Source organism: Pristiophorus japonicus, chromosome 19 (assembly GCF_044704955.1).
Source record: "Pristiophorus japonicus isolate sPriJap1 chromosome 19, sPriJap1.hap1, whole genome shotgun sequence".
NCBI lineage: Eukaryota > Metazoa > Chordata > Chondrichthyes > Pristiophoridae > Pristiophorus > Pristiophorus japonicus.
Genome location: NC_091995.1, coordinates 33,953,916 through 34,098,094, shown reverse-complemented (window position 1 = coordinate 34,098,094; position 144,179 = coordinate 33,953,916). Strand labels below are relative to the sequence as shown.

Genomic DNA, 144,179 nt, shown 5'->3' with positions numbered 1-144,179 from the left:
GGACAGGTTTGAGCCTGTTTCCTGTGGGATTGGACAGGTTAGAGCAGGTTTCACCAGTGGGATTGGACGGGTTTGAGTAGGTTTCCTGAGGGATTGGATGGGTTTTCGTAGGTTTCCTGTGGGATTGGACCAGTTGGAGCAGGTTTCCTGTGGGATTGGACTGATTTGAGCAGGTTTCCTGTGGGATTGGACCGATTTGAGCAGGTTTCCTGTGGCATTGGACGGGTTTGAGACGGTTTCCTGTGGAATTGGACTGGTTTGAACAGGTTTCCTGTGGGATTGGACCAGTTTGAGCAGGTTTCCTGTGGGATTGGACCTGGTTTTAATGGGATTGGACCGGTTTGAGCAGGTTTCCTGTGGGATTGGAACTGGTTTTAATGGGATTGGACGGGCGAACTGACCCAGCCGTCTTGTGGAAATATGTTTTGAATAAGGCACAATGCAACTTTTGTTGTTGTTGGAACTTTAACACATTTTTCCTGTCGGTATAAGATCTTTCTTAGTTCCGGTGATGTACAGCTCACCCTTCGGGTTGTTCTTCCAGTCTTGGAGTTATTCCGCACTGTGGGCTTCGAACCCTTGCTCACAGCTCCAATAAACAAAGACAAATTTCTAACCTGTGCAGAATCGTTAATCTCTGACCTCCTCCAGCAGGTGGCTTCAGGGTTGGCCCGAATTTTAGTTTAGTTTCTTTGTTTCTGTTTTTGACTGAGCTAAACTAGGCCGATTTAGATCAGGCTAGTTGGCTTTGACTCAAATTAAACGGAATGAGCCACTTTTAACCTAGCCCGCTGGTAGGATCGCCCGATTTTGCTCTCCATTCAAGTCGATATTGGGCGAGGTATAAAACCGGCATTCCAATGCCGAGGAATTCCCGCCTGCCGAATTAGATTAAAGTGACCGCCTTTGGTGCTGTGTAGGGTTTCACCTTTTAACGTTCTCCCCTGAGCTGGTTCAAATTGTGTTGTGTTGGCCCGTGTTGATCTTCATTGATTTGACTTGGTACCATTTAATCTTGAATGACTTGGATTTGGGAGCAGTTGATTTGGCGTTAGTTTCTTTGAATTGGCTTGGGTCAAACTGGTTCTGGCCTGGTTTGTTTTTGGATTGGCGCTCATTGGTTCAGAATCGCTTGGTTTGGTCTGCGTTGGCTTGAACTGGAGTTTTGATTTGACCCGGGATAGCTCAAAATGGGCTCGCCTGGACTGGTTTTGCTCGGAATGATTTGGTTGAGAGCCAAAATCTAAATGTTTCTTTCGCCTCATACACTCATCAGTGTATTCTATTGTGACTGTAAGTTATATTCCATACTAATGGGCGTTGAGCAGCCAGCTCAACATAATTCTTGGTATCAGTCGACACACAAATAATTGCCAGGTCTTTTACACGTAACTGGTGTCTGATGATTTAAACAGAGACGAAATAGAGATGTGGAGGTGAGGAGGGTGACAATTGTTCCGATCCCTCCGATCTGAACTTAATTGTGTTCTCTGTTTAAACACCAACTTATAGACCATCTTTAGCACTTAGTAGATCACTAATGGCTGCCATATTAAAGTGTGCGGGTATAAATCATCACTGGACAATGTTCTCTGGGGGTGAAATACACTGGTGTGGTTTTCATTTTAATATTCTTCATGTCAATATCCACAGATACTGAGATGACTCATTGATAAAATTGTGTAATTTAAGGGGTGATGTCCGTAAGGTCATTCGAGATACTATTTTCTCGAGTTGTTTTCACTGAGCACTCTGGTATGGTGGCCATTCACAGTTGTAGAGCATTCCAACATATGGCCTATCCACTGAATTCATATCACTACATTAGGTTCGACACACCGAGGACGACACACAGTCAGAGGTGTATTCCGCCCTCTCTTTTACTCAGATTGAAGGCACATGAAGCTTGTTGGCATCCCAGTGTAATCTCTTCCTCCTCTCTATCCCCATCTTCCTCTCTCCATCTCTCTCTCCCACCCTTTCTTTCCCCTTCTCTCTCTATCCCCTATTTCTCCCTCTCTCTTCCCCCTCTCCCTCTTCCTCCCTCCCTTTCTCACTCCATCACTCTCTCCCCTCTCTCCTTTTCTCTCCCTTTTTCCCCTCTCTCCCTCCCTCTCTCTCTCTCCCTCTCTCGCTCTCCCTCTCTCACTCTTTCTCCCCTCTCTCACTCCCCCTCTCTTCCCCCCCTTCTCCCTCCCTCCCCCTCCCCTCTTGTGCCCCTCTCCTTTCTCCCCTTTCTCTTTCCCTCTCCCCTACCCCCCCTCCTTTCTCCCCTCTTTTTCACTCTCCCCTCCTCCCCCCTCTCTCCTCCCCCCACCCTCTCTCCCTCTCTCACTCTCTCTCCCTTTCTCCCCTCTCTCACTCCCCCACCCACCCACCCCCCCACCACCCTCTCTCTCCCCCTTTCTCTTGCTCTCTTTCTCCCTCGCTCTCGAGTGAAATGAAAGGCAGCTCGCACCACCTGGCTGTGTGTTGTTCTTTTATTATATATGGGTGGCTCCGACAAAACATAAAGGATGTGTTAAAAATGTTATGATGTTAATCATAATAATAATAGAGGTCTCATTTGCTTTCCAGTGGAACTGGGGCCTGGGATCCAGATTCCCTGGATCCGTGTGCCACACAAATATAATACGGCACGATATAGTAGATAGTTCCTCACCGTGTCTAGCTGTGTCACTCTCAACAGCTGAACTAGTTTAACCCTGAAGGGGACTGAGGGTCTTGACTTCCTTTGATGGACGTGGATCCTGCCACCCTTTCAATGCCATCAATTTTCTACTGTAGCACTACCAAAGAAAGACTATCTTCCAATTCTTCCTGGTTTTCTCCCTGCTCCCTTCCTCTCCACAAGGTTCTGCCTCTTTCCGGGATATAATTCGGCAGTTGCTGGAAGCCACATGGGTCCTCATCCAAGTGCACAATCTTCATGTACCGGCCTTGACCTGGGGGTGGGATTGTGGGGGGGGTGGGGTGGCGGAGAGTGTATCACAGCTGAGCTGAACCCTCACCTCGCCCATTGCTTTAAACACCAGATTACACACACACTCAGTTGTAGTAATGCAGGAGCAGATCTTTATTGAAACCTCATACTTTCCACAACCAGCATGAGTGCACATGTCTTTTCATACTCCACAAAACCAGTATGAGAGCTGCTGAAACACCACACTTTACGATTCCAGTATTTCCTTAAATTTCTTATACTATCTCTTGCCTTTGATCACTACATTCCATGCCTACTAGTAACAAATCATGGTGCATCAAAGGTATATACTAATACTAACAGGATAACAATGTGAACTAAACAACCAGGCACTCAACTCTCTGAATTGCTTTATTGTCACAATTGAGTCCTGCCATCCATTTTATTATATTACTATAACACACAGGTGAACAATTTGACACTTCAGATATGGCTGAATGACTCACACCTTCTAGTATCTTCTTTCCTGTGAGGATATCCTTTGCTATGATCTCTTCTTAGCCAATTTACAATCCATGCTCAGCAGGAAGCTGTTTGAACTTTTAACCCAGCGTGTGCTGATCTCAGACTGCGCAGAAAGAATAGCGAGGTATTCGGGTAATGCGGACTTTCACTCCCACAGCTGTCTTCACTCTCACGTAGCCATGCAATCGTCCACTGGAAGGGTGTACACCCACAAAGCACCTCTCCATACCTCTGCTAGTCCCACTCTTCACACAATGAGCAACACCTTCCTGTTCCTCCATGGAGATGTCAAAAACGCCATTTCAGGCAGTTGCCCTGATTGCACGTTGGGCTTGATGTTGGCACCGACTTTGACATTTTGCAATGAGAATGCTACCGGTCACGCGACTGCGGCGTTGAAGACCTTCGGCTCGGGGTTTTCCACTTCCGTACTCCTGGTCCCGGTGAACGGGAAATATTCCGCACCCTCAGCCCATGACTTTTGTGGCCATTAATTTCAATAGTCAGAACATCATGGGCCGCAGGTACTTAAGAACATAGGAACAGGAGGAGGCCATTTAGCCCCTCGAGCCTGCTCCGCCATTCAATGAGATCATAGCTGATCTATGACCTAACTCCACATACCTGCCATTGGCCCATATTCCTTAATACCTTTTGGTTGACAAAAAGCTATCAATCTCAGATTTAAAATTAATATTTCACCTAGCATCAACTGTCATTTGTAGAAGAGAGTTCCAAACTTCTACCACGCTTATTGTGTTTCCTAATGTCTCCTGGTCCTAGAATCACCAACCAGCAGAAATAGTTTCTCTCTATCTACCCTATCAGTTCCCCTTAAATATCCTGAAAACTTCGATCAGATCATCCCTTAACCTTCTAAATTCCGGGGAATACACCCTTAGTTTATGTAATCTCTCCTCGTAACTTAACGCGTGGAGTCCAGGCATTATTCTGGTCAACCTATGCTGCACTCACTCTGTAATGTATTTGCTTCATGGGTTCTATGCTTAAGAATTCATAGCAACATATTGCTATTAAGAACGAGTTGGTTTATTAACAAAGGTTTAACAATCACACTACACTTTACCAGTTCATCCACCAGGCTCACAACTGCATACCTCATTGTGTATGACCTAGACCCAACTGGCTGGGGTTTTTTTGAGTCTCGTGAATATCACATGACTGGCTAAGCCACTCACAATGCAGCAGCTCTGCAACTGTTTTGTGTAAAACTTTTTAATCAAGTGCCCCCTTATTAAAGGGGCACGAGAACTGACAAATTAACAAATAAAACTTTTGAACATCAAACCAACTCAAATTAAAATTTGGTTGCCGGGGGTGATGATGCACTCCAGTCCCTCCGGCGCCCAGCTCTCGCGGAAGGCCGCGAGCGTACCGGTGGACACCGCGTGCTCCATCTCCAGGGACACCCTGGCTCGGATGTAAACACGGAAGAGAGGCAGGCAGTCGGGCTGAATGACCCCCTCGACCGCCCGCTGCCTGGACCGGTTGATGGCACCCTTGGCTGTGCCCAGGAGCAGTCCTACGAGGAGGCCTTCCGACCTGCCCGCTCCTCTCCGCACAGGGTGCCCAAAGATCAGGAGTGTGGGACTGAAGTGCAACCAGACTTAGAGGAGCAGTCCCTTCATATAATAGAACAGGGGCTGCAACCTGACACATTGAACATAAACACGGAACACGGACTCTTCCAGACCGCAGAAATTACAGGCGGCCTGGGAGCCCATGAACCGACTTGCAAACTTATTGCACAGGACTGCTCCGTGCAACACCCGACAGGCCAAGTCCCCAGTAGATAGAGGGAGGATTCCCGGCAACAGCACTACAAACCTGTGAGCGTACTCCCGGAGCGCTGAAGTGGACATGCCCTTGGTGTTTTGCTGTACAGAATGGCGGATCAGTGAGGAGATGGGTGTCAAGCTGGTGACAATACGCCATCACTCCCATGCAGCACTGAGCCTGTGGTTCCTTAATTAACGCTTCAATCCTATTGGAATTCTGTGCGGGCTCTACCGATCTCCGGCCGTTACTCCAGCGGGAGGGAGGAGACGTGCCAGGGGACTGGTGTGAATGGTTATTTCCCCCGGTGTACGCCACCACAGTCTGCCAATGGAATTTGGAGCCTTTCCATTTAACTGTGATACCCATTGGCATATGGCACACACTATGTGGCTCCCTCCATCAACAGAGAAGCCATTATCAGTGCTCTTAGTGTACCACAGTACACTCGTACTCTCTGATATAACACACCACTGATTGTAACACTCTCTCATTTACCTTCACTGTAACACCACAAAGTATTTACAGCACAGAAACAGGCCATGCTCCACACGAGCCTCCTCCTGGCTCTCTCACCTCACCCCAACAGCATGCCCTTCTATTCCTTTCTCCCAGCTTGTGTGCATCTCGCTTCCCCTTGAATGCATTCCCCTCAACCATTCCCTTGAGGCAGCGAGTTCCACATGCTCACCACTCTCTGGGCGAAGAGGTTTCTCCTGAATTTCCCTGCCGGACTCCCCGACACTCTCTGACGTAACGCAGGGAAGAGTGAAGGCGGGGAAATCGGGCAGAGTGGACCTCATGCCCAGACGCAAACTGCCTGATCCTTTGACTGGGCACAAAATTAGGCCGGGCTCCCTTGTGGAGGGGGCGTTCCTCCCTGCCCAGTGTTCCGATATTTGCTCGCTCCGACAATCCAAGAGTCCCCAAACGCAGGAGCTGGAAAATCTCACCTTTAATGAGTGAGAGCGCCGTGACTGCAAGTAAGGCTGGCTACTAAATGAGAGGCAGAGGCAAGGAGAGGAGGGGAAATCCTGTTGGCCAACAAATTCTAAAACTGGTAGTCTGACAGTAGACAATGAGCGCTGTAAGGGACGGTGATGCTGGAATGGCTGAGAACTCAGAGCGATTCTCCCTGCCAACCTAAACGTTTATCAAACGGAAAGACCCCTTCAGTCTTCCGAAGGTTGAAGACCACCAAGGTGCGGACGGCTTGACACCTGCTCTCGTCACTAACCGGCTTTTTGACCTCTGACAGAAAATGGCCGATTGTCTCGGGCAGAACATTGTGGCTGAGTTCACGACGCTGCACCAGTTCCTCAACGAGGAAGAGGAGCAGATGAAAGGCAAGCTCAAGGCTGACGTGGAGAGGATCTCCAGGCAGCTGAGGGAGAACCTGCAAAGAATTACCGAGAAGCGGGCTTCTATCGAATGCACAATCCTCGAAATCCAGGAGAGGCTCAACGTCCAGGAGACGGCCTTCCTAGCGGTAAGAGTTTTCTTTGGCAGCAACTCCCCCACCCCCGCCAAAAAACCGCGACCTCCACCAACGAGAAGGACAAGGGCAGCGGGCGCAGGGGATACCCCGAACACCATCATCTCCAAGTTCCCCTCCAAGTAACACACAATTCTGATTTGGACATTTATCGGCCATTCAGACATGGTCACTGGTCAAAATCCTGCAACTTCCAACCTAATAGCACTGTGGGATTACCCCTAACAGCACTGTGGGATTACCCCTAACAGCACTGTGGGATTACCTCTAACAGCACTGTGGGATTACCCCTAACAGCACTGTGGGATTACCCCTAACAGCACTGTGGGATTACCCCTAACAGCACTGTGGGATTACCCCTAACAGCACTGTGGGATTATCCCCAACAGCACTGTGGGATTACCCCCGAACAGCACTGTGGGATTACCCCTAACAGCACTGTGGGATTACCCCCGAACAGCACTGTGGGATTACCCCCGAACAGCACTGTGGGATTACCCCTAACAGCACTGTGGGATTACCCCGAACAGCACTGTGGGATTACCCCTAACAGCACTGTGGGATTACCCCCTAACAGCACTGTGGGATTACCCCTAACAGCACTGTGGGATTACCCCCGAACAGCACTGTGGGATTACCCCCTAACAGCACTGTGGGATTACCCCTAACAGCACTGTGGGATTACCCCTAACAGCACTGTGGGATTACCCCCGAACAGCACTGTGGGATTACCCCTAACAGCATTGTGTGATTACCCCCTAACAGCACTGTGGGATTACCCCCTAACAGCACTGTGGGATTACCCCTAACAGCATTGTGTGATTACCCCCTAACAGCACTGTGGGATTACCCCCGAACAGCACTGTGGGATTACCCCTAACAGCATTATGTGATTACCCCCTAACAGCACTGTGGGATTACCCCCGAACAGCACTGTGGGATTACCCCTAACAGCACTGTGGGATTACCCCCGAACAGCACTGTGGGATTACCCCCTAACAGCACTGTGGGATTACCCCCGAACAGCACTGTGGGATTACCCCTAACAGCACTGTGGGATTACCCCCTAACAGCACTGTGGGATTACCCCTAACAGCACTGTGGGATTACCCCTAACAGCACTGTGGGATTACCCCCGAACAGCACTGTGGGATTACCCCTAACAGCATTGTGTGATTACCCCCTAACAGCACTGTGGGATTAACCCCTAACAGCACTGTGGGATTACCCCTAACAGCATTGTGTGATTACCCCCTAACAGCACTGTGGGATTACCCCTAACAGCACTGTGGGATTACCCCTAACAGCATTATGTGATTACCCCCTAACAGCACTGTGGGATTACCCCCTAACAGCACTGTGCGATTACCCCCTAACAGCACTGTGGGATTACCCCTAACAGCATTGTGTGATTACCCCTAACAGCTCTGTGGGATTACCCCCGAACAGCACTGTGGGATTACCCCTAACAGCACTGTGGGATTACCCCCGAACAGCACTGTGGGATTACCCCTAACAGCACTGTGGGATTACCCCTAACAGCACTGTTGGATTACCCTCTAACAGCACTGTGGGATTACCCCTGACAGCACTGTGGGATTACCCCTAACAGCACTGTGGGATTACCCTCTAACAGCACTGTGGGATTACCCTCTAACAGCACTGTGGGATTACCCTCTAACAGCACTGTGGGATTACCCCCTAACAGCACTGTGGGATTACCGCCTAACAGCACTGTGGGATTACCCCCTAACAGCACTGTGGGATTACCCCCTAACAGCACTGTGGGATTACCCCTAACAGCACTGTGGGATTACCCCCGAACAGCACTGTGGGATTACCCTCTAACAGCACCGTGGGATTACCCTCTAACAGCACTGTGGGATTACCCCCTAACAGCATTGTGGGATTACCCCTAACAGCACTGTGGGATTACCCCCTAACAGCACTGTGGGATTACCCCTAACAGCACTGTGGGATTACCCCCTAACAGCACTGTGGGATTACCCTCTAACAGCACTGTGGGATTACCCTCTAACAGCACTGTGGGATTACCCCCTAACAGCATTGTGGGATTACCCCCTAACAGCACTGTGGGATTACCCTCTAACAGCACTGTGGGATTACCCCCTAACAGCACTGTGGGATTACCCCCTAACAGCACTGTGGGATTACCCCCTAACAGCACTGTGGGATTACCCCCTAACAGCACTGTGGGATTACCCGCTAACAGCACTGTGGGATTACCTCCTAACAGCACTGTGGGATTACCCCTAACAGCACTGTGGGATTACCCTAACAGCACTGTGGGATTACCTCCTAACAGCACTGTGGGATTACCCCTAAAAGCACTGTGTGATTACCCCTAATAGCACTGTGGGATTACCTCCTAACAGCACTGTGTGATTACCCCTAACAGCACTGTGTGATTACCCCTAACAGCACTGTGGGATTACCCCTAACAGCACTGTGTGATTACCCCTAACAGCATTGTGGGATTACCCCTAACAGCACTGTGTGATTACGCCTAACAGCACTGTGTGATTACCCCTAACAGCACTGTGGGATTACCTCCTAACAGCACTGTGGGATTACCCCTAACAGCACTGTGGGATTACCCTAACAGCACTGTGGGATTACCTCCTAACAGCACTGTGGGATTACCCCTAAAAGCACTGTGTGATTACCCCTAATAGCACTGTGGGATTACCTCCTAACAGCACTGTGTGATTACCCCTAACAGCACTGTGTGATTACCCCTAACAGCACTGTGGGATTACCCCTAACAGCACTGTGTGATTACCCCTAACAGCATTGTGGGATTACCCCTAACAGCACTGTGTGATTACGCCTAACAGCACTGTGTGATTACCCCTAACAGCACTGTGGGATTACCTCTAACAGCACTGTGGGATTACCCCGAACAGCACTGTGGGATTACCCCTAACAGCACTGTGGGATTACCCCTAACAGCACTGTGGGATTACCACCTAACAGCACTGTGGGATTACCCCCTAACAGCACTGTGGGATTACCCCCTAACAGCACTGTGGGATTACCTCCTAACAGCACTGTGGGATTACCCCTAACAGCACTGTGGGATTACCCTAACAGCACTGTGGGATTACCTCCTAACAGCACTGTGGGATTACCCCTAACAGCACTGTGGGATTACCCTAACAGCACTGTGGTATTACCTCCTAACAGCACTGTGGGATTACCCCTAACAGCACTGTGTGATTACCCCAACAGCACTGTGGGATTACCCCCTAACAGCACTGTGGGATTACCCTAACAGCACTGAGTGATTACCCCTAACAGCACTGTGTGATTACCCCTAACAGCACTGTGGGATTACCCCTAACAGCACTGTGGGATTACCCCTAACAGCACTGTGGGATTACCCCTAACAGCACTGTGGGATTACCCCCTAACAACACTGTGGGATTACCCTAACAGCACTGTGTGATTACCCCTAACAGCACTGTGTGATTACCCCTAACAGCATTGTGTGATTACCCCCTAACAGCACTGTGGGATTACCCCCTAACAGCACTGTGGGATTACCCCCTAACAGCACTGTGGGATTACCCCTAACAGCACTGTGGGATTACCTCCTAACAGCACTGTGTGATTACCCCTAACAGCACTGTGGGATTACCCCCTAACAGCACTGTGGGATTACACCGAACAGCACTGTGGGATTACCCCCTAACAGCACTGTGCGATTACCCCCGAACAGCACTGTGGGATTACCCCTAACAGCACTGTGGGATTATCCCTAATAGCACTGTGGGATTATCCCTAACAGCACTGTGGGATTACCCCCTAACAGCACTGTGGGATTACCCCCTAACAGCACTGTGCGATTACCCCCTAACAGCACTGTGGGATTACCCCTAACAGCACTGTGGGATTACCCCGAACAGCACTGTGGGATTACCTCCTAACAGCACTGTGAGATTACCCATTAACAGCAGTGTGGGATTACCCCCTAACAGCACTATGGGATTACCCCCTAACAGCACTGTGGGATTACCCCTAACAGCACTGTGGGATTATCCCTAATAGCACTGTGGGATTATCCCTAACAGCACTGTGGGATTACCCCCTAACAGCACTGTGGGATTACCCCTAACAGCACTGTGGGATTACCCCCTAACAACACTGTGGGATTACCCTAACAGCACTGTGTGATTACCCCTAACAGCACTGTGGGATTACCCCTAACAGCACTGTGTGATTACCCCCTAACAGCACTGTGGGATTACCCCTAACAGCACTGTGGGATTATCCCTAATAGCACTGTGGGATTATCCCTAACAGCACTGTGGGATTACCCCCTAACAGCACTGTGGGATTACCCCTAACAGCACTGTGGGATTATCCCTAACAGCACTGTGGGATTACCTCCTAACAGCACTGTGTGATTACCCCTAACAGCACTGTGGGATTACCCCTAACAGCACTGTGGGATTACACCGAACAGCACTGTGGGATTACCCCCTAACAGCACTGTGGGATTACCCCCTAACAGCACTGTGGGATTACCCCTAACAGCACTGTGGGATTATCCCTAATAGCACTGTGGGATTATCCCTAACAGCACTGTGGGATTACCCCCTAACAGCACTGTGGGATTACCCCTAACAGCACTGTGGGATTACCCCCTAACAACACTGTGGGATTACCCTAACAGCATTGTGTGATTACCCCTAACAGCACTGTGTGATTACCCCTAACAGCACTGTGGGATTACCCCTAACAGCACTGTGTGATTACCCCCTAACAGCACTGTGGGATTGCAGCAAACAGCACTGTGGGATTACCCCCAAACAGCACTGTGGGATTACCCCCTAACAGCAGTGTGGGATTACCCCCTAACAGCAGTGTGGGATTACCCCCTAACAGCAATGTGGGATTACCCCCTAACAGCAGTGTGGGATTACCCCCTAACAGCAATGTGGGATTACCCCCTAACAGCACTGTGTGATTACCCCTAACAGCACTGTGGGATTACCCCTAACAGCATTGTGGGATTACCCCTAACAGCACTGTGAGATTACCCCGAACAGCACTGTGGGATTACCCCCTAACAGAACTGTGGGATTACCCCTAACAGAACTGTGGGATTACCCCTAACAGCACTGTTGGATTACCCACTAACAGCACTGTGGGATTACCTTTAACAGCACTGTGGGATTACCTCCGAACAGCACTGTTGGATTAACCCTAACAGCACTGTGGGATTACCCTAACAGCACTGTGTGATTACCCCTAACAGCACTGTGTGATTACCCCTAACAGCACTGTGGGATTACCCCTAACATCATTGTGGGATTAACCCCTAACAGCACTGTGGGATTATCCCTAACAGCACTGTGTGATTACCCCTAACAGCACTGTGGGATTACCCCTAACAGCACTGTGGGATTACCCCCTAACAGCACTGTGGGATTACCCCTAACAGCACTGTGGGATTACCCCTAACAGCACTGTGTGATTACCCCCTAACAGCACTGTGGGATTACCCCGAACAGCACTGTGGGATTACCCGTTAACAGCACTGTGTGATTACCCCTAACAGCACTGTGGGATTACCCCTAACATCACTGTGGGATTACCCCTAACAGCACTGTGGGATTACCCCCTAACAGCACTGTGGGATTACCCCTAACAGCATTGTGGGATTACCTGCTAACAGCACTGTGTGATTACCCCTAACAGCACTGTGTGATTACCCCTAACAGCACTGTGGGATTACCCCAACAGCGCTGTGAGATTACCCCTAACAGCACTGTGTGATTACCCCTAACAGCACTGTGTGATTACCCCTAACAGCACTGTGTGTTTACCCCCAACAGCACTGTGTGATTACCCTCTAACAGCACTGTGTGATTACCCCTAACAGCACTGTGGGATTACCCCTAACAGCACTGTGGGATTACCCCTAACAGCACTGTGGGATTACCCCTAACAGCATTGTGGGATTACCCCCTAAAAGCACTGTGGGATTACCCCGAACAGCACTGTGGGATTACCCCAAACAGCATTGTGGGATTACCCCTAACAGCACTGTGGGATTACCCCTAACAGCACTGTGGGATTACCCCCTAAAATCACTGTGGGATTACCCCTAACAGCACTGTGGGATTACCCCTAACAGCACTGTGAGATTACCCTTAACAGCATTGTGGGATTACCCCGAACAGCAATGTGGGATTACCCCCTAACAGCACTGTGGGATTACCATTAACAGCACTGTGGGATTACCCCTAACAGCATTGTGGGATTACCCCCTAAAAGCACTGTGGGATTACCCCGAACAGCACTGTGGGATTACCCCTAACAGCACTGTGGGATTACAATTAACAGCACTGTGGTATTACCATTAACAGCACTGTGGGATTACCCCCTAACAGCACTGTGGGATTACAATTAGCAGCACTGTGGGATTACCCTTAACAGCACTGTGGGATTACCCCTAACAGCACTGTGAGATTACCCCTAACAGCACTGTGGGATTACCCCTAACAGCACTGTGGGATTACAATTAACAGCACTGTGGGATTACCCTTAACAGCACTGTGGGATTACCCCCTAACAGCACTGTGGGATTACCCCTAACAGCACTGTGGGATTACCCCTAACGGCACTGTGGGATTACCCTTAACAGCACTGTGGGATTACCCCCTAACAGCACTGTGGGATTACCCCTAACAGCACTGTGGGATTACCCCGAACAGCACTGTGGGATTACCCCTAACAGCACTGTGGGATTTCCCCTAACGGCACTGTGGGATTACCCTTAACAGCACTGTGGGATTACCCCCTAACAGCACTGTGGGATTACCCCTAACAGCACTGTGGGATTACCCTTAACAGCACTGTGGGATTACCCTTAACAGCATTGTGGGATTACCCTTAACAGCACTGTGCGATTACCCCTAACAGCACTGTGGGATTACCATTAACAGCACTGTGGGATTACCCCTAACAGCACTGTGGGATTACCCTTAACAGCATTGTGGGATTACCCCTAACAGCAATGTGGGATTAACCCTAACAGCACTGTGGGATTACCCCTAACAGCACTGTGTGATTACCCCTAACAGCACTGTGAGATTACCCTTAACAGCATTGTGGGATTACCCAGAACAGCACTGTGGGATTACCATTAACAGCACTGTGGGATTACCCCTAACAGCACTGTGGGTTTACCCCCTAACAGCACTGTGGGATTACCCCCTAACAGCACTGTGGGATTACCCCGAACAGCACTGTGGGATTACCATTAACAGCACTGTGGGATTACCATTAACAGCACTGTGGGATTACCCCTAACAGCACTGTGAGATTACCCTTAACAGCACTGTGGGATTACCCCTAACAGCACTGTGGGATTACCATTAACAGCACTGTGGGATTACCCCTAACAGCACTGTGGGATTACCCCCTAACAGCACTGTGGGATTACCCCTAACAGCACTGTGGGATTACCCCTAACAGCACTGTGGGATTACCCCCTAACAGCACTGTGGGATTACCCCTAACAGCACTGTGGGATTACCATTAACAGCACTGTGGGATTACCCCCTAACAGCACTGTGGGATTACCATTAACAGCACTGTGGGATTACCCCTAACAGCACTGTGGGATTACCCCCTAAGAGCACTGTGGGATTACCCCTTACAGCACTGTGAGATTACCCCTAACAGCACTGTGGGATTACCCCCTAACAGCACTGTGTGATTACCCCCTAACAGCACTGTGGGATTACCCCTTACAGCACTGTGAGATTACCCCTAACAGCACTGTGGGATTACCCCCTAACAGCACTGTGGGATTACCATTAACAGCACTGTGGGATTACCCCTAACAGCACTGTGGGATTACCCCTTACAGCACTGTGAGATTACCCCTAACAGCACTGTGGGATTACTCCCTAACAGCACTGTGGGATTACCATTAACAGCACTGTGGGATTACCCCTAACAGCACTGTGGGATTACCCCCTAACAGCATTGTGTGATTACCCCCTAACAGCACTGTGGGATTACCATTAACAGCACTGTGGGATTAGCCCTAACAGCACTGTGGGATTACAATTAACAGCACTGTGAAATTACCCCCTAACAGCACTGTGAGATTACCCCTAACAGCACTGTGGGATTACCATTAACAGCACTGTGAAATTACCCCCTAACAGCACTGTGGGATTACCTCCTAACAGCATTGTGGGATTACCCCTAACAGCATTGTGCGATTACCCCTAACAGCACTGTGGGATTACCTCCTAACAGCATTGTGGGATTTCCCCTAACGGCACTGTGGGATTACCCTTAACAGCACTGTGGGATTACCCCCTAACAGCACTGTGGGATTACCCCTAACAGCACTGTGGGATTACCCCGAACAGCACTGTGGGATTACTCTTAACAGCACTGTGGGATTACCCTTAACAGCATTGTGGGATTACCCTTAACAGCACTGTGGGATTACCCCTAACAGCACTGTGGGATTACCATTAACAGCACTGTGGGATTACCCCTAACAGCACTGTGGGATTACCCTTAACAGCATTGTGGGATTACCCCTAACAGCAATGTGGGATTACCCCTAACAGCACTGTGGGATAACCCCTAACAGCACTGTGGGATTAACCCACTAATAGCACTGTGTGATTACCCCCTAACAGCACTGTGGTATTACCCCTAACAGCAGTGTGTGATTACCCCTAACAGCACTGTGGGATAACCCCTAACAGCACTGTGGGATTACTCCCTAACAGCACTGTGGGATTATCCCTAACAGCACTGTGGGATTACCCCTGACAGCACTGTGGGATTACCCCTAACAGCACTGTGGGATTACCCCCTAACAGCACTGTGGGATTATCCCTAACAGCACTGTGGGATTACCCCTGACAGCACTGTGGGATTACTCCCTAACAGCACAGTGTGATTACCCCTAACAGCACTGTGGGATTACCCCTGACAGCACTGTGGCATTACCCCCTAACAGCACTGTGGGATTACCCCCTAACAGCACTGTGGGACTACTCCCTAACAGCACTGTGGGATTACCCCTAACAGCACTGTGGGTATATCCCCCTCACAGCACTGTGGGATTACCTGTAACAGCACTGTGTTATTACCCCTAACAGCACTGTGGGATTAACCCCTAACAGCACTGTGGGATTACCCCTAACAGCACTGTGGGATTACCCCTTAACAGCACTGTGTTATTACCCCTAACAGCACTGTGTGATTACCCCCTAACAGCACTGTGGGATTACCCCCTAACAGCACTGTGGGATTACCCTCTAACAGCATTGTGAGATGACCCCCTAACAGCACTGTGGGATTTCCCCGAACAGCACTGTGTGATTACCCCTAACAGCACTGTGAGATTACCCCTAACAGCACTGTGGGATTACCCCTAACAGCACTGTGAGATTACCCCTAACAGCACTGTGGGATTACCCCTAACAGCACTGCGGGATTACCCCTAACAGCACTATGGGATTTCCCCCTAACAGCACTATGGGATTTCCCCTAACAGCACTATGGGATTTCCCCGAACAGCACTATGGGATTTCCCCGAACAGCACTGCGGGATTACCCTTAACAGCACTGTGTGATTACCCCTAACAGCACTATGGGATTTCCCCTAACAGCACTATGGGATTTCCCCGAACAGCACTATGGGATTTCCCCGAACATCACTGCGGGATTACCCCTAACAGCACTGTGGGATTCCCCTCTAACAGCACTGCGGGAGTACCTTCACTACGCGGACTGCAGTGGTTCAAGAAGAAAGCCCACCACCGCCTTCTCAAGTGCAACTAGGGATGGGCAATAAATGCCAACCTTGCCAGTAAGGTGGCCAACCCTCCAGGATTACCCTGGAGCCTCCAATGAATTAAAGATTAATCACTTGGTAACTGCTGTGAGCACACCTGGGTGAAAAATCACTGGGGCATTACCAAACAATTGTGTGCTTATTTCATTCTCTTTGAAAACTATGTTTATTATTGTAGTGTATTTGCTCCATGGGTTCTTCACTTAAGAATTCATAGCCACACATTTGCTGTCACGAACTAGGTGGTTTATTAGCAAAGGTTTAACAATCAAACTGAACCCCACTAGTTCATCCACCAGGTTCACAACTCAATGTGGAGAACCTGAACTCAACTGACTGGGGTTTTATGGAGTCTTGTAAACATCACGTGACTGGCTGAGCCACTCACAGTGCAACAGCTCCCCAATCTGTGAGGGTGCTCACAGTTGCATACATTACAATTATTGCTAAAGATGTTGATGTTGGAAAAAGGCTGTTTGACTGGGTGGGGACGTTGGAGTTGGGAGGTCATGCCATGATACCTCCAGGAATATGTCCAACCACAGTTGGTAACCCTATTGCTAGTGATGCCCTTATCCCCAGAATGAATTAAAAAGAAGAATTGTTAAAATGTCAGGTTTAGGTCAGGATTGGGTTGGTATGCCGCCCTTTAGGGGGCACAGCCTCAAAATACGGGGGAGCCAATTTAAAACCGAGTTGAGAAGGAATTTCTTCTCCCAGAGGGTTGTGAATCTATGGAATTCTCTGTCCAAGGAAGCAGTTGAGGCTAGCTCATTGAATGTATTCAAATCACAGATAGACAGATTTTTAACCAATAAGGGAATTAAGGGTTACGGGGAGCGGGCGGGTAAGTGGAGCTGAGTCCACGGCCAGATCAGCCATGATCTTATTGAATGGCGGAGCAGGCTCGAGGGGCTAGATGGCCTACTCCTGTTCCTAATTCTTATGTTCTTATGCTCTTATGTTCTTTTTACCTTTGGGAATCTTGTTTCAATCCAGCCTACACTAATAAAGAAAGAAAGACTTGGATTTATAGAGCGCCTGTCACGACCACCGGACGACTCAAAGCGCTTTACAGCCAATTAAGTACTTTTGGAGTGTAGTCACTGTTGTAACGTAGGAAAGGTTGTAATGGGATCAAAGTCTTTACCCTCATCCACTTCAGACCTAAAAAGGATAGAACAGACTTAGGGGTCCAGGTACATAGATCATTAAATTGAAATGAACAGGTGCAGAAAATAATCAAAAAGACTAATGGAATGCTGGCCTTTATATCTAGAGGAGTAGAGTACAAGGGGGTAGAAGTTATGCTGCAGCTACACAAAGCCCAGGTTAGACCACACCTGGAGCACTGTGAGCAGTTCTGGGCCCCACACCTTAGGAAGGCTATATTGGCCTTGGAGGGAGTGCGGTGTAGGTTTACCAGAATGGTACCAGGACTTCAAGGGTTAAGTTACGAGGAGAGATTACACAAACTAGGGTTGTATTCCCTGGAATTTAGGGGTGATCTGATCGAAGTTATCAAGATATGAAGGGAAACAGATAGGGTAGGTAAAGAGAAACTATTTCTGCTGGTTGGTGATTCTAGGTCTTGGGGGCATAGTCTAAAAATTACAGCCAGACCTTTCAGGAGTGAGATTAGGAAATACTTCTACACACAAAGGGTGGTAGAACTTTGGAACTCTCTTCCGCAAGCGGCAATTGATACTAGATCAATGGTTAATTTTAAATCACCGATTGATAGCTTACTGTTAACCAAAGGTATTAAGAGATATGGGACATAAAGTTAGGTCACAGATCAGCCATGATGTCATTGAATGGGAAGCAGGTTCGAGGGGCTGAATGGCCCTTTCCTGCTCCTATATTCCTTCCCAAGTTCCCTCAACCAGCTATGGAGGCCTTTGTATTAGTTTCAAATCAGCTCCCAAGGAGTGTGGGGCACTACATGTGAATTACTGGAGGACAAAAGACTACATTCCATCGAGTTCGCCTTCCAGCAGTTTGGTAATCAACAACAAAACAACTTGTATTTATATAGCGCCTTTAACGTAGTGAAACATCCCAAGGAGCTTCACAGGAATGTTATGAGATAAAAATTTGATACCGAGCTGCATTAGTCGAAATTAGCGCAGGTGACCAAAAGGTCAAAGAGGTAGGTTTTAAGGAGCGTCTTGAAGGAGGAAAGAGAGGTAGAGAAGTGGAGAGGTTTAGGGAAGAAATTCCAGAGTTTGGGGCCTAGGCAACAGAAGGCACGGCCACCAATGGTTGAGAGATTACAATCAGGGATGCTCAAGAGGGCAGAATTAAAGGAGCGCAGATATCTCGGGGGGTTGTGGGGCTGGAGGAGATTACAGAGATAGGGAGGGAGGGCGAGGGCCATGGAGGGATTTGAAAACAAGGATGAGAATTTTGAAATCAAGGTGTTGCTTAACCGGACACCAATGTAGGTCAGCGAGCTCAGGGGGTGATGGGTGATCGGGACTTGATACGAGTTAGGACACGGGCAGCCGAGTTTTGGTTGACCTCAAGTTTACATAGGGTAGAACGTGGGAGGCCAGCCAGGAGTGCGCTGGAATAGTCAAGTCTAGAGGTAACAAAGGTATGGATGAGGGTTTCAGCAGCGTCAGTCCCATGATAAAATGATCATGGGGTTGTTGATGAATCACAGCATTCAATCTCCAGCAATTAATCCACAACCGACCCAGGCACGAGGTAAGGGAAACCCCAAGTGGTGAAGAGCTTTGGGAGCCATAGGTCCCAAGCCATCTGTTCCTGCCAAACATTGCTATGCTCACCGCGTGTCAGGTCTCAGAATTACTCATAATCCGCATTCCTCAATGTTATTTTCTATCCAATGTTGCATTCGAATGGAGCAATACTAACTGCTTCCACCAACTCCCAAGGGAGCCTGTTCTATAGATTGACCACTCGCTGAATGAAATAATGTGTTCAGCAGACTAGTTTGCAAGCAGACAGCGGTGAGCAAGCTCGGGGCTATCAGTGAATGTTGGGGCTCAGATGTCAGTGCTTGTCGAGTTTACGGCTCATCTGATAGCTATGAGTCGATCGCAGCCTTGTAATGTCTCCCAGGGCGTCTGTTATTTCCGATGTGCAAAAATGATAACTTTTCTTTATTCTTTTTTATTGCTTTCCGCCCGAAGGATGTTAAATCTCTGATTGAAAGGTAGGTTGCCAGTTTCTCAAAGCAGCTTCTTAGTGTTATCGCATCATTTCATTGGTACATAACAGTGCTGTCAGTGAGGGTTGATTAGCGCGAACCTGGACCGTACAGAAACTGATGGGCCGGCACCATACTGGGCCAAAGCTATGGTTGTAATGCATTTGCTTCGTGGGTTCTTTGCTTAAGAATTCATAGCAACACATTGTTATTAATAACTAGTTGGTTTATTAGCAAAGGTTTAACAATTACACTGCCAGGCCCAGGAGCAGTCCTATGAGGAGGCCTTCCGACCTGCCCGCTCCCCTCCGCACAGGGTGCCCAAAGATCAGGAGCGTGGGACTGAAGTGCAACCAGAATTTGAGGAGCAGCCCTTTCAAATAATGGAAGAGGGGCTGCAACCTGACACATTCCACATAAACATGGAACACGGACTCATCCAGACCGCAAAAATTGCATGCGGCCTGGGAGTCCGGGAACCGACTTAAAAACCTATTGCATGGGACTGCCCCACTCAACACCCTCCAGGCCAAGCAATAAATAAAGGGAGGGCTCCCACGTAGAGAGCACTCCATTGGGGAATCCCGCCTCCTCCGGACGGCAAGATGGTGCACCATGGCGTGTCCGGACAGCAGGCGAGGATGGCAAAGTGAAGAATGTGCAAGAGCAGCCCGTACAGGAAACCCCTCCATGCAGAACTGACAGGCACGGAGGGGATTTCCCGGAGGAAACTCAAGTTGTGAGGCGCCGGCTCCCGAGGGAGGTTTTCAACAGCTCCACAACTCTTTTGTTGGAAAACAAAATAAACGGTTAAATCAAGTGCCCCCTGATCTGGAGGACACTCCAAACATTTTTCCAGGCCCATTTTTGTTTTTCTGGGTTTTTTTTGTATTTTTTGTATTTTTTTGGGGGGGACACTAAAACCCGACAATTAAACTTTAAAACATATAAAATCAAATTACAACAGCTCCACAACTCTTTCCATTGGAAACAAAATTAACCAGTTAAGTTAAGTGCCCCCCAATCTGGGGGACACTCCAAACATTTTTCAAGGCCCTTTTTTGTTTTTTTGGGGGGGGGTTTGTATTTTTTGTAGTTTTTGGGGTTTTTTTGGGCACTAAAATCATAATTTACAAGTGCCCCCTATAAAAGGGGAGGGGGACACTAAAACCGGCAATTAAAACAAATTAAAGTTTAAAACATATAAAATCAAGTTACAACAGCTCCACAACTCTTTTGGGGGGGGGAACAAAATAAACATTAGATCGAGTGCCCCCCGATCTGGGGGACACTCCAGACACTTTTAACTGCCCTCTTTTTTTTTTCTTTTTTTGTTTTTTGGGTTTTTTTTTTGTGGGATTTTTTGTGATTTTTTTGGGGGGGCATTAAAATCATATAATTTACAAGTGCCCTCTATAAAAGGGGAGGGGGACACTAAAACCCGGCAATTAAAACAAATTAAACTTTAAAACATATAAAATCAAATTACAACAGCTCCACAACTCTTTTAGGGAGTACAAAACAAACATTAGATTGAGTGCCCCCCGATCTGGGGGACACTCCAGACACTTATACCTGCCCTCTTTTTTTGTTTTTTTTAAACTTTTTTTTCCAACAGCTCCACAACTCTTTTGGGGGGGGGAACAAAATAAACATTAGATCAAGTGCCCCCCAATCTGGGGGACACTCCAAACATTTTTCAACTGCCCTTTTTTTGTTTTTTTTAAACTTATTTTCAACAGCTCCACAAACCTGTGAGCTTACTCGCAGGTGCACACATTACAACTAGGTTCTCATTAACCTCACTATTGAGATGACGGAGTTTTCATTAACCTCACTATTGGAGGTGATGGAATTCTCATTAACCTCACTATTGGAGGTGATGGAATTCTCATTAACCTCACTATTGGAGATGACTGAGTTCTCATTAACCTCACTATTGGAGGTGATGGAATTCTCATTAACCTCATTATTGGAGATGACTGAGTTCTCATTAACCTCATTATTGGAGGTGATGGAATTCTCATTAACCTCACTATTGGAGGTGATGGAATTCTCATTAACCTCATTATTGGAGGTGATGGAATTCTCATTAACCTCACTACTGGAGGTGATGGAATTCTCATTAACCTCATTATTGGAGGCGATGGAGTTCTCATTAACCTCACTATTGGAGGTGATGGAATTCTCATTAACCTCTCTATTGGAGATGACGGAGTTCTCATTAACCTCACTATTGGAGGTGATGGAATTGTCATTAACCTCACTATTGGAGGTGATGGAGTTCTCATTAACCTCACTATTGGAGGTGATGGAATTGTCATTAACCTCACTATTGAAGGTGATGGAATTCTCATTAACCTCACTATTGGAGGTGACGGAATTCTCATTAACCTCACTATTGGAGATGATGGAGTTCTCATTAACCTCATTATTGGAGATGACTGAGTTCTCATTAACCTCACTATTGGAGGTGATGGAATTCTCATTAACCTCACTATTGGAGGTGATGGAGTTCTCATTAACCTCACTATTGGGGGTGATGGAATTCTCATTAACCTTATTATTGGAGGTGATGAAATTCTCATTAACCTCACTATTGGAGGTGATGTAATTCTCATTAACCTCATTATTGGAGGTAATGGAGTTCTCATTAACCTCACTCTTGAAGATGATGTAATTCTCATTAACCTCACTATTGGAGATGATGTAATTCTCATTAACCTCACTATTGGAGGTGATGGAATTCTCATTAACCTCATTATTGGAGGTGATGGAATTCTCATTAACCTCACTATTGGAGATGACGGAGTTCTCATTAACCTCACTATTGGAGATGATGGAGTTCTCATTAACCTCACTATTGGAGATGATGGAATTCTCATTAACCTCACTATTGGAGGTAATGGAGTTCTCATTAACCTCACTCTTGGCGATGATGTAATTCTCATTAACCTCACAATTGGAGATGACAGGGGTCTGATTAGCTTCATTGCCTCATTGTGTAGCTCCATGTACAAGACTCCCTCAGGCCATTTCTACCCTCTCTTGCCTTGAGACCAAGTCTGCAAATCATGGCTGCGATATATACCCCACCCTGCTTTCTTATACCTTTTGGCTCCTAGTGCTGTTAGATCAAGGGTACGGTAATGTAATGGCTATGTCACTGGTCTTGTAATCCGGACAACCTGGGTTCAAATCTCACCATGGCAATTTTGATATGCTGTTCAAAAAACCTGGAAATAAAGAGTGTGTATCAGTAAACGTGACCAGGAAGCTATCGGATTGTTGTAAAATAGGTTCATTAATGTCCTGTAGGGAACGGAGCCTGTCATCCTTGCCTGCTCTGGCCTATGTGTGACTCCAGTCATCTCCAATAATTAACTCTTAACTGATCCTCTGAACCAACTGCAAGCCACTCAGTTGTATCAAACCATTACCAACGGTTGAAGAAGCCCCACCAGCACTTTCTCAGGGCAGCTAGGGATGGGCAATAAGTTCCGGCCTTGCCAGCGATGCCCACATCCCGAAGATGAATTAATGCAAAATCTAGAATTCCAAAACTAAGAGGCCGTTCAAGCTTCAATAGCCATGTCGAATATTGGACTCTGGGGCAGGATCTTTGGTCTTCCGCCGCCCCTGTTAGCGTCCCGGAGGGGCAGCAATGGCGGCGGTGAGCACTTCCGGGTGGTGGCCAGCTTCCAGCGCCTCGCTGGGACTTTCGGTGCCGGTCTCGACAGGGGGAGGAGCATTACCACCCGGAAGTGGCGAGCCGGTGTACAACGCCCCTCCCTGGTTGCGAGACCGGCTCATATTTGGATTGCTCCCGACCTGTAGCGCCCAGGAGCGCGCCCTGCGGGGATTGCCTGTGAAAACGGCCGATCCAAGCTGTACCGGCTGCAGTGAGGTAAATAATGTCGACCTGAGGTAAGTGTGATTGATTTTTTTTTTTTGCGATTTATGTTGTGGTGGCGTGAGTTATTTATCGGGATTTTCACTTGCTCAGCCGGCCTAAAAGAGGTGTGGAATGCCTCCCTTAGCGCTCCGCCCCACACTCAGGGCCCAGCTGGTAAATTTTGTGGTCAGGCGCTAACCATTTCCCGGCGCAAAATTTACCGCTCAGCCCGGGTTAACACCGCAATAGAGGCGTGACCAAATTTCCACCCCAAAGAGGCCAACTATAGGTGTAGTTGGTTCAGTATTCTCCCTCACAGCTACAAATTTGTCCATTTCCATATTAATCCATAATATAAGTAGTAGTGGCTCTCGAAATGCAACATAAGAGGTATCTGCCATTATTGGACGAGACAACCAACCCCAATGGTGAGCTACACCTCCAGGGAGTGCGAGTGGGAGAATTGAGGCTGCGATATTGTGGCTTTATCTCGGAGATGCACTCTCTTTGAGCTTGGCTCCCTCATTGGATGACTGAACTGCCCTCTATGTTTTGATCATGACCTGTAGATATTGCGTTGCACATCCTGGCAATGTCCAACGATAGAACCAGGTTAATGCGCCCACCCATTTTTCTCCCAAAACGGGCATGCGTCCAACGTTGGCCTTTTCTCTGCTGCCGCCCTGAAACGTCGCGTGCCCATCGGATCCTTGGGTCTGTGCGACCATTCCCTGCTAGACCTGGGGGATGAGATTTGTTGTCTAAAAGCAGCCTGTCGATGCCTCTGCTCATTCCATGCTGCCACACCCAGCTCCGGTTGATGTTCATCTTTCTCCGCACGCGTGTGCTGGCAAGAGGTTCGAAATTCGTCGCGGGCGGCAACATGAAACAGGCGGTATCGGATCCACCGCCCGTTGTAAAGCCCGCCCGACACTCAGTCCCGTTACAGGCAGCGCCGTTGAATATGAGGGCGGGGCGTATAACGTGCATGGGGTTTGATACCGTCCATTTCACGCTGATGCCCCCCCACCCTTCCAGACCAATGACTAACCTCCCCAAGTCTTTTTGAAATGGAAATTTAAAGGAGGAAGAAAACTGTTTAGAACATAAGAACATAACCAATAGGAGCAGGAGTAGGCCATTTGGCTCCTCGAGCCTGCTCCGCCATTCAATAAGATCATGGCTGATCTACTTCAACTCCACTTTCCCGCCTGATCCCCATATCCCTTGATTCCCTTAATATCCAAAAATCTATTGATCTCTGTTTTGAATATACTCAATGACTGAACCTCCACAGCCCTCTGGGGTAGAAAATTCCGAAGGTTCACCACCCTCTGAGTGAAGAAGTTTCTCTTCATCTCAGTCCTAAATAGCCGACCCCTTATTCTGAGATTGTGACCCCTGGTTCTAGACTCCCCAGCCAGAGGAAACATCCTCCCTGCATCTACCCTGTCAAGCCCTGTAAGAATGTAATATGTTTCAATGAGATCACCTCTCATTCTTCTAAACGCTAGAGAATATAGGCCTAGTCTACTCAATCTCTGCTCATAGGACAAACCCTCCATCCCAGGAATCAGTCTGGTGAACCTTCGTTGCACTCCCTCTATGGCAAGTATATCCTTCCTTAGGTAAGGAGACTAAAACTGTACACAATCCTCCAGGTGTGGTCTCACCAGGGTGCTATATAATTGTAGTAAGACATCTTTACTCTTATACTCAAATCCTCCTGTAATAAAGGCCAACATACCATTTGCTCTCCTAATTTCTTGCTATACCTGCATGTTAACTTTCAGTGATTCGTGTTTTCAAACAAAAAACAATGTATTCCTTCAAAGGTCCTACGTGAAGTTTAAGAAACCAGCCGAGGTTCCTCTCAAGCTGCTCCTTGGCGAGTTTGGTGGCCCCCTGCAGCTCATCATATGGAGACGGATGTTCAGCATCATCAGTCCAGGTAATATTGCTTTGCTGATGGTAGAGGGGAATTGTTAGTTTTCCTGCTGGATGTGATGATATGACCCATGTACCGATGGCCAATTGCATGTAGGCCTCGCTGTTCCACAGGCCTCCCGGGGCCTAACCTCAGGCATGGCTGGCTGTAAACGTTGACTGAGTGAGGATTGAAGGGTTTCAAAGTAAAAACAGCACATGCTGGAAAATACTCAGCAGGTCAGGGCAGCATCTGTGGAGAGAGGTAGAGAGGAGAGTTAACGTTTCAGGTCAATGGCCTTTCACCAAAAGATGTTAGAGATAAAGCAGCTTTTCAGCAAGTACAGAGACAGAGACAAGGGGGAGGGCCGAGGAAGAAAGGAATAAAAGCAAAGAAAAAAGACGGAAAGACTTGCGTTTATATAGAGCCTTTCACAATCTCAGGACGCCCCAAAGCCCCTTACAGCCAACGAGGTACTTTTGGAGCGTAGTCACTGTTGTAGTGTAGGAAACGCAGCAGCCAATTTGTGCACAGCAAGCTCCCACATGCAGCAATGTGATAATGACCTGATCATCTGTTTTAACCATGTTATTTGAGGGATAAATATTGGTCAGGTCACCGGGGATAACTCCCCTGCTCTGCTTTGAAAAATGCCATGGGATCTTTTACATCCATCTGAGAGAGCAGACGGGGCCTCGGTTTAACGTCTCATCCGAAAGACGGCACCTCCAACAGTGCAGTGCTCCCTCAGCATTGCACTGGAAGCGTCAGCCTAGATTTTCATGCTCAAAGGCTAGAAATTCGGTAGGCTAGCGCCTCCCATTAGTGACGCCCGCGAACTTCAGAGCAGGTTTAGTGCTGGGGCTAACTCGTAGCGCCTGGGCCTCTAGTGCCTCGCAGATCATGACGCAGCGCCCCATTTATCGCCCTGGATGTAAGATTGACTCTCGCCCCCTGCTGCATCGCCTCGCGCCAACAACGCCAGCAAGCGGAAGCGTCGTGAACTCGGCTGGCCGCTTGGGGAGTGGCAATTAAAGGGAACGGCTTTCAACTTGTGCAACCTTCATTATTTGCACCAGTCTGGTGCCTGCGCAAAGCTTTTTATGTTTCACTGGTGCAAGATGTCCGAGCCCTCCACGATGTGAGAGTGTTTGGGGCTGCAATGGCAGTCGCTCCGATCACCTTGCAGAACAGAACTGCCACAAGCAGCTTGTCCAGCACTATTGGCCCTTCCCTTTAAGCGACGGAAGCAGCCTCTGATGCCGTTACCAACGTGCTCGAAATTGTTTAGCGCTCTGCCGCTACTGCCCCGCCTTGAGCACCCTCAGAGAAGCGGTTCGTGCTTGATTCAGAGCTCCCCTTCCCTCTTGGAGTGCTAAAGCTGAGTATCGCTGGAGGAGAGAAAGATTAGAGCCCGGCGCTACCTTTTCAACTTCTCACAATTTAACGGCCCAACAGGGACGCGACAAGTTTCTTGCCTCAAGTCCCTGGAGTGGGGCTATGAACCCACGACCTTCTGGCTCAGAGGCGAGAGCACTACCCACTGAGCCACGGCTGACACTTTAAAAGTAAGGCAACCAAAGCTGTCCAACAGTGTCAAACTAACCACCAGATGGCCAAGGTGGCAAAAGGCTTCCGTCCTTTCCCTTGGGCACGGGTTGACTCTCCCTTGTGTCAGCCGCATTGGAAGGCAGTTCAGTACATTTGGATGCGGTCAGCGATTCCATACAATACATTTGGATGCTAACGGCAGTTCCATTCAGTACATTTGCTTGCTTTACATTTCAGGGTACAATTCAGTACAATCCAGGATACACTGTAATACAGTCATCAAATTACGTTACATGTGGCACTATACAGTACACGGAATGAGTGAGGGGACAGTTACATTTCTTTACAACATACATTACTAAACAGTTGCTGAACTTGCATTATACATGGCACTGCATAGGTGTTTTCAGATCATGGTGCTCTATGTATACAAAGGTTTACAAGTACAGCCGAGGGGAGTTTTATACTGATTCCTGCCCCTGGGTTTACCGTGGAGGAAGGGCTTTAAACTGTGGCTCTTCCCCACCGTGCCTTTGCGGCGACTGCACCAATTTTTAGTGCATCCCTCAGCACGTACTCCTGGATCTTGGATTGTGCCAGTCTGCAACACGCAGACGTGGACATCTCCTTGCTCTGGAAGACCAGCAAGTTTCGGCAAGACAGAAGGTCATAGAAACATAGAAACATAGAAAATAGGTGCAGGAGTAGGCCATTCGACCCTTCTAGCCTGCACCGCCATTCAATGAGTTCATGGCTGAACATGCAACTTCAGTACCCCATTCCTGCTTTCTCGCCATACCCCTTGATCCCCTGAGTAGTAAGGACCACATCTAACTCCTTTTTGAATATATTTAGTGAATTGGCCTCAACAACTTTCTGTGGTAGAGAATTCCACAGGTTCACCACTCTCTGGGTGAAGAAGTTTCTCCTTATCTCAGTCCTAAATGGCTTACCCCTTATCCTTAGACTGTGACCCCTGGTTCTGGACTTCCCCAACATTGGGAACATTCTTCCTGCATCTAACCTGTCTAACCCCGTCAGAATTTTAAACGTTTCTATGAGGTCCCCTCTCATTCTTCTGAACTCCAGTGAATACAAGCCCAGTTGATCCAGTCTTTCTTGATAGGTCAGTCCCGCCATCCCGGGAATCAGTCTGGTGAACCTTCGCTGCACTCCCTCAATGGCAAGAATGTCCTTCCTCAGGTTAGGAGGCCAAAACTGTACACAATACTCCAGGTGTGGCCTCACCAAGGCCCTGTACAACTGTAGCAACACCTCCCTGCCCCTGTACTCAAATCCCCTCGGTATGAAGGCCAACATGCCATTTGCTTTCTTAACCGCCTGCTGTACCTGCATACCAACCTTCAATGACTGATGTACCATGACACCCAGGTCTCTTTGCACCTCCCCTTTTCCTAATCTGTCACCATTCAGACAATAGTCTGTCTCTCTGTTTTTACCACCAAAGTGGACAACCTCACATTTATCCACATTATACTTCATCTGCCATGCATTTGCCCACTCACCTAACCTATCCAAGTCGCTCTGCAGCCTCATAGCATCCTCCTCGCAGCTCACACTGCCACCCAACTTAGTGTCATCTGCAAATTTGGAGATACTACATTTAATCCCCTCGTCTAAATCATTAATGTACAGTGTAAACAGCTGGGGCCCCAGCACAGAACCTTGCGGTACCCCACTAGTCACTGCCTGCCATTCTGAAAAGTCCCCATTTACTCCTACTCTTTGCTTCCTGTCTGACAACCAGTTCTCATGGATTCAAGTACCACCCCAGGGACTTGAGCATACAAATCTAGGCTGACACTCCCAGTGCAGTGCTGAGGGAGCACTGCACTGTCGGAGGTGGCGTCTTTCGGAAGAGATGTTAAACCGAGGCCCCCCCGTCTGCTCTCTCGGGCGGACGTAAAAGATCCCGCAGCACTATTTCGAAGAATATCCGGGGGGAGTTATCCCCGGTGTCCTGGGGCCAATATTTATCCCTTAATCAACATAACAATAAAAACAGATTATTATCTGGTCATTATCACATTGCTGTTTGCAGGAGCTTGCTGTGCGCAAATCGGCTGCCGCGTTTCCCACATTACAACAGTGATCACACTCCAAAAGTACTTCATTGGCTGAAAAGCTGTTTGGGACGTGCGGTGGTCGTGAACGGCGTGATATAAAAGTAAGTCCTTCCTTTTTCTATCTGGGCGTGGACGCAAGAGACTTCAGTCATCATAGGCCCTCGAAGCGAGGATGACTTGCTTCCACGCCAAAAAGGGATGAGTTCACAGGTGACTCAATGTAGGACCTAATATTCCAATCCCGTACTACATCCAGAAGGGTGGAAGATGCCTGTGCGTGGATTGTTTTAACGTGTGGTGGCCGTTGCACACCAGCCACCACACGGGCTTGACAGAGCTAGGTCTTGGTCCAGTGACGAGGATTAACCAGGACGACAGGAGACCAGCTCTGCTGCACGGGCCTAGTGCGCACACTAAGCGGGGAAGGTAGCATGTCCATTAACAATTGTCTTCCCGTGCGTACCCCCCCTCTCTCTCTCTCTCTCTCTCTCTCTCAGTCCCGGCCGCTCTGACCCTGGAGCCCAACACGGCGCACCCCGAGCTCCTGATCTCCGAAGACTTCCGGAGCGTGCGGCTCAGCGAGACCTGGCAGGACCTGCCCGACAACCCCGAGCGCTTCGACGACTGCGTGAGCGTGCTGTCCGCACAGGGCTTCGGGGCAGGCCGGCACTACTGGCAGGTGGAGGTGGGCAACAAGACCATGTGGGACGTGGGCCTGGCCAAGGAGTCGGTCAGCCGCAAGGGCAACATCATCCTGTCGCCCGAGGACGGCTTCTGGACTATCTGGCTCCGCAACGGCAACGAGTACGAAGCCCTGTCCACCCCCTCGGCCTTCCTCTCGCTGCGGGCCAAGCCCAAGACCATCGGGGTCTTCCTGGACTACGAGAGGGGTCACGTCTCCTTCTACGATGCCGACGACATGTCCGTCATCTACACCTTCACCGACACCTTCAGCGAAAGACTCTTCCCTTACTTCAGCCCGGGCGAGAGCGACGGCGGCAAAAACGCTGAGCCCCTCAAGCTTTGCGTCCTGCAGTTGTAAAACTTCCAATGCTTACCAAAACACTCGACCATTCAGAAGCCTGTATATTTTTTCGAAGAAAATATTTACCCCTGTGCGTGTATATTTTGATACAGTGTTGTGGGAAGATTTCTTCTATTTTTTTCCCAATGAAGGTTTTCGGTTTCGATAACGTGTTGGGCCTTCCGCTCGGTGTGATGGGAAGTTTCGCCGGAGGGTGTTCAGTGACATTCGGCCCCTGTGTTTCTCGGCTGGCTCTTTTTGAAGAAAAAAAGACAAAAATGTGATCTGTACAGTTTAACCGCTTCGGTGGAGACGTAAGTGTGGCCAACCGCTCGCTCTCACCTCTTACAACCCAAGAGCACCGTGTTCGCTTCATTGATTGCTGACGTTCGCCGTGGGTCTGTTCAGTGACCCACTGATGGTCCAGTGTGACTTGTTTGTGATTGTTGCACTAATCGCCGCTTCCGCACCCCCAGTCCAGCCCTTACATACACCCCCCACCCTCCCCACACTCCCCAACCCTTACATACACCCCCACCCTCCCCAACCCTTACATACACCCCCCACCCTCCCCAGCCGTTACATACTCCCTCCCCAACCCTTACATACACCCCCCACCCTCCCCAACCCTTACATACACCCCCCAACCCTTACATACACCCCCCACCCTCCCCAACCCTTACATACACCCCCCACCCTCCCCAGCCGTTACATACTCCCTCCCCAACCCTTACATACACCCCCCACCCTCCCCAGCCGTTACATACTCCCTCCCCAGCCCTTACATACACCCCCCACCCTCCCCAGCCGTTACATACTCCCTCCCCAACCCTTACATACACCCCCCACCCTCCCCAGCCGTTACATACTCCCTCCCCAACCCTTACATACACCCCCCACCCTCCCCAGCCGTTACATACTCCCTCCCCAACCCTTACATACACCCCCCACCCTCCCCAGCCGTTACATACTCCCTCCCCAGCCCTTACATACTCCCTCCCCAGCCCTTACATACACCCTCCCCAGCCCTTACATACACCCTCCCCAGCCCTTACATACACCCCCCACACTCCCCAACCCTTACATACACCCCCCACACTCCCCAACCCTTACATACACCCTCCCCAGCCCTTACATACACCCCCCACACTCCCCAACCCTTACATACACCCTCCCCAGCCCTTACATACACCCCCCACACTCCCCAACCCTTACATACACCCCCCACCCTCCCCAGCCGTTACATACTCCCTCCCCAACCCTTACATACACCCCCCAACCTCCCCAGCCGTTACATACTCCCTCCCCAACCCTTACATACACCCCCCACCCTCCCCAGCCGTTACATACTCCCTCCCCAGCCCTTACATACACCCTCCCCAGCCCTTACATACACCCTCCCCAGCCCTTACATACACCCCCCACACTCCCCAACCCTTACATACACCCTCCCCAGCCCTTACATACACCCCCCACCCTCCCCAACCCTTACATACACCCCCCACCCTCCCCAGCCCTTACATACACACTCCCCAGCCCTTACATACACCCCCCACACTCCCCAACCCTTACATACACCCTCCCCAGCCCTTACATACACCCTCCCCAGCCCTTACATACACCCCCCACCCTCCCCAACCCTTACATACACCCTCCCCAGCCCTTACATACACCCTCCCCAGCCCTTACATACACCCCCCACCCTCCCCAACCCTTACATACACCCTCCCCAGCCCTTACATACACCCTCCCCAGCCCTTACATACACCCTCCCCAGCCCTTACATACACGCCCCACCCTCCCCAACCCAGCCCCTGCACCCCCCACCCTCCCCAACCTTTACATACACCCCCACCCTCCCCAGCCCTTACATACACCCCCCACCCTCCCCAGCCCCAAGCCCCTACACACCCCACCCTCCCCAGCCCTTACACCCCCCATTCTCCCGAGCCCTTACATACACCCCCCTCCCTCCCCAACCCAGCCGTGCACCCCACACCCTCCCCAGCCCTTACATACACCCCCACCCTCCCCAACCCAGCCCCTACACACCCCACCCTCCCCAGCCCAGCCCCTGCACCCCCCACCCTCCCCAGCCCCAAGCCCCTACACACCCCACCCTCCCCAGCCCAGCCCCTGCACCCCCCACCCTCCCCAGCCCAGTCCCTACACCCCCCACCCTCCCCAGCCCTTACATTCACCCCCCACCCTCCCCAGCCCAGCCCTTACACCCCCCACCCTCCCCAGCCCAGCCCTTACATCCCCCACCCTCCCCAGCCCTTATACCCCCCAGTCTGGAACTCCTACCCACACTCCCCACCTCCTTAATACCCACCTATCGCCCACCCACCCCATTACACCCCCACCCACTCCCCCACTACTTACCCCATAGCCCATTCTCAGCCCCTTACCCACCCCCCCCCCCCCCCCGTGCCTCACCTCCATCCCACCACCTGCACCCCTAACCCTGCCATCCCCAACCCCTTCCACCCCCTCAACCAGCACCTACCCCTCACTACTACTCTCTAGCCACACCCCCCCCCCCCCCCCATCCCCTACACTGATGGGGTGGGGGGTGGGTAGAGCCGGTTTTAGCGAAGTCAGCGGGCGGGATGTCAAACCGGCATTCCGCCCGATCCCGAGGGGAGGGTGGATTTCCGCCCGGCGAATCAGGTTAAAATGAAGCCCCCGCTGCTGTGAACGCTCTTGTTGCGGGAAGGGGTCGGACCTGCTCGCTCCAAAGTGGATTTTGGCAGCAACGCAGGAGAAAATATGTTCCTCGTGAGGGGGTTTCCGTGGCCTCTCTAAATGCAAAGAAGCCATAAAATGTGTGGTAACATTACACCACAGAGTACTACGTTGAAGGATATGTTACACAGAGAGTGTTTTATAAGATTTCTCCAATGAGAAGGGAGCAATAATGAGCACATGTTTATATATGAGTGTGAGGAAGAGATTCTGCTCGAGGACGTTTATTTGCAAGTTGAGTTTTTTCCTTTGAGCTTATAACTATAATGATGTTGAAGAGTTTCTGGTTTTCTATGATAGGGACTGTAATTAACGATCGCTTCTTGTAATGACAAAGTTGGAGCCAGTGTTTATTTTGTTGGAGTCTAGAAATGTTCTTCTCTTCCCTGCACACTGCAAATTCGCGTGTCAGAACCCTCGCCCGATCCTCTGGCTCGCTCGACAAAACATTCCTGTCCCATCCTCATTGACCTAGATTGCCACCCTGCTCAACCAACCACCCACCCACACCCCCACCCCCAGTGCATTCAATTGTAAAATCCACATCCCTGTTTTCATGGAATCATACAAATTTACAGCTCAGAAGGAGGCTATTTCGGCCCATCGTGTCCGCGCCGGCCGACAAAGAGCTATCCAGCCTAATCCCACTTTCCAGCTCTCGGTCCGTAGCCCTGAAGGTTACGGCACTTCAGGTGCACATCCAGGTACTTTTTAAATGTGGTGAGGGTTTCTGCCTCTACCACCCTTTCAGGCAGTGAGTTCCAGACCCCCACCGCCCTCTGGGTGAAGACATTTCCCCTCAAATCCCCTCTAAATCTCCTACCAATTACTTTAAATCTATGCCCCCTGGTTATTGACCCCTCTGCTAAGGGAAAAAGGTCCGTGCTATCCACTCTATCCAGGCCCCTCATTATTTTACACACTTCAATAATGTCTCCCCTCAGCCTCCTCTGTTCCAAAGAAAACAACCCAGCCTGCCCAATCTTTCCTCATAGCTAAAATTCTCGTAAATCTCCTCTGTACCCTTTCAAGTGCAATCACATCCTTCCTGTAATGTGGTGACCAGAACTGCACGCAGTACTCTAGCTGTGGATGACTCTAGCTCTAGGGTTTTATACAGGTCCCTGCTTTTCAAACCCCCTCCATGATTTTGCCCCGCTCTATCTCTGAAAGCTCATCCAACCCTAAATACTTAAAAAAAAAATAACTCACATTTATATCACGCCTTTCACGACCACCGGATGCCCCAAAGCGCTTTACAGCCAATTAAGTACTTTTGAAGTGCAGTCGCTGTTGTAATGTGGGAAACACGGCAGCCAACTTGCGCACAGCAAGCATCCCGGAAAACAGCAATGTGATAATGACCGAATAATCTGTTTTTGTGATGTTGATTGAGGGATAAACATTGGCCCCAGGACACCGGTCAATTTTGTTTCTAAAAAAAAAATAGAAAGAACTCACATTTATATAGCGACCCCCACTGTCGGCTGAATAGAGGGAGATCTGGGTGGAAATGGGTCCCACCCCAAAATCTGGTCCTCCGGAATCCCACCCCATTTGCACCCCACCCCAGGCCCAGGGTCTTCAGGCCCCAGTCGGTTATCAGCTGACAATCCTGATGTTCTGATTTTATTTTTGTCGTTGTGGTTTCAACTCTGTGCTCCTTTTCCAATTTGGTAATTCCAGTTGTTTACCCGCTGTTCATCGCCGATGATGGCTTCTGATTCGGGCTCATGATTTTATACAGCGCTGTTCGCAACCTCAGGACATCCCGAAGGGCTTTACAGCCAATTGAAGTACAGTCACTGCTGTAATGTGGGAAACGCTGCAGCTGATTCGCGCACAGCAAGATCCCACAAATAGCAACTTGACAATAGGCAGATAATCTGTATTTATTTTTACGTGATGGTGGGCGAGGGATAACTAATGGACCCAGGACACCGGGGACAACACCCCTGCTCTTCTTCAAGATAGTGCCGCGGGAACTTTTACGTCCACCTGAGAGAGCAGACGGGGCCTCGGTTTAACGTCTCATCCATAAGACGGCACCCCCGACAGTGCAGCTCACCCTTAGTGTTGCACTGGGAGAGTCGGCCTGGATTTTATGATTTAAAAAAAAATTGGATTAGGAACATAAGAACAGGAGCAGGCCATTCAGCCCCTCGAGCCGTTTTGAACTGATCATGGCCGAATTGTAGCTTAACTCCATTTACCTACCTTAGCTCCATATTCCGTGATACCCGTACCTAATTTAAAAAAATCTACCGATCTCCAATTGAAAGCTTCAACATCCAGAGCCTTTAGAGGGAGAGAGTTTCAGATTCCCGAACTATCCTTTGTGTGGAAAAACTGCTTCCTGCTTTCATTCCTGAATGAAATTCCTTGCTGTAATTTTAAGATTATAATCCCTTTCGTGGACCACTCCCCCCCCACTCCCACCCCCACACGCCCCCACCAGAGGAAATAGGTTTTCTGGGTCAGAATTCAGTGCTGCGGTTTTTTGGGCTGGTGACATTGGCTGAATGCTGATTTTAACGCCAGGTTGCCACCTCAAACTGCAGAATTCAGTTTTGCCACCCGAAGGTGAGAGAGCAGTGTGGCAAATGGCATTGCACACTCATCCTTGGGGCTCCAATCGAGCGGCATCTCAGGAGGCCGACCGAATTTCCTGATGGCGGCAAGAAAAAAAAAATGACAAAAAAAAATGTTTCCCGCGCTTTCTCTCACCCACAATTCCCCACTGGTCCCATTAATAGCTAAATGCAAAAAAAAAATAAACATAGCCACTTACTTTGATCCCTGGACGGCCCCGCCCCGGGACCCCCGACCTCCTGCCACCTTTCCCAGGCTGTACGGACCCCTGCCGGTAAGGCCACCGTGCTCACCGAATACCGCAGCGGCGGCGGCAAGGGGGCGTTGCACGCGCGATGATGTCACCACGTGGGTGGCGTCCGTGCACGCAGCGGTACATCCTGGCACCGCCCCCACCGCCCAATTAAATTTACCGTGAGCCACCGACGGTAAGTACTTAGCCGCCCGTAGCCGCCGCTCTCCGGTGATAACGGGAGGCATGAGAAACCGAATTTCAACCCCTGCTTCCTGAATTCATTCCTCAGTGGCCTCGCTCTAATTTTAAGATTAAACTCTCCTGTTCCGGATTGGCCCGCGGCCCCCCAGCAGAAGAAATAGTTTCTTTGTGCCTACCCTAACGAATCCTGTTAACATTTTGACCACTTCCGTGAGCTCACCCCTCAATCTTCTGAACTCAAGGGAATACAAACCAAGTTTATGCAACCCGTCCTCAAAACTTAAACCTTTCAGAAATTCATCTTTCTTCATTTAAAAAATGCTGAGCTCCTACTTGTGAAGCAACGACCATAATAGCCTTGGAATCACTTTTGTGATGTGAGCGGATAAATACTTAACATGCTGGTCTGAAATTGCCGGCTGCTATTTAGCCTGTAGTGTTAATCCATTTAAAATAAATGGATTGAGGTCTCTGCTTAAATAACAGAGACTAATGCCTCACAAACGCATTAAACATTCGTCTGCGAACATCACCAGTGAAACCTACTGTTATGTTCAGAATAAATCCACAGGACTATATCGCAAGCTCAAACTGTTGTGACCTTGGTCTCTTTATTTCCGACTCGAGAGTGAGGAGGCCTCATGGTGAGTCACCTTTTATACCCGCTTGCCCCAAGGTGCACAGGTGACCCTTAGGTCTCCCACAGGTGTGCCCCCTAGTGGCAAGTCTTACATTTGGGTAAAGTCTACATACAAACATAACATCACTCCCCCACAAAGTCTTAGTGTGCTAGTTATTTGCAAATTGAGGCGATTTGGCGCCCCGCGCCCCGGGTTGATCATCTGGGTTGAAGTCCTGACATGGTGGGTTCATCCTTGTGGTTGATGGTGAAGTTGATCATGTTGGTGGGTCACTGGGGGCCAGGTCCTTTCAGTGTGGTTCCTGGTTACCTGTCGTTCGCAGTTTGTTCTCGTCCCACTGCTTTACTTGTTCGCCCGATATGGTTTCACAATCAAGCGCTCTGTTTTCATCACATACACTCCATTCCCCCCCTTGGCTAATGCAGTGCTTGTGGCCCGACTGGGGCCCTGAACTTGGTCTACATCACTTATTCTGATGTCGGGTGGAGGGGCCGTGCACTTATGGTGCATTCTCTGCTGATGGCATGCGGAAGGCTCGGTTCTGAGTGATTCTGTCTGGTGACTGCATAGCCCCCAGGATAGCCGGGTCTGTAGGGAGTCTACCGTGACACGCGTGGTGCTAGGTTCAGTGATTTGGGCTACCTGCTCTGGCCTATTGTCACTGACCCTGAGGTCTGGCAAGCCCAGGATGGCCGCAATGGCCTTGAGACTTTCGGTAGCGGCGGGAGGCCTAGTGGTCCCCGTGGACCTTGGGCCGTAGAATGGGGGCCCCGGACCACCGACTGTGTGTAGCCGCCCTGCCTTGTTTTGCAACGTTGGGATGGGTCCAACGTCTTTTAGGCAGATAGGTTGCCACCTCCCATCTAGCAGTTTGGTGACATGGGATCCTGGCTGGTCCAAGTCCTAAGCTGGGGGGCCGTTACGGTTCCCCCCTCGCTTTCTAGCACTTGCACGACCGCGAGTGAGTCTACAGGCTGCGCCGTTTCCACCCCGGGGGTGGGCAACGGTGGCCAACTGAGAGCATGGGTGCTGCTCTCTGGCCCGTGGCGGATCATGTTACAGTGCACCGACAGTGTTGGACATTCTCTTAACCACGCATCAATAACGGTGCCTCTGCTCTCCCAAGCTTGTGGGATGAGCAGCTTGTCTGACTCGAACACATATCGGGACACTCTTTGGTACGTCTCTTTGGTCCCGTGAACACAGGCTGCTGCTTTGTTTAACTTATTTGATACATGTTCAATTGTTTGGGGCTCGCCCGCTACTTTTGCTTGTTGCACAACACTCCCGACCCCATACAGTAACGTCTCACTTGCTACGAATACTTTGTTAGATACATATACAATTGGTTGGGGTTCGGCAGCTACTTTGGCTTGCTGTACCACACACCCGACGCCGTGTAATAACAGATCACTTATTACAAGTACTTTGTCAGATACATATACGACCGGTTGGTGTTCGCCCGCTACTTTGGCTTGTTGTAAGGTACCCCCAACCCGATACAATGGTACATCATTGGCCACGAAAGACCGCTCACATGGGTTACATGGTGCACACAATTTATTTGTGGTGGGTTCCTGGCCTTCACCGCAGCCACCCCTTTACCTTTGCCCCAAACCCAGTTGTCTTCCTTGCTAGGCGACACTTTCCTCTGTTCCATTGTGGCGACTTTCCGTGATCTGGACGCTCTCTCGTCCCATGGTCTGGACGCTCTCTCATTCCATGATCTGGACACTCTCTCGTCCCGTGATCTGGATGGTCTCTCGTCCCATGGTTTGGACGCTCTCTCGTCCCGTGATCTGAACATACTTTCGTCCCATGGTCTGGACATACCTTTGTCCCGTGGTCTGGACGCCTTCTCATCCCGTGGTCTGGCGCTCTCTCATCCCATGATCTGGACACTCTCTCGTCCCGTGATCTGGATGGTCTCTCGTCCCATGGTCTGGACGCTCTCTCGTCCCGTGATCTGAACATACTTCTGTCCCGTGGTCTGGACGCACCTTTGTCCCGTGGTCTGGACGCCTACTCATCCCATGGTCTGGACGCCTAATTGTCCGTGTCCGTGATGCCAACTGCCGTGATCTTCCTCCCCAGGTATTTTGCCTCTGGCATCAGGAAGATGCATTCAGATCATTTCGGCCGGAGTCCCACTGTGCATGGTCGACCTGGAGCCTCTTCCATCGTTGCAAAGGGGTCGGCGGCTTCGGATGGTGGGTACCGCGCCTGTATCGCTGCTCGGTTGAACTTTACTTCCTCGTGGTCGTGATGAGCGACCTGTGCCTCGGGGATTTGCAAATGGATCTGCACTTCGATGCCTGGTTCAGCTGGAAGAGGGGATTTGCTCGACCTTTGAGAGGGGGAGACCTCGTTCGCCGGAGAGGGTACACAGAGGTCTTCCCAGTTCCATTGAATCTTCCCCATCCACCTCCTGCCAAGCAGCGTTGGCCCACCACCTGAAACAATCCACAGTGGTAAATTGTGCACTGCTCCCTCATGGAATACTCTTACGTCCACACTACCAATAACTGGTCACAGTTCCTTGGTGTAGGTGTGCAGCTTTGCCTGAATCGGGATCAGCTCGGGTCGTTTTGCTTCATCGCTCCATAGCCTCTCGAATGCCTTCTGGCTCATGACTGATTGACTCGCTCCCGTGTCTAGTTCCATGGAGACTGGAGTGCCGTTAAGTTCAACTTTTAACACTATCGGAGGGTTTTTGGTGGTAAAGGTGTGTATTCCATATACTTCCTCTTCATCCTCGGGTTCAGTTGCCTGTCCTGCTTGTTCATCGTGACCCTCGCTGGATCGGTCGTCCTCTCCTGGCTCTGCCACATGGTGAGTCAGAGATCATTTGCACATTCGCTGGAGGTGCCCCATTGTTCCACAGCCCTGGCACACATAGGGCTTGAATCTATATTGATGAGCTCTATGGCTGCCCCCACAGCGTCAACATGGTGCTAATGGCTATGCATTCACGCCCCACGGCGGACTCTGAGTCTCTCTAGGCCTAGGTCTGACCTCTGCAATCGGGTGGGCGCTGCCCTGTGCCGTTCTGCCTGCTGCAAACATTATTTTGTGCACGGTGCTCGCCTGAGAGCTTCGATTCTGTGAAGATATCTGTTTTGTGTTATCGCTTGTGGATATGAAGGCTTGGGCTATCGTGATGGCCTTGCTCAGATCTAGGGATTCAGCAGACAGCAGTTTGCGAAGGATGATCTCATGGCCAATTCCAAGCACGATAAAGTCCCACAACATTTCCCCCAAAGATCGTGCAAAGTCACACTGCCCCGCAAGGCGTCTTAGGTCGGCGACAAAACTCGCCACGTTCTGGCCCTCGGAGCGACAGTGCGTGTAAAAGTGGTACCTGCCCATCAGGATGCTCTCCTTTGGCTTGAGATGTTCCTTAGCCAGCGTACACAGCTGCGTAAGATTTGTCCGTTATTTTGACCGGTGCCAGCAAGTTTTTTAGGAGGCCATATACCGATGACCCACATACGGTGAGGAGAATCGCCCTGCGCTTGGCCGCCATCTCAGCCTTGTCCAATTGGTTGGCCACAAAGTACTGGTCGAGGCGCTCAATGAAGGCTTCCCAATCATCACCCTCAACAAATCTCTCAAGAATACCAATGGCAGCCATTACCGCGCGAAAGTTCGTGATCCATTACTCGTCGCCAATTTGTTATGTTCAGAATAAATCCATAGGACTATATCACAAGCTCAAACTGTTGTGACCTTGGTCTCTTTATTTCTTTATTTCAGACTCCAGAGTGAGGATGCAGCATGGTGAGTCACCTTTTATACCTGCTTGCCCCAGGGTGCACAGGTGACCCTTAGGTCTCCCACAGGTGTGCCCCCTAGTGGCAAGTCTTATATTTGGGTAAGGTCGACATACATACATAACACCTACATTTAGCTCCAAGCCATTTATCGCACCAAGTGATGTGACAATTCAGGGTATAGCAACAACAACAACTTGTATTTATATAGCGCCTTTAATGTAGTGAAATGTCCCCAGGCGCTTCGCAGGAGTATTATGAAAGTAAAAATTTGACACCGAACTGCGTAAATAGAAATTAGCGCAGGTGACCAAAAGCTTGGTCAAAGAGGTAGGTTTTAAGATGCGTCTTGAAGAAGGAAAGAGAGGTAGAGAGGCAGAGAGGTTTAGGCAGGGAGTTCCAGAGTTGGGGCCGAGCCAACAGAAGGCACGGCCACCGATGGTTGAGCGATTATAATCAGGGATGCTCAAGATGGCAGAATTAGAGGAGCAGACATCTCGGGGGCTGTGGGACTGGAGGAGATTACAGAGATAGGGAGGGGCGAGGCCATGGAGAGATTTGAAAATAAGGATGAGAATTTTGAAATCGAGGTGTTGCTTAACCAGAAGCCAGTGTAGGTCAGCGAGCGCAGGGGTGGCAAGTGAGTGGGACTTGATGTGAGTTAGTGTGTTAGGACACGGGCAGCCGAGTTTTGGATCACCTCAAGTTTACGTAGGGCAGAACGTGGGAGGCCAGCCAGGAGTGCGTTGGAATAGTCAAGTCTAGATGTCAGTGCACTTCAGAGGGAGCCCAGTGCAATGCTTATGTTACTGGGTCAGTAATTCAGAGGTCTTGGACGGATAATCTAGGTGAATGCGAAAAGGGAGTTTGAATTCACTATTATTTTTTAATAGTCTGACAGTAAAAAGCAGGTATAGTAACAGTGACCATGAAGTTGTCGGATTATCGTAAAAAACCTCAAATTGTTCACCTTGGGGAAAGAAACCTGCTGTCCTGACCGTGTTGTCCCTCCAGTCCCACACATGGTTGATTCTTAACTGCCCGCTGAAGTGGCCTCGCAAGCCACTCAGTTGCATCAAAGACCAAGGCCCACCACCATCTTCACTTGGCCACTAGGGGGCGGGCAATAAAATGGCTGCCTTGTCAGCGACGCCCACATCGCCACAACAATTTTTTTTAACACATTAAAAAGCTTTTAGCATTAGGCTCCTGTTTTCCTGTCCTATTTACTTTAGTTCATTTCAATTAAAAGAAAGAAAGACTTGGATTTATATAGTATCTTTCACACCCACCGGACGTCTCAAAGCGCTTTACAGCCAATAAAGTACTTTTGGGGTGTAGTCACTGTTGTAATGTGGGAAACGCGGCAGCCAATTTACACACAGCAAACCTCAATGTGATAATGACCAGGTAATCTGTTTTTTTGTTATGTTGATTGAGGGATCAATATTGGTCCCAGGACACCAGGGATAACTCCCTGCTCTTCTTCAAAATAGTACAATGGGATCTTTTATGTCCACCTGAGAGGGTAAACAGGGCCTCGGTTTAATGTCGCATCCAAAAGTCAGCACCTCCGATAGTGCAGTGCTCCCTCAGCACTGCACTGGAGTGTCAGCTTAGATTCATCATGCTTAAGTCCCATGGAGTGGGATTTGAACCCACAACCTTCTGACTCAGAGGGAACAGTATTACCCACTGAGCCACAGCTGACACTGAAGTTACTGGATATTTAAAGGCTTTTGGTGCCAGCAATGACTTTGAATTATTGAGCCAGGGTGGAGGAGGAATTCCTCGGGGTTTTGACCGGTGGGGCTCTGTAACTATGGTGACGGTCCAGCAAGATCAGTGTTTGCGGGGATTCCGCCAAGCCACAGCAGAGACAGAGATTGAGGCGCTGCGAGGAGATCGCCCACCAGAGGTGTAGTAGCTCCGACACCCAATGTTGTGGATTTTATTTCGAAACTGTTTTCGTATTTGGCTGCTGATGTGGGAGAAGATTTGTTCCGCTTACTATTCAGCGATGCTGGTTGTAAAGATCACCCCCTCGCCCGCTGACGACTCCCAGTCAATTAATGAATTTCAGGCTGACCATGTGATATCATGGATGTGGAAGATAATAATGTAATCACATTCTATAATTAGCGCTGTCTGTTGAACAATGTGAACAGATTCAGGGGAAGGAGTGTTCGTCTGTTAGTAACACTGGACAATATTTGACAAAAATGGTATAATGTTGGTTTGGTATATCACAGTGTGTTATGGTGAGCATTGTGGTATATCAGAGTATGTTACGGTGAGGGGTGCGGTATATCACAGTATGTAAAGGTGAGAGGCGTGATATATCAGAGTGTATTATGGTGAGGAGTGTGGTGTATCGCAGTATGTTATAACATAAGAACATAAGACCATAAGAACATAAGAAATAGGAGCAGGAGTAGGCCATTTGGCCCCTTGAGTCTGTTCTGCCATTCAATATCATGGCTGATCTGATCATGGACTCAACTCCACTTCCCTGCCCGCTCCCCATAACTCTTTACTCCCTTATCACTCAAAAATCTGTCTATCTCCGCCTTAAATATATTCAATGACCTAGCCTCCACAGCTCTCTGGGGCAGTGAATTTCATAGATTTACAACCCTCTGAGAGAAGAAATTTCTCCTCATCTCAGTTTTAAATGGGCAGCCCCTTATTCTAAGATTATGTCCCCTAGTTTTAGTTTCCCCTATGAGTGGAAATATCCTCTTTGCATCCACCTTGTCGAGCCTCCTCATTATCTTATAAGTTTCAATAAGATCACCTCTCATTCTTCTGAACTCCATTGAGTAGAGGTCCAAACGAGTCAACCTATCCTCATCTCCAGAATCAACCTAGTGAACCTTCTCTGAACAGCCTCCAATGCAAGTATATCCTTTCTTAAATACAGAGACCAAAACAGTATGTAGTACTCCAGGTGTGGCCTCACCAATACCCTGTACTGTTGTAGGAGGACTTCCCTGCTTTTATACTCTATCCCCCTTGCAATAAAGGCCAACATTCTATTTGCCTTCCTGATCACTTGCTGTACCTGCATGCTAACCTTTTGTGTTTCATGCACAAGGACCCCCAGGTCTCTCTATACTGCAGCATTTTGCAATTTTTCTCCATTTAAATTATAATTTGCTTTTCTGTTATTTCTGCCAGTGGATCACATTTTCCCACGTTATACTCCATCTGCCAAATTTTTGCACACTCACTTAGCCTGTCTTTGGGCCAGACTTTCCATAAAGGCCCTCAACGCCTGATTGCCTGCTGAGAAGCATTGCTAACGCTCGGCGAAAAAAATGGGCGAGAATTTGCATTTTTAGGGAAAAGGTGTGTGGAAACGATCGCTTGCCGAAAAAGTTCGGCATTGCACATTCATTCTCGGCGGCTAAGCGGAAAGTCAGCCAAATGGGTGGTCGTTACTGGAATGGACGGTAAGTGCAAAAACTTAGGCCGAGCCTGCGATTGGGCCTACGGAGTGGGGAAAACCTAAATAAAAAATTATCATTAAAAAACCCCACATACAACGCATTCCCAAGACAGTTTTAAGCCTAATAGCCGTGGTAAAATTAAAATAAATAATTAAATAACCTTTCACTTACCTTTCTTTGTAGGGCCCCCCCTTACCGCCCTGTAAAAGCAGCTTTCTCTCGGCTATCTGGACACCGGCGGTTGAGGCCCAAACTTACATCCTGGCGGTTATTCTCGGCGTTGCATGTGGGCAGTTTGGTCCCGGCGAGCGACTTCTGATGTGGGTGAAACCATATAAAAAAACTTGAGTGCAAACTCTCGCCAGGCAATAAACAGCCGCAACGCCGAGAAAATCGCCTATAATGAAGCCGAAAGTTTGGCCCTATATCCCTTTGCAGATTTTTTGCGTCCTCTTCACAATTTGCTTCCCCGCCCATCTTTGTATCTTCAGCAAACTTGGTTACATTACACTCGGTCCTTTCATCCAAGTCATTAATATAGATTGTAAATAGTTGAGGACCCAGCACCGATCCCTGCGGCACCCCACTAGTCACTGTTTGCCAATCGGAAAATGACCCATTTATCCCGACTCTCTGTTTTCTGTTAGTTAGCCAATCCTCTATCCATGCTAATATATTACTCCCAACCCCGTGAGCTTTTATCTTGTGCAGTAACCTTTTATGTGGCATCTTATCGAATGCCTTCTGGAAATCCAAATACACCACATCCACTGGTTCCCCCTTATCCACCCTGCTCGTTACATCCTCAAAGAACTCCAGCAAATTTGTCAAACATGACTTCCCTTTCGTAAAACCATACTGACTCTGCTTGATTGAATTATGCTTTCCCAAATGTCCCGCTACTGCTTCCTTAATAATGGACTCCAGCATTTTCCCAACCACAGATGTTAGGCTAACTGGTCTATAGTTTCCTGCTTTTTGTCTGCCTCCTTTTTTAAATAGGGGCGTTATATTTGCAGTTTTCCAATCTGCTGGGACCGCCCCAGAATCCAGGGAATTTTGGTAGATTACAACCAATGCATCCACTATCTCTGCAGCCACTTCTCTTAAGATCCTAGGATGTAAGGCATCAGGTCCAAGGGACTTGTCCGCCTTTAGTCCCGTTATTTTACTTAGTCCTACTTCATTAGTGAAAGTGATTGTATTAAGTTCCTCCCTAACTATAGCCCCTTGATTATCCGCTATTGGGATGTTTTTAGTGTCTTCTGCCATGAAGACTGATACAAAATATTTGTTCAGCGTTTCTGCCTGTTCCCTGTTCCCTACTATTAATTCCCCAGTTGTGACCATCTTTAAAAAAGGGGACAAGTCTGACAGCAGCAACTACAGAGGAATTCTCCCTGCTATCAGCCACTGGGAAAGTCGTCACGAGAGCCTTCCTCAACCGGTTTCTCCCCGTGGCCGAGGAACTCCTCCCCTAGTCACAGTGCAGATTTCGTCCCCTACGGGGCACAATGGACATGATTTTTGCAGCGCGACAGCTACAGGAAAAATGCAGGCAACAGTGCCAGCCCTTATACATGGCCTTCTTCAACCTTACAAAGGCCTTTGACACTCTCAACCGCGAGGGTCTATGGAGCGTCCTCCTCCGTTTCGGATGCCCCCAAAAGTTCGTCACCATCCTCCGCCTGCTCCACTACGACATGCAGGCCGTGATCCTTACCAACGGATCCATCACAGACACAATCCATGTCCAGACCGGGGTCAAGCAGGGCTGCGTCATCGCCCCAACCCTCTTCTCAATCTTCCTCGCCACCATGCTCCACCTCACAGTCAATAAGCTCCCCGCTGGAGTGGAACTAAACTACAGAGCCAGTGGGAACCTGTTCAACCTGTGCCATCTCCAGGCCAGGTCCAAGACCACCCCAACCTCTGTCATCGAGCTACAGTACGCGGACGACGCCTGCGTCTTCGCACATACAGAGGCTGCACTCCAGGACATAGTTGACGTATTTGCTGAGGTGTACGAAAGCATGGGCCTTACGCTAAACATCCGTAAGACAAAGGTCCTCCACCAGCCTGTCCTCGCCGCACAGCACTGCCCCCAAACATCAAGATCCACGGCGTGGCCCTGGACAACGTGGACCACTTTCCTTATCTCAGGAGCCTCCTATCAACAAGAGCAGGCATTGACGACGAGATCCAACACCACTTCCAGTGCGTCAGTGCAGCCTTCGGCCGCCTGAGGAAAAGAGTGTTTGAAGACCAGGCCCTCAAAACTGCCACCAAGCTCATGGTCTACAGGGCTGTAGTAATACCTGCCCTCCTGTATGGCTCAGAGACATGGACCATGTACAGTAGACACCTCAAGTTGCTGGAGAAATATCACTACAAATCCCCAGGGAGGACAGATGCACCAACATCAGTATTCTCGTCCAGGCTAACATCCCCAGCATTGAAGCACTGACCACACTTGATCAGTTCCGCTGGGCAGGCCATATAGTCCGCATGCCAGACACGAGACTCCCAAAGCAAGTACTCTACTCAGAGCATCTTCACGGCAAACGAGCCAAAGGTGGGCAGCGGAAACGCTACAAGGACACCCTCAAAGCCTCCCTGATAAAGTGCAACATTCCCACTGACACCTGGGACTCTCTGGCCCAAGATCACCCTAAGTGGAGGAAGTGCATCTGAGAAGGCACTGAGCACCTCGAGTCTAAACGCAGAGAGCATGCAGAAATCAAGCGCAGACAGTGGAAAAAGCGTGCAGCAAACCAATCCCACCCACCCCTTCCCTCAACGACTATCTGTCCCACCTGTGACAGTGTCTGTGGCTCTCATATTGGACTGTGCAGCCAGCAAAGAACTCACTTCAGGAGTGGAAGCAAGTCTTCCTCGATTCCGAGGGACTGCCTATGATGATGGTGATTATTAATTCCCCAGTCTCATCCTCCAGGAGACCAACATTTACTTTAGCCACTCTTTTTCTTTTTATGTACCTGTAGAAACTCTTACTATCTGTTTTTATATTTTGTTAATCTATCTTCCCTCTCTTAATCATTTTTTAAGTCGTTCTCTGCTGGCTTTAAAAAATTTTCCCAATCCTCTGTCCTCCCACTAGTCTTGGCCACATTGTATGCCCTTGTTTTCAATTTGATACCATCCCTTATTTCCTTAGTTAGCCACGGATGGTTATCCCTTCTCTTATAGCCTTTCCTTCTCATTGGGATATATTTTTGTTGAGAGTTATGAAATGTCTCCTTAAATGTCTGCCACTGTTCATCAACCGTCCCATACTTTAGTCTATTTTCCCAGTCCACTTTAGACAACTCTGCCCTCATACCTTTGTAGTTCCACTTATTTAAGCTTAGGACACTGATTTGAGATCCAACTTTCTAACCCTCCAACTGAATTTGAAATTCAACCATATTATGGTCACTCATTCTTAGAGGAGTTATGGTGAGGGGTGTGGTATATCACAGTGTATTATGGTGATGGATGTGGTTTATCAGAATATGTTATGGTGAGGGTGGTGGTATATCAGTGTTATGGTGAGGGGTGTGGTATATCAGTGTTATGGTGAGGGGTGTGGTATATCACAGTGTCATGGTGGGGGTGTGGTATATCAGTGTTATGGTGAGGGGTGAGGTATATCACAGTATGTTATGGTGAGGGGTGTGGTATATTAGTGTTATGGTGAAGAGTGAGGTATATCACAGTATGTTATGGTGAGGGGTGTGGTATATTAGTGTTATGGTGAAGGGTGAGATATATCACAGTATGTTATGGTGAGGGGTGTGGTATATCAGTGTTATGGTGAGGGGTGTGGTATATCAGTGTTATGGTGAGGGGTGTGGTATATCACAGTGTCATGGTGGGGGTGTGGTATATCAGTGTTATGGTGAAGGGTGAGATATATCACAGTATGTTATGGTGAGGGGTGTGGTATATCAGTGTTATGGTGAGGGGTGTGGTATATCAGTGTTATGGTGAGGGGTGTGGTATATCAGTGTTATGGTGAGGGGTGTGGTATATCAGTGTTATGGTGAGGGGTGTGGTATATCAGTGTTATGGTGAGGGGTGTGGTATATCACAGTATTTTATGGTGAGGGGTGTGGTATATCAGTAAAGTTTTCTCCATTCATTTGCTGGTCAATCTATTATATCTGATCTTATATATTGCAGTGTTATGATATGGGGGTGTTGATACCAGGACAGTACATTATGTCTGTACGAATTATATATCATTACAAGTGTTAAATGGAGGTGTTATTTTATTGTGTTGCTAAGTTATGGATACCAGAGGATTCCATTGTGAAAGCTGTGGTATAACAAACAACACATTATGAATAGTGCACTATATCAATGTGTTATAGTATGTGTGAGTATTTTACAAAGAATGTAGTACAACACAGGGTTATTGTGACGGGCTTAACACTTTGCAAAGCGTTAAGAGTTTTTTTATTCGTTCATGGGATGTGGGCATCTCTGGCAAGGCCAGCCCTGATTGCCCATCCCTAATTGCCCTCGCGAAGATGATGGTGAGCCATCTGTTTGAACCGCTGCAGTCCGTGTGGTAAAGGAACTCCCTCTTCTCCTTCTTCTTAGGCAATCACCCAGAGTCAAGGATGACTTGCTTCCACACTAAGCTGAGTTCTCAGGTGACTGATGAGACCAATGCGGGACCTGCAGTCTCTGTCACAGGTGGGGCAGAGGGTGGTTGCAGGGACGGGTGGGTGAGTTGCTTGGCTTGTCGTACGCTCCTTCCACTGTTTGTGCTTGGCCTCCGCGTGCTCCCGGCGAAGAGACTCGAGGTGTTTGGCGCCTTCCCAGATGCTTCTCCTCCACTTTGAGCGGTCTTGGACCAGGGAATCCCAAGAGTCGATGGGGATGTTACATTTTTTCAAGGAGGCGTTGAGGGTGTCCTTGAAGTGTTTTCTCTGCCCACCTGGAACTCGCCTGCTGTGACCTGGCTCTGAATAGAGTGCTTGTTTCGGGAGCCTTGTATCGGGCATGCGGACAATGTGGCCCGTCCAGTGGAGCTGATCGAGCGTGGTCAATGCCTTGATGCTGGGGGTGTTGGCCTGAGAAAGAATGCTGACCTTGGTGCGTCTGTCCTGCCAATGAATTTGCAGGATTTTGTGGAAGCAGCGTTGGTGGTTCTTCCCCAGTGCTTTGATGTGCTTACTGTACATAGTCCATGTCTCTGAGCCATATAGGAGGGCGGGTATCACTACAGCCCTGTAGATCATAACCTTGTTGCCTTGTTTGAGATCCTGGTCTTCAAACACTCTCTTCCTCAGGTGGCCGAAGGCTGCACTGGCGCACTGAAGACAGTGTTGGACTTCGTCATAAGTGTCTGTCCTTGCTGCTAGTAGGCTCCCAAGGTATGGGAAGTGGTCCACATTGTGCAAGGTCTCATCGTGGATCTTGATGATCAGGGGGCAGTACTGTGTGGCGGGGGCAGACAACCTTTGTCTTACTGATGTTTAATGTAAGGACCAGACTCTTGTACGCTTCTGTGAAGGTGTTAACGATGGTTTGGAGTTCGGCCTCCAAGCATTGTCTGCATACTGTAATTCAATGACTGAGGTTGGAGCAGCCTTGGATCTGGACTGGAGGCGTCGGAGGGTGAACAATTTCCCGCATGGCCTGTAGATTAACTCCACTCCAGCGAGGAGCTTGTTAAAGGTGAGATGAAGCATTGTAGCGAGGAAGATTGAGAGGAGTGTTGGTGCGATGACACAGCCTTGCTTGACCCCGGTCTGCACTTCTATTGGGTCTGTGGTGGATCCGTTGGTCAGGATCACGGCTCGCATGTCATCGTGAAGCAGGCGGAGGATGGTGACAAATTTTGAGGACTGCCGAATTTGAGAAGGACACTCCATAACCCCTCACGGGTGACAGAGTCAAAGGCCTTTTTGAGGTCAAAGAAAGCCATGTACAGAGGTTGGAGCTGCTCCCTACATTTTTCTTGGATTTTTCGCGCAATGAAGATCATGTCCATTGTGCCCTTTAGTGTGTACCCTTAGTACCCTCAGAAAATATTCCCACAGTGCTGTTAGGGAGGGAGTTCCAGGACTTAGACCCAGCGACGATGAAGGAATGGCCGATATATTTCCAAGTCAGGATGGTGTGTAACTTGGAGGGGTACGTGGAGGTGATGGTGTTCCCATGCGCCTGCTGCCCTTGTCCTTCTCGGTGGTAGAGGACACGGGTTCGGGAGGTGCTGCCGAAGAAGCCTTGGCGAGTTGCTGCGGTGCATCTTGTAGATGGTACACACTGCAGCCACGGTGCGCCGGTGGTGGAGGGAGTGAATGTTTAAGGTGGTGGAGGGAGTGAATGTTTAAGGTGGTGGAGGGAGTGAATGTTTAAGGTGGTGGAGGGAGTGAATATTTAAGGTGGTGGAGGGAGTGAATGTTTAAGGTGGTGGAGGGAGTGAATGTTTAAGGTGGTGGAGGGAGTGAATATTTAAGGTAGTGGATGGGGTGCCAATCAAGCAGGCTGCTTTATCCTGGATGGTGTTGAGCTTCTTGAGTGTTGTTGGAACTGCACTCATCCAGGCAAGTGGAGAGTATTCCATCATATTCCTGACTTGTGCCTTGTAGATTGTGGAAAGGCTTTGGGGAGTCAGGAGGTGAGACACTCGCCGCAGAATACCCAGCCTCTGACCTGCTCTTGTAACCACAGTATTTATGTGGCTGGTCCAGTTAAGTTTCTGGTCAATGGTGACCCCCAGGATGTCGATGGTGGGGGATTCAGCGATGGTATTGTCGTTGAATGTCCAGTGGCGGTGGTTAGACTCTCGCTTGTTGGAGATAGTCATTGCCTGGCACTTGTGTGGCACAATTGATAGCAAGATTTATGAAAATCATGGTATAGTGGCACTGTTAAAGTAAGGGCTGCAGTACATTAGAATGTCTTACAGTGAAAGTAATATATCACTTATAGTCAGATCAATGTCATCTTGAATTGTGGAGTATACTATACATGCTAAAAAATTGTGGATGTTGATGCTAACAGGCGAGCACATTATCTCTTCCGATATCTGTTATTTTAACGCGCATGTTAACTCATTTATTTTAAATGAATTTGTTACACTCATAATAAATGGTGAGACTGTGTACTGTGTGTAATGAGCAAGTGTGACCTTAGCTCCTTTATTAAGGTTCCAGAGTGCAGGTACCTCTTGGGTGGCCTGCTTATATACTGTGCTCCCAAGGGATGCTGGGATCCCTTGGGACTCCAACAGGTGGGCCCTCTGGTGGTCAGGTGTAATGCAAGTTACAAAGGGTTAAATACAGAACATCACTCCCCCGTGAAGTCAAGAGTACACTTATTTACAAGGTGAGACGATCTGGGTCTTTCCGCTCCCTTGTCGATCGTCTCGGTACAAATGCTGGTGTGGGTGGGTTGGTCAGTTCTTCACTGGGCTGTTGGGCAGCCGGCCTTGCCAGGATGTTGGGGATGATGAGTTCGGTTTCGTGGTCAACCATGATGTAGGTTGCCCCTTGTGTGTGTGTGTTGGAAGGTCAAAGTTGGCGGTGTCCTCTTTGGCTTGTTTGTAACTGTTGGTGAACCGCAATTTGGTTTGGTCCAAATGTTTTCTGTGCGTTTGTCCATTGGTCAGTTTGACCTGAAACATCATACTCCCCTCTTTGGCTGTGACCGTGCCAGCGAGCCATTTGGGACCATGTCCATAATTGAGCACAAATACAGGATCATTGATCTCAATATCATGTGACAAATTTGCGCGGTCATGGTACATTTTGTTGCTGCCGCCTGCCCTCCACGTGATCATGGAAATCAGGGTGGACAAGAGAGAGCCTTGTTTTAAGCACCCTTTTCATGAGCAGCTCAGCTGGGGGAACTCTGGTGAGTGAGTGGGGTCTGAGGCGGTAGCTGAGCAACACTCGGGATAAGCGGGTCTGCAGGGAGCCTTCCGACACACATTTCAAGCTTTGCTTGATGGTCTGAACTGCCCATTCTGCCTGGCCGTTGGATGCGGGCTTGAACGGGGCAGATGTGATGTGTTTGATCCTGTTGCGGGTCATGAATTCCTTGAATTCAGCACTGGTGAAGCACGGCCCATTGTCACTGACTAGGACATCAGGCAAACCGTGCGTGGCAAACATGGCTCATAGGCTTTCAATGGTGGCCGCGGATGTGCTTACAGACATTATTGTACATTCAATCCATTTTGAATAAGCGTCCACGATAACCAAAAACATTTTGCCTAGGAATGGGCCCGCATAGTCTACATGGATCCTCGACCATGGTTTGGAGGGCCACGACCACAAATTTAGCGGTGCCTCTCTGGGTGCATTGCTCAGCTGAGAGCAAGTGTTGCACTGGCGCATGCATGACTCTAAATCTGAGTCGATGCCAGGCCACCACACGTGAGATCTGGCTATGGCTTTCATCATTACGATGCCTGGGTGGGAGTTGTGCAGTTCGCAAATAAATGTGTCTCTGCCTTTCTTGGGCAGGACTAAGCGATTGCCCCACAAAAGACAGTCTGCCTGCAGGGACAACTCGTCTTTGCGCCTGTGGAATGGCTTAATCGCCTCCTGCATCTCCACTGGGACACTGGACCAGCTCCCATGGAGGACACAGTTTTTTAACCAAGGACAGTAAAGGATCCTGGCTGGTCCAGGTCCTGATTTGGTGGTCTGTAACGGGGGACTTCTCGTTCTCAAATGGCTCCATGACCATGAGCAAGTCCGCTGGCTGTGTCATTTCCACCCCGGTGGTGGGCAATGGTAGCCGACTGAGAGCATCTGCGCAGTTCTCTGTGCCCGGTCTGTGGCGGATTACATAGTTGTATGCTGACAGCATGAGCGCCAATCTTTGGATGCGGGCAGAGGCTTTGGTATTAATCCCTTTGCTCTCAGAGAACAGCGATATGAGCGGCTTGTGTTCAGTTTCAAGCTCGAACTTGAGGCCAAATAAGTGCTGGTGCATTTTTTTTACCCCATAAACACATGCTAGAGCCTCTTTTTCAACCATGCTGTAGGCCCTTTCGGCCTTGGACAAACTCCTGGATGCATACGCAACCAGTTGCAAAATTCCCAAATCATTAACCTGTTGTAACACACACCCGACCCCGTATAACGACGCATCGCAAGCTAACACTAATCATTTACATGGATTATACAGGACAAGCAGTTTGTTAGAACACAATAAATTTCTGGCTTTCTTAAAGCTCTTGTGAATTCCCCCATACCCAGTCGTCTCCCTTGCACAGTAACACATGTAGGGGTTCCAGCAAGGTGCTTAACCCAGGTAGGAAATTACTGAAATAGTTAAGGAGTCCCAGGAATGACCACAACTCCGTCACGTTCTGTGGTCTCGGCACGTTCTTGATGGCCTCCGTCTTGGCGTCGGTGGGTCTGATGCCGTCTGCTGGGATTCTCCTTCCTAAGAACTCGACATCCTGCGCCAGAAAAACACATTTCGAGTGTTTCAACCTGAGCCCCACGCGATCCAACCGACTAAGAACCTCTTCCAATTCTTCGAGCGCTTCATGGTGTTCCGACCTGTAACCAATATGTCGTCCTGGAAAACCACTGTGCAACGAACCGACTTTAGCAGGCTCTCCATGTTCTGCTGGAAGATTGCCGCGGCCGACCGAATCCCGAACGGGCACCGGTTGTAGATAAACAGACCTTTGTGCGTGTTGATGCAGGTGAGGCCTTTCGAAGACTCCTCCAGCTCCTGCGTCATGTAGGCCGAGGTCAGGTCCAGCTTGGTGAATGTCTTACCTGCAGCCAGGGTCGCAAATAGGTCGTCTGCCTTGGGTAGCGGGTACTGGTCCTGCAGCGAAAAACGGTTAATCGTTACTTTATAGTCCCCGCAAATTCTAACCGTGCCGTCCTCTTTGAGTACAGGGACAATCGGACTGGCCCACTCATTGAATTCCACCGGCGCGATGATGCCTTCACGTTTCAGCCTGTCCAGCTCAATTTCCACTTTTTCATGCATCATGTACGGTACCGCCCGAGCCTTCTGGTGGGTGGGTCGCGTACCGGGAACCAAATGGATCTGCACTTTCGCCCCTGAAAAGCTTCCAATACCTGGCTCGAATAACGATGGGAACTTGCTTAGAACCTGAGTACAAGAGGCGTCGTCGACGGACGAAAGCACTCGGATGTCGTCCCAGTTCCAGCGGATTTTCCCCAGCCAGCTCCTGCCAAATAACGTGGGGCCATCCCCTGGAACAATCCACAGCGGGAGTTCTGCACTGCCAATTACAGGGATTAGTTCCTTGGTGTAAGTCCTTAGTTTATTGTGAATGGGGCTGAGCTTGGGCCTGTGTGCCTTCTTTCCCCACAGCCTATCGAAGGCCTTTTTACTCATTATGGACTGACTTGCCCCTGTGTCCAGCTCCATAGATACTGGAATACCGTTCAGTTCAACTTTCAACATTACCCTATACACTTCTGCCTCCTCCGTATGAGTTTCAACTCAGTCTGATCCACTGTAGATTGATCTTCCTCTGCACCGAGGTGGTTTGCAGGGTTTGCAGCTCGCCTGCACATTCGCTGGAGGTGTCCCATTGTTCTGCAATCATTGCACATGGTGCTTAAAGCGGCATTGATGGGGCCGATGATCACCCCCGCAGCGCCAACAGGGTGTTAACTGCCTCGCATTAACAGATGATGGCGGACTCTGGGTCAATTGAGGTCGGGCCACAGCAGCCGGCGTGTACGTTCTGCCATGAGCGTTTCTGCTCACAACCGACGTTACTTTATGCACAGTACTGACCGAAACTTCTTTGTTCTGCAAAATCTGCTTGGTGTTGTCGCTGGTGGACATAAATGCCTGGGCTATCGTTATGGCTTTACTCAGATTCGGAGTTTCTACAGTCAACAGTTTGCGAACGATTGTCTCATGTACAATGCCCAGTACACAAAAGTCTCTGAGCATTTATCCTAGGAATCCCTCAAACTCACAATGTGCTGTGAGGCGCCTTAGTTCGGCGACATAGCTCGCCACTTCCTGGCCCTCCGATCGTTGACACATGTCGAACCGATATCTCCCCATCAAAACGCTTTCCTTAGGATTTAGGTGCTCCCAGACCAGCGTACACAATTCTTCATAGGATTTCTCTCTTGGTTTTGCCGGAGCCAGGAGATTCTTCATGAGACCATAGGTTGTTGCCCCACAGACAGTTAGGAGGATCGCCCTTCGTTTGGTGGCGTTCTCTTCCCCTTCCAGCTCATTGGCCACAAAGTATTGGTCGAGTCTCTCCACGAAGGCTTCCCAATCGTCCCCTTCTGAGAACTTCTCCAGGATACCGACTGTTCGTTGCATTTTCACGCGGTTGTTCATTACCTCGTCGCCAATTGTTACTTATAATAAATGGTGAGACTGAGTACTGTGTGTAATGAGCAAGTGTGACCTTAGTTCCTTTATTAAGGTTCCAGAGTGGTGGGTGGCCTGCTTATATACTGTGCTCCCAAGGGATGCTGGTAGTGTAATACAGGTTACAAAGAGTTAAATACATAACATCAAATTAATGTTTGTTCAAATAATGGAGAGAGGAATGTCGGTGTGAAAGCGCACACTAATAGCACTGATAGTAATTCCTAGGCTGTTTTTGGATGTGTGGTATTTCAGACACGTGGGATAAAGCAGCAGAGAGGACTGCAAATTAATTGCAAAAAGTCAGTTTACTTAAGCAGGTCAAGGCTGTGAACCAAAATCTGCTTCCTAATGTGTGCGGTGTATGTGACTGCTTGGCCCAATTACTTTTTAACTACGATATAATGCAGCAGATTCCACGTGGGATGGCCAGCACAGTCCTCTGTCTAAACGATTGGCCTGGTGTTTCTGCTGGGTTGTGCAGATTTCTTTTTATTAACGGTGCAATCCAGCTAAAATCGGCAAAAGGTTGCGGAATTTTAAGCTCAAATTCTGTTCACCCCGAATTGAGTGATCTTTTTGCACTCGTTTTTAAAAGCATTGCACACAAAACTGATCACTGCCCCTGGGTGAATAAATCATCATTGGGAGCTTCTGCTAATTGAAGAAAGAAAGAGTTGGATTTATATCGCGCCTTTCACGACCACCGGACATCTCAAAGCGCTTTACAGCCAATGAAGTACTTTTGAAGTGTAGTCACCGTTGTAATTAAGGAAACAAGGCAGCTAATTTGCACACAGCAAGCTCCCATAAACAGCAATGTGATAATGAGCAGATAAACTGTTTTTTGTTATGTTGATTGCGGGATAAATATTGGGCCCAGGACACCAGGGATAACTCTCCTGCTCTCCTTTCAAATAGTGCCATGGAATCTTTAACATCCACCTGAGAGAGCAGAGGGGGCCTCAGTTTAACATCTCATCTGAAAGACGGCACTTCCAACAGTGCGACTCTCCCTCAGCACTGTACTGGGAGTGACAGCCTAGATTTATGTGCTCAAGGCCCTGGAGTGGGACTTGAACCCACAACCTTCTGACTCAGATGCGAGAGTGCTGCCCACTGAGCCGCAGCTCATTTGCAGGCTTTCAAGAAAGGTCTGAAAATTAATAATAGGAAACTTTAAAAAGCTTTTGAATTTAATGGGTGTTTAAATATTTAATAAGAAACTGGCTACTGTACCCCAATATGATCAGCAAATGGTTCTGTGAATTTTTTTCCAGTTATTTTCACTTATTTAAGATTGGGTTACTCACAGGTGGTGGATTGACACTGTGATTAAAAATGCTTATTTTTTGTGATAATGGTATTAATCAAACTGCACTCTTAAACGTATCAAGGAGTAGTTTCTAAAGCAAATTTTTTTCTGAAAATAATTACATAGAAACATAGGAACATAGAAAATAGGTGCAGGAGTAGGCCATTCGGTCCTTCGAGCCTGCACCACCATTCAATAAGATCATGGCTGATCATTCACCTCAGTACCCCTTTCCTGCTTTCTCTCCATACCCCTTGATCCCTTTAGCTGTAAGGGCCATATCTAACTCCCTCTTGAATATATCCAGTGGACTGGCATCAACAACTCTCTGCGGTAGAGAATTCCACAGGTTAACAACTCTCTGAGTGAAGAAGCTTCTCCTCATCTCAGTTCTAAATGGCTTACCCCTTATCCTTAGACTGTGACCCCTGATTCTGGACTTCCCCAACATCGGGAGCATTCTTCCTGCGTCTAACCTGTCCAGTCCCGTCAGAATTTTATATGTTTGTATGAGATGCCCTCTCATCCTTCTAAACTCCAGTGAATACAGGCCCAGTCGATCCAGTCTCTCCTCATATGTCAGTCCTACCATCCCGGGAATCAGTCTGGTGAACCCTCGCTGCACTCCCTCAATAGCAAGAATGTCCTTCCTCAGATTAGGAGACCAAAATTGTACACAATATTCCACATGAGGCCTCACTAAGGCCCTGTACAACTGCAGTAAGACCTCCCTGCTCCTATACTCAAATCCCCTAGCTATGAAGGCCAACATGCCATTTTCCTTCTTCACCACCTGCTGTACCTGCATGCCAACTTTCAATGACTGATGTACCATGACTCCCTGGTCTTGTTGCACCTCCCCTTTTCCTAATCTGTCACCCTTCAGATAATATTCTGCCTTCCTGTTTTAGCCACAAAAGTGGATAACCTCACATTTATCTACATTATACTGCATCTGCCATGTATTTGCCCACTCACCTAACCTGTCCAAGACACCCTGCAGCCTCTTAGCATCCTCTTCACAGCGTAAAACGGTGTAAAACGCTGCCCACTTGTGCTGCTTCCTGGCAGATTTTATGTTCGGCAATATTCAAATGACTTTGAGCGGAAACAAAAGAAAAAAAGACTTCTCAAAACGGTGCAATTTGTGCCCAGATCACTGATTGAGCCCAAAATGGAAACTCTACTCTATTGTAAATATCACACTGATAGACTCTTCTCTTCAGGCTAAAACCGATAGCAAGATTTATTTACAAGTAAGACGATTACACAGAAGCATAATAACAAAGCAAAATAGATACATAATACTGAGAAAGGAATAAAGATTGAATCAATCCACAAGAGTTTAAAATATCTTCATTGGGACATTTTTCTTACACTCTAATAGTTTTTTTTATAGATCTCCCAATGTGATGTTTGTACAACGCTGAAATGATAAACCTGCACTGAGTTCAAGCACCATTCATGAAACTGAACCAAACTGAACTAAAGTTGAACAGCTGTGGCAGTGCCTTTATGCCAAGAGAAGCCTTTCCTGTCACAGATGTTAACGTTGAAATGTTAGCTATCTTCGTCACAAAGATATCCCGTAAAGGGACATCCATTCGGACCATTGGATTTGCCTTCTTCGCCCTCAGCCTATGAACTCACATGCATTAACACTTCAAAGAAAGACTGGCCCATCCACCAAACAGATTTTACCTGAAATAAAAACAGAAAATGCTGGAAAGGCCATCATTGAATGTACAGCACAGAAACGGGCCATTTGGTCCAACAACTCCATGCCGGTGTTTATGCTCCACACGAGCCTCCTCCCCCTCTAACCCTACCAGCATATCCTCCGATTCCATTCTCCCTCATGTATTTATCTAGCATCGATACTATTCACCTGACCAACTCCCTGTGGTAATGAGAACCACATTCTCACCACTCTCTGGGTAAAGAAGTTTCTCTTGAATTCCCTGTAGGATTTATTGGTGACTATCTTATATTTACGTCCCACAGTTTTGGTCTCCCCCACAAGTGGAAACACCTTCTCTACGTCTACCCTATCGAATCCTTCATAATTTTAAAGATTTCCATTAGGTCACCTCTCAGCCTTTTCTTTTCTGGAGAAAAGGGCCCCAGCCTGTTCAATCACTCCTGACCTCCCAGTTCTGGTATCAACAACAACAACTTGAATTTATATAGCGCCTTTAAATTAGTAAACCATCCCAAAGCTCTTCATAGGAGTGTTATAAGACAAATATTTCACACCGAGCCACATAAGAAGAAATTAGGGCAGGTGACAAAGAAGTAGGTTTTAAGGAGCGTCTTAAAGGAGGAAAGAGAGGTAGTGAGGCAAAGAGGTTTAGGGAGGGAGTTCCAGAGCTTAGGGCCCAGGCAGCTGAAGGCACAACCACCGATGGTTGAGCGATTATAATCAGGGACGCTCAAGAATTTGAGGACCGTAGATATCTAGGGTGTTGTGGGGTTGTAGGAGATTACAAAGATAGGAATGGGTGAGACCATGCAGGGATTTGACAACAAGGATGAGAATTTTGAATCGCCCTTGTAAATCTTTTTTGCATTTTCTCCAGTGCCTCTACATCCTGTTTGTAATGTGGAGACCAGAACTGTACACAGTGCTCTAATTGTGTGCACAAAGGAATATTGACAGGCTAAGTGAATGGGCATAAATTTGGCAGATGGGTTATAATGTAGAAAAATGTGAAGTTATCTTAATATCTTTGGTAGGAAAAATAAAAAAGCAAATTATTATTTAAATGGGGAGAGATTACAAAGTGCTGCAGTACAGCGGGACCTGGGTGTCCTTGTACATGAAACACAAAAAGTTAGTATGCAGGTACAGCAACTAATCAGGACGGCAAATGGAATGTTGGCCTTTATTGCAAGGGGGATGGAGTATAAAAGCAGAGAAGTCCTGCTACAACTGTACAGGGTGTTGGTGAGGCCACACCTGGAGTTCTGCGTACAGTTTTGGTCTCCGTATTTAAGGAAGGATATACTTGCATTGGAGGCAGTTCAGAGAAGGTTCACAAGGTTGATTCCTGAAATGAAAGGGTTGTCTTATGAAGAAAGGTTGAGCAGGTTGGGCCTGTACTCATGGAGTTTAGAAGAATGAGAGGTGATCTTATTGAAATGTACGAGATTCTGAGGGGGCTTGACAGGGTAGATGCAGAGAGGATATTTCCAACCATAGGGGAAACTAAAACTAGGGGACATAGTTTCAGAATAAGGGGCCGCCCATTTAAAACGGAGATGAGGAGGAATTTCTTCTCTCAGCGGGTTGTAAATCTATGGAATTCTCTGCCCCAGAGAGCTGTGGAGGCTGGGTCATTGAATATATTTAAGGTGGAGATAGATAGATTTTTGAGCGATAAGGGAGTAAAGGGTTATGGGGAGCGGGCAGGGAAGTGGAGCTGAGGCCAGGATCAAATCAGCCATGATCTTATTAAATGGTGGAACAGGCTCAAGGGGCCAAATGGCCTACTCCTGCTCCTATTTCTTATGTTCTTATTTTCTTATGTGATCATGTTCACCTCGCTGACAGCTGCCCACAAAGATTTTGTGGGCTTTTCAGCGGAGACTTGCTCCAATCCGGCGTCTGACCCAGCACGGCACCCTCTACAAGGGCATCTGTGGATAGGACCAGAAACAGCAAGGCTCTTCAACCAATCAGATTGAAGAATCCTCACTGAGCCACGCAGAGTCTAAAACAGGAAGTATAAAGCAGGAAGTATAAATTAGATTTATGTACAGAAAGCGAAATAAAGATCGGCAAAGAAAGATGGGATTAAGAGAGAGAGATAAAAGAGATAGACTGAAAAAGTTTAAAAAATTATGTTAATGTTTAAAAAAATCTTCAACACTAACTAACTTCTGAAGGAATGAGACTCCACACTTGTAAAATTACATTTTCATAGGCAGAAGATTGCTTGGCAGTAATAATCAATTATCACGCCGTTAAAAATGTACTTACTCCTGACTGCAATAGCCCTAACTCTGGCTTGTTTAGTGGGTAACTCGTGGGTAAGTACCCAACTTGATGGCCTTACATGGATCTCGAGGCCAAGTCTATCGGCAAGGTTCTGTTACAGCGCGACCTGCGGAGGGGCAGGAAAACTCGCAACTTACAGATTTCCGTTTTGAATGGCGCATGTGCGGCCTCTGGCAATTGCTTTCCAATTTATTCCATAATAACGGTGAGTGCTGATAGCCTCGCCATTATTATTAACACAAAATCCAGACCAATACCAAGCAAAAGTCGAATAAGAGAAATATAATCCATTTCCCTTATCGACTCAGGACGAAGCCCTGCTTTCATCGCAAGGGCCCATAGTAAGACAGAAAGACTTGCATTTATATAGCGCCTTTCATGACCTCAGGACGTCCCAAAGCGCTTTACAGCCAATGAAGTACTTTTGAAATGTAGTCACTGTTGCAATGTGGGAAATGCGGCAGCTAATTTTTGCACAGCAAGCTCCCAACAAACAGCGATGTGATAATGACCAGATAATCTGTTTTTAGTGATGTCGGTTCAGGGATAAATATTGGCCAGGACAACGGGGATAACTCCTCTGCACTTGGCATGGGATCACTTGCATCCAGCTGAGAGGACAGACGGGGCCTCAGTTTAACGTCTCATCTGAAAGACGGCACCTCCGACAGTGCAGCACTCCTGTTAGGTTTAAAGGTTAAACTTAGAAAGATACTAACCAGTTGGAAGCACAAGAGACACGAGACTTATTTCTGGGGCTGATTCAATGCTTTTTGGCAGAATTTCCCAATTATGGAACACAAATGGGAGATAGCCAATCAGCGACCCCGATGGGGCGCGGTGTAAAACGGGCCACCAATTCGCTGTCGCCCATTCGTTGCACTGTCAGAGGTGCCGTCTTTCAGATGAGATGTTAAACTGAGGCCCTGTCTATCCTCTCAGCTGGATATAAGTGATCCCATGCCAAGAGCAGAGGAGTTATCCCCGGTATCCTGGCCAATATTTACGCCGAAGACCAACATCTCCCCACCTGTCGCTCCTCAATGTGCCTACAACATCCTTGCATGGAGATGCCAGTGTAACCCTCTGACGCGTGCCAACACAAAGCCAAAGCGTGTCACACCAACAGGAAACGTGCAAGTGTCAGGAATTCAGAACTTTTCAAGGCCAGCGATTTAGTCCAAGGTGGTGACCTCTGCCCTCTGACCTGGAGGTCAGGCGGGAACCGAGGAGCCAGAAACTATAACATCACTACGATAACACATCTCAGGAGCGACTAGATGGGAACAGACACCGTGAGTCAAACAGTATTCTTTGCATGAAGGTCTTTGACTCATTTCCATGGCACGTGGTGATATTTAAATGTAATTATTTATTTTTAATTATAAAATGGCCTTACTGTAAAAAGCACCTAGTGTATAGTGCCCCAAAAAACCTCAAGCTTAGAAATTACTGTTAAATAAAGAACTTGCATTTATATAGCGCCTTTCACGACCTCAGGACATCTTAACCCACTTTACAGCAAATGAAGAACTTTTAAAGTGTAGTCACTGTTGCAATGTAGGAAACGCGGTGGCCAATTTGCACACAAATTTATCCCAGTCTGTCACTATCAATATCCATGTGTTATCCCAGTGTGACACTATTAATACCTGTGGGTTATCCCAGTCTGACACTATTAATATCCATGTGTTATCCCAGTGTGACACTATTAACACCTGTGGGTTATCCCAGTCTGACACTATTAATATCTGTAGGTTATCCAATCTGTCACTATTAATATCTGTAGGTTATCCAATCTGACACTATTAATATCTGTAGGTTATCCAATCTATCACTATTAATATCTGTAGGTTATCCAATCTGACACTATTAATATCTGTAGGTTATCCAATCTGACACTATTAATATCTGTAGGTTATCCAATCTGTCACTATTAATATCTGTAGGTTATCCAATCTGTCACTATTAATATCTGTAGGTTATCCAATCTGACACTATTAATATCTGTAGGTTGTCCAATCTGACACTATTAATATCCGTGGGCTATTCAATCTGTCACTATTAATATCTGTAGGTTATCCAATCTGTCACTATTAATATCTGTAGGTTATCCAATCTGATACTATTAATATCTGTAGGTTATCCAATCTGTCACTATTAATATCTGTAGGTTATCCAATCTGATACTATTAATATCTGTGTGCTATCCAGTCTGTCACTATTAATACCGGGTGGGTTATCCCAGTCTGAAAAAGAAAGACTTGCATTTATATAGCGCCGTTTATGACCACTGGATGTCTCAAAGTGCTTTACAGCCAATGAATTTATTTTCGGAGTGCAGTCACTGTTGCAATGTGGGAAACACGGCAGCCTATTTGCGCACAGCAAGCTCCCACAAACAGCGATGTGATAATGACCAGATAAACTTTTTGTCATGTTGATTGAGGGATAAATATGGGCCAATACACTGGGGATAACTCCCCTGTTCTTCTTCGAAACAGTGCCATGGGATCTTTTACGTCCACCTGAGAGAGCAGACAGGGCCTCGATTTAACGTCTCATCCAAAAGACGACTCCTCCGACAGTGCAGCGCTCCCTCAGCATTGCACTGGGAGTGTCAGCCGAGATTTACATGGTCAAGTCCCTGGAGTGGGACATGAACCCACAACTTTCTGATTCTGAGGCGAGAGTGCTCCCACTGAGCCACAGCTGACACTATTAATATCTGTGGGATATCGCAGTCTCTCTGTCCCATTTCAAGCTTGGTTTATTCACGATCTAACGTGCTGAGCTGTAGTTTAGTTTGTGTTATAAAAAGAGTTGCTCCTTTCCTGCTTTGCCGAGTCTTTAGCCTTCAGCTCACTGTGCTGGATTTTAAGCTGTGAATCATTTTCTAAGCCGAAGCATTTTGTGTACTGGGTGCTGACTAACATTCATGAACTTGCCTTTGGTCCCTCCCTCTATGCAAACCGACCAATCATAGGGCAGCTTTGATCCAATTGTTTCTCGGTCTTATCCCGATTCTTCATTTTCATCCGCCAGCCTTTGCCTTGCCTGATCATTTGTGAGAACGAGTGGTTGCGGGGGTGGGTAGCTCTCTGTCCGCCAACACTGCGGTGCAAGGAGCATCTGGGAATTACTAGACAGAGAGAAAGAGAGGCAGGGGCAAGTTTAGCCCAACTCGTCGGGCGGGAATCCCAAGGGATCGGGCGGAACTCCAGTTTGGCACCCATTGCCCAATACTGACTCAGGCGAGTAGCCACAAAGCCAGCTTCGTGCCCGATCGCCGTCACTTCGCCAAGAGGCGGTTTGGGTTAAAATTGCACCCCGCGCCAGTGAACGAGGTCCATATCGAATCTCACCGACGCCTCCATCAGGTCGATGCTGAAACTAGACCTCAAGGACGAAGATAGTGGGGATGGGGAGCGGGGAGGGGGGCGTCGGTGATAAGTGGGGTTAACAACCGACGTTACTGCTGGACCCCCACCCCCCGTATAAAAAAAACCCTGATTCCCACACCCGCCACGGCGATACGAAAAATCTACCCGTACAAGCTGTGAGCCACGTTCCGCCGACGCTTGGAAATACGCGTGGGCTCCTGACAGGTTTCTGCCAGGCGGCTGAGGTTGGAAACGTACCCCCACCCAATCCGGTTCCCCCAATCCGCTTTTTTGTCAGAATCGCGGTAGCCACGGCGACGGACATTCCGGAATCCTACTTTTTTCGCCGCTGAAACATTCCCCTCCCTCCTTCGTCAATAGGAAAGTCTTAATTTTGGCCTCGGAATTCGTCTCGGGCGGCGGGACGCGACGGGCGGCGTGGGATCGGGCACCCATTACACGCAGCGCCTGAGATTCAGTTCCATCGACTGCAATCGGGAATTAAATATATGAGGCGCTGCGTACAATGGGGCAGTCGACCCGATCCCTCCCCTCATCTGCCACCGCCCAAGCTGAATTTCTCGGCCAATTACTGGGGCTCAGAGTGTCGAAAAGCGCTTTAAAGCAGAAGGCAGGTTGAACGTCCATTTATTTCAGACTGTGGGCTGTTTATATCGCATCAGCGTTCCAATGAGTTTCTGCAGGTCGTCCTGCTGGCTATGCCTGATTCCGTTGTATTTTCTTTCTTTATATAACGAGAAGCAAGATGAAGTCTGTGGAAAGGTGCAGTGTGGCATGAAACTGTGTGTTTCCTGGGCGTTTATACAGCTGTCTGGCCGAGTAAAGTGTACGAAATGAATACTGTAAATCTCAGGTCTTGTTGGAGAATAAAGATGTTATTTTGCAGCATATTCTGATCCCGTGTGGCCGAATCCTTTCCAGCCTCCGCACAAAACGTCCACTGTCGGCAGAAATGGAAAACGGTAAAGGTACTGATACTGAAACCTGTACCCCATCCACCACCTTCAACATTCACTCCCTCCACCACCGGCGCATCGTGGCTGCAGTGTGTACCATCTACAAGATGCACTGCTCCTCCCCTGTGCATTGGAAGCCCAAAATGTTGCTTGTTGCCACATACATTAATGATTCAGATGAAGGACTTGAATGTAATATCTCCAAGTTTGCAGATGACACGATGCTGGGTGGCAGTGTGAGCTCTGAGGAGAATGCTAAGAGGCTGCAGGGTGACTTGGACAGATTAGGTGGGTGGGAAAATGCATGGCAGATGCAGCATAATGTAGATAAATGTGAGGTTATCCACTTTGGTGGCAAAAACAGGAAGGCAGAATATTATCTGAATGGTGACAGATTAGGAAAAGGGAAGGTGCAACGAGACCCGGGTGTCATGGTACATCAGTCATTGAAAGTTGGCATGCAGGTACAGCAGGCGGTGAAGAAGGCAAATGGCATATTGGCCTTCACAGCTTGGGGATTTGAGTATAAGAGCAGGGAGGTCTTACTGCAGTTGTACAGGGCCTTAGTGAGGCCTCACCTGGAATATTGTGTTCAGTTTTGGTCTCCTAATCTGAGGAAGGACATTCTTGCTATTGAGGGAGTGCAGCGAAGGTTCACCAGACTGATTCCCGGGATGGCAGGACTGACATATGAGGAGAGACTGGATCGACTGGGCCTGTATTCACTGGAGTTTAGAAGAATGAGAGAGGATCTCATAGAAATGTATAAAATTCTGACGGGACTGGACAGGTTAGATGCAGGAAGAATGTTCCCAATGTTGGGAAGTCCAGAACGAGGGGTCACAGTCTAAGGATAAGGGGTAAGCCATTTAGGACCGAGATGAGAAGAAACTTCTTCACTCAGCGAGTTGTTAACCTGTGGAGTTCTCTACCACAGAAAGTTGTTGATGCCAGTTCGTTAGATATATTAAAGAGGGAGTTAGATATGTCCCTTACAGCTAAAGGGATCAAGGGGTATGGAGAGAAAGCAGGAATGGGGTACTGATGGGATGATCAGCCATGAACTTATTGAATGGTGGTGCAGGCTCAAAGGGCCAAATGGCCTACTCCAGCACCTAATTTCTATGTTTCTATTAGTAAACAAACACTCATGCGTCTAATCCTTTAACGGTCGTAACCTGTTCATTTTAGGTAAGCACACTGAAAGGAAAGGAACTGGAGCACTGCATTCAGTTCTGGCCACCGCACCTCAGGGAGGATTCATTGGCCTTACAGGGGGTGCAGCGCAGATTCACCAGAATAATACCGGGGCTAAAAGGGTTAAATTATGAGGATAGGTTGCATAGACTAGCCTTGTATTCCCTCGAGCATAGAAGATTAAGGGGTGATCTAATTAGGGTGCTTAAGATGATTAAAGGATTCAAGCTATTTACAATATACATCAATGATTTGGATGAAGGAATTGAATGTAATATCTACAAGTTTGCAGATGACACTAAGCTGGGTGGCAGTCTGAGCTGTGAGGAGGATGCTAAGATGCCGCAGGGTGACTTGGACAAGTTAGGTGAGTGGGCAAATGCATGGCAGATGGAGTATAATGTGGATAAATGTGAGGTTATCCACTTTGGTAGTAAAAACACGAAGGCAGAATATTATCTGGATGGCGGCAGATTAGGAAAAGGGGAGGTGCAACGAGACCTGGGTGTCATGGTACATCAGTCATTGAAAGTTGGCACGCAGGTACAGCAGGTGGCAAATGGTATGTTGGCCTTCATAGCTTGAGGATTTGAGTATAGGAGCAGGGAGGTCTCACTGCAGCTGTACAGTGCCTTGGTGAGGCCTCACCTGGAATATTGTGTACAGTTTGGGTCTCCTAATCTGAGGAAGGACATTCTTGCTATTGAGAGAGTGCAGCAAAGGTTCACCAGACTAATTCCCGGGATGGCAGGACTGACATATGATTGGATTGACTGGGCCTGTATTCACTGGAGTTTAGAAGGATGAGAGGGGATCTCATAGAAACATATGAAATTCTGATGGGACTGGACAGGTTAGATGCAGGAAGAATGTTCCCAATGTTGGGGAAGTCCAGAACCAGGGGACACAGCCTAAGGATAAGGGGTAAGCCATTTAGGACTGAGATGAGGAGAAACTTCTTCACTCAGGAGTTGTTAACCTGTGGAATTCACCACTGCAGAGAGTTGTTGATGCCAGTTCATTGGATATATTCAAGAGGGTGTTAGATATGGTCCTTATGGCTGAAGGGATCAAGGGGTTGGAGAGAAAGCAGGAAAGGGGTACTAAGGTGAATGATCAGCCATGATCATATTGAATGGTGGTGCAGGCTCGAAGGGCCTACTCCTGCACCTATTTTCTATGTTTATCGCTCAAAAAATCTGTCTATCTCCGCCTTAAATACATTCAATGACCCAGCCTCCGCAGCTCTCTGGGGCAGAGAATTCCAGAGATTTACAACCCTCTGAGACAAGAAATTTCTCATCTCAGTTTTAAATGGGCGGCCCCTTATTCTGAAACTATGGCCCCTAGCTCTCGATTCTCCCACGAGGGAAAACATCCTCGCTGCATCCACCTTGTCAAGCCCCCTCATTATCTTATATGTTTCAATAAGATCACCTCTCATTCTTCTAAACTCCAATGAGTATAAACCCAACCTACTCAAACTTTCTTCATAAAACCCCTGCATCTCAGGAATCAACTTCGTGAACTTTCTCCAATGCAAGTATATCCCTCCTTGTTCCAGGTGTGGCCTTACCACCCAAAAGTTTTATACTCCAGCTTTTATAAAGTAATGGTTTATGGACTAGATCCAAGATACTCCACAATTCGTAGAGGTCTTACTGGAGGACACGGGAGCCTCCTCGGTCAAAGTTCCTCAGACAAGTTACAGGTAAGAGATGCATGCTTCACATCCTGGATTGGTCAACTGTCATCTCACCCTGCTCACGTGGCTCCTGTGTGGCTCTCCATAATAACAGGGCAATGGAAAACATATCACCAGCTATCGGTGAGTGAGCGAACCCCAGCACCTATCCGTGAATGAATCCCGGTACCTATTGGTGTGACCAAACCGCAGCACCTATCGGTGAGTGACTGAACCCTGGCACCTATCAGTGAGTGAATGAATACCGGCACCTATCGGTGAGTGAACTCCGGCCCCTATCAGTGAGTGACTGAACCCCGGCACCCATCGGTGAGCGAGCAAACTCCGGCACCGTCGGTGAGTGAATCCCGGTACTTATTGGTGAGTGACCGAACTGCAGCACCTATCGGTGAGTGACTGAACCCCAGCACCTATCCGTGAGTGAACCCTGGCACCTACCGGTAAGTGACCGAACCCCGGCACCTGTCGGTGAATGAGTGAACACCGGCACCTATCAGTGAGTGAGCCCCAGCACCTGTCGGTGAATGAGTGAACCCCGGCACCTGTCGGTGAGTGAATGAGTCCCAGTACTTATCGGTAAGTGAACGAACTGCGGCACCTGTCGGTAAGTGACCGAACCCCAGCACCTGTCGGCGAGTGAGTGAACCCTGGCACCCATCGGTGAGTGAGTGAATCCTGGCACCCATCGGTGAGTGACCGAACCCACCTACGATTTAGCGCCGTCGGGAATGCAGAGGAAACAAACCAGAAACACGGAGCAGTATCATTATTGCCTCCTGCCCCCGCGACAGCCTGGGCTCTTTCCAATCAAACGGGTCTACCTAAATCGCTCGAAACCAGCCTCATGCCGCCCCCTCCCTTCTGTTGACTGTTTGCACCGGCTGGAACACAAAGCGTTGGAAGTTGTGCTTCAGTTATGTAAAGCTGTGGTTAAGAGCACATTTAGAGCACTGCATTCAGTTCTGGGGTTTGGTCACTTACCGCAACGCAGGAAGGCTACACCGGCCTGGGAAGGGGTACAGCGCAGATTCACCAGAACGACACCGGGGCGAAAAGGGTTAAATTATGTGGAGAGGTTGCGTGGACTATTCCCAGGAGTGGGGAAGATTAAAGAGCGATCTAATGCAAGTGCTGGTCGATAGGGCAGAAACTAGTTCCTCTGGTGGTGGCGGGAGCCCAGAATAGGGCACACAAAATTAGAGCGAGGCCGTTCTGGGGTGATGTTGGCGAAGCACTTCTTCGCACAAATGGTAGTGGAAATGTGGAACGCACTCTCCCCAAATGGTGTTGACGCTGGGTGGGTGGGGTCAATTGATCATTTCAAAAGTGCGATGGCTAGATTTGGGTCGGGTATCAAGGGATATGGGAGCGAGGTGGGCGAACGGAGTCAAGATACAGTTCGGCTGCGACCTGACTGAAGGGGGCGTGGGGGGGGGGGGGGGGGGGAAAGACATTGAGGGGCTGCTCCTGGTTCGTGGCGCACGGCGCACTTCCGCGGCTCGAGTTCTGAAAGGACAAACGCAGGGAACACCAGGTGCTTTGGAAGTCTTTACCTTTTGAAGAAGAAAGTGCTGTAGGCAAGAACAAAAAAAAACAAGACAAGGAAAGATTTCTCAGCATTCCAAAGCCATCCAGTACAACAACAACAACAACAAAAGTAGCAGCATACACAGGAAGAGGGCGGGGGGCAAAGAAAACTCCTTCATTTCTCCAAAATACAAAAACAAAACATTTTACACAAACGAAAACAGAACTTTATTTTTATATAATATATATTTATATTTATATATATGTGTAGAATTTTATTTTTAATTACAGAATAGCAAAATAAACTTTTCTCCCCAAAAACACGACCGTGAGCATCCGGAGAGGAGGTCCCGTCCTGACGGCTGGCGTTCAGCTTAAACAAGCGGTAAAGAAACTGGGGCCGGGGAGGCGATCTCACGACAGCTTCCTCTTTCGACGTCCGGACGAAGAGATTTGAAATGAAGAAAATAAACAGGCAGGCCCAACGGAACCGCCCCAAACCCCCTCCCTCCGCTCACCCTACCTCTGCCCCACCACACCCTCTTGCGGCTTCCCTAAGGTTCTGCACTGCTCAAACCGTGCTTTTGAGGGTGGGCGGGGGCGCAAGTGGAGGGTGGTGGGGGTAGAAAAAAATCCCCAGCGCTGACGGACGGGCCAGTTAACTTCCGTTCATTCAATAGCTCCATTCCCCAAGTGCTCTGCCCACCCCCCCCCCCCCCCCCACTCCCTCACGCTTACCATGGAGAGGCACGATGAGGTAAACAGTCCCACTGCCAGCGAGAAGCGTCCTTCCTTCGCGTGCCAGCCGAGGTCGGGAGCGCTGGCGGGGAGTTATTCAACTGTGGGAGGCGGTCGCAGTCCAACCCAAATCCCCCCCTTCCACAACCAACCTGGTCCAAGGGCAGGGGGAGGGGGACAAGATGAAGAGTAATTGGATAGTGTTCAGAAGCAGGAACCCTGGCGGATTTCTTATCCTCCACTCCCTCCTCCTCCCCCCCCCCCCCCCCCACCCACAAACAAGGCTACATGCGTGTCTCGTAACAGGAGTTTACAAGTAACAGCTAACCAGAAATGCGAGCTTACACCTATCAGGACAGAATGGACATGCTGGGAAAGCGGAGGAGTAATAGAGGTCGTAAAAATTATGAAAGGATACAGAGAGAATGTTTCCACTTGTGGGGAAGAGCATAACTAGAGGCCATCAATATAAGTTAGTCACCAAGAAATCCAATCGGGAATTCAGAAGAAACTTCTTTACCCAGAGAGTGGTGAGAATGTGGAACTCGCTGCCACAGGGAGTGGTTGAAGTGAATAGTATCGATGCATTTAAGGGAAGGCTAGACAAGTATATGAGGGAGAAGGGAATAGAGAGTTATGCTGATAGATTTTGATGAGGAAAGACGGGAGGAGGCTCGAGTGGAGCAAAAATTTGGCAGATGGAGTATAACGTTGGAAAGTGTGAGGTCATGCACTTTGGCAGAAAAAAATCATCAAAGAGCAAGTTATTATTTAAATGGAGAAAGATTGCAAAGTGCTGCAGTACAGAGGGACCTGGGGGTACTTGTGCATGAAACACAAAAGGATAGTATGCAGGTACAGCAAGTGATCAGGAAGGCACATGGAATCTTGGCCTTTATTGCAAAGGGGATGGAATATAAAAGCAGGGAAGTCTTGCTACAGCTATACAGGGTATTGGTGAGGCCACACCTGGAATACTGCGTGCAGTTTTGGTTTCTATATTTACGAAAAGATGTACTTGTTTTGGAGGCAGTTCAGAGGTGGTTCACTGGGTTGATTCCGGAAATGAGTGCGTTGACTTATGAGGAAAGGTTGAGTAGGTTGGAGTTCAGAAGAATGAAAGGCAATCTTATCGAAACGTGCAAGATTGAAGGGGCTTGACAAGGTGGATGCAGGGAGGATGTTTCCACTGATGGGGGAGACTAGAACTAGAGGGCATAATCTTAGAATAAGGGGCTGCCCATTTAAAACTGAGATGAGGAGGAATTTCTTCTCTTAGAGGATTGTAAATCTGTGGAATTCACTGCCTCAGAGAGCTGTGGAAGCTGGGACATTGAATAAAATTAAGACAGAAAGAGACAGTTTCTTAAACGATAAGGGGATAGGGGTTATGGGGAGTGGGCGGGGAAGTGGAGCTGAGTCCATGATCAGATCAGCCATGATCGTATTGAATGGCGGAGCAGGCTCGAGGGGCCAAATGGCCTACTCCTGCTCCTATTTCTTATGTTCTTATGTTTATAAATGCTGGCATGGACTGGTTGGGCCAAATGGCCTGTTTCTGTGCCAAAGATCCTATGTAATCCGATTGGGAGCTGTGACCACGGCTTGTTGACAGGAAGTGGTCTGCTGTACTATCACTGGGCCACCAATGGAAAGGCAGCTTGCTACCGCCTCAACTTGCCAGTAGTGATGTCATTGCCTCCCCCCACCAACAGCTAATGGCCGACGATGGCATAGTTTGTGCCTCCAGACGGCTCGCTAGCGTCTGGATCGTTGCTCCATTGAAGGGGCTCCCTTGTTCTGGGGGGCGGGGGGGGGGGGGGGGGGGAAAATCGCTGTTCCTGTTATTGGAAACGGATTTTAATTCTTCACTGCAGTCCCGACCTCAGCGTCACTGAGGGGAACTGTTCCGCTTGCTAAACCGCTCGGTGAATAGCGCAGTGGAAAAGGTTTCGTGCTTTGTGGAGAAGGAAAAATATTAACAACAGGCTCGCTTTATTCTCCACTTCTCTGTCCGGCCTCCGCAGAAATGAATGGAAAATTCAAACAAGAAAGGCGAATAGAGCACGCTGACAGTTAATGAGCTGTCAGACTTAAACCTCTCGCTCAGTTCGATCTGTAATGCAATGTATTCTGCACTACACTCTCCTACACTACCCCAGAGAGCTGTGGAGGCTGGGTCATTGAATATATTTAAGGTGGAGATCGACAGAGTTTTGAGCAATAAGGGAATAAGGGGTTATGGGGAGCGGGCGGGGAAGTGGAGCTGAGTCCATGATCAGATCAGCCGTGATCTTATTAAATGGCGGAGCAGGCTCGAGGGGCCAAATGGCCTACTCCTGCTCCCATTTCTTATGTTAAACCCACCCACACTTGCTGTTAAAAAAAACCACGGTAAAAGCTTCAGACTATCTTGCGGTTACAGACTGCAGGCCACCTGTGGTGAAAGGGACAAAGAGAAAATGAGTCGCAGAAAGAGATACACGGAGAGAAAAACACACAGATGCAGACAGATAAGAGGGAGAGAAGGGAAACAGGGCAGACAGAAATAGGGAGAAGGAGCAAGAGAATAGGAGAGAAAAAAGAGAGATATACGCAAGGCGAGACCCGCGGTCTGATACAGCCCCTCCCTCCCCGAATACGCAGTTCCATACACACCCACCCTCCACCCCACCCCCCTCCCACTGACTCACAGTTCCAAACAACCCCCTCCCCCGACACGGTCCCATACACATCCCCCGACACACAGTCCCATACACACACCACCCCCCCCGACACACAGTCCCATACATATCCTCCGATACACAGTCCCATACGCCACAGATACCCCCCTTCTCCCCAACACAGTCCCATACACCCCACCGACACACAGTCCCATACAGCCCCCACCCCCCCAAACAAACATTCCCATACACAGTCCCACACACACCCACCCCCACACACACCGTCCCATACACCGCCCCCCCACACACAGTCCCATACACCGCCCCCCCCACACACAGTCCCATACACCGCCCCCCGCCAAACACACAGTCCCATACACCTCCCCGCACTCAGTCCCATACACCTCCCCGCACTCAGTCCCATACACCCGCCCCCCCAAACACACATTCCCATAAACCCTCCCACACACAAAGTTCCATACCCCCCCCACAGTCTCATACACCCCCCGCCCCCAAACACACATTGCCATACAACCCCCCAACACAGTCCCATACATCCCCCCCAAACATACAGTCCCGTATACCTCCCCCACACACAGTCCCAAACACCCCCCCACAAACACTCAGTCCCATACACTCCCCCAACACACAGTCCCATACACCCCCCCCAAACACACAGTTCCAAACAACCCCTCGCCCAAAACACATAATCCCATAAACACCCCACCAAACACACAGTCCCATACCGCCCCCCCCCCAAACACATAGTCCCATACATCCTTCCCAAACACACGGTCCCATACACCCCCCCTCCAAACACACGGTCTCATACATCCCACCCCCAAACACATTCCCATACACACACCCCAAAGAACACAGTCCCATACACCTCCCCCACACAGTCCCATACACCCCCCCAAACATACATTCCCATACACCCCTCGCAAACACACAGTCCCATACACCCACCCCCTCCAAACACATAATCTCATACACACACCCCCCCAAACACACAGTCCCATACACCACCCCCTAAACACAGTCCCATACACCACCCCTAAACACAGTCCCATACACCACCCCCGCAAACACACAGTCCCATACACCCCCCCGCAAACGCACAGTCCCATACACCCCCCCAAAACACAGTCCCATACACCACCCCCGCAAACACACAGTCCCATACATCCCCCCGCAAATGCAGTCCCATACACCCCCCCGCAAACGCACAGTCCCATACACCCCTCCCAAATGCACAGTCCCATACACCCCCCCGCAAACACAGTCCCATACATCCCCCCGCAAACGCACAGTCCCATACACCCCTCCCAAATGCACAGTCCCATACATCCCCCCAAAACACAGTCCCATACACCACCCCCCCCAAACACATTCACATACACCCCCCAACGTCCCCCCAAACACACAGTCCCATACACACCCCGCCAAACACACAGTCCCATACACCCTCCCCCCCAACACACAGTCCCATACACACACCCCCAAACACATAATCTCATACACATAATCTCATACACACACCCCCCCAAACACACAGTCCCATACACCATCGACCCCCAATCCCATATACTCTCCCCCCCCCACCCGCAAACACAGTCCCATACACCCACCCCCGTAACACACAATCCGATACACACCCCGCCAAATACACAGGCCGACAACACACGCCCCCCCCCCCCCCCCTCAAGACCCCGACACACCACCCCCTAGATCCCCCCCGGCCCTCGCTACAGTATCTGCCGTCTCTCCAGACTTCACACTTCCCGCACGACGTTCCCCCCCCGCCCCCCAGGACAGTTTTGTCTCTCTGTGCGAGCACTTTCTCCCCAATCCTATGTAGGCAGCAAAAAGGGCTCAAGCCTGTCAAAAGACTTCCAAAGGTTAAAAAAAATTGCGCGCGTTTAAAAACCCACGTTCCGGTGGCTCGCGGGCGTCGGTGGTCGCCGCTGTAGGTGGGCACGTCGCCCCCCCCCCTCCCCCAACCCCCGTGCGCAACCCCTCCCCCTGCCTTTCGCCCGGGCCTCCGATTCCGGGGCTAAAATATGGAGGAGCCGCCCCACTCCACCAGGTACTGCACTTTGTTGTCCAGGGTGAGGCGACGGGCCAGGATCCGCACCGTCTCGCCCCGCGCCAGCCGGCCCATCGCCCCGAAGTAGCTGTTGACCGACGAGCGGAAGTAGGAGAGGGGAAGATCGTCGTCGCTGGAGTCGCAGGGCGACCGGGCCTCCATCGGGTTGTCGGAGCCGTCCTCCTCCTCCTCCTCCTCCTCTTCCCCCTCCTCCTCGTCCTCCTCGTCCTGCTCCGTCTCCCCGGGCTCGGGCGGGCGCTCCTCCGCGCCCTCCTCGCCGTCCGACAGTCGGCCGGCAGCGCCTCTGGACCGTGCCTGACTGCCCGAGTTCTCGCTGAGGGAGACAAGGCGGGGGGGTGGGGTTAATAAATCGCAACAAATTGATTAGACTTATATTGAGGATGTAACTGATAGGGTAGATAAAGGGGAACCAGTGGATGGAATATATTTGGATTTCCAAAAGGCATTCGATAAGGTGCCACATAAAAGGTTATTACACAAGATAAGGGCTCATGGGATTGGAGGTAATCTATTAGCATGGATGGAGGATTGGCCAACGGACAGAAAACAGAGAGTCGGGATAAACGGGACATTTTCAGGTTGGCAGGCTGTAACTGGTGGGGTGCTGCAAGGATCAGTGCTGGGGCCTCAGCTATTTACAATCTATATTAATGACCTAGATGAAGGGACCGAGTGTAATGGATCCAAGTTTGCTGACGATACAAAGCTAGGTGGGACAGTAAGCTGTGAGGAGAACACAAATGTTTCCAAAGGGATAGAAATAGACTAAGTGAGTGGGCAGTAAGATGGCAGATGGAGTATAATGTTGGAAAATGTGAGGTTATCCACTTTGGTTGGAAGAATAGAAAAACAGAATATTTTTTAAAATGATGAGAAACATTTAAATGTTGGCGCTCAGAGAGATTTGGGGGCACTTGTGCAAAAACACAGAAAGCTAGTATGCAGGTACAGCAAGCACAATCATCACAGGCTATCCCTCGAGCGAGGATGACTTGCTTCTATACGAGTTCACAGATGTTTCAATGAAGGACCCGATGTTCCAGTCCTGAACTACATCCTGAAGGGGGGGTGGAAGATGCCTGTGCGTGGATTTTTTTTAAAGGTATGGTGGCCGTTGCACACCAGCCACCACACGGGCTTGACAAGAGCGAGGTCTTGGTCCAGTGGCAAGGGTTAACCAGGACAACTAGAGACCTGCTCTGCTACACGGACGCAGTGCGCCCACATGTCGTAGTGTGGGCTGGCCCGTGCTGCCCCTGGGCCCTCGGCTCTTCTGGGCTCCGTACCCTCAGTCGTCGCACCTTCGCAAATGATGCTCCAGCTCTATTTATGGCCCCGACCTGCGGTGGTGTTCTCACACAGGTCGGGGCGGCCTTACAGCAAGCAATAAGGAAGGCAAATGGCACGTTGACCTTTACTGCAAGGGGGTTGGAGTACAAGAGTAAGGAAGTCCCGCTACAATTGTACAGGGCCTTGGTGAGACCACACCTGGAGTACTGTGCACAGTTTTGGTCTCCTTATCTAAGGAAGGATATACTTGCCTTGGAGATGGTGCAACGAAGGTTCACTACTGATTCCTGGGATGAGAGGGCTGTCTTATGAGGAGAGATTGTGTAGAAGGGGCCTATACTCTGTAGCGTTTAGAAGAATGAGAGGTGATCATATTGAAACATACAAGATTCTGAGGGGGATTGACAGGGTAGATGCCGAGAGGTTGTTCCCCCCCCGCCCGGCTGGAGTGTCTCGAACCAGGGGTCACAGTCTCAGGATAAGGGGTCGCCATTTAAGACTGAGAAGAGGACGAATTTCTTCACTCAGAGGGTTGTGAATCTTTGGAGTTCTCTGCCTCGGAGGGCTGTGGAGGCCGAGTCTCTGAATATATTCAAGGCGAAGATAGATAGAATTTTGGAGTCAAGGGGACTCAAGGGATGTGGGGACTCGGCGGGAAAGTGGAGTTGAGGTCGAAGATCAGCCATGATATTATTCAATGGCGGAGCAGACTCGAGGGGTCCTGTGGCCTTCTCCTGCTCCTGCTCCTTATGTAGTGATCGGTGAGTTTTTAAATATATATATATACAGGAGTGTTATACCCTGTAACACACGGTGTGTTATATAATGTATACAGGAGTGTTATACCCTGTAACACACGGTGTGTTATATAATGTATACAGGAGTGTTATACCCTGTAACACACGGTGTGTTGTATAATATATACAGGAGTGTTATACCCTGTAACACACGGTGTGTTATATAATATATACAGGAGTGTTATACCCTGTAACACACGGTGTGTTATATAATATATACAGGAGTGTTATTATATAACACACCGTGTGTTACAGGATATAACACTCCTGTATATATTATATAACACACCGTGTGTTACAGGATATATATACAGGAGTGTTATACCCTGTAACACACGGTGTGTTATATAATATATACAGGAGTGTTATACCCTGTAACACACGGTGTGTTATATAATGTATACAGGAGTGTTATACCCTGTAATACACAATGTGTTATATAATATATACAGGAGTGTTATACCCTGTAACACACGGTGTGTTATATAATATATAAAGGAGTGTTATACCCTGTAACACACAGTGTGTTATATAATATATAAAGGAGTGTTATACCCTGTAACACAGTGTGTTGTATAATATATAAAGGAGTGTTATACCCTGTAACACACGGTGTGTTGTATAATATATACAGGAGTGTTATACCCTGTAACACACAGTGTGTTGTATAATATATAAAGGAGTGTTATACCCTGTAACACACGGTGTGTTGTATAATATATACAGGAGTGTTATACCCTGTAACACACGGTGTGTTATATAATATATAAAGGAGTGTTATACCCTGTAACACACGGTGTGTTGTATAATATATACAGGAGTGTTATACCCTGTAATACACAATGTGTTATATAATATATAAAGGAGTGTTATACCCTGTAACACACAGTGTGTTATATAATATATAAAGGAGTGTTATACCCTGTAACACACGGTGTGTTGTATAATATATACAGGAGTGTTATACCCGGTAACACACACTGTGTTATATAATGTATACAGGAGTGTTATACCCTGTAACACACAATGTGTTATATAATATATAAAGGAGTGTTATACCCTGTAACACACGGTGTGTTGTATAATATATACAGGAGTGTTATACCCTGTAACACACAGTGTGTTGTATAATATATACAGGAGTGTTATACCCTGTAACACACGGTGTGTTGTATAATATATAAAGGAGTGTTATACCCTGTAACACACGGTGTGTTGTATAACAGACAGGACGCTCCCTTCCCTCCCAGCACTCGAAATGGTTCATTTGACTCCCTGGAGAGATGGATCTCCTGAATTTGGCTGGTGCAACAAGATGCAGAAAGTGGGTGGGTGGGGCGGTTAGCAAAATGAAGAAGAACGAGGGTCTCTCACCCGTACTCGAACGAGGAGGACGAGGAAGATTCCAGGCTGCGGACGGTATTAGAGGACGGTTGAATCGACGCGAACATCATCTTTGGAGGCGTTCTGCCGAATGAAGAGAGAGGGTTGAAAAGGTGATCGATCCTCCCTTCCACCCCTGCGCTCTCGCCACAATCCACAGTTGAGGCGGTAGCAAGCTGCCTTTCCATTGGTGGCCCAGTGATAGGAAGTGGTCTGCTGCACTGTCAACAAGCCGTGGTCACAGCTCCCAATCGGATTACATGGATTACACAGCACAGAAACAGGCCATGCGGTCCAACCAGTCCATGCTGGCGTTTATGCTCCACTCGAGCCTCCTCCCGTCTTTCCTCATCATAATCCTCCATTCCCGTCTCCCTCATATACTTGTCCAGCCTCCCCTTAAATACATCGATACTATTCACTTCAACCACTCCCTGTGGCAGTGAGTTCCACATTCTCACTGCTCTCTGGGTAAAGAAGCTTCTTCTGAATTCCCGATTAGATTTCTTGGTGACTATCTTATATTGATGGCCTCTAGTTATGCTCTTCCCCACAAGTGGAAACATTCTCTCTGTCTCCACTCTATCAAAACCCTTTCATCATTTTAAAGACCTCTATTAGGTCACCCCCTCAGCCTTCTTTATTCAAACGAAAAGAGACCCAGCCTGTTCATCCTTTCCTGATATGTATAACCTCGCATTTCTGGTATCATCCTTGTAAATCTTCTCTCCAGAGTCTCTATATCTTTTTTATAATATGGCGACCAAAACTGTACGCAGTACTCGAAGTGTGGTCTAAACAAGGGTCGATGTGTGTTCAGCATAACTTCACTACTTTTCAATTCTATCCTTCTAGAAATAAAGCTTAGTGCCTGGTTTGCTTTTTTTTTTAATAAATGTTGCGACATAAACTAGAGGTGATCCAAAACTCAGCTGTCCGTGTCCCGTTCACCTCGCTGACCTACGTTGGCTTCCGATTAAGCAACGCCTCGATTTCAAAATACTTATCCTTATTTTCAAATCCCTCCATGGCCTTACCCCTCCCTATCTCTGTAATCTCCTGCAGACCCACATCTGCCCCCCCCCCCCCCCCCCCCCCCGAGATGTCTGCGCTCCTCCAATTCTGCCCTCTTGAGCATCCCTGATTATAATCGCTCAACTATCGGTGGCCGAGCCTTCTGTTGCCTGGGCCCCAAGCTCCGGAACTCCCTCTCTAAACCTCTCCGCCTCTCTTTCCACCTTCAAGACGCTCCTTAAAACCTAGCTCTTTGACCCAGCTTTTGGTCACTTATGCAGCTCGGTATCAAACTGTTTTTATCTCATAACACTGTTGTGAAGCGCCGTGGGACATTTCACGACGTTAAAGATGCTATATAAATACAGGTTGTTGTTGTTAACCTGTACTTGAGGAAGACCAATATCTACAGCTGCCCACACCCCCCCAGCCCTGGTGGAATGGTCCACTTACCTTTCAGTACTCTCCCTGACGGGACACGTACTGCCGCTGCCTCTGCAGCCTTGGTAGGACTGATTGGGGCTGGAAGGATTCACCACCACATTCTGCAGACACAAGAACACCAACACCGTGAGCTCACACACGGCACTCGCCCTCCCCTTCCCTTCCCTCCCCCCCCATCCATACGCCCTGCCACTACCGGTGCAAACGCACACTATGGCAGCACGAGGAAGTGGGGTCAATGGACCAGCTCGGCACCACTCTCGCACCGTGCCCCCCACCTAACTCACCTGCGCAAAACCAAGTTATTCGCATCACACGGTCCCACTCTTGGGGTCTGAACACTGCAAATCATAACTCGCACGCACAGGGAGGTGGAAACCTGGGGACTTCTCGCCCCTCCCCAAAAGGTTGGGGGGTCATAAGAACATAAGAAATAGGAGCAGGAGTTGGCCATACGGCCCCTCGAGCCTGCTCCGTCATTTAATACGGTCATGGCTGACCCGATCATGGACTCAGGTCCACTTCCCTGCCCGCTCCCCATAATCCCTTATCGTTTACGAAACTGTCCATCTCTGTCTTAAACTGATTCAATCTCCCAGCTTCCCCAGCTCTCTGAGGCAGTGAATTCCACAGATTTACAACCCTCCAAGAGAAGAAATTCCTCCTCATCTCAGTTTTAAATGGGCCTCATTCTAAGATTATGCCCTCTAGTTCTAGTCTCCCCCATCAGTGGAAACATCTTCTCTGCATCCACCTTGTCAAGCCCCCTCATAATCTTATACGTTTCGATAAGATCACCTCTCATTCTTCTGAATTCCAATGAGCCCAACTGCTCAACCTTTACTCATAAGTCAACCCCCTCATCTCCAGAATTAACCTTGTGAACTTTCTCTGAACTGCCTCCAAAGCAAGTATATCCTTTCTAAAATATGGAAGCCAAAACTGCACGCAGTGTTTCAGGTGTGGCCTCACCAATACCTTATATAGCTGTAGCAAGACTTCACTGTTACATCCCCTTTGCAATAAAGGCCACGATTCCATTGGCCTTCCTGATCACTTGCTGTATCTGCATACTATCCTTTTGTGTTTTATGCACAATTACCCCCAGGTCCCGCTGTACTGCAGCACTTTGCAATCTTTCTCCATTTAAATAATAACTTGCTCTTTGATTTTTTTTCTGCCGAAGTGCATGACCTCACACTTTCTAACATTATATTCTATCTGCCAAATTTTTGCCCACTCACTTAGCCTGTCTATGTCCTTTTGCAGATTTGTTATGTCCTCCTCACACATTGCTTTTCCTCCCATCTTTGTATCATCAGCAAATTTGGTTACGTTATACTCAGTCCCTTCTTCCAAGTCGTTAATATAGATTGTAAAGAGTTGGGTCCCAGCACTGATCCCTGCGGCACCCCACTGGTTACTGGTTGCCAACCCGAGAATGAACCATTTATCCCGACTCTCTGTTCTCTGTTAGTTAGCCAATCCTCTATACATGCCGATATATTACCCCCAACCCCGCGAACTTTTATCTTGTGCAGTAACCTTTTATATGGCACCTTGTCAAATGCCTTCTGGAAGTTCAAATACACCTCATCCACTGGTTCCCCTTTATCCACCCTATTCATTACATCCCAAAGAATTCTAGCAAATTTGTCAAACATGATAGATTTTTGTTGGTTAGGAAATGGAGGGATATGGAGCAAAAGCAGGTTAATGGAGTTGGGGTCGCAGATCAGCTGCGATCCAATTGAGTGGTGGAACAGGTTGGTTGGGCCAAATGGTCTCCTCATGTGCATTGACCCTCTTACATCAGAAACACAGGAAATAGGAGCAGGTGTAGGCCATACAGCCCCTCGAACCTGCTCCGCCATTCAATAAGATCATAGCTGATCTGTGACCTCAACTCCACTTTCTCGCCCAATCTCCGTATCCCTTGATTCTCCGAGACTCCAAAAACCTATTGATCTCAGCACTGAATGTACTCAAAGAAATTCCAAAGCTTCACCATCCTCCGAGTGAAAAAATTCCTCCTCATCTCAGTCCTAAATGGCCGACCCCCTTAATCTGAGACTGTGACCCCTGGTTCTCGACTCCCCAGCCAGAGGAAACATCTTCCCTGCATCTACCCTGTCAATCCCCCTCAGAATCTTGTCACCTTCTCCCTAGTGCATTTTCTCGGTGCCTTCAGCTTTCTGTAAGCCCCCAGTCCTCGTCCCTTCGACCCGGGGATCTGCTCGTACCCCAGGTATGTCTCTCCGCACCCTCTCCCTCCCCCTCCGACTGCCCACGCACTCCCTGTCTCTCTCTCTCTCTCTCTCTCTCTCCCCGCCAGTTACCTGACTGATGGCTTTCTGCAGCAGTCGTCGGGCTCGCCTGGTCTTCAGCTCGTACAGGTCCTGGGGGTCTCTCCGGCGAGCGGGTCTCTTCACCTTCAGCTTCTTCAGCCCCTCGACCACTGACCTGGAAGGGGAAGGGAGGGAGAAAGACAGACTTACATTTATATAGCACCTTTCACCACCTCAGGACATCCCAAAGCGCTTTACAGCCAATGAAGTACTTTTGGAGTGTAGACACTGTTGTAATGTGGGAAACACGGCAGCCAATTTGCACACAGCAAGCTCCCACAAACAGCAATCTGATAATGACTCAGATAATCTGTTTTTTTGTTATGTCAATTGAAGGATAAATATTGGCTCCAGGACACCGGGGATAACTCCCCTGCTCGTTTTCAAAATAGTGCCGCGGGATCTTTTACATCCACCTGAGAGCGCAGACGGGGCCTCGGTTTAACGTCTCATCCGAAAGACGGCATCTCCGACAGTGCAGCGCTCCCCCAGCACTGCGCTGGGAGTATCAGCCTAGTTTTCTTGTCTTCAAGTCCCTGGAGTGGGACTTGAACCCGCGACCTTCTGACTCAGAGGTGAGTGCGCGACCCACTGAGCTGGCTCACCCAAAGAGCCGGCACAGGCACGATGGGCTGAATGGCCTCCTTCTGTGCTGTATCATTCTATGAAGTGGGGATCTTGGCATTAATCTGCACAGTGGAACAATTCCACCCCCCCCCACCCCCACCATCACTCACTCACTCACTCACTACAGCCCCGCCACACAAAAACGAAACAGGCAGATGTTTACATCGGTTAAAAAAGTGAGAACCATTAACCATTTGCAGCAGCTTAAATTTTTAAAGTGGCCAGTCGTAGCGGCTTAAGTGCAGCGTCTATTTCGGGCAGAACCCGCTGTGCTTACTCACCAGCTCACAACTCGTTAAGGTGCATCGCAACGCAAGGGCAATCAGAAGCAAATAAATTGCTCCATTGCCATCTCCTGTCGCCTTGCACCGTCATCCCTTTCCTCATTTAATCTCTCCTGCCTTCCACCCAATCACAGACCTTCCCCTTTTGTTCTTTCCTCCCAGTCATGTATTTGCTTCACGGGTTCTTTGCTTAATAATTCATAGCAACACATTGCTATTAAGAACTAGTTGGTTTATTAACAACGGTTTAACAACGACACCACACATTACCAGTTCATGCACCAGGCTCACAACTGCATACCTCATCGTGGATCCCCTGAACCCAACTGACTGGGGTTTTACTGAGTCTTGTGAACATCATGTGACTGGCTAAGCCACTCACAATGCAACACAGCTCTCCATTATCTTTGGTGAGAGCTTTAAATCAAGTGCCCCCTTTTTGTAAGGGCATTAGAACCCACAAATGTACAAACTAACATGGGAACGTTACCAAATCAAATTAGAATTCTGTTCCCAGGGGTGACGATGCACTCCAGTCCCTCCGGCGCTCACCTCTCGCGGAAGGCCGCGAGCGTACCGGTGGACACCGCCTGCTCCATCTCTAGGGACACCCTGGCTCGGATGTAAGCGCGGAAGAGAGGCAGGCAGTCGGGCTGAACGACCCCCTCGACCGCCCGCTGCCTGGACCGGCTGATGGCCCCCTTGGCCGTGCCCAGGAGCAGTCCTACGAGGAGGCCCTCGGACCTACCCGCTCCCCTCCGCACAGGGTGCCCAAAGATCAGGAGTGTGGGACTGAAGTGCAGACAGACTTAGAGGAGCAGCCCCTTCAAATAATGGAACAGGGGCTGCAATCTCGCATACTCCATAAAAACATGGAACACGGACTCTTCCAGACCGCAGAAATTGCAGGCGGCCTGGGAGCCCGTGAACCGACTTAAAAATCGATTGCACGGGCCTGCTCCGTGCACCACCCTCCAGGCCAAGTTGCAACAGCTCTGCAAGCCTGTGAGCACACTCACAGGTGCATACTTTATACCGACCTTTCCCTGCCTCTGTACTTGTTTAAAACCTGCTGCATCTCTAACTTTTTCCAGTTCTGATGAAGGGTCACCGAGCCGAAACGTTAACTCAGTTCCTCTCTCCGCTGATGCGACCATTTGCGGTTTGTATTTAAGTAAATAACACCGGGTCAATGTTCCATTACCCTTTTTGTGTCCTTAAGCCCTTCTAATCGGCTCTTAAGTGGTGTGGGGTTACAGCGTATACTAAACACTGCCTGCAGTTTAAATAAGGCTGCTCATAGTGATTCCACAAGACCTGGGCAGATGGCTGGGAAATCCGCCCCCCCCGCCCCATCAATCTTGGCTGGAGACCACACTGCTGGAAGTGACGGGCATCGATTTTACACCCGTTATTTTGTATTATTTTGACAAGGGTATTACGAACATAAGAAATAGGGGCAGGAGTACATAAGGCCCCTCGAGCCTGCTCCGCCATTCAATATCATGGCTGATCTTCGACCTCAACTCCACTTTCCCGCCTGATCACCACATCCCTCGATTCCCCTACTCTCCAAAAATTGATCTATCGCAGCCTTGAATATATTCAGTGCCCCAGCCTCCACAGCTCTGTGGGGCAGAGAATTCCAAAGATTCACCACCCTCAGAGAGAAGAAATTCCTCCTCTTCTCTGCCTTATCTGGCCGACGCCGTACCCTGAGGCTGTGCCCCCTGGTTCTAGACACACCAGCCAGGGGGGAAACAACCTCTCAGCATCTACCCTGTCAATCCCCTTCAGTATCCTGTGTGTTTCAATGAGATCACCCTTCATTCTACTAAACTCCAGAGAGTATAGGCCCATTCTACATCATCTCTCATCATAGGACGGCCCTCTCATCCCAGGAGTCAGTAGTGAACCTTCGTTGCACCGCCTCCAAGGCAAGTATATCCTTCCTTAGATAAGGAGACCAAAACTGTGCACAGTACTCCAGGCGTGGTCTCATAAGAACATAAAAAATAGGAACAGGAGAAGGCCATACAGCCCCTCGAGCCTGCTCCGCCATTCAATAAGATCATGGCTGATCCGATCATGGACTCAGCTCCACTTCCCTGCCCGCTCCCCATAACCCCTTATCATTTAAGAAACTGTCTATCTCTGTCTTAAATGTATTCAATGTCTCACCAAGGCTCTGTACGGGGTTACGGAATCATGGCGGGTAGACTGAGCCAAGGTGCAGCGCTGGGAGTCGGAGTTACGACGAGTTCCCGGGGCCGACCTACACTAACCTGCTGGGGGCACGCAGCGGGCTGGGGCAAGTCCCAGTGAGCTGGCTGGCAATCTCGCACAGAGCAGCAGCGGGCGGAGGCTGGGGCGGGAAACGCTCCTGCAGGCCGAAGATGCACTTCTTCTTCTTGATCTCCTTCCCAGACACGAATCTGAAGAGAGAGAGAGAGACAGAGAGTGAATTAAAAAAAATGAATGAGAAAGAGAGAAAGAGTGAGAAACAGAGAAAGAGAAATAGAGAGGGAAAAAATAGTCAGTGAGGGAGAATGAGAGTGAGAGAAAAGGAATGAGAGCAAAACGGGAAAGAGAAAGAAAAGGACAAGAGAGACAGAAAGAGAAAGAAAGAGAAATACACACACAGCTGAGAAGATTTTATCTATTTAAAACTGAAGGGGAAAGAGGGAGAGAGACACAGAGAGGGACACAGAGAGGGACACAGAGAGGGACACAGAGAGGGACACAGAGAGGGACACAGAGAGGGACACAGAGAGGGACACAGAGAGGGACACAGAGAGGGACACAGAGAGGGGGAGACAGCGTGACGGGGGGTGGAAAGAGAGCCAGACAGAGGGGGGTGAGGGGGAAGAGTGGGGGTGGGGGGAAGAGAGCGAGACGGGGGGAGGGGGGGAAAGAGAGAGCGCGGGGGGGGAGCGAGAAGGGGGGGGAGGAGGGGGTGAGGGCAAGAGGGGGGCGGGGAGGGAAGGGAGCGGGGGAGAGAGGTGGATGCGAGCGAGAGTGCGGGAGAGTGCGGAGAGTGCGGAGAGTGGGGAGAGTGGGGAGAGAGGGGAGAGAGGGGAGAGAGGGGAGAGAGGGGAGAGAGGGGAGAGAGGGGAGAGAGGGGAGAGAGGGGAGAGAGGGGAGAGAGGGGAGAGAGTGCGGGAGAGGGGAGAGAGCGGGGGAGAGTGCGGGAGAGTGCGGGAGAGTGCGGGAGAGTGCGGGAGAGTGCGGGAGAGTGCGGGAGAGAGGGGAGAGAGGGGAGAGAGAGGGAGAGAGCGGGAGAGAGCGGGAGAGAGCGGGAGAGAGCGGAGAGAGGGAGAGAGCGGGAGAGAGCGGAAGAGAGCGGGAGAGAGCGGGAGAGAGCGGGAGAGAGGGGCGAGAGGGGAGATGGGGGGGCTGGGGGGGGGGGAAGAGAGTACAAAGAGCAATGTAATAATGAGCAGATAATGTCTCAGGTGATGTTGATTGAGAGATACATATTATCCGGGACACTAGGAATAACTCCCCTGCCCTTCTTTGAAATAGTGCCATGGGATCTTTTACATCCACCCTAGAGCAGGCGGGGCCTCGGTTTAACGTCTCATCTGAAAGACGGCACCTCTGACAGTGCAGCACTCCCTCAGCACTGCACTGGGAGTGTCGGCCTGGATTTATGTGCTGAAGTCCCTGCCGTGAGTCATGAACCCATGACCTTCATAGTTGGTGAAGTATGAAGGACTCTCTTACCTGTTCCTATGGCTGTTCAGGGCACTCAGGAGCTGCTCGTAGCGATCGGGCTTTGAGGCCCCGGCAAGCTAATAACAGGAAATTACACGGGTTAAACAGGAAGTGCTGGGGAGAGGAAGGAAAGAAAAATGCCCCCCCCCCCCCCCCCCAAAATTGTGGCGATCACATTTACCCAAAGGAATCGCAGCCATGAGAGAGAGCGCGCGAGAGAGAGAGCTGAAAACACATTGTCACGAAGGCTCAGCTTATCGAGGCGACCTGGGAGGGCCCGGGTTCGATGCTCAGCCTGTGCTGGTTAGCTGTTGCCAGACACCAGGGCACATGTCGGGACGTTACAACAGGCCACACAGAGTGCCCTTGCGTTAGGGAGGGCGGAAAAATATCAGCCAGCGGTTCTGTTCCTGATCGCTATCCAGTGACCAACACCCCACGCCACCCCTTGTTGGAAGGCGGCAGGTAAGGATGTGGCAGCCAGGAGGGGGATGGTGGGTCGGGCGTGCGAATGATGCCCCTCTAGTCGAATAGCCCATCAGCAATCAGTGCCGTCGACCCATGGGCCTTTGAACGAGATTCCGTTCCACAGCAAGATTCAGCGGCTTCGGAAGGGAAAAGGAAGCAAAATGATGCTTTTGGGGTGGGGGAAGAAATTCATCGGACCATAGTTTTCTGCTGAGGGCACCGACAGACCCTTGGGTAAGGATCCACGGATATCAGCAACCCTTGTATATCACCCCCCCACCCCCCGAGGGACCATACACCCACGTACCAGGCCAGACAATGAGCACTAGCGGGCGAGACAGTGGCAATATCGTGGTTACTGGCACAGGGCTTTCCAACCCGAAGGCGACGAGTTCGAATCCCACAAAGGCAAGTCAGCGAAACATAATTCAACCGCCATTTAAAATTCTAGCTGGATCACTGATGCCTTTTGGGGGGGGCGGGGAAGGAGAGGGGAGACTTGGTCTGAATTTACATAGCTCTGAATTCCTGACCCTGCCCTCACTCAGTGTCCACGTGCACTACCAAGGTCAGGATCAATATCCTGGAACCTGAGTTAACCCGGGAGGCGGACGGGGATCGGGTGTGATGATGGTTTTACACCCCCACCCGCCCGCCCTATTATAAGTCAATATCAGGCGGAGCGCAACAGATCCCGTGGATTCCCGCCCGGGCTGTTAGGTTCAAATTACCTCCCTCCCGCCATGAGTCAGCCTCCCAGAAAATGAGTGGGGAGGGAAAAGGGGGTGAAGGAAGAGACAGATCCTAAAACTTGAAGTACAGTTTACGCATTCAATGCGCTTCTGTGTATTTATTTTCCCTCAGTCGGTGCGGGATACCGGAATAATCGGGAAGGTCGGCGGGATTGAGGTCCTGTCACAATACCGGGATAATCGGGAAGGTCGCTGGGATCGATGTTCTGTCACAATACTGGGAAAATTGGGAAGGTCGCTGGGATCGAGGTACTGTCACAATACCGGGATAATCGGGAAGGTCGCTGGGATCGAGGTACTGTCACAATACCGGGATAATCGGGAAGGTCGCTGGGATCGAGGTTCTGTCACAATACTGGGAAAATTGGGAAGGTCGCTGGGATCGAGGTACTGTCACAATACCGGGATAATCGGGAAGGTCTCTGGGATCGAGGTGCTGTCACAATACCGGGATAATCGGGAAGGTCGCTGGGATCGAGGTCCTGTCACAATACTGGGATAATTGGGAATGACGGTGGGATCGTGTTCCTGTCACCCCAATACTGGGATAATCGGGAAGGCCCGTTTCCCCGAGCTCCCGCTCCCGCTCCCCGTGCCTACCTTTCCGACCAGCAGATTGTCCCAGTTCTCATTGGCGAAGGCCAGGATCTCCCGCTCGAAGTCGAAGTACTTCCTCCTGCAGCATGTGCCGAGGTGGTACAGGACCAGGTGGGCGATGTCGACCCTGAACATCACACAGACCGCCAGAGTGTTAACACCCCTCCGCCTTCCCCCAAATACCCGCCTCCGCCCGCCCATCACATCGATCAGCAGCACGGCGCTTACCCGCTGCACCGGCCGAGTGAGGTGGGGTGTCGTTCCGGTGCGGCTCGCGGCTTCGGCCGCACGGCCAGCTCTTGACCCAGCAAAGCGGCAGAGAAACCCCCCTATCCCTGGGACAGGGCCTGCAAACTTAGTGAAACCCGTAAACTAGGGGCGCCTCCGGGACTCGCGTTCCTGCTTCACCAGAACAAAAGGAATAGGAGCAGGAGGCGGCCATTTGGTCCCTCGAGTCCGCTCCCCCACGCCCCGACAGAGTGAAAAATCTGCAACCCCTGCCAGCATTTGTATTTTCCGTTTGTTTGGTTTCCCGGTTCATTGCCCTCCCGGGGTCCTTCTCCATGTGTCCGGATCCAGGGATGTGTTCCATTGACTATCCTGCACTGGGTGAGGTGGCTGCTGTAACAAGAGTGTGCCTGGGAGAACCCAGCCAAATTGGGAGTGGGGAGGGGTTGGGGGGATTAATATCCTGCAGACCACTATCCGGGACCCGCTGCACCAACGGAGCGGGATGCAGTGTCATCCAGGTGTGGCTCACAGCTTGTCGAATGGCGAGCTATTTACCCAGCGTGCACAGCGGCAGAGAAACCCCCCCCCACCCCCCTATCCCTGGGACAGAGCCCTGCCCATGTTCCATCCCAGAGATGGGAGCGCTTTCTCTGCCGCTGCGGTTTCAAGGTGCAGCTCGCGTCCTGTTGCAACGTCAGCCGGGTCTCAGTGGGCAGCGCCCCCGCCTCGGAGTCAGACGGTTGTGGGTTCAAGTCCCACTCCAGGGACTGGAGCACATAAATCCAGGCTGACACTCCCGGTGCAGTGCTGAGGGAGCGCTGTGGCTGTCGGAGGTGCCCTCTTTCAGAAGAGACGTTAAACTGAGGCCCCGTTTGCGCTCTCAGGTGGACAGAAAAGATCCCATGGCCAATACTTATCCCGCAATCACATCACGAATACATTGGTAGCGTAGTGGTTATATTACTGAACTAGTAATCCAGATACCTGCACTAATGAGCAATGAGACCAGAGTTCTAATGTTGCCCTGGCAGCTGAGGAATTTAAATTCAATTAAATAAATCTGTAATTAAAAAAAAAACATCTCGTATCAGTAATGGTGACCATAAAACTACTGGATTATTGTAAAAATCCATCTGGTTCACTGATGTCCTTTCGGGAGGGAAATCTGCCGTCCTTACCCGGTCTGGCCTATCTATATGTGACTCCAGACCCACAGCAGTGTGGTTGACTCGTAACTGCCCCTCGGCTCACCACCACCTTCTCAAGGGCAATTAAGGACGCTAGCAACACCCACATCCCGTGGACGGAGGAGGAAAAAAAATGGTGTGTGTGGAACCTTGCTGTGTGCAAAGGCCAGGCCGATCTGATCCCAGGGGCGCGTGCAAACTGCGTGTGGGCCTTCGTAGAGGCCCAGAGCACGAGTCTACGAACCTCTGGGGCCATCAGGTCGGTCGGTATTTCTCTTGCAGTTGGGACGCCTCCGACCGCAAACGCAGGCCCATTATTCAAAACAGCAAAGTTATTTGATTTTTTTAGCAAGCAATACGCGAAGCCAAACAGGTTCCAGATTCTTCCATTGGTTTCCCTGAGTTTCCGTGCTATTTGTGGTTCACGTGATGTCCAACTGTGTTGGTAAATTGGATGCAGGTCTGTCTGGGGTCGTTCCACAGAAAGAAAGACTTGCATTTATATAGCGCCTTTTCATGACCACCGGACGCCTCAAAGCGCTTTACAGCCAATGAAGTACTTTTTGAAGTGCAGTCACTGTTGTAATGTGGGAAACACGGCAGCCAATTTGCGCACAGCAAGCTCCCACAAACAGCAATGTGATAATGACCAGATAATCTGTTTTTGTCATGTTGATTGAGGACACTGGAGATAACTCCCCTGCTCTTCTTTGAAATAGTGCCAAGGGATCATTTACTTCCACCCGAGAGGGTTTAACGTCTCATCTGAACAACCGCATCTCCATCAGTGCTGAGGGAGTGTCAGCCTAGATTTTATTTGTGCTCCCTTGACTGCTGCACAGGTAATCTACAATTGCATTGCTTCGATACATAAGCAGCTTGAACAGCAGGACCAATCCAGTTGTACATGGAGCGCAGGAAGAGAGTCAGAGACCCACCTACACAAGTTACAGCTGGTGTGTAACTGGTCTTTACAAAAGGCACACACACACATTGTGATTAAGGACACCGTACTCACCACTCCAGGGGCAGTCGCTTCACGTACTCCGACTCACCAGTACAGACACAGCACACGAAGAGGTAGAACCTACAAATTCAACACAAGGCCACATATTTATCAGCGACATTTTGGGCAGTTATAATCCAGTTCCTGGGCACAGAGCACAAACGGCCCACTTATTTACACATTAGGTCAACTATAAACCTGAGAGGGCCTGAGAGTGTTTGATGGGACAGTGTGGAGGGAGCATTACACTGTATCTAACCCGTGCTGTACCTGCTCTGGGTGTGTTTGATGGGACAGTGGAGAGGGACCTTTACTCTGTATCTAACCCGTGCTGTACCTGCTCTGGGTGTGTTTGATGGGACAGTGGAGAGGGACCTTTACTCTGTATCTAACTTGTGCTGTAATACTGGTAGTGAGTTTACTTATACACCTAAATGGACAATGTTAGATGATGCTATCAATTCTGAGATTGTTGTCATATGATCTTTTTGTCGTATGCTGCTACACCAGTAGATGGCATCATTGCACTAAACACACACCATTTCCACTGGAATGTGTTGTGGCAGATAAGACAATTTTGCACGATTGGAAACTTTACACCTTAACAGAATGATAGCTGAAATGTAGACGGGTTGACTCCAAACTGGCTATAGGTTCCATCATCATAAGTGGTTTCAGCAGGATAAGGATTACATTACTGGCCAGTGTATATGTTGCCAGCGATTCCCATTTATTAAGCAGGGTAAGGATTACAGGACTGGTCAGTGTATATGCTGCCTGCGATTCCTGTTTATTCAGCAATGTAAGAATTACAGGACTGGTCAGTGTATATGCTGCCTGCGATTCCTGTTTATTCAGCAATGTAAGAATTACAGGACTGGTCAGTGTATATGCTGCCTGCGATTCCTGTTTATTCAGCAATGTAAGGATTACAGGACTGGTCAGTGTATATGCTGCCTGCGATTCCTGTTTATTCAGCAATGTAAGGATTACATAAACTCCCCGCTCTTGTATTCTATGCCTCAGCTAAGAAAAGCAAGCATCCTGTATGCCTTCTTAACTATCAAAATTTGACACCGAGCCACATAGGGCACAGGCAAGTTTTAAGGAGCGTCTTAAAAGGAGGAGGGAGGTGGAGAGGTTTTGGGAGGGAATTCCAGAGCTTAGGGCCCAGGCACCTGAAGGCACGGCCACCAATGGCGGAGCGATTATAATCAGGGCTGCTCAGAGGCTAGAATTAGAGGAGCGGTGGGGGGGGGGGGCTGGAGGAGATTAGAGATAGGGAGGGGCGAGGCCATGGAGGGATTTGAAAACAAGGATGAGAATTTTGAAATCGAGGCATTGCTTAACCGGGAGCCAATGTAGGTCAGCGAGCTCAGGGGTGATGGGTGAGCGGGACTTGGTGCGAGTTAGGACACAGGCTGCCCAGTTTTGGATGAGCTCAAGTTTACGGAGGGTAGAATGTGGGAGGCCAGCATGCAGTGGGTGGGAATAGTCAAGTGTAAAGAGGCAACAAAAATCATGAAGACATGCGCAGTACCTCGGCCCGGCGATCTCACCTGTCTCCGTAGAGGAGTGGCTTGTTCAGGCACTGGGTACAAGCCTCGTGGAACCAGTGCTGACATCGACAGCACTGCAGCATCTTCAGATTCCACCTTGTGAAAGAAAGAACAAACTTGCATTTATATAGCGCCTTTCACGACCTCAGGGCGTCACAGCCAATGAAGTACTTTCGAAGTGTCGCCACTGTTGCAATGTGGGAAACGCGGCAGCCAATTTGCGCACAGCTCGAGGAGTTAGAAAGTCTGGGTGGATCAGCTGATCTTTTCCTGCCTGTCATTTGATACAGGTTTAGTGTAACTTCCCTACTTTTCAATTCTATCCCTCTGGAAATAAATCCTCGTGCTTGGTTTGCTTGTGTTAAAAAAAAAATGGCCTTGCTAACATGTGTTGGAACTTTTAGTAATCGGTTTAGTTGTACTCCGAGATCTCTCTATTTCTTTACCTCCACCTAGACTCGCATCCTCCAAGAAATAAGTGAACTCCCTATTCTTCCTACCAAAATGAAATACCTCACATTTATCAAACTTCATTTGCCAACTGAACTTGCGCCAGAACTGGAAGAAGTTAGAGATGTAACAGATTTTAAGCAAGTAGAGAGTGGGAAAGAGGTGGGGTGAGAGGAAAGAACAAAAGGGCAAGGTCTGTGACAGGGTGGAGGGCAGGAGTGATTCGATGACACAAGGGATGATGGTACATGAATGGGAAGAATGCCTTCCTGTATAATGAAGTATAATGTGGATAAATGTGAGGTTTTCCACTTTGGTGGTAAAAACAGAGAGACAGACTATTATCTGAATGGTGACAGATTAGGAAAAGGGGAGGTGCAACGAGACCTGGGTGTCATGGTACATCAGTCATTGAAGGTTGGCATGCAGGTACAGCAGGCGGTTAAGAAAGCAAATGGCATGTTGGCCTTCATAGCGAGGGGATTTGAGTACAGGGGCAGGGAGGTGTTGCTACAGTTGTACAGGGCCTTGGTGAGGCCACACCTGGAGTATTGTGTACAGTTTTGGTCTCCTAACCTGAGGAAGGTCATTCTTGCTATTGAGGGAGTGCAGCGAAGGTTCACCAGACTGATTCCCGGGATGGCGGGACTGACCTATCAAGAAAGACTGGATCAACTGGGCTTGTATTCACTGGAGTTCAGAAGAATGAGAGGGGACCTCATAGAAACGTTTAAAATTCTGACGGGGTTAGACAGGTTAGATGCAGGAAGAATGTTCCCAATGTTGGGGAAGTCCAGAACCAGAGGTCACAGTCTAAGGATAAGGGGTAAGCCATTTAGGACCGAGATGCGGAGGAACTTCTTCACCCAGAGTGGTGAACCTGTGGAATTCTCTACCACAGAAAGTTGTTGAGGCCAATTCACTAAATATATTCAAAAAGGAGTTAGATGTGGTCCTTACTACTAGGGGGATCAAGGGGTATGGCGAGAAAGCAGGAATGGGGTACTGAAGTTGAATGTTCAGCCATGAACTTATTGAATGGCGGTGCAGGCTAGAAGGGCCGAATGGCCTACTCCTGCACCTATTTTCTATGTTTCCTCCAGGTGACAGGTCTAACGCCTCCAAGTTCCAGCAGTGAGCCAGGCTGCCTGACTTTGGGAGTACTGGGCTGCAGTCTCCCATTACTCGGTATGCCATCCAGCCAACCCAGCCCCAAAGAACCCCAGGCACTCTACAACCTCCTGGATTCAACACCGAGTTCACCAAATTCAGGTCATAACCAGCGCTCCCATTTTCTTGGGCAGCAGGTGCCGGGAACCAGTCTGCTGTTGCCATGCACACCTCTTCTGGACCTACCTTTCGTTTCTTTATTACCGCCCACTTTTGCACCATCATCCCTTGTGTCATCGAATCACTCCGACCCTCCACCCTGTCACAGACCTTCCCTTATTGTTCTTTCCTCTCACCCCACCTCTTTCCCAGCCTCTGTACTTGCTTAAAATCTGTTATATCTCCAACTTCTTCCAGTTCTGACGCAAGTTCAATTGGCAAATGTAAGTTCAACACAGATCAATGTGAGGTACTACATTTTGCTAGGAAGGATAGGGAGGCCACTTATTACTTGGACGCTGCGAGTTTAGCTGGGGTAGAGGAACAAAGGGATCTCGGAGAACAAATTCACAAATCACAAACAATTGAGACACAGGTTAGCAAGGCCAGTTAAAAAAAAGCAAACTAAACACTGGGGTTTATTTATACAGGTACAGAATTGAAAAGTAGGGTAGTTGTGCCAAACCTGTATCGAACCTTGGTTAGACCTCACTTATGTAGAGTACTGCGTACAGTTCTGGTCTCCACATTATAAAAAGGATCTCTGGAGAAGGCGCAGAGAAGATTTACAAGGATGATACCAGAAATGTGAGGGCATACATATCAGGAAAGGATGAACAGGCTGGGTCTGTTTTCTCTTGAAAATGCATCGAATAGAGGTCTTTTAAAATTATGAAAGGTTTTGATAGAGTGGATAGAGAATGTTTCCACTTGTGGGGAAAAGCATAATTAGGAGCCATCAATATAAGATAGTCACCAAGAAATCCAATAGGGAATTCAGAAGAAACTTCTTTACCCAGAGAGTGGTGAGAATGTGGAACTGGCTGCCACAGGGAGTGCTTGAAGCGAATATATAGATGTATTCAAAGGGGAGACTGGACAAGCATATGAAGGAGAAGGGGAGAGAGGGTTATGCTGATAAGATTTAGATGAGGAAAGACGGGAGGAGGCTCGAGTGGAGCACAAGCGCCGGCATGGACTGGTTGGACCGCATGGCCTGTTTCCGTGCTGTATATCCGATGTGATCCCATGTAACATTAACTCTGTTTCTCGCTCCAGACACTGTCCTGACCAGCTGAGTACGTGCAACACTTTCTGTTGTTAATGGCAGAGAACCCTTGTTTATCTCACTCCACAGAGGAGCCGGCACCAGCCAATCTCCGGCATAAACATGCCTCTCGCAGAGTACAGAATTCTGCAAATTTAAGGGGCGTGGTTTGGTTATATTTGCCGGACTGTATATATGAAACACATGCCAGGATATCAACAACAACAAAAAAGTCAGCTGAGCTTGCTGCTTCCAATTAGTGTAGAATCATAGAATCTTACAGGAGGCAGCCATTCGGCCCATCATGCCTCTGCTGACTCTTTGAAAGAGCTGTCTGATTCATCCCACTCCCAGGCTCTGTCCCCACAGCCCTGTAATTTGTTTTTTTTTCCAACTATGTACCCAATTCCCTTTATAGAAAGTTACTATTGAATCTGCTTCCACCACCCTTTCAGGCCGTGCATTCCAGATCACAACAACTCGCTGCGTAAAAATCAAATACTCCTCATCTCTCTCCCTCTGGTTCTTTTGCCAATTATCTTAAATCTGTGTCCTCCTGGTTACCGACCCTGCCGCCAGTGGAAATGGTCTCTCCCCATTTACTCTGTCAAAACCCTTCAATATCCAGCGATCCCTGTAATGTATTTGCTTAAGAACATGTTGTTATTGAAAACTAGTTGGTTTATTAGCAAAAGGTTTAACAATCACACTACACATTACCAGTTTATCCACCGGGCTCACAACCACCTGCCCCATTGTGGATCCCCCGAACCCAACTGGCTGGGGTTTTATTGAGTCTTATGAACATCACGTGACTGGCTAAGCCACTCCCAACTCAACAGCTCGACAAAGCTGTGATCATACTCACAGGTGCATATATTACACCCCCCCCCGCAGACCCCACTCCTGGAGAGTGTAGGCGTGTAGATCTTGTGTGAGGTGAGGATCAGGCTCAGGTGAGTGCCCACCTCCCCCCCCGCCCCCAAGCCCAGGTCACATAACCTGCCCACCCTCGCTGTGTAGACTTAGCAGATGAGGAATGTCGGCTCAGGTAACGGAAGGAGTTGGGGTCTTCAGGAGAATCGAGGGATACGGGGACCGGTGCGTGAATGTGGAGTTGAGGTCGAAGATCAGCCGTGATCTGATTGAGTGTCGGAGCAGGCTCGAGGGGGCCTGACGAGAGGAGGAGAGGAAAGATGGACGGAGAAAGTAGGCTGTGTGCAAGCTAAAGAATTACAGCCGCTGAAAGGCCTCCCAACTTCAGGTGGGGCAGGTGCAATACTTACTCTCCGGGGCCTCCGCAGTAACAGTAACATTGCTGCTCATTGGCCAGATGCTGGGAGTCCCACTCGAGTGACTTGAGCTGATAGGGCAGAACCCGCTTCATGGCCAACATGGCTTTGGCATAGGGCCCCTTCTTCAAGGCACCTCCTTTCTGACGGAAACATTAAGCACACACACACAGGTATATAACAGAGGCACGTACCGATTACCCGCGATTTCACACACAACTCTCCAGGCACGGGATTCTCAATGGCCGGTCTGCTTCCTCCCAATTCAGTCCCACTACGAGAACCCCGCAGATGCAAACCATTCCCTATCGGCAGCAATCCCAATAGATTCAATGCCCATCCGTTCATTTTCATTCCATTAATAAGAATTCAATTGACTAAATCCCCATCAATTCCATTAATGAGAATCCCAACGGACTAAAGCCCCTCCCCATTCACCCCCATCAACGGACTAAAGCCCTTTTCTATTTGCCCCGAACGGTCTAAAACCCCTCCCCATTCACTCTCCTCCCAACCCCCCCCGCCCCCAACGGTCTAAAACCCCTCCCCATTCACTCTCCTCCCAACCCCCCCGCCCCCAACGGTCTAAAACCCCTCCCCATTCACTCTCCTCCCAACCCCCCCCCCCCCCCCCCCACGGTCTAAAACCCCTCCCCATTCACTCCCCCCACAACGGACTAAAGCCCCTCCCCATTCACCCCCATCAACGGACTAAAGCCCCTCCCCATTCACCCCCATCAACGTACTAAAGCCCTTTTCTATTTGCCCCGAACGGTCTAAAACCCCTCCCCATTCACTCCCCCCCCACCCCCCCCCCCGCCAACGGACTAAAGCCCCTCCCCATTCACTCCCCCCCACAGACTAAAACCCCTCCCCATTCACCCTCATCTATGGACCAAAGCCCCTCCCCATTCACCCCCCTCAATGGACTAAAGCCCCTCCCCATTCACTCCTCCCCCGACAATGGACTAAAGCCCCGCCTCATTCACCCCCACAATGGACCAAAGCCCCTCCCCATTCACCCCCCTCAATGGACTAAAGCCCCTCCCCATTCACTCCTCCCCCGACAACGGACCAAAGCCCCTCCCCATTCACCCCCCTCAATGGACTATAGCCCCTCCCCATTCACCCCTCCCGCAACGGACTAAAGCCCCTCCCCATTCACTCCCATCAACGGACTAAAGCACCTTCCCATTCACCCCTCCCCCAACGGACTAAAGCCTCTCCCCAACAGACTAAAGCCCCTCCCCATTCACCCCCATACACAGACTAAAGCCCCTCCCCATTTATCCCCATCAATGGACTAAAGCCCTTTCCTATTTGTCCCGAACAGACTAAAGCCCCTTCCCAGTCACCCGCCCCCCCACCAACGGACTAAAGCCCCTCCCCATTCACTCCCCCCCCCCCCCCCACCAACGGACTAAAGCCCCTCCCCATTCACTCCCCCCACCAACAGACTAAAGCCTCTCCCCATTCACTTCCCCACCCCACCAACGGACGAAAGCCCCTCCCCATGAACTCCCCCCCCCCCCCCCGCCCCCCACCAACGGACTAAAGCCTCTCCCCATTCACTCCATCCCCCCCCCAACCAACGGACTAAAGCCCCTCCCCATTCACTCCCATCAACGGACTAAAAGCCCTCCCCATTCACCCCCCCAATAGACTAAAGCCCCTCCCCATTCACCCCCCCCAATGGACTAAAGCCCCTCTCCATTCACTCCCATCAACGGACTAAAGCCCCTCCCCATTCACTCCCATCAACGGACTAAAGCCCCTCCCCATTCACCCCCCCCAATGGACTAAAGCCCCTCTCCATTCACTCCCATCAACGGACTAAAGCCCCTCCCCATTCACCCCCCCCAACGGACTAAAGCCCCTCTCCATTCACTCCCATCAATGGACTAAAGCCCCTCCCCATTCACTCCCATCAACGGACTAAAGCCCCTCCCCATTCACTCCCATCAACGGACTAAAGCCCCTCCCCATTCACCCCCCCCAATGGACTAATGCCCCTCCCCATTCACCCCCATTAATGGACTAAATCCTCTCCCCATTCACCCCCCCAATGGACTAAAGCCCCTCACCATTCACCCCTCCAATGGACTAATGTCCCTCCCCATTCACCCCCATTAAATGGACTAAAGCCCCTCTCCATTCACCCCCATCAACGGACTAAAACCCCTCCCCATTCACCCCCCCTCAATGGACTAAAGCCCCTCTCCATTCACCCCTCCCCCAACTCACTAAAGCCCCTTCCCAGTCACCCCCATCCACTGTCTAAAGCCCCTTTCCATTCGCTCCTATTCAGCAGAATCCTAATGGACTCTGACCTCTTTCTGTTCACTCCCATTAACAAGAATCGCAATGGACTAAAATATCTTCATTTATTCCACTGGTGAGAATTCCAATTCCAAGTTCATCCCATTTGCTCCCAACAAAAACAAAAACCCAGTGGACCCAGAGCTGGGAATCGGAAATAGTGATATTTAGTTCTCGTGTGTCTTCACTGGGCCTTGCTGGCAGATCAGGATTGTAATGTATACTGAAGTACACAAGTGACAAAACTTCCCCCAGTGACTCAATGACACCAGTTAGTGCACAAGTGAGCCAGAGAATCCAGGAAGGTCAGTGAACAGGGGCAGTTCACCAGTTTAGGGAGTGGAAATATCGAGACTCCTGGTCCCGATTACCCATGTAATGCCCCCTGCTAGAAAGTGCAGACATGTGGCCATCAAGCAAGGACAGGGCTGCGCTTTGCTTTGATGCCCCACACTGCTAAGTAGCCCATCAGCACTGGAAGAGTGGCCTCGTTTGTGGAACCGGTACCTCCATCGGTAGAAGAGGACGCAAAAACACGCGAGAGGCACCTCATCTCCATCCTGATTCACCCGGCAGGTTAGCCTGGACCCTAGCTACAGCCATCCAACCATCAGCCATTCGCAGGACATGCAGTCATGACTAAAGACACTGCTGCCCAACCCACTGAAGAGGCTTTCGCTGCAAGTGTGGGTGACGAGAATCCCGCCACCCGCAATGCATTATGGTCTGAAATTGCTGAACTCGATGTTGAGTCCAAGAGTTCAACAATTTCAGACCATAACCGCTGCCAATCTTTAACTCCCTTTCTCCTCTCGCTCTCTTCTCCCCCTCCCCCCCCCCCACCATCCCGCAAGCCTATGTTTTTTTTCTCCTCGTCGCCAATGGCAGCTGGTCATTATCCCGCCATTCACACCCGACCTTGACTAATGTTTTTCTGACTCCTGCCATTACCATTTCAATTTGGGCCACCGTCCCTTTTGTCTCTCTAATCTCTCCTGCCTTCCACCCTGTCACAGATCTTCCCCTTTTGTTCTTTCTTCCCCTCCCCCTTTCAGCGCTTGTTCAGAATCTGGTCTTTCCGAACACTCTCCAGTTCCGACGAAGGGTCATCGACCCGAAACGTTAACTCTGCTCCCTCTCCACAGATGCTGCCTGACCCCACTGAGGTTTCCAGCATTTTCTGTTTTTACTCCAGACTCCAGCATCCGCAATGATTTCGCTTTTGCATGGGTCTTACCTTGGTGGCTACGGCGAAGATACACGAGCGGCAAATCCACGAGGTGGGGACTCCTCCGTCATCCTCGATCTTGGGGGCATGGCACGCCCGATGGTACCCTGAGAGTCATGAAGACAAAGTGGGGTTCACATCACATCAGCACATCCAAGTATTCTGTGCCAGCCACAGCTCAGCTGGTCGCGCTCTCGCTCTCGCCTCGGAGTCGGAAGGTCATGGGTTCGAGCCCCCACTCCGGAGACTAAAATCTAGGCCGACGCTCCCAGGGCGCAGCACTGAGGGGGCGCTGCACTGTCCGAGGTGCCGGCTTTTAGAGGAGACCTTAAAACCGCGGCCTCACCTGCCCTGTCGGGCGGATGTTAAAAGATCCCACGGCCTCTATTTCGAAGTACAGCAGGAGAATTCTCCCCGGTATCCTGACAAATAGTTATCCCTCAACCAACACTGCTTTAAAAAAAAAGACAGATGATCTAATCGTTGCTGTTTGTGGGAGCTTGCTGTGCACAAATTGGCTGCCGCGGCTCCCTACATTACGACAGTGACTACACTCCAAAAGTACTTCACTGGCTGTAAAGCGCTTTGGGACGCCCTCAGGTCGTGAAAGGCGCTGTAGAAATGCAAATTCTCTCTTTAGCGAGCAAGTGTTAACATCCTGAACTGTGAAGGCCAAGACTGTACAAGCCCGTGCAGATGGGTGGGGAGAGGGGGGAGTTGGGTGGTACACTGGCACTCGTTTCGGCAACCTGACTTACACCTCTGGGTTCAAGTTAAGCCGAGACTGAAGGGGTACACGTCTCCCCAGTGTGCTGGGTGCACGGGTCCTCTGTGAGATCAGGTTTCGGCAGCCCCAGCCCAGCGAGTGCCACATTGCCCCAATTCAGCAGCAACTGGGAAGATGGTCAGTTCATCCGGGGTGGTCGTCGGAGGTTGCCACGGAGGCAGAATGGTGGGAGTTTAGCTTGGGATCTGGCAGTGCCCCGAATTTAACCTAACCCGTCCAATACAGTGCAAGATTGGGGCGGGGTGTAAAACGGACATCAGATCTGAACCTGTCCCGAGTTCCCACCCTGCCCCCCCCCCCCCACTCCCCCCTCCACCCCAGCTCCGGGCGAGTTGTGAAGTGTTCCATTCCCCTCGGCACCAACGTGCTCACCTCGATAAGCACAAGAAGGGGAAACACGATCCATGCGTGTGGTTGCTACTGCTCCCATATCTGGGCAGGGGGAGGGAGGGTCTTTTCAGCCAGCTCTCTTCCACCCCCGGGCAGGATAGAAGAGACAGCTTCTTGCCCGATACGTGGCCCCTTCTCACCCTTTGTGTTCCTCTGAACGTCTCTCAGAAATACAAATTCCTCCTCCCTGCAGCACGGTGTTGAAATCAAACTCATTCTCTTCCACAAGGCGTCAAGACCCCAGTCACTCGCCACCTCCCTTGCTCTTCCGCCTCTAGCTTACAATCTTTGGACTTCTCAAAGTCAAACTTGGTGTGGCCTCACCATTACTTTCTGACCCGCCTTGCCGCTTCTACAATCTTGCTGACGTCCGACACTTACCGGCTTGGCTCGCCCAGCCTCGAAGAGTTGAGCTAAAGAAAGACCTAGCCTAGGTCATCTAGAAATAACCCTGGACGGTATCAGCAGCCAACGACTTAACAATGCTCTTGTGCAACATTCCCCCGTCTGCCAATTTAATGCAGGCGTTAACCCATTTAAGTTAAAGGGCTGAATGCCTCCAGTAATACAGCAGAGAGAGGAACGTCATAAAACACAAAATTAAGGATGCATGCAATAAAGGTACAGCAGTTATCATGGGTGACTTTAATCTACATATTGGATTACCAAACTGGTAGCAATGCGGTGGAGGAGGATTTTCTGGAGTGTATTAGGGATGCTTTTCTAGACCAATATGTCGAGGAACCAACTAGGGAGCTGGCCATCCTAGACTGGGTGATGTGTAATGAGAAAGGACTAATTAGCAATCTTCTTGTGCGAGGCCCCTTGGGGAAGAGTGACCATAATATGGTAAAATTCTTTATTAAGATGGAGAGTGACACAGTTAATTCAGAGACTAGGGTCCTGAACTTAAGGAAAGGTTAACTTCGATGGTTTGAGGCATGAATTGGCTAGAATAGACTGGCAAATGATACTTAAAAGGGTTGATGGTGGATTGGCAATGGCAAACATTTAAAGATCACATGGATGAACTTCAGCAATTGTACATCCCTGTCTGGAGTAAAAATAAAATGGGGAAGGTGGCTCAACCGTGGCTAACAAGGGAAATTAAGGATAGTGTTAAATCCAAGGAAGAGGCATATAAATTGGCCAGAAAAAGCAGCAAACCCGAGGACTGGGAGAAATTTAGAATTCAGCAGAGGAGGACAAAGGGTTTAATTAAGAGGGTGAAAATAGAGTACGAGAAGAAGCTTGCCGGGAACATAAAAACTGACGGCAAAAGCTTCTATAGATATGTGAAGAGAAAAAGATTAGTGAAGACAAACGTAGGTCCCTTGCAGTCGGATTTATAATGGCGAAGAAATGGCAGACCAATTAAACAAATACTTCGGTTCTGTCTTCACGAAGGAAGACACAAATAACCTTCTGGAAGTACTAGGGGACCGAGTGTCTAGTGAGAAGGAGGAACTGAAGGATATCCTTATTAGGCGGGAAATTGCATTGGGGAAATTGATGGGATTGAAGGCTGATAAATCCCCAGGACCTGATAGTCTGCATCCCAGAGTACTTAAGGAAGTGGCCCTAGAAACAGTGGATGCATTGGTGATCATTTTCCAACAGTCTATCGACTCGGGATCAGTTCCTATGGACTGGAGGGTAGCTAATGTAACACCACTTTTTAAAAAGGGAGGGAGAGAGAGAAAGCAGGTAATTATAGACCGGTTAGCCTGACATCAGTAGTGCTGAAAATGTTGGAATCAATTATTAAGGATGAAATAGCAGCGCATTTGGAAAGCAGTGACAGGATCGCTCCAAGTCAGCATGGATTTATGAAGGGGAAATCATGCTCGACAAATCTTCTGAAATTTTTTGAGGATGTAACTAGTAGAATGGACAAAGGAGAACCAGTGGATGTGGTGTATTTGGACTTTCAAAAGGCTTTTGACAAGGTCCCACACAAGAAATTGGTGTACAAATCAAAGCACATGGTATTGGAGGTAATATACTGACGTGGATAGAGAACTGGTTGGCAGACAGGAAGCAGAGAGTCGGAATAAACGGGTCCTTTTCAGAATGGCAGGCAGTGACTAGTGGAGTGCCGCAGGGCTCAGTGCTGGGACCCCAGCTCTTTACAATATACATCAATGATTTAGATGAAGGAATTGAGTGTAATATCTCCAAGTTTGAAGATGACACTAAACTGGGTGGCGGTGTGAGCTGTGAGAAGGATGCTAAGAAGCTGCAGGGTGACTTGGACAGGTTAGGTGAGTGGGCAAATGGATGGCAGATGCAGTATAATGTGGATAAATGTGAGGTTATCCACTTTGGTGGCAAAAACGCGAAGACAGATTATCTGAATGGCAACAGATTAGTAAAAGGGGAGGTGCAACGAGACCTGGGTGTCATGGTTCATCAGTCATTGAAAGTTGGCATGCAGGTACAGCAGGCGGTGAAGGCAGCAAATGATATGTTGGCCTTCATAGCTAGGGGATTTGAGTATAGGAGCAGGGAGGTCTTACTGCAGTTGTACAGGGCCTTAGGAGAGGCCTCACCTGGAATATTGTGTTCAGTTTTGGTCTCCTAATCTGAGGAAGGACGTTCTTGCTATTGAGGGAGTGCAGCGAAGGTTCACCAGACTGATTCCCGGGATGGCTGGATTGACATATGAGGAGAGACTGGATCGACTAGGCCTTTATACATTGGAGTTAGAAGGGGATCTCATAGAAACATAAGATTCTGACGGGACGGGACAGGTTAGGTGCGGGTAGAATGTTCCCGATGTTGGGGAAGTCCAGAACCAGGGGACACAGTCTTAGGATAAGGGGTAGGCCATTTAGGACTGAGATGAGGAGAAACTTCACTCAGAGAGTTGTTAACCTGTGGAATTCCCTGCCGCAGAGAGTTGTTGATGCCAGTTCATTGGATGTATTCAAGAGGGAGTTAGATATGGCCCTTACGGCTAAGGGGATCAAGGGGTATGGAGAGAAAGCGGGAAAGGGGTACTGAGGGAATGATTAGCCATGATCTTATTAAATGGCAGTGCAGGCTCGAAGGGCTGAATGGCCTACTCCTGCACCTATTTTCTATGTTTGTGTGTCATAAGTATTACCTTTATGAATATCGCCAATAAGGACCTCATGCTAAATTTCCTGTCCCAAGAAGAAGTGTCCTGAAGTTGGAAACAAGCAGCAATACAACCAAGTCTCCAAATGACCAGCGACTGGGTCTCCTATCACTTTCTGTCCGCTTCAGATATTGGCTGCTCCCAGAAGCTAAAGGACGCCATGGGGTGTCCCATCATTAACCATCTTTATTATGAATTTATGAGAATAATCCGATCATCTATCTTCATCGTGGTGTCCCTTATGACAACATTATTGTTGAAGTGAACTGAGGCAGATTAGGCCTATACTCTCTGGAGTTTAGAAGAATGAGAGGTGATCTCATTGAGACATACAAGAATCTGAGGGGGCTTGACAGGGTAGATGCTTCGAGGATATTTCCTCTGGCTGGAGTGCCAGAACCAGGGGTCACAGTCTCAGAATAAGGGGTCGGCCATTTAGGACTGAGATGAGGAGAAATGTCTTCACTCAGAGGGTGGTGAATCTTTGGAATTCTCTACCCCAGAGGGCTGTGGAGGCTCAGTCTCTGAATATATTCAAGGCTGAAATAGAGAGATTTTTGGACTCAAGGGGAATCAAGGGATATGGAGATCAGGCATATAAGTGGAGTTGAGGTCAATGATCAGGTCAGCCATGATCGTATTGAATGGCGGAGCAAGCTCGAGGGGCCTCCTGCTCCTATTTCTTATGTTAGGATTGCTTTACTGTTGCAACAATTTGAGTTATAGTACTTATTTTTATTTATTTGTTTATTAATTGTTTAAAGAGGGCACCTATGATCTATACAATAAAAATTCACAATGATTCTCCACTTCAGTTCAACAATAATGTCGTCATAAGATACACCACAATGAAGGTAGGTGAACTATGTTGTGCAATTGATGTTTTCTCCCCTCATAAGTTCATGATAAAAGTGTTTATCATGAAGTGCAGCCAGCAGCAAACCCTCTTGTGTTATTGTAAGGCTTTGAGGTCGACAAACTCAAAGGCCTTTTCAAAATCAAAAATACCTGCATGAAATGAACTCCTAAGCATTGAATGTACTGCCTGATAAGATGGTGGATACAATTGTAGCTTTCAAAAGGGAATTGGATAAATACATGAAGGAAAAAATTATTGTAGGGATATAGGGGAAAAAGAGTGGGGGTGGGGGGACTAACTGGATACCTCTTAAAGGGCCGGCACAGGCTCGATGGGCCGAATGGCCTCCTGTGCTGTACTAGTCTATGATTCTACGGAAGTATCAGGATTTATCGCTCGCTAACAAGGGAAAGATGCCACTTGATTGGTGAGGTCCGGCTACGGACAGGAAAAGGGGGTTGAAGACCAATGAACCCCACTCCTGTCAATTCTCATTGTGACGCAAAACGATGCAGCTCATTGGCTAAAGAAAAAAAAGACAACCCCTCCTCCCCCCACCTCGCCTCATCCCAGCCTTCGGAGTTCCCCCTCCCCGTCTCCCTCTGTTTACTGACGGAGAACGGCTCCTCCTGCATAGCAAGAGCCCACAAACAGAAGCGAGGCGGGAGGCCAGACCCCCCGTTTGCGGTTGTCAGGGCCGAGAGGGGGAATGTCAGCGGGCGGGGGAGAGGAAGAGAGGAGACAAAGTGCAAGGCATCAGGAGAAGTGGAGACAGACAAAAGAGATCAGATAGTGCGAAGCGGACACTTGGAAACAGAGACAGAAATTAATAGGAGGCAGAGAAAGTAAGGCAACAAGCTAAAGTCTGAAAAGTAAACCGTAAGAGAAAAGGAGAAGCGAAGGTCTCAGAGTGCAGGTCCAACAGGACGAGAGCACGAGGGGAAACAATGCTGAGCTTCACCGTGGTGCTGCGAGGGGTCAGCGGCCAGCGTTACAGACTGCGAGAGCGGCCCCTTACCTTGCTTGCACTTTGCACAGTTCACGATCTGGCCGTCATGGCCAGGGGTGGCATCTTTACAGAGGCAGCAGACCTGCTCCGACCCGGGGAGGGCGGCTGAAAGAAAAGAGAGAAACATTTCAAAATCACAGAGAGCGGCACTGCGGGAGAGAGAGCGAGGGTCAGCGGTAAACGGCCGTCCCAACTCCTGACGCGGTCGTTACCTTCAGATCCAGCACTGAACCCCCCGTCCCTGTAGTTATAACCCAGTGATACAGTGAGGGTGTGTGTATAACACACTGTGTTATAATCCAGTGATACAGTGAGGGTGTGTGTATAACACACTGTGTTATAATCCAGTGATACAGTGAGGGTGTGTGTATAACACACTGTGTTATAATCCAGTGATACAGGGAGGGTGTGTGTATAACAGACTGTGTTATAACCCAGTGATACAGTGAGGGTGTGTGTATAATACACTGTGTTATAATCCAGTGATACAGTGAGGGTGTGTGTATAACACACTGTTATAATCCAGTGATACAGTGAGGGTGTGTGTATAACACACTGTGTTATAATCCAGTGATACAGTGAGGGTGTGTGTATAACACAGTGTTATAACCCAATGATACAGTGAGGGTGTGGATATAACAGACTGTGTTATAATCCAGTGATACAGTGAGGGTGTGTGTATAACAGACTGTGTTATAACCCAATGATACAGTGAGGGTGTGGAGATAACAGACTGTGTTATAACCCAATGATACAGTGAGGGTGTGTGTATAACACTGTGTTATAACCCAGTGATACAGGGAGGGTGTGTGTATAACAGACTGTGTTATAACCCAGTGATACAGGGAGGGTGTGTGTATAACAGACTGTTATAACAGTGATACAGTGAGGGTGTGTGTATAACACAGTGTTATAACCCAGTGATACAGTGAGGGTGGGTGTATAACAGACTGTGTTATAACCCAGTGATACAGGGAGGGTGTGTGTATAACAGACTGTGTTATAACAGTGATACAGTGAGGGTGGGTGTATAACACAGTGTTATTACCCAGTGATACAGTGAGGGTGTGTATATAACAGACTGTGTTATAACCCAGTGATACAGGGAGGGTGGGTGTATATAACAGACTGTGTTATAACAGTGATACAGTGAGGGTGTGTATAATTGTGTTTTCGTGGAGGTGTCACAGGGGAGAGACACCATCTCCTTGAAAGCTCAGTGTTGGGCATCCTGGAGAGTTGTATGTTGGATATCTTGAGGGCAGGATTAATAATCAAACTTCTTTGTATCTTGGACCAACAGGCTTTCCAAGGTAAACAAGATGGCTTTGAAGTGCCAAGAGAGGAAAGCATGGCTGGTCTTATGCTTTTAGCATATGTGTGTCATGCACGAGAAATGCTTGTGCAAGGTAGCATGTGACAGTAACGACGTCAGCCGTGATTGAGATGCAACTTCAGTGGCTGGGGACGTAAACATAGGTGGAGGGAATCGATTAACTATGGTACAGAAAGATAACAGCTAATAAAGCCTGTTTCTCAAAGGATTTGGGTCAGTTAAGTCAGGACGTCTTGTTTAACGGAAGTAGCTTTGGTGTGAACAACTACGTGTTTACTTGACTAGACACGCTTTCAAGGGAATCAGGAACAGATACGTCTCGAGGTCTTATCTGTGAATGTAGGCAAATGTAGTACTACAGGGAATCGAATACGGCCAGGGTGATCTCCTGGACTAGTTTCGAATGCCAGGATGGGTCGGAGAGGAATTTCCCCAGATTTTTTTTTTCCCCTGGGTTTTTAAAATCTGGTTTTTGCCTCTCCCAGGGGATCACATGTCTCGGGTTGGGGTGGAGTGTAGAATGTTTCAGTGTCAGGGGCATCGCAGTTGTGTGAGGCGGACTGTTTGGGCCAAATGCTCTTTACCGGTCTGCCATTGTTCATTGTTCACAGGTTTATACGTAACCTTCAGGGCTGCTGACCGAGAGCAGCGCGGCTCTTTGTTGGCCGGCGCGGACACGATGGGCTGAAACAGCCTCCTTCTGCCGCTGTAACTTTGTGTTTCTAAAAAAGATGGTGTATAAAGGAGCATGGAGCTCAACAGTTTTTCAGGGCGCGGGAACAGTGGAACCAGAAACCGAAAGCCACTCTCTCGGTGTCTAGTGGGCACGATCACCTGTACGAGATACCAATAAAGTCGACTGCGTACACTCCACCATCAAGTGCTTCAGCGAGACGGTTGTGAACCAGTGGAGGGAGCAGGCTGACCAACTGGTGTACGTTGACACTCGGGATACTCACGGGGATAGATGTCCTTCCACAGCACCCAGAACTCGGAGAAGTCCTCAAACCGAACGAAGCAGACCTGTTTCCACCGGTCCACCTACACGCCGAGGGGTCAGAAGGGAGAGAGTTAGGGGCCAGGCCGTGAACTGGGATCCACTGAGCCTGAGCAGCCAGCGGGCGACCGGTCCCGCGCGCTGGGGAGCAGCTGTACAGGCCACGCATCCCAAGGGCGCTTGGCTGGGGTCCGGGAGCGAGCGCGGGAGATCGTCCCAGAGCTTCCTCCTTCACAGCCGCTAGGGTAACGCAGCCCAGCCACGTCTGCTGTGCTCCCCATCGGTCCGTAGGAGCAGCAGGGACCTGCTCAAAGCTTCATTTTCATCATTAACAGGAATTAGGTAGACAATGCATACAAAGAAAGGCATTTGGTCCATCCCTCCCACTCAACCCTCCATCTCTCTCTCTCCCACACTCCCTCCACCCATCCCTCCCTCCCTCCCTCACTCCCATCCGTCCATCCCTCCAATCTGTGCATCCCTCCCTCCCATCCAATACTCCTTCCTTCTCATCCCTCCCCTCCGTCCTTCCTTGCCTCTTTCCCCTCCATCCCTCAGTCCCTCCATCTCTCTCCTCCCCTCGCTCATTCATCCATCCATCCATCCCTCAGTTCCTCCACCCCTTCCTCCTCCATCGCACCTTCCCTCCATCCATCCCCGCTCCCTCCCTCCAGGGAGAACCTCCAGTCCCCCATCATGCCACCCAATCATTTTTTGAATGATTCCAGTGTTTTCATCTCCACCAACCGACTCGAAGTCCATTCCCAGTCCTGACCGCTCCTCCTGAACTTGCCATTTCCCCGTGTTTTTAAAACTCTGTGTCTCCCGTCTTGCTCTCCGATTGAAGTGGGGTCTGGTGCTACCTACTTCATAATCGTCCACCATCTTATATCAAACATAGGCTGACCCTCTTATCAAGGATGACTTGCTTCCACAGCAAAAAGGGATGAGTTCCCAGGTGTTTCAACGAGGGACCTAATATTCCAGGTCCTGAACTTCCACCACCCTTTCATAAGAACATAAGTGCAATTCTCTTCCACAAATGGCAACTGGTGATAGATCAATTGTTAACTTTAAACCTGAGATTTATAGCTTTCTGTTAATCAAAGGTATTGAGGGATAGAGGCCAATGGTGGGTATATGGGTCATTAATCATAGATGATCTCATTGAATGGGAGAACAGGCTAGACGGACTGAATGACCTCCTCCTCTTCCAATGTTCCCACACCCATATATGAGAGTGCTACCCACTGAACCACAGCTGGCACTAAAATACAGCTACACCCCAGATGGGACTCGAACCCACAACTCTGCACTTAGCATAAGATACATAAGAATTAGGAACAGGAGTAGGCCATCTAGCCCCTCGAGCCTGCTCCACCATTTAACAAGATCATGGCTGATCTGGCCGTGGGCTCAGCTCCACTTACCCGCCCGCTCCCTGTAACCCTTAATTCCCTTATTGGTTAAAAATCTATCTATCTGTGACTTGAATACATTCAATGAGCTAGCCTCAACTGCTTCCTTGGGCAGAGAATTCCACAGATTCACAACCCTCTGGGAGAAGAAATTCCTTCTCAACTCGGTTTTAAATTGGCTCCCCCGTATTTTGAGGCCGTGCCCCCTAGTTCTAGTCTGCCCGACCAGTGGAAACAACCCCTCTGCCTCTATCCTGTCTATCCCTTTCATTATTTTATATGTTTCTATAAGATCACCACTCATCCTTCTGAACTCCAACAAGTAAAGACCTAGGCCGCGTGTTCCAGATCACAACAACTCGCTGCATAAAAATAAATGTCCTCACCGCCCCTCAGGTTCTTTTGCCAATTGCCTTGAATCTGTGTCCTCTGAAAACAATTTTTCCTCATTTACTCCATCAAAAACCCTTCATGATTTTGAACATCTCTTATCAAATCTCCGCTTAGCCTGCTCTGCTCTGAGAGCAGCCCCAGCTTCTCCAGTCCTCCAGATACCAAATAACAGAAATAGCTTTTCCTTCATTGACTTCATCTTATAATTTTGAACCCCCTCCATTAGATCTTCTCTGAACCTTCTCTGTTCTAATGAAATCAGTTCTAGTTTCTTTAAGCCCCTGTCCCTCACCCCTGCTAGATCAACATTTTTACAGCACAGAAACAGACCACTCGGCCCAACAGGTCCGTGCCGGTGGTACCATGCTCCACACGAGCCTCCTCCCACCCATCACCATATCCGTCTACTCCGCTCTCCCTTCCTTTTCGTCAGCATCTCAAAAGCCCGTGACCTCTACTGCCTAGAAGGACGAGGGCAGCAGGTGCATGGGACCACCACCACCTCCAAGTTCCCCTCCAAATTACACGCTTGGAAATATATCGGCCGTTCCTTCATCGTCGCTGGGTCACAATCCTGGAACTCCCTCCCTAACAGCACTGTGGGAGCACCTTCACCACACGGACTGCAGCGGTTCAAGAAGGCAGCTCACCACCACCTTCTCAAGGGGCAATTAGGGATGGGCAATAAATGCCGGCCTCGCCAGCGATGTCCACATCCCAGCAACGAATACAGAGTTAAAAAAACCCTCCGCTATAGCCACGAGTGGGGCGAGACGGGAAGCTGCCATTCTGAGGGGATCCCAGGAGGTGAAAGGTCAGAGGTCCTAACCCCACCCCCCCACGTTACCCATGCTCACCTTGCGGACGTTCCCCAGGTACAGCAAGCCGTCAGTCCATCGGGCCAGCACGTCCTGACCTTCCCACAGCCTGGGCCTGGCTACGATCCGGCCCGCCTGCTCTCTCGGCTTGCTCGCTGACGCCTGCGGGCTGTTCCTCTTGACCTTTGAACTCTTCCCCGTGGGCCCGCCCTCCATGGCGTTTGGCAGAGGGTAGGGGGAGTGGGGGGGGGGGGGGGGGGGGGGGAGGGAGAGGGGTTATCTACAGGAAACGGAGAGAAAAGACCCCGTCAGAAAAGAAACAAAACCAAAGAAGCTGCGTCCCAATCGAAGGAGGAGGAAGTGAGGAATATTTCCCATCGAGGTTAAACACGAGCGGCCTGTGGTGAAATAACGCTTGCCCTCGAGTAGCTGGAGACATCTCCGCTCCAGGCCCCCAACTGGAGATCTATATTAAATATTATTTAAATGGGGAGAGATTACAAAATGCTGAGTTACAGAGGGATCTGGGGGTCCTTGTACATGAAACACAAAAAGTTAGTATGCAGGTACAGCAAGTGATCAGGAAGGCCAATGGAATGTTGGCCTTTATTGCAAGGGGGATGGAGTATAAAAGCAGAGAAGTCCTGCTACACCTGTACAGGGTATTGGTGAGGCCACATCTAGAGTACTGCCTACAGTTTTGGTCTCCTTATTGAAGGAGGGATACACTTGCATTGGAGGCAGTTCAGAGAAGTTCACTTGGTTAATTCCTGGGATGAAGGGGTTATCTTATGAAGAAAGGTTGAGCAGGTTGGGCCTATACTCATTGGAGTTTAGAAGAAATGTGTAAGATTCTGAGGGGGCTTGACAGGGTAGATGCAGAGAGGATGTTTCCCCTCGTGGGGGAATCTAGAACTAGGGGGCATAGTTTCAGAATAAGGGGTCGCCCATTTAAAACGGCGATGAGGAGGAATTTCTTCCCTCAGGGGGTTGCAAATCTGTGGAATTCTCTGCCCCAGAGAGCTGTGGAGGCTGGGTCATTGAATATATTTAAGGCGGAGATAGACAGATTTTTGAGCAATAAGGGAGTAAAGGGTTATGGGGAGTGGGCGGGGAAGTGGAGCTGAGTTAATGATCAGATCAGCCATGATCTGATTGAATGGCGGAGCAGGCTTGAGGGGCCGTATGGCCTACTCCTGCTCCTATTTCTTAGGTTCTCCTGGAGATCTCCAGGCTGGACACATCTCAGCTCCCTCTATGGAAACTTCCAGGTAATCAACAAGGGGTAATTAGAATTTAAATACAGATTATAATCGGGGCCCATTTTGGCAGACAAGAAACCTACAGAATCGGGGGTCAATAGTGGTTTTACCATCCCCCACCCGATTTTACTGTCCATTGAAATCAATATTGGTCGGAGTATAAAACCTCTGTTTGCCCCCCCGATCCCGTGGCATTCCTGCCCGGCGATCCCAACCAACAGCTGTTCAACGCTTCCTCCAAGGGTAGTGCCCTCGGTACCCCGTAAAACGAGATGCACATATTCCCTTCCCCTCATCTTCAGACCACGCTTCAGGAAAGACGCCAAGGTCCCTTGGAGCGGGTGCAGAGGAGATTTACCAGAATGGTACCAGGGATGAGGGGCTTAACTTGTGTGGAGAGACTAGAGAAACTGGGCTTGTTCTCCTTAGAGCAGGAAAGGTTAAGAGGAGATTTGATAGAGGTGCTCCAAAATTACGAGGGGTTTTGACAAGAGTACATCGGGATAAATGGTTCCCAGTGGCAGTAACCAGAGGACACAGATTTAACATAATTGGCAAATGTCTAGAGGGGAGATGAGATTTTATCCCCAGCTCAGAGAGCTGTCGTGATCTGAATGAAACTGCGTTTGGGCAGTGCCCATCATAGTTTTTAAAAACGGGAATCGGATAAATACTTGAAAAGGAAAAAAAATTTGCAGGGTCGATGGGGAAAGAGCAGGGGGTGAGAGGAACAAATTGGACAGTCCTTTCACAATGGGCCAAATGGCCGACTTCGATGCCTTAGCTGACATCCATGGCTCAGTGCGTAGCACACTCGCCTCTGGGTCAGAAGGTTGAGGGTTCAAGTCCCACTCCAGGGACTGGAGCACATAAATCCAGGCTGAGACTCCAGTGCAGTGCTGAGGGAGTGCTGCACTGTCGGAGGTGCCGTCTTTCGGTTGAGACGTTAAACCGAGGCCCCGTCTGCTCTCCCAGGTCGACGTAAATGACCCAGCCGCCACTATTTCGAAGAGCAGGGGAGTTATCCCCGGTGTCCTGGGGCCAATATTTATCCCTCAATCAACATCACAAAAAAACAGGTTATCTGGTCACTAGCACATTACTGTGTGTGGGAGCTTGCTGTGCGCAAATTAGCCGCCGCGTTTCCCCACATTACAACAGTGGCTACACTCCAAAAGTACTTCATTGGCTGTAAAGCGCTTTGAAACATCCGGGGGTTGTAAAAGGCGCTATATAAATACAAGTCTTTCTTTCTTTACGATTCTATGATGTGCTGTATCGCAGCTTGCCGTTCGCTCAGCGACATAACGCGGCAACGAGCAGTTTGCCGCACGGGGGGCCGGGTACTTACATTTTGGTGAGGGTTAAAAGAGGGGGTCCGCCTGGGGTCCACAAATGCCCTGTATTCCCTCAGGTTGGCATCTATTGACGGGTGCTTCGCACAGAACACAGCGCTGACCCGGCCACGGAGCGTACATTACGCGGTGCGGACAGGACGCTCAAAGCTGTGGGGAGGAAAGAGGCTGCGTGTGAACAAGTGGCAGACAGCAACAGTAGACAAGACCCCACCACATGCCCAGCACCCCCCCCCTCAAACTCCGTGGCTTGTGTCAGATCAACCGAGTAGATCCAGTCAAACTCCGGTTTCCCTATTACCAAGGAGGGGGGGAAAAAAAGGATATATAGAGGCATCAAAAGGTGGGAAAGAAAAGATTTACAAGGACGACACAGCAGATGAGCAGTTATACCGATCAGGAAAGGCTCAACAGGCCGGGCCTCTTATAAAAGAGGCTGAGCGGTGGACGGAGAGTTATGAAAGCATTTGATCGAGAAGATCTCCACTTGCGGGCCACCAATATAAGATAGTCACCAATAAATCCAATCAGGAATTCAGGAGAAACTTCTTTAAACCCTCCCCCCAGAGAGTGGTGAGAATGTGGAACTGGCTACTGCAGGGAGTGACTGAGGCCAATAGCACAGATGCATTTAAAAAAAAAGGGAAAGCTGGATAAGCATACGAGGGGGAAGGGAACAGAGGGTTATATTGATGGGGTTGGATGAAGAGGGGTTGCAGGAGGCTGGTGTGGAATTGGTGCAAAGTTCTGAGTGATTCTCTGCAAAATGATACCGCTTGCGATGCCAGAAGGCAAATCAATTTGCTGCTTTCATTAATACCGACAGAAAATACGAGCAAATTACAGGTCTGTGCACTTACTTTCGAAGGATATCCCATTGCAGCGGCCTGCCTTCAGCTGCAACCAATGCAGGCAGGTGATCGAACCAGCAGCCCGATTATTGCTACACCCCAGTGGGACTGTGTCAGGTGACTTTGCTGTGAGCCTATCAGTTCCCAGAATGTCATCACATGCTCTGTGGGGTCAGACACTGCCACACCAGCAGGTGGCACCATCGCGGCACATTGCACACTGGATCAACAAGGGCACCGCTCCACAGTCACATACTGATAGCACAGGAGGATCCCACACATCACACGGCGCGACAACGGCCAGGACACCGGGGACAACTCTCCCACCTGCTCTTCTTGCTGTGGGATATTTAACATCCACCCGAGAAGGAGCAGACAGGGGGAGCAGAGGGGTGGGAGAGAGTTAACGTCTCGCCCGAAAGACGGCACCTCCGTCGGCAACGCACTGGGAGCGTGGGCTTCGATTTGGTGCTCGGGTCCCTGTGCGTGGGCACTTCATCCCAAACACGCCCCGTCTCAAGAGGCGAGAATTCGAGGGAGGGAGGGGGAGGGGAGGGGAACGGAGTGGCTGGGGGGGGGGGGGGGGGAGGAGAACGGAGTGGCGGGGGGGGGGGGGGGAAAGAGAACGGAGTGGCTGGGGGGGGGGGGAGGAGAACGGAGTGGCTGGGGGGGGGGGGGGGGGAGGAGAACGGAGTGGCTGGGGGGGGGGGGGAGGAGAACGGAGTGGCTGGGGGGGGGGGGGGGGAGGAGAACGGAGTGGCTGGGGGGGGGGGGAGGAGAACGGAGTGGCTGGGGGGGGGGAAGAGAACGGAGTGGCTGGGGGGGGGGAAGAGAACGGAGTGGCTGGGGGGGGGGGAGGAGAACGGAGTGGCTGGGGGGGGGGGGGGGGGAGGAGAACGGAGTGGCTGGGGGGGGGGGGGGGGAGGAGAACGGAGTGGCTGGGGGGGGGGGGAGGAGAACGGAGTGGCTGGGGGGGGGGAAGAGAACGGAGTGGCTGGGGGGGGGGGGGGGAGGAGAACGGAGTGGCTGGGGGGGGGGGGGAGGAGAACGGAGTGGCTGGGGGGGGGGGGGGGAGGAGAACGGAGTGGCTGGGGGGGGGGGGGGGAGAACGGAGTGGCTGGGGGTGGGGGGGGGAGGAGAACGGAGTGGCTGGGGGAGGGGGAGGAGAACGGAGTGGCTGGGGGGGGGGGGGGGAGGAGAACGGAGTGGCTGGGGGGGGGGGGAGGAGAACGGAGTGGCTGGGGGGGGGGGAGGAGAACGGAATGGCTGGGGGGGGGGAAGAGAACGGAGTGGCGGGGGGGGGGGGAGAACAGAGTGGCTGGGGGGGGATGGGAGAACGGGGTGGCTGGGAGGAGAACGGAGTGGCTGGGGGGGGGGGGGGGGAGGAGAACGGAGTGGCTGGGTGGGGGGGGGGGGAAGAACAGAGTGGGGGGGGGGTGGGGGGAGAACAGAGTGGCTGGGGGGGGGGGGGAGAACAGAGTGGCTGGGGGGGGGGGGGGGAGGAGAACGGAGTGGCGGGGGGGGGGGGGGAAAGAGAACGGAGTGGCTGGGGGGGGGGGGGGAGGAGAACGGAGTGGCTGGGGGGGGGGGGAGGAGAACGGAGTGGCTGGGGGGGGGGGGGAGGAGAACGGAGTGGCTGGGGGGGGGGGGGGGAGAGAACAGAGTGGCTGCGGGGGGGGTGGGGAGAACAGAGTGGCTGGGGGAGGGGGGGGGAGAACAGAGTGGCTGGGGGGGGGGGGGGGGAAGAGAACAGAGTGGCTGGGGGGAGGGGGGGGGAGAGAACAGAGTGGCTGGGGGGGGGGAGAACAGAGTGGCTGGGGGGGGGGGAGAACAGAGTGGCTGGGGGGGGGGGGGAGAACAGAGTGGCTGGGGGGGGGGGGGGGGGGAGGAGAACGGAGTGGCGGGGGGGGGGGGGAAAGAGAACGGAGTGGCTGGGGGGGGGGGGGGGAGGAGAACGGAGTGGCTGGGGGGGGGGGGGAGGAGAACGGAGTGGCTGGGGGGGGGGGGGGAGGAGAACGGAGTGGCTGGGGGGGGGGGGAGGAGAACGGAGTGGCTGGGGGGGGGGGGGGAGGAGAACGGAGTGGCTGGGGGGGGGGGGGAGGAGAACGGAGTGGCTGGGGGGGGGGAAGAGAACGGAGTGGCTGGGGGGGGGGGGAGGAGAACGGAGTGGCTGGGGGGGGGGGGAGGAGAACGGAGTGGCTGGGGGGGGGGAAGAGAACGGAGTGGCTGGGGGGGGGGGAAGAGAACGGAGTGGCTGGGGGGGGGGGAAGAGAACGGAGTGGCTGGGGGGGGGGGGGGGAGGAGAACGGAGTGGCTGGGGGGGGGGGGAGGAGAACGGAGTGGCTGGGGGGGGGGGAGGAGAACGGAGTGGCTGGGGGGGGGGAGGAGAACGGAGTGGCTGGGGGGGGGGAGGAGAACGGAGTGGCTGGGGGGGGGGGGGGAGGAGAACGGAGTGGCTGGGGGGGGGGGGGGGAGGAGAACGGAGTGGCTGGGGGAGGGGGAGGAGAACGGAGTGGCTGGGGGGGGGGGGGAGGAGAACGGAGTGGCTGGGGGGGGGGGAGGAGAACGGAGTGGCTGGGGGTGGGGGGGGGAGGAGAACGGAGTGGCTGGGGGAGGGGGAGGAGAACGGAGTGGCTGGGGGGGGGGGGAGGAGAACGGAGTGGCTGGGGGGGGGGGGGGAGGAGAACGGAGTGGCTGGGGGGGGGGAGGAGAACGGAATGGCTGGGGGGGGGAAGAGAACGGAGTGGCGGGGGGGGGGGGGAGAACAGAGTGGCTGGGGGGGGATGGGAGAACGGGGTGGCTGGGAGGAGAACGGAGTGGCTGGGGGGGGGGGGGGGAGGAGAACGGAGTGGCTGGGTGGGGGGGGGGGGAAGAACAGAGTGGCTGGGGGGGGGGGGAGAACAGAGTGGCTGGGGGGGGGGGGGGAGAACAGAGTGGCTGGGGGGGGGGGAGAACAGAGTGGCTGGGGGGGGGGGGGAGAACAGAGTGGCTGGGGGGGGGGGGGGGGAGAACAGAGTGGCTGGGGGGGGGGGGTGGGGGGAGAACAGAGTGGCTGGGGGGGGGGGGAGAACAGAGTGGCTGGGGGGGGGGGGGGGGAGAACAGAGTGGCTGGGGGGGGGGGGGGGAGAACAGAGTGGCTGGGGGGGGGGGGGGGGGAGAACGGAGTGGCTGGAGGGGGGGGGGAAGAGAACAGAGTGGCTGGAGGGGGGGGGGAGGAGAACGGAGTGGCTGGAGGGGGGGGGGGAGGAGAACGGAGTGGCTGGGGGGGGGGGGGGAGGAGAACGGAGTGGCTGGGGGGGGGGAAGAGAACAGAGTGACTGGAGGGGGGGGGGAGGAGAACGGAGTGGCTGGAGGGGGGGGGGGAGGAGAACGGAGTGGCTGGGGGGGGGGGGGAGGAGAACGGAGTGGCTGGGGGGGGGGGGGAGAGAACAGAGTGGCTGCGGGGGGGGGGGGGAGGAGAACGGAGTGGCTGGGGGGGGGGGGAGAGGAGAACGGAGTGGCTGGGGGGGGGGGGGGGGAGAACAGAGTGGCTGGGGGAGGGGGGGGGAGAACAGAGTGGCTGGGGGGGGGGGGGAGAACAGAGTGGCTGGGGGGGGGGGGGGGGGGGAGAGAACAGAGTGGCTGGGGGGGGGGGGGGGGGGGAGAGAACAGAGTGGCTGGGGGGGGGGGAGAACAGAGTGGCTGGGGGGGGGGGTGGGAGAACAGAGTGGCTGGGGGGGGGGGGGGAGAACAGAGTGGCTGGGGGGGGGGGGGGGGGAGAACAGAGTGGCTGGGGGGGGGGGGGGAGAACAGAGTGGCTGGGGGGGGGGGGGGGGAGAACAGAGTGGCTGGGGGGGGGGGGAGGGGGAGAACAGAGTGGCTGGGGGGGGTGAGAACAGAGTGGCTGGGGGAGGGGGGGGGGGAGAACAGAGTGGCTGGGGGGGGGGAGAACAGAGTGGCTGGGGGGGGTGAGAACAGAGTGGCTGGGGGGAGAACGGAGTGGCTGGGGGGGGGGGGGACGGACGGAGTGGCTGGGGGGGGGGGGACGGACGGAGTGGCTGGGGGGGGGGGGGAGAACGGAGTGGCTGGGGGGAGAACGGAGTGGCTGGGGGGGGGGGGGACGGAGTGGCTGGGGGGGGGGGGGAGAACGGAGTGGCTGGGGAGGGGGGGGAGAACGGAGTGGCTGGGGGGGGGGGGGAGAACGGAGTGGCTGGGGGGGGGGGGAGAACGGAGTGGCTGGGGGGGGGGGGAGAACGGAGTGGCTGGGGGGGGGGGGGGAGAACGGAGTGGCTGGGGGGGGGGGGGAGAACGGAGTGGCTGGGGGGGGGGGGGGAGAACGGAGTGGCTGGGGGGGGGGGGGGGAGAACGGAGTGGCTGGGGGGGGGGGGGAGAACGGAGTGGCTGGGGGGCAAACGGGGTGGCTGGGGGGGGGGGCGAATGGGGTGGCTGGGGGGGGGGACGAACGGGGTGGCTGGGGGGGGGGGGGGAGAACGGGGTGGCTGGGGGGCAAACGGGGTGGCTGGGGGGGGGGGGCGAATGGGGTGGCTGGGGGGGGGGACGAACGGGGTGGCTGGGGGGGGGCGAACGGGGTGGCTGGGGGGGGGGCGAACGGGGTGGCTGGGGGGGGGGGCGAACGGGGTGGCTGGGGGGGGGGACGGGGGACGGGTGACGGAGTGGCTGGGGGGGGGGGGGGAAGAGAACAGAGTGGCTGGGGGGGGGGGGAGAACAGAGTGGCTGGGGGGGGGGGGGGAGAGAGAACAGAGTGGCTGGGGGGGGGGGGGAAGAGAACAGAGTGGCTGGGGGGGGGGAGAACGGAGTGGCGGGGGGGGGGGGGGAGAGAACGGAGTGGCTGGGGGGGGGGGGGGAGGAGAACGGAGTGGCGGGGGGGGGGGGGGGAGAGAACAGAGTGGCTGGGGGGGGGGGGAGAGAACGGAGTGGCGGGGGGGGGGGGGGAGGAGAACGGAGTGGCTGGGGGGGGGGGGGGGGAGAGAACAGAGTGGCTGGGGGGGGGGGGAGAGAGAACAGAGTGGCTGGGGGGGGGGGGGAAGAGAACAGAGTGGCTGGGGGGGGGGGAGAACGGAGTGGCGGGGGGGGGGGGGGGGGAGAGAACGGAGTGGCTGGGGGGGGGGGGGGAGGAGAACGGAGTGGCGGGGGGGGGGGGGGGGAGAGAACAGAGTGGCTGGGGGGGGGGGGAGAGAACGGAGTGGCGGGGGGGGGGGGGGAGGAGAACGGAGTGGCTGGGGGGGGGGGGGGAGAGAACAGAGTGGCTGGGGGGGGGGGGAGAGAACGGAGTGGCGGGGGGGGGGGGGGGGAGGAGAACAGAGTGGCTGGGGGGGGGGGGGGGGAGAACGGAGTGGCTGTGGGGGCTCCGCACTGTCGCTGGAAATGTCGCCAAGCGCTCACCTGGATGTAGCAAACCCGCGAGTTCAGGGGACCACCCACCATAGTGCAAGCTCTCTCAGCATCTCCAGCCAAGGGTTTTCCTCAGACTGGATTTGCCCATGTGGGAGCGACTGTTTCGTGTCAGTTTAGTTTCTGGTTTGTGAAGCAGCCAGGCCTTGTTGCTGCACAGACGACACCTGAAACCAGTTCAAAAAAGCCTCAGTCTCGAGTCCTCAACCTTCCCAGGAATTACAGACTCTTTCTCTCCCTCTTTCCCCTGTCCGCACCAATTCTCAGCTTGCAGACTCAGCCTGGAAATTAAAAACGAAACTTACAGATGCACTCAAAACTCAGCCTGGGGACCTGACAGAGGCCTGCTCCTCAGGCTTCACATATAAAAAGTCAGGTTAAAGTCATTCTGCTGGGCACACAGCTCAACAGAAAGCTTTCCAGAAATCATTGAAGGCACATTTTGGCTTTCTGCCATTTGACCCTTGAACCAAAGGGGTGTGGGCCGGAGGGGGGGTTGTCTATGCCTGTCTGTGTTTGTCTGTCTGGGCCTGTGTTTGTCTGTATTGCCTGTGTGATTCCATCCTGCTGTTACTGTAAATACAGCGAATGGCGAACATGCTGTGCTCGGAGGTAATGAGTGCCAAGATTCAAAAAACAGCCCCAGAGAACAGCTACGGAAGCTGGGGGGAGAGAAAATGGAGAGGGCGGGTCTTCCAGAATCCCAGAGAAGGTGGAGAGCCAGATTTACGAGCAGCCAGAGTTAAGGCAGACGGGAAACTCACTTAAAACCGCTGGCAACCGGTGTGACTCACAGCAAGATGTCAAAAGCTTATAAAACCAGAACAGTCACAGCCAGAGAGTGACCCTCAACAAGCCTGTGTGCAGAGAGAACCAATTTAACCCACTAACTGCTGAACTGCAGCTGCAGAAATGGGAAAAAAAAACCCCGCACTGAATTGGCCATGGTTGCCATGGAAACCTAGGTCACGTTTGGAGGATAGGGAAAACATGGGAGAGCTGCCGCGATTGCTATTAGCTTCCTGACTGTACCTTATAGTTAGAAACATTCACAGGGTCTGTTCCCCAACCCCTCCCCGCCAGCCCAAAGTTAACCTGGACATAAAGGCCTCAGGCTCGATTCCTGATCTGTGCAGTTAGACCAACTCAGCCAGGCTTAAGGCCCAGGCACTAAAGAAAGGCTGAGATTGCTATAGCGGCTTTCACAACCACCGGACGTCGCAACGCGCTTTACGGCAAATGGAGTACTTTTCGGAGTGTAGTCAATGTTGTAATGTGGGAAAAGCGGCACAGCAAGCTCCCGCAAACAGCAATGTGATAATGACCCAGATAATCTGGGTTTTTTTTAAGGTGTTGATTGAAGGATAAATAATGGCCAGGACACCAGGGATTTGCTGGGCAATGGGGAGTGGAACTCGCTGAGAGTCGGCACGGTCTCGATGGGCCAAATGGCCGCCTTCTGTGTTGTAAGCATTCTATGATAACACCCCTGCTCTTCTCCGAAATACTGCCGTGGGATCTTTTACGTCCACCCGAGAGGGCAGACAGGGCCTCGGTTTGACGTCTCATCCGAAAGATGGCACCTCCGACAGTGCAGCACTCCCTCAGCACTGCACTGGAGTGTTCGCCTGGATGTTTTTGTGCTCAGGTCCCTGGAGTGGGAATTGAACCCATAACCTTCAGCTCAGAGGCTAGAGCTCTACCCAGTGAACCACAGCTGATACTAGGGACGTGGACTAGAAAGAAAGAGAGGAGCAACATATAAGCTTATTATTCCAGATTTAATTAACTCAATTTAAATTCCCCAGCTGCATCGGTGGGATTCGAACTCACGTCTCCGGATTATTAGTCCAGGCCTCTGGATTACTCATCATCATTTATAGGCAGTCCCTCGGAATCGAGGAAGACTTGCTTCCATTCCTGAAGTGAGTCCTTTGGTGGCTGAACAGTCCAATACGAGAGCCACAGACTCTGTCACAGGTGGGACAGACATTCGCCAAGGGAAGGGGTGTATGGGACTGATTTGTCGCACGCTCCTTCCGCTGCCTGCGTTTGACCTCTTCACGCTCATGCCACGCCAAAAGGGCTGAGTTCACAGGTGTTTCAATGGAGGACCTAATATTCCAGGTCCTGAACTACCACGTTGAAGGGTGGAAGATGCCTGTGCGTGGATTTTTTTAACGTGGGTTGGCCGTTGCACACCAGCCACCACACGGGCTTGACAGAGCTAGGCCTTGGTCCAGTGGCAAGGGTTACCCATGACTAACTGGAGACCAGCTCTGCTGCACAGACCCGAGCGCACACATATCGTAGTGTGGGCTGGTCTGTGCTGCCCCTGGGCCCTCGCCTCTTCTGGGCCCCCGGTCACTTCCCTCTACAGACTCTTGCTGCTCCGTCGCCCCTCCTGCTGTGCCTGCCCGCACTGCGATCAGCGACCTGGCTTCGCAGCCATCGCCCTCCTGCAGCAGCACGCGCTGCTCCCTGCAGTGGTATACTGCAGCACGCTGCTCCCTCCAATGGCCCCGGCCTGCTGATGGGCCTGCAGGCCGGGACTGAGCCAATTTCCGTGCTGGGCCACCGCACAAACACACACACACAGAATTAACGCCATCTGGTCTCTCAGGCTTGACTTGCTGGGTTTACCCAATCGTTTAAATACTTTAGATACTGCGTGCAGTTCTGGTCACCACATTACAGGAAAGATAAGATTGCACTGGAGAGGGTGCAGAGGAGATTTGTGAGGATGTTGCCAGGACTGGAGAATTCTAGCTATGAGGAAAGATTGGATAGGCTGGGGTTGTTTGCTTTGGAACAGAGGAGGCTGAGGGGAGACCTGATTGAGGTGTGTAATCTAGGTGGCTCAGTGGGTCTGAGTTGTACACCTCAGCGAGCTCACCCTTTAACCACTTGCTCCAGGCTGTAAAACATGAGATTGTCTCAGAATTCTACATGGGGGGGTGTGGGGTGCCTCCTTTACCCCTCATTGTTGCTGTGTGTGCTGACATCCCCTTCAAACATCATCCATCCAACTGTTTTACATTTTTTAACAGTGGGCAAAAATTTGGCAGAGGGAGTATAATGTTGGAAAGTGTGAGGTCATGCACTTTGTAAGAAAAAAAAATCTAAGAGCAAGTTCTTATTTAAATGGAGAAAGATTGCAAAGTGCCGCAGTGCAGCGGGACCTGGGGGTCCTTGTGCATGAAACACAAAAGGATAGTGTGCAGGTACAGCAAGTGATCAGGAAGGCCAATGGAATCTTGGCCTTTATTGCTTCAGTGAGAATCCATGCTCCGCTCTCCTCACCCCCACCCGCCCCCCCCACCATCAACCTTTCCCGCAGTGACAACATGGAGTGGGCCCCGCTCAACGGAATGGAGTATGGAGACCTAGTTTAAGGGACAAGCTGATTTTAATCAAATGAGCAAACGGGAAGCATCCCTGGGATTGTTCAATGGGACAGTGTTGAGAGAGAGACTCATAGAATCATAGAAATTTACGGCACGGAAGGAGGCCATTTCGGCCCATCGTGACCGTGCCGAGGCTACCCAGCCTCATCCCACCTTCCAACGCTTGGTCCGCAGCCCTGCAGGTTACAGCACTGCAAGTGCACATCCAGGTACTTTTAAAATGTGGTGAGGGTTTCTGCCTACCACCCTTTCAGGCAGTGAGTTCCAGAGCCCCCACCACCCTCTGGGTGAAGACATTTCCCCTCAAATCCCCTCTAAACCTTTTACCAATTACTTTCAATTTATGCCCCCTGGATATTGACCCCTCTGGTAAGGAAAACAGGCCCTTTCTATCCACTCAATCTAGGCCCCTCCTAATTTTATGTACCTCAATGAAGTCTCCCCTCAGCCTCCTCTGTTCCAATGAGAACAAACCCAGCCTATCCAATCTGTCCTCATAGGCAAGATTGGATAGGCTGGGTTCGTTCTCCCGGCAACATTGTCGTAAATCTCCTCGGCACCCTCTCCAGTGCAATCACTACCTTCCTGTAATGTGGTGACCAGAACTGCACGCAGTACTCCAGCTGCGGCCTAACCAGTGTTTTATACATTTCACGCATAACCGCCCCTGCTCTTGTATTCAATACCTCAGCTAATAAAGGCAAGCATTCTGTATGCCTTCTTAACCACCTTGATTTTGGTGATGGTGGTGGGGGATAGGGGGGACGGGGGGAGTGCTCCCACACTGAACGTCTGATACACAAAGCACATCCACCTCGGCTGATGCAGAACAGTCTGTCCGCGGTGTTTAGACAGCTCGCTCCAGATGCACACCCCGAGTCAGAAGGACAAAAGCTGTATCATTTTACCACGGTTCAGGTGCAAACACATCGCACGCCCAACCATTATGTTTTACAACATGCTGATCAAGTGCGGGACTAATTATTATTTGAAGTCTATGCACCGCCCATTCAACAACCACCGCCCAGCAACAGACTCAACCACACAGCAAGACTTCAACATAGGAATTGGAAGTAGGCCTTTCAGCCCCACCCGCCATTCAATTAGATCACGGCTGATCGACATCTGAACTCCATTTATCCACTATTGCTCCATATTGTAATGTATTTGTTCCGTGGGTTCTCTGCTTAAGAATTCATAGCAACACGTTGCCATTAAGAACGAGTTGGTTTATTAACAAAGGTTTAACAATCACACTACACATTACCAGTTCATCCACCAGGCTCACAACTGCATACCTCATCATGGATGGCCCAGACCCAACTGGCTGGGGTTTTATTGAGTCTTGTGAACATCACGTGACTGGCTAAGTCACTTACAATGCAACAGCTCGACCAGCCTGCAAGCATACATTACACATATCCTTACCCAACAAAAGTCTGTCGATCTTGGGTCTTCAAAAGTTCCCCCAGCAGGGAGGGAGGGGTCCAGATTCCCACTACCCTTTGTGTGAAGAAGTGCTCCCTGATTTCACTCCTGCACAACCTAGCTCTAATTTTAAGATTACGCACCTACTTCTGGGCTCCCTGCACCATCCCCCCCCCACCAACCAAACGAAATAGCTTCTCTCAATCTACCCTGTCAAATTCTTTAATCATCACAGACACCTCAATTAAATCACCCTTTCATCTTCTAAACTCAAGGGAACACAAGCCGACAAGTCTGTGCAACCTAGTCCTCATAATTTAACTCTTTAAGCCCCAGGATCATACTGGTGAATCTGCGCTGTACCTGAGCTCGCTGACCTACCTTGGCTTCCGGTTAAGCAACGCCTCGATTTCAAAATTCTCATCCGCGCCCCTCCCTGTCTCGGTAATGCCCTCCAGCCCCATAAACCCCCCTGATATCTGCGCTCCTCTAGTTCTGCCCTCTTGAGCATCCCTGATTATAATCACTCAACCATCGGTGGCCGTGCCTTCTGTTGCCTGGGCCCCAAGCTCTGGAACTCCCTCCCTAAACCTCTCCGCCCCTCTACCTCTCTTTCCTCCTTCAAGACGCTCCTTAAAACCTCCCTCTTTGACCAAGCACCTGCGCTAATTTCTACTTGTGCGGCTCGGTGTAAAATCTTTAGCGCATAATACTCCTGAGAGGCGCCCTGGGACGTTTTGTTACGTTAAAGGTGCTATATAAATACAAGTTGTTGTTGTTGAGAAAGGCCTATATACCCTTCCTGAGATGCGGTGCCCAAAGCTGAACACAGAGCTGCAGGTGGTGGTCTGACTAAGGCTCTGTACAACTGAAGCATCACTTCATTCTGCTTTGTAATCAAGAGCCCCCAACCCCCCAGGTAAAGGCCAACATCCCACAAGTCCTTTTGATTGCTTTTCGTACAAAGTAGGACCCCGGCATAGCTGAGTCCCGATTGAAGCCAATTCAGAACAAGTTTCAACAATGTATAAGATTAAACAGTGCCCCAGAAGAGAAGAGAGTTTAGACGCCATTGTAATTCTATCTGTAACAAACTACCACCGCCGTTTCTGTGCCTTGAAGAGCCGCTGCTGCCTGGCGGTCGCGATCGTGAGGAGTTGGCGCTTAAGAAGCACAAGAAATAGCAGCAGGAGTCGGCCATTCGGCCCCTCGAGCCTGCTCCGCCATTCAATCAGATCACGGCTGATCATCGACCTCAACTCCACCTTCCTGCACTATTCCCACATCCCTAGACTTCTGAACATACAAATTAATATAACATGCCTGTTGTGGTGCACATTCAATCAATGGGTACAGAAATGTTAAAGTGTTCAGGCCTGGGCCAGCAAGTCAATACAATGGGAGTGATTTTAACCCGAGCACAGGGTCACTCTCCTCAGTAGTACATCAAAGGTCATGGGCAAGGGTAGAGTAGAAAACAGAGGAGGCTGAGGGGAGACCTCATTGAGGTGTGTAAAATTATGAGGACCTGGATCGAGTGGCTAGAAAGAGCCTATTTTCCTTCGCAGAGGGGTCAACAACCCGGGGGGAGAGATTTTAAGTAATTGGGGGGAGGTTGAGAGGGGATTTGAGGGGAAAGTTCTTCACCCAGAGGGTGATGGGGGTCTGGAACTCACTACCTGAAAGGGTGGTAGAGGCAGAAACCCTCACCACATTTAAAAAGTACCTGCATACGCACTTGCAGTGCCGTAACCTACAGGGCTACGGACCAAGAGCTGGAAAATGGGAATAGGCTGGGTAGCTCTTTGTCGGCCGGCAAGGACACGATGGGCCGAAATGGCCTCTTTCCGTGCTGTAAATTTCTATGATTCTGTGAAAACAAAGTTCAGTGAAAAAGCAGGAGTCACGTGCCAAGTATCTTGGGTTTTAAAAGCCTGTAGATTGTAGGAAGGAGTGAGGCAAGGAGCTGCTGCAATCCAGCTCCCTCTACACTGTCCCATCAAACACTCCCAGGGCAGGTACAGCACGGGTTAGATAGAGAGTAAAGCTCCCTCTGCACTGTCCCATCAAACACTCCCAGGGCAGGTACAGCACGGGTTAGATACAGAGTAAAGCTCCCTCTACACTGCCCCATCAAACACTCCCAGGGCAGGTAGAGCACGGGTTAGATAGAGTAAAGCTCCCTCTACACTGTCCCATCAAACACTCCCAGGGCAGGTACAGCACGGGTTAGATACAGAGTAAAGCTCCCTTTGCACTGTCCCATCAAACACTCCCAGGACAGGACAGGTACAGCATGGGTTAGATACAGAGTAAAGCTCCCTCTACACTGTCCCATCAAACACTCCCAGGGCAGGTACAGCACGGGTTAGATACAGAGTAAAGCTCCCTCTACACTCTCGAGGTGCAGCACCTTGGAAGATTCTGCCCAATGACTGAACGGAATACTAAAGATGCACCAATAATCATGGGGTTTAAATAGTAGAACAAGTCATGTGCTCAGGCGACTCTGGATGAATCAGTCGGTTTTTAATGCTAAGTTTTAAATTAGTCAACAATCTGAATTAAGTACCGTAGATAATGGGTCAAAGTGAGAACTGAGTGCTGGACATTGTGAATCATTAGATCATTCAAGTGACTTTGAAATAAGACCTGGCATTTACGATTTAACATCTCAATGACGTTTTTAATGTTCAACAAAATCAACGCACGCATGTACTTATTTAGCTCAGAGGAATTAAGGTAATTGGATACTCAAGATCTCTGTGTGCCTTATTGTTGAACCGAGCCTCACAAGACAGCCTAGTTTTTGCAAAAAGACTGTTCCCAAATGTAAAGGGGACGAGTTTCTCAGGACAGATTAGAGAGGCTCTCAATGGAAAGGGTGTTAAAGAGGGGAGTCGAGTTGTAACAAACGTTAAATGGTACAGAACAGGAGGGCACAGATTTAAGGTGTTTGGCAAAAGAAAAAAAGTTTTTTGACGCAACGAGTGGTTAGGATTTGGAATGCTCTGCTGGGGAATGGGGGATAACTGGGTTGCATAGACTTGATGGGCCGAAATGCCTCCTTCTGTGTTGGACTATTCTAGGATTCTAAGACAAGGTAAACCCAGACTATTCAAAATAAGTCAGGGTGGTGGGTCTAGAGGACATTTATATCCATAATATATCAATAATCTTGCACGCACTTGCTGCCAACTTTTTCCATTATACACAGAAACATTATAAACTCCCATATGCACATTTATAATGGTAACTGGCTATGTAAACTGGTCATGGTGTAATTACACTCTCTCTCCCAGTGGGGGCGCCACAGCTGTCAGAAGAGTGAAATTTTTTTTAAACTTGTTCTCAAGATGGGAGTACCCTTAGTCAACAAAAATCTCAGTTTCCAATTGATCCCGAGCCAACAGTTTTTTTTTGGGGGGGGGGGGGGGGGCGGAAAGAGAGTTCCAGATTTCCACTGCCCTTTGTGTGAAGAAGTGCTTCCTGACATCACCCCTGAATGGCCTCGCTCTAATTATAAGGGGTTTATGTCCCCTTGTTCTGGACTTCCCCCCCCCCCCACCACCAGAGAAAATCGTTTGTCTCGATCTACCCTCTCCAATCCTTTAATCATCTTAAACTCCCAATTAGATCACCCCTTAATCTTCTATACTTAACAGAAATATGCAACCTGTCCTCATAAGTTAACACTCTTAAGCCCCAGTATTATTCTGGTGAATCGGTGGCACACCCACTCCGAGGTCAATGTATCCTCCCTGAGGTGTGGTGCTCAAAAGGCTCGCTACAACTGAAGCATCGCCTTCTAAATACAGTTAGAGCGACATCACAACAGTGGTGGTGATCGACACAGCCAAAGGCATCTCAAGAGAGTCAGCTGTGGCTTAGTGGGTAGCACACTCGCCTCTGAGTCAGAAGGTTGTGGGTTCAAGTCCCACCCCAGGGACTTGGAGCACATAAATCTAGGTTGACACTCTCAGTGCAGTGCTGAGGGAGTGTTGCACTGTCGGAGGTGCCATCTTTCAGATGAGACGTTAAACCCAGGCCCCGTCTGCTCTCTCGGGTGGATGTAAAAGATCCCATGGCACTATGAGTGGGGGAGTTATCCTGGCCAATGTTTATCCCTTAAATCAACATTTGAAAAAAAAACATAGATTATCTGGTCATTATCACATTGCTGTTTGTGGGAGCTTGCTGTGCACAAATGTGTTGCCATATTACAACAGTGACTGCACTTCAAAAGTACTTCCTCGGCTGTGAAAGGCGCTATATAAATGCGAGTCTTTCTTTAAAACCCCCTTGCCTGCCCCAACCAAGCTGGGTGAGAATCTGCTAAAGGCCTTGCTGAAACTTTAATTAAACTCACCAACCGACATGGCAGTTGCTAACTCTGGCTGGAAACATTCCAGGAGGTTTCCAATCACGTGAACTGCCGCGACCCCAGGCTCCCGTCATTACTCGTCCAACCTCGTGGCCCCCCCCGCCAATTGGAAAGCGAACCGTCTCCACTTACCCCATCGAGAGATTCGGGACCGTTCGTTTAAAAAGCCATTGATCCGCCAGGCTACCTCACTCAACCTTCAAACCCCACTCCCCTCCACCATCCCCTCAAACTCCCCCCACCCCACCCTCCCCTCAAACTCAAACCCCTACCCCACCATCCCCTCAAACTCAAACCCCCCCCCCTACCCCACCATCCCCTCAAACCCCACCCCACCCCACCATCCCCTCAAACTCAAACCCCTACCCCACCATCCCCTCAAACTCAACCCCCCCCCCCTACCCCACCATCCCCTCAAACCCCACCCTACCATCCCCTCAAACCCCAACCCCCTCGACACACCATCCCCTCCCCCACCACCACGTGTCCTGGAGACCCACCGTGCAATTCCTGGAAAGCTCCCGGGCAATCCTGGGAGGGGGTTGGTAGCCCCCTTTTTATCCGAAGCTCTGACTGCATGAGCCTGGTTTTATTTAAGAGATCAGAAACAAAACGAGGCGCGAGGGAGGGATCTGTGCAGAAGCTCTTTCCCACAACACGGGGGGGAAAGAGTGAGAGAAAAACGATTCCGGAACTTGCTTGCTCCTGCAGTAAATTGGGGGGGGGGGGCGATTGCAAATTGCGCAGCATGATCCCAAACCTGCCCTTGCTCCGGGGATCAGACACTCTCTTGTGCAGGCGGAAGAAATGATACAATGTGACCGTTTCGCGGAGGTAGCAATTAAATATCTGTCTGGTATGCGTGTGTGTCCTGCAAAGTTCACGCTGCAAGTTTCACTGAAATTGACCACATTTGTTCTTCGTCCCCTCCCCCCTGCTATCCCCTCTTTTTGCAGAGACTCTGGGGGTCAATAATCAGGAGAAATGCCAGTCTTGCAATGTAAAACTGACTAGTTTTAAAAAAAAACCTTTTGCTTGGGAGCCGGGGAGACAGGAAACCTACTAGGACATGTCGCTGCAGAATTTCTCTCTCTCTCTGTCTGTCTGGCTGCAGACGAAGTGAAATTGCGCAGAGAGCCCTGATCCTGGTGTAAATGTCTGAGGGGATTTTTTGTGTGTGTGTGTTGGATTCTGCACACACACACACATACATACAGAAACCCAGCCTTTCCCTACTGTCTGTATACACTCACCTGCCGGATCAGAAGGACTCACACTGCAGCCTTCCTTCTTGCCCCAGCTCCTCTCTCGCTCACTCTCTCTGTGTGTGTCTCTCTCAGCTGCTTTTTGCAAGGAGGTTTCCAACTAAGATCAAAAACACACCCCACACATCTCCAGCAGCCCTGCCAGTCGCCATCTTCCTGTGACGCAGAACTGCAGCTAATTTCGGTCCGGAGATTGAAATTCAATCTGTATGTGTGTGTGTGTGGAAAGAGAGAGAGAGAGAAATTATATAAACAAGTGATCAGCCCACTTCATATGTGCTGATATTTCCTGGGCTGCACTGTTGCAGCAGGCTGGTGCGGTTATGCAGTGCAGACATGTAGCATAGCTACTCCAGGAAGGAACTGCGTTGCAAAACACTTTTTTAAAAAAAATACATGTTTGTTGTGAACTATTTAGAACCACGTTGTTTACTGAGAGTGCAGTTAAGTTTGTGGGATTTTAAATTATCCCCTGCCAGGGAAAAGAAAGATGATGAAAGGGAGAGGTGTAAGTTCACTTAGAGACTTTGATGTTATTTTTCTTGGCAGATTATTTATGGGAATTTTTTAAAATCCAAAAACCAGGAAAAACAATGACATCATTGCACAAATGCTTACATTGACCCTCAATTTTTTTTTAAAAACAACAATGTTAACCACAACCTCCAATTAAACGCCGCTTTGTCAGGGCCTGGGGATGGCCCAGAACAAATTTCCCCCCCTCCCCGCGTGCAGCCAAGTTGCACGCAGCAAGATCCCACAGGTAGTAAATGAGACAAAATGGCCAAATAATCTTTTGCCAGTGGTGAGTGAAGGATTAATGTCAGCCGGCACACTATTTGCAGATTCAAGAGTGACATTCCAAAGAAAATTGGATGAATGTTTGAAGGGAAAACATTTACAGGGCGGCGGGGGGAGGGGTGCAGGGGGAGTGGGATTAATTGGATAGTTTTACCAAAGAATCATCTCAGACTTGATGGGCCAAATGGCCTCCTGCGTCATCCTTCTCAGAATGTGGGTGTCGCTGACGAGGCCGGCTGACCTCGCTGTTGTGTCCATGGCGACAGTGTTGACCATGTTTGCTTCAACAACCAAGGCATCAGTCAACAATTTAGACTCCAAACTGAGCACAGCTCCATCTCTTTGCTCTCCCTCCAGCTTCAGCACTGCTTACACCCTGGTCATCCTCCTCTTCCTCAACCCCCTTCCTCCTCCTTCCCTCCCCCTCCAGCGCTTCCCTCCTCAACCTCCCATCGTCCACTCCCCTTCCACCCCTCCCTTCCCCTCCTCCTCCATCCCCGCTCTCCTCCTTCCCCTCCCCACCTCCACCTACTCCCACCTCCTCCTTCTCCATCTCCAGCTCTCCTCCCCTCCCCTCCCCAATCCCTCCCTACTCCTCCCCCTCCACTCCCTCCCTACGCCTCCCCACAGCTCCTCCCTCCTTCCGCCTCACCTTCCTTTAACCTCCACCTCCAGCCCTCCTCCTCCTCCCCTCCCCATTCCTCCTCCTCCCACTCCACTCCCTCCTACCTCTCCCTCCTCCATCTCCACCCCCTCACTTCCCCTCCCTCTCTCTTCCCTCCTCCTCACCCCTCCCCTCCCAGGAAAATCAAAGCCTTCTTATGCACTGCTTCACAGAGAACTGCAGGTATGTTGAAGAAAGAAAGACTTGCATTTATATTGCACCTTTCATGACCTCGAGACCTCCAAAAGCGCTTACAGCCAATTAAATAGTCATTCCCTCCACAAGATGCACTGCAGCAACTCGCCAAGGATTCTTCAGCAGCATCTGTCCCACCTGGAAGGACAAGGGCATCAGGCGCATGGGAGCACCATCACCTGCAAGTTCCCCTCCAAGTTACACACTATCCTTGTGTATAGAAAAACTCCACAAGGCTGAGTACTGTGAGCTAAACTTAGTGTGACCTTAGTCTTTATTACAACTCCAGAGTGCCGAAACAACATGGCAGCCAACCTTTTCTACTGGCCCTGCACGAGTGTGCAGGTAACCATTAGGACTCCAACAGTCACGCCCTCCGGTGGCAAGTATTACATAGTTACATACATAACAATCCTGACTTGGAAATATATCGCTGTTCCTTCATCGTCACTGGGTCAAAATCCTGGAACTCCCTCCCTAACAGCACTATGGGAGCACCTTCACCACATGGACTGCAGCAGTTCAAGAAGGCAGCTCACCACCACCTTCTCAAGGGCAATTAGGGATGGGTATTAGATGCTGGCCTTGCCAGTGACGCCCACATCCCAGGAACGTATAAAAAAATGACACAATATCATCAACATATCGCACTATAATTCACATGCAATGATATCAATATAGCACATAATATCAACACTTCAATATAATGCACAGTAACATCAACATATCAAAAAACACACATCATTATATCATTAACATGCAATATCATAACACACTGTGGTTACGGGGTATGGTAGTACAGTGGTTATATCACTGGTATTAGTAATCCAGAGACCTGGACAAACAATCCTGTCAGGCATGAGTTCAAATCTCACCATGGTAGTTTGAGAAGTTGAATTCAGGATACAAAATATAACCTGGAAATTAAATCTGGGATCAGCAAAAGAGACCACAAAGCTGTCGGATTGTTGTAAAAACCCAACTAATTCACGAATGTCCTTCAACCCAGTCTGGCCTATATGTAATCCCAGTCTCACACCCACCATGGTTGACTCTTAACTACCCTCTGAAGGGCACCGGTTGAGTTGTATCAACCCGCTGCAAAGAATAAAACTGGTTCGGACGATGGGCTGAATGGCCTCCTTTTATGATTACGATTCTATGAGCAAGGTTGGATGAAGCGTGTCGGAGACACCTCTCCATCAAACTGCAGGAAGCAGAGCGAGAGAGGAAGGAGAACCGTGTACCAGAGGTCCCTGCTCTGGGGAGGGAGATCATTGCGATTACCCCACGGCTACCAGCTGAACCGGCCTCTGGTCAAATGCATCTGGAATCTAAAGTCAATGGTTGGCGACTGCAAAGAGAGTCAAGCATGTCAACATTAGGTTTTGATGGGATGAAAGTCTCCTTTGTCAAAAAGAAAGACTTGGATTTCTATAGCGTCTTTCATGACCACAGGACGTCTCAAAGCGCTTCACAGCCAATGAAGTGCTTTTTGGAGTGTAGTCACTGTTGAAATGCGGGAAATGCGGCAGCCAGATTTGCGCACAGTAAGCTCTCACAAACAGCAATGTGATAATGACCCAGATAATCTGTTTTTTTGTTATGTTGATTGAGGGATAACTATTGGCCAGAACACTGGAGATAACTCCCCTGCTCTTCTTCAAAATAGTGCCGTGGGATCTTTTAGGTCCACCTGAGAGAGCAGGTTTAACGTCTCATCTGAAAGGCGGCACCTCTGACAGTGCAGCGCTCCATCAGCACTGCACTGGAGTGTCAAAGAACATAAGAACAGAAGAATTAGGAGCAGGAGCAGGCCATTCGGCCCATCGAGACTGCTCCGCCATTCAATAAGATCATGGCTGATCTTCGACCTCAACTCCACTTTCCCGCCCAATCGCCATATCCCTCGATTCCCTTAATATCCCAAAATCTATCGATCTCTGTCTTGACTATACACAACAACTGAGCCTCCACAGCCCTCTGGGGTAGAGAATTCCAAAGATCCTCATCTCAGTCCTAAGTGGCCGACCCCTTATTCTGAGACTGTGACCCCTGGTTCTAGACTACCAGGCCAGGGGAAACATCCTCCCTGCATCCACCCTGTCACGCCTTGTAAGAATTTTGTACATTTCAATGGGATCACCTCTCATTCATCTAAATGCTAGAGCATATAGGTCTAGTCTACTCAATCTCTGCTCATAGGACAATCCCTCCATCCCAGGAATCAGTCTGGTGAACATTCGCTGCACTCCCTCTATGGCAAGTATATCCTTCCTTAGGTAAGGAGACCAAAACTGTACACAATACTCCAGGTGTGGTCTCACCTGGGCTCTATATCATTGCAGTAAGACGTCTTTACTCTTATACTCAAATCCTCTTGTAATAAAGGCCAACATACCATTTTCTTTCTGAATCGCTTGCTGTACCTGCATGTTAACTTTCAGTGATTGGTCAACTGTGAAGGTGCTACATGAAATGAGTATGGCCAATTGCTCAACCTAGTCCCGAGTGGGCTACGGGCAAGAGGCAAGCTGCCGCCAAGTCCCAGGGTGTGGAAACCGTGGGAAATAGAAAGATGCCACGCAGTCGAGAGGGCGGGAAGAGAGTGAGCTTTACCATGCCTAATCATGCTGCTTTATGGCTGAAATGGAGAATTGTTCCATTCAGCCGCACTGACAGGCATCATCTTCTCGGCCAAAACAGTACAACTCAACTGAGAAATCAATTTTAAAACCTTTCTGGCAAGGATTCCCAAAAAGAATCAACTCCGGCAGTGAAATGAATCCGTGTGTTTTGGAACAGGAAGAACAATCGCAAATTGGCAAAAGTAAAGGCACTGAGGAGTGATGCCAAAACAGACCTGACATCGTGGCGATGACAGGAGGAGGACTATGTGCTCACAGGACTTCCCTGTAAGACCAACAGAAAAATGTGCAATTATATCGTGCCCTTCACCACCTCAGGAAGTCCCAAAGCGCTTTACAGCCAATGAAGTACTATTGGGAGTGTAGTCACTGTTGTAATGTGGGAAACGTGGCAGCAAATTTACGCACAGCACGCTCCCACAAACAGCAACATGAAAATTACCAGGTCATCTGTTTTAATGATGTTGGTTGAGGGATAAATATTGGCCCCAGGGCACCGGGGATAACTCCCCTGCTCTTCTTCGTAATAGTGCCATGGGATCTTTTACGTCCACCTGAGAGGGCAGACGGGGCTTCGGTTTAACGTCTCATCCAAAAGACGGCACCTCATGTCATGTATTCAACTATCATTGTAACCCATGTATAAGCTGACCTAAGTTGTACACCTTGAGAACATTGACCACAATGGGGTGAACTTGTGGGAGACACTCCTAACCTGGACTTTCTGGTATAAAAGGGGAAGCTCCACCCACCTTCATCACTTGAGGTCTTGGTAATAAAGGTAACTGGTCACAGAGTGACCTTCTCTCAGGTATAGGCCTCGTGTGCATTTATACTGTATAGTAAGGACATATCATTGGCAATGAGAAACTGGGAGTTAAACCACGCGAGCATGGCCACTAGCAGCACAGAAGAGAGGTACTGTGTTGGTGATGATTGGGACGACTTTATTGAGAGACTACAGCAAAGTTTTGTCACTAAGGAATGGTTGGGACAGGATTCGGCCGACAAACGCAGGACTCATCTCCTGACTGTTTGTGGATCCAGGACGTACTCCCTGATGAAGGACAGAGAAGCCGGCGGACAAGACGTTCGAAGAGCTCAGTAAGTTGATTGGGGAACACCTTAAACCGGCGAGCAGCATGCACATGGCGAGACACCGGTTTTACACGCACCGGTGGCGAGAAGGGCAAAGCGTTCCAGACTTTGTGGCAGATCTCTGGCGATTGGCAAGCCTATGTAAGTTCCCAGATGAATGCAGAGCGGAGATGCTGTGAGACTTTTTTATTGGGGGCATCGGGCACTCTGGGGTTTTCAGGAAACTGACTGAGACCAAAGACTTGACCTTGGAAGCAGCGGTTCTGATAGCCCAGACATTCCTCTCAGGGGAGGAAGAGACCAGAATGATGTGTGACAAAAATCTTGGCTCAAATGCGGCAAACGACCAGGAAGTCAACATTGTTAACGCGGCACACAGTTCTCTAGGCAGACAAGGGCAATCGGACATGCCCCAGCATGTAGTCGAACCCAAAGGGGGAATTCAACAGAGACAATGGCTAGCTAAACGGCGATTCATGCCATCGCAATGGACAATGCGGCCAGTAATGGGGCCATCAACACCTGTTAATGGTGTGCTTACGGACAGTTACAGAGACAGTCAGAGACGATCGATTGGTAATGGACCTTTTGTTTCCAACAACGGGGCCTCCAGCTCATGCTGGAGGTGTGGAGGCAAACACCCAGCCAGAGCTTGCAGGTATCAGCAATATACCTGCAAAAACTGCAACGTCAGCGGTCACTTGGCGCGTATGTGCAGGAAGCCTGTAGCCAGGTTGATGTACAAGGAGGACGGGCTCGATGTAAGCCCTTCGAGGCCAAATGAAATCTGGGGTAAATCACTGGAAGCTGAAGTTCAGCGAGTTCATGTGGAGCACATATACAGTTCATATACCAGGACTCCACCGATAATGATGAAAGTGCTCCTCAATGGCATCCCAGTATTAATGGAGCTAGACACGGGGGCCAGCCAGTCCCTGATGAGTATCAAACAGTTCGAAAGGTTGTGGGTGTCCAAGGCCAGGGGGCCAAAATTATTGCCGATTGATGCACAGATATGGACATATACAAAGGAAATCATTCCGGTGCTAGGCAGTGCCACGGTAGTCGTGACCCACAAAGATTCGGAGAACAGGTTGCCACTCTAGATTGTCCCGGGGGACGGTCCCGCACTACTGGGGAGGAGTTGGCTTGCTGTCATGAACTGGAAATGGGGCGATGTCAATGCAATTTCTTCTGTGGAACGAGTATCATGCTCACACATCCTGGACAAATTTGACTCATTATTTCAAGCGGCATCGGCACTTTCATGGGGTCCAAGGTAGTGATTCACATAAACCCGGACGCCGGCCAGTACACCTCAAGGCCAGAGCGGTGCCGTACGTGATGCGGGAAAAGATAGAATGCGAATTGGACCGCCTGCTGAGGGAAGGCATCATCTCGCCAGTCAAATTCAGTGACTAGGCGAGCCCGATTGTGCCGGTGCTCAAGGCGGACGGGTCGGTCAGGATATGTGGTGATTACAAGGCCACCATCAATCGAGTGTCACTCCAAGACCAGTACCCGCTACCGAGAGCGGAGGACCTCTTTGCGACTATCCGGTGGCAAACTTTTTAAAAAATTGGACCTGACCTCAGCTTACATGACCCAGGAGTTGGCGAGTGAGTCGAAGAAGCTGACCACCATCACGACACACAAGAGGTTGTTTGAGTATAACAGATGCCCGTTCGGGATTCATTCGGTCGCCGCGATCTTTCAGCAAAATATGGAAAGCCTTCTCAAGTCGATTCCAAGGACGGTGGTTTTTCAAGACGACATCCTCATCATGAGTCGCGATACTGAAGAACACCTCCACAGCCTGGAGGAGGTGCTACGCAGACTGGACCGGGTAGGGCAGCGACTGAAAAAGGCGAAGTGCGTCTTCTTTGCTCCAGAGGTAGAATTCCTGCGGAGGAGGGTAGCAGCAGACAGGATCAGACCTACTGCGTCCAAAACGGAAGCGATCCAGAGAGCACCCAGACCCCGTAACACCACGGAGCTGCGTTCATTCCTGGGCCTCCTGAATTATTTTGGTAACTTTCTTCCCAAATTGAGCACGCTGTTAGAGCCGCTACACATGCTCCTACGCAAAGGTCGCAATTGGGTCTGGGGGGACAGCCAGGAAAGGGCTTTTGATAGAGCACGCAACTTGTTATGCTCCAAACACTGTTAACGTTATATGACCCGTGTAAGAAACTTGTTCTAATGTGCGATGCGTCGTCCTATGGGGTCGGGTGTGTGTTGCAGCATGTGAATGCTATTAGTCAGTTACAGCCGGTAGCTTATGCCTCCAGAAGTCTGTCCCGGGCAGAAAGGGGCTACGGGTTGATCGAAAAGGAAGCTCTAGCATGTGTATATGCAGTAAAAAAAATGCACCAGTACCTGTTTGGCAGGAAATTTGAGCTGGAGACAGATCACAAACCCCTAACGTCCCTTTTGGCCGACAACAAGGCCATAAATGCGAATGCATCGGCCCGCAAACAGAGGTGGGCACTCACGGTAGTCGCCTATAACTACACAATTCGGCACAGACCGGGCACTGAAAACTGTGCCGATCTCTCAGCAGGCTCCCACTAGCCACCACTGAGGGGGCAACTGAGCATGATGCTGAGATGGTCATGGCTGTTGAAGCTTTTGAAAGCGAAGGTTCACCTGCGACAGCCCGTCAGATTAAAGTCTGGACAAATAAAGATCCGCTATTGTCTTTAGTGAAGAAATGTGTCCTGAATGGGGACTGGGCAGCCACGTACGGGGCATGCCCTGAGGAATTTAAACCGTTTCGTAGGCGCAAGGATGAACTCTCGATTCAGGCCGATTGCCTACTGTGGGGAAACCGAGTAGTCATGCCCCAGAGGGGCAGAGAGGTGTTTATCAGAGAACTTCACAATGGGCACCCGGGCATTGTCATGATGAAGGCAATTGCCAGGTCACACGTTTGTTGACCAGGGATAGATGCAGACCTGGAACTTTGTGTTCGCAGGTGCAACACGTGTGCTCAGCTGGGCAACGCACCCAGGGAAGCCCCCCTTAGCCCCTGGTCCTGGCCCGCCAAGCCATGGTCATGCATCCATGTGGACTACACAGGTCCTTTCATGGGAAAAATGTTTTTGGCTGTAGTAGACGTCTACTCCAAATGGATTGAGTGTGCCATTTTAAATTCAAGCACAGCCTCTGCCACGGTAGAAAGTCTATGGGCAATGTTCGCCGCCCATGGTCTACCGGATGTCTTGGTCAGCGACAATGGCCCGTGCTTCACAAGCACTGAATTCCAGGACTTCATGGCAGGCAATGGAATCAACTATGTCAGAACGGCACCGTTCAAGCCGGCCTCAAACGGCCAGGCGGAATGAGCAGTGCAGATAATTAAACAGGGGATGCTCAGAATCCAAGGGGGTTCCCTACAAAGCCGCTTATCACGCCTCCTGTTGGCCAATAGATCCCGACCACACTCGCTCACAGGGGTTCCACCCGCAGAGCTGCTAATGAAAAGGACGCTCAAAACCAGGTTATCCCTTATACACCCTACTATGAAAGAAATTGTTGAGAGCAGGCGTCAGTCACAATGTGACTACCATGACAGGAATGTGAGGGTGCGATGTATTGATGTCAATGACCCTGTTTTTGTCCTTAATTATGCTGCAGGCCCAAATGGCTCGCAGGCACTGTGATTGCCAAAGAGGGGAATAGGATTCTGGTAGTTAAACTTACCAATGGACAAATCTGCCGCAAACATGTGGATCAAACTAAAAGGAGATTCAGCAACCCCATAGAAGAAGCAGAGGAAGAATACGACGTAGAGTTTGCTCCACCACAGGTGACCGGACACCGGAATCAAGTGGAGGAGAGCCCAATCACTGTAGGCAGTCCGGACAGGCCTGAGGCACCGCAAACAGCAAACACTCAGGCCAGCGCCCAACAACAGGAGCCCCAACTCAGGCACTCTGCAAGGGAGCGTAAACCACCAGAGAGACTCAACCTGTGATTCCAATAAGACTTTGGGGGGGAGATGATGTCATGTATTCAACTATCATTGTAACCCATGTATAAGCTGACCTAAGATGTACACCTTGAGAACATTGACCACAAGGGGGTGAACTTGTGGGAGACACTCCTAACTTGGACTTTCAGGTATAAAAGGGGAAGCTTCACCCACCTTCATCAATTGAGGTCTTGGTAATAAAGGTAACTGGTCACAGAGTGATCTTCTCTCAAGTATGGGCCTCGTGTGCATTTATACTGTATAGTAAGGACATATCACCTCAGACAGTGCAGCACTCCCTCAGGACTGCACTGGGATGTTTCCGTCTGGATTATGTGCTCAAGTCTCTGGAGTGGGACTCGAACCCACAACCTTCTGACTCAAGCGGAAGTTCTGCCCACTGAGCCACAGCTGAGACACCTAAACCCTGTTGGTTCCTATCCCAATAATTTGCACGTGAAAGTTGAATAAATGAGAGAGCATTGATCTCTCACACACATATTGAAAAAACACAAGAATAGAGGAACATAAAATGACCAGCCACCTATGCTACTTGTTCCCGCCTTGTCGTTTGAAAGGTTGCCAGGATTTGTCTCTGGATGTCCCTAACTCAAATATGGTGCGATTTGCATTCAAATGGATAGTTGACAACAAGACCAATAAATTGCATTTATATAGTGCCGTTAACATAGTAAAATGTCCCAAAGCGCTTCACAGGAGAGTTATCAGACAAAAATTAACAACCGAGAGACATAAGGAGATATTAGGTCAGATGACCAAAAGCTTGGTCAAAGAGGTAGATTTTAAGGAGTGTCTTAAAGAAAGAAAGAAAGAAACATAAGAACATAATAAATAGGAGCAAGATCAGGCCATTTGGCCACTCGAGCCTGCTCTGTCATTTAATAAGACCATGGCTGATCTGATCATAGACTCAGCTCCACTTCCCTGCCCGCTCCCCATAACCCCTTATCCCGTTATCGCTCAAAAATCTGTCTATCTCAGCCTTAAATATATTCAGTGACCCAGCCTCTGGGGCAGAGAATTCCACAGATTTACAACCCTCTGAGAGAAGAAATTCCTCTTCATCTCAGTTTTAAATGGGCGGCCCCTTAATTTGAGACCATGCCCCCTAGTTTTAGTTTCTCCCATGAGTGGAAATATCCTCTCTGCAGGCACCTTGTCAAGATCCCTCATTATCTTATACGTTTCGATAAGATCACCTCTCATCCTTCTGATCTCCAATGAGTGCAGGCCCAACCTACTCAACCTATCTTCATAAGTCAACCCCCTCATCTCTGGACTCAACCTAGTGAAACTCCTCTGAACTGCTGCCAATGCAAGTATATCTTTCCTTAAATATGGAGACCAAAACTGCACGCTGTACTCCAGGTGTGGCCTCACCAATACCCTGTACAGTTGTAGCAGGACTTCTCTGCTTTTATATTCCATCCCCCTTGCAATAAAGGCCAACATTCTATTTGCCTTCCTGATCACTTGCTGTACCTGCATACTAACTTTTTGTGTTTCATGCACAAGGACCCCCAGGTCCCTCTGTACTGCGGCACTTTGCAATTTTTTTCCATTTAAATTATAATTTGCTTTTAGATTTTTTCTGCCAAAGTGGATAACCTCACATTTTCCTACATTGTACTCCTTCTGCCAAATTTTATGCCCATTCATTTAGCCTGTCTATGGGCCCAAATTTCCCCATGAGTCTTTTTTGGTTAACTTGATTTTTCTGGTGTATCTTTTTAGTTGCAAATATGGCCATTTAATTTGCGCCAGTGTAAGTGAGTTAGTTAGGTTTTCTGTTTGGTGAGATTTTTTTTCAAAAGGGGGCGTTCCCAGCCACTTACACCATTTATGCCAATTTGGCCAGAAAAAAGTTGTACTAAACTAACTTAGGGCAGCGTATGTGTTCACTTTTGTCCGCACAGAAAGGTCTTACTTACAGTTAAGGAATCGGCGCAAGTAACAACATTTCAAGCACCACCAAGCATCAAACAAAGCACAAGCAGTAATAACAATTCAATAAAAAAATAAAGAAGTGAAGTAAAGAATTAAATTAACAAATAAAAGTACTGCATCAAATCCTACCTTAAACTGAACTAAGCTGTGGCTGGCTGTGCGGGAGTCCGTTCGGCCAGGGCAAGGTGCAAGACACCGGCAAGCCCTTCGGCCAAGGCAAGAATCGGGAGAACGCGGCAGGCTGTGGAGTGGGGGGGAGAGTATAAATGGAGAACGTGGCAGGCTGTGGGTGGGGGAGGGGGGGTGGCTTATGGTGGTGGGTGGGTGTGTGGGAGGGAGGGAGAAGGCTGAACTTCAGGCTGGGGGGTGGGGGGGTGCGGTGCTGACAAGGTGGGATAGAGAAGTCACATGACTGAAGGGGGTTGGGGGAGAGAACAAAAGACCTTTGGGTTTCTTACCTTGTTTGGGGAGTGAGAAGAGCTGGGTTGTGCTGCCAATTTGCACCACCGTTAAACTTTGAAAGTTTTAATTTTACTTAAAGGATGGGTGCATCAATCTCAATGCCGCGGATTATTCGTCAATGGTTATGCGTCACTGTGCTACGTAGGAGAGAATTGATTAGAGCAAATTGCATCAGGAACGTCAGAGCCCGTAGGCTGCTGGGCAGGAGGCGTTACACACCTCGGAGATTTCGAGTCAGGAGTTCCTACCTGGACCTGAGTGAGGCAGATTGTGTCAGAAGGCTGCATTTCCGCAGAGAAGTTGTCCGTGAGATCTGTGAGTTGGTGAGTCCACAGTTGCAGCCGAGAAGCAGCAGGTGGATTGCCTTGTCTGTTGAAGTGAAGGTTTCAGCTGCACTTTCCTTCTATGCCTCGGGATCGTTTCAAGGTACAACTGGAGATGTGTGCGCCATCTCTCAAGGTGCAATACAGGTCTCCATTCGCCAGGTCACTTCACAGCTGCACTGTACGCACGGAGAAATGACTTCATCAAGTTCCCAATGACCGCACAAGCTGGCTACTGGGAGACAAAGGGTACGGCCTCGCCATCTGGCTCATGACGCCCCTACGCGTAACCCGGACGGAAGCTGACCATCAATACAACATGTCGCACATTAAGACACAGCATCATAGAGAGGACCATTGGCATCTTGAAACAGCGTTTCCCATGCCTGGACCATTCCAGAGGCAACTTGCAATTTTCCCCTGAGATGGTCGGTCACTTCACTGTTGGTGTGCTGTATGCTGCATAACTTCGCCATCATGAGGCAGCAGCAGCTGATAGTGGAAGAAGAAGACCCACCTGCGGTGAGAGAGCCTGATGATAATGATGTGGAAGATGCAGGTGACGAGTAGGAGGAGGAGGAGCTGGAGGAGGATGAAGACGAGGATCAGGAGACCATGCAAGTGCCTTAGGCCGGAGCACGACATCGGAGGAGGGCAGACCATCGTGCTCCTTTAACGATTGCTCGAGCCTTGCGCTAGCAGCTCATCCGTGATCGCTTTACTGATGCCTGAGGGCTCAGCGATAACTGTTCCGCTTTGACATGTTTATTTTTTGCAGCTGTTCCTAAATGTTGTGTTGTGTAATGGAACATGATTCAGTTTCAATGTAAAAAATATTTTATCGAAAATTTTAGAATGTACTTCACTTTAGTGTAATAAAATTATTTTTTTTTATCAAACTGTGCTTTAATATGACTCTTTAAGATCACTTATAAACTTGTAAAATTACAAAAGTTACAAAACAATTTCAATGTGAAAAATCTTACACTCAAAAGATCACTTAAACTTCAAGATCACGTTTTAGGTGCGGAATTAAATAACTTACAAAATGTGAAAACATTTACACTCTCAGATCACTTAAAAACCCTAAGATCACTTATAAGTTGTAAAGTTACAAAACAATTTCCATTAGAAACAACTTACACTGTAAGATCACTCAAAAACTTTAAGGTCACTTATAGTCTTGTAAAGTTACATCACTCACAAAACAATTTCCATTTGAAAAACTTACACTCTAAGATCACTTAAAAACTTTAAGGTCACTTATAGTCTTATAAAGTTACATCACTTACAAAACTATTTCCAATAG

The 144,179-nt window shown here is 50.0% G+C and overlaps 2 protein-coding genes across 4 annotated transcripts; both read right to left on the bottom strand.

Moving 5' to 3' along the window:
• Positions 1-21,568: 21,568 nt before the first annotated feature.
• LOC139230169 (uncharacterized) lies at positions 21,569-23,308 on the bottom strand. Its single transcript, XM_070862010.1, has 2 exons — positions 23,294-23,308; positions 21,569-22,738 (listed from the first exon to the last, which is right to left on the bottom strand). Exons 1-2 carry the CDS (start codon positions 23,306-23,308, stop codon positions 21,569-21,571), a joined length of 1,185 nt encoding a protein of 394 aa, XP_070718111.1.
• Positions 23,309-74,594: 51,286 nt separating this feature from the next.
• On the bottom strand, positions 74,595-130,897 carry LOC139229820 (PHD finger protein 1-like). Of its 3 annotated transcripts, none has more exons than XM_070861410.1 (16): positions 130,724-130,897; positions 114,006-114,159; positions 111,432-111,672; positions 108,726-108,807; positions 106,440-106,535; positions 100,271-100,368; positions 96,709-96,857; positions 92,596-92,691; positions 91,049-91,117; positions 88,616-88,739; positions 86,805-86,872; positions 85,364-85,513; positions 82,159-82,282; positions 79,829-79,920; positions 78,353-78,445; positions 74,595-75,204 (listed from the first exon to the last, which is right to left on the bottom strand). In XM_070861410.1, the coding sequence occupies exons 3-16, from the start codon at positions 111,606-111,608 to the stop codon at positions 74,838-74,840; spliced, it is 1,785 nt and encodes a 594-aa protein (XP_070717511.1). In that variant the 5' UTR covers positions 111,609-111,672; positions 114,006-114,159; positions 130,724-130,897; the 3' UTR covers positions 74,595-74,837. The 3 variants fall into 3 exon arrangements, with proteins under 3 accessions (XP_070717511.1, XP_070717512.1, XP_070717513.1); XM_070861411.1 differs by lacking the exon at positions 130,724-130,897 and adding an exon at positions 114,870-114,952; XM_070861412.1 differs by lacking the exon at positions 78,353-78,445.
• Between the last annotated feature and the right edge of the window lie 13,282 nt (positions 130,898-144,179).

Coding starts and splice junctions, on each gene's coding strand:
- LOC139229820 (XM_070861410.1), bottom strand. CDS start 111,608: ATGGAGGGCGGGCCCACGGGGAAGAGTTCAAAGGTCAAGAGGAACAGC. Junction 78,446..79,828: donor GTCAGGGAGAGTACTGAAAG/GTAAGTGGACCA, acceptor TTCATTCGGCAG/AACGCCTCCAAAGATGATGT. Junction 75,205..78,352: donor TCCTCCTCGTTCGAGTACGG/GTGAGAGACCCT, acceptor TGTCTCCCTCAG/CGAGAACTCGGGCAGTCAGG.